This window comes from Drosophila hydei, unplaced genomic scaffold, assembly GCF_003285905.1.
Source record: "Drosophila hydei strain 15085-1641.00,03,60 unplaced genomic scaffold, DhydRS2 tig00008119-arrow-pilon, whole genome shotgun sequence".
NCBI classification, from domain to species: Eukaryota; Metazoa; Arthropoda; class Insecta; order Diptera; family Drosophilidae; genus Drosophila; species Drosophila hydei.
The window spans coordinates 6947635-7077257 of NW_022045830.1; the positions used below are offsets into that span (position 1 = coordinate 6947635).

The window sequence follows — 129623 nt, forward strand, 5'->3', positions numbered from 1 at the left end:
GCTGTGCTTGGGCTAGCAGAGGCTTTGGGAAACGCTTCTAACTTCTAAGTTGAGTCTTAAGGCCAGTGGGGCAGGCTGCAGGGCCTGGTGGCAAATGACTTTCACGCGACAAACGCAGCGGCGGCAACAGCAAATAATGTTCGAGAATCGAGTTCGAGTTCGAGTTCGAATTCGAGATGTTTATTTTTTGTGCAGGTTGTGCCGTGCGTCCGTTTTGCTACAGCGTCCACAATTAACTGAATTCCCACAGCGATCAGAAAACTGATAAGTGCTTGCTGCTGGCTAGCGCCCAAGAAGGCTGCCAAAAGCTCAGAGTAAGTCAGAGACAGAGCCGAGTCAACCCGAGCCGAGCCGTGGCAGAGACGGAGCCAGCCAGCCAGCAGAGACTGAGGCAGAGCCAGTCGCAGTCGCAGTCGCAGCCAAGTGCCAAGGCAAAAATAACAACAACAAGAGCAACAATAACAGTAACGGCAGCAGCGCACAAGAAAGGCAAAAGCACAAGTACAAACACATACATACGCACGTGCAAGCACACACACTAGCATGCAGACACTCACAGGCTGTCGGCGTACAGTGTCTAGCAGCGTCACAAGAATTGAAGCATATTATTTAATGATTCCCATTTAGACAATGTTCATATTTCATTTTTAAAATGTTTGTAGCTTTAATTTGTGGTGTAAAACAAGCAAAATTACAGACAATTTATCATATTTTTCTATATATTACTGTTACAAAAGAGAGCCACTCAAATATGTTAATATAATTCAGGATAATTTTGTATACGGATAAATATATGTAAATAAACCTAAATATTTTTAATAACAAATACAATCTTTATTCTCCTCAATAAATATTTGCCATCTTAAATCATAGACAATGGACCACTGTGGAACATGTTGATTAGCTTTGATTTGCAAGCATAGCAGAATCACAACAACAACCACAGTGCCAACAGCTTTTACGGATCAACATCAAAGCAGCCCACAAGATTCAGCTCAGAAAAGAACGGACAAGTTTGTTTTACAGTCAAAGAGTCGGTTGCGTGTAAGCTTCGTGCTCGACCAACGGTCAGCGGCAGCAACTCTATGTTCGTGGGCTGTCGTTAATTCAACTGCATTAAAGCACTAAAGCTGTATGTTAGGTCATTTAACATAGCCCTGTTAAGTGACATTAGAATTATATGAAGTTGGCTGCAAGCGCAAGCTTGAGATGCGTTAAGTTAGCTGCGAACGCACAATTTTGACATATCGTCCGCCACCACATTAACTAACGGAAATACAAATTTAAAAATTATATGTAATTTCAAGGCATCTTGATGCGAAACAAGAAATTAAAAATTATTCTTAAGTTTATTATTAAAGTTTATTATCAAGCCATATGTCAATTTACATTATTTACAAGCAATATTAAATATCATATTATCAAAAGAAATTTGCAACATTTTGCTAATAATTGGAATATGGGCTTTATTTTTTATATGTTTAATCTTATTTGCTAGCTAGCCATATATTGTTGTTATTAAATGATTTAACGTTCCAAATGCACAATAATTAAATATACGCTTAGCTTATCACAAAATTAAAAGGAATAGCTGTACATTCATAAAAAAATGACAAATGCTGAATTTGTTGACTCAGAACATCCAATTATCAAATTTCCCGCGACGTGTTTGTTGTCTGTTTAATAAAAAAAAAAACAAATTATTTATATATATATATATATATGTGGATATATTGAGCCGTTGATTAAAAGGATTGAGTTGTTTGGGTAAGCTAAGCTAAAGTGCATCTACACGTCTATAGTCTAAGTTTAAATTGCAATGATTTCTTATGATATGAATTGATAATTGACGATTTGATGAGATGAGTTAGGAAAGAAATAATACAAAAACAAAAGAGACAATCAAACGTTTCATTTTAATTATTTATTTGAATTACTTAATCTTTAGGCATCTTCATCGAACATTATTATTTATTTATGTGTTTGTATATCTTCGTTTTAGTATTTATAGTACATGTTTCATAACTTTAATACATCATAAAAATAATCATAATCATATGAACAAAACAAACTGTAATTGGGATATATGCTTATGCTAAAGCGCAGCTCATTTTAAAAAGATCACACAATGCCCACAAAGTTTTCAGAAAATTGTAAAAAAATACTTATCAAAAATATATATAGATATATAGTTATATATGTATATATGTACTTCGTATTGGAACTGAAACATTTATGCAGCATGCAAATTTATACCAAATTTTTGAGTTTAAACAAAGAATGGCAAAATGATCAAAAATTTACATAATCATAGAGTTGTATAGTGTGTATATATAAATATAGCGTTATCTACTGGATATATGGATAAAATGCAGCTCGCTGTGAACTAGCTGGAATCTAACATTGAATATTTTTGATATTTCGGTTGATAAGTACAAGTTGGGTTTGATTTTCGTACACGCTCTACAATGTTGGGATTGTCTTCGATACGGTTTGCCACACAGTTTGACAAGCATTGGAATGTAATAATAAACAATAATTTTATCGACAGCTCCATTTTCCGATTTTCTCTTCTCTTTGTTTTAAAGTTAAGAAAACCATATAGATTAAGGCTAGCTAAAATGGATTTTAACTACAGAAATCTCTAAAGCAAACGCACACAGCTAAGCGGGCCAACAAAAAACAACAATCAGGGTGCAAGCACGACTATGGGCAGAACTTGGCTGAGTTCCGAGTGATTGGAACTCCAAGCTGCTTCAAACTTGCGTCACGCACTGCGCATATTTGTCCAGTTCGCCGCGTAGCACCCTCACGCGCTCGGTCTCCTCGCGCAGCGTCCGGATCAGCTCCTCGATGGTGCGCTGTTGCGTCAAGACGGTCGTCTCCAACTTATCTAAGCGGCACTCGAGCTCCTGCACTCGTGGCAAGGCGTCTAGGTTGCTTTGATGATTGTTGAGCAACGATGTCGCAGGACTGTCATTCACGCTGACATTGTTGCTCCTCTCCGCTTGCTGCGTACTGCTGGCGTTGTTGCTCGTCTTAACCAGGGGTGACACGCTGCGATTACGTATCGCCAAGCTTTTGGGGCGTGTCGCTCGTGACTCCTCATCGCTGCTCATGGCAGTGGGTGCGGCAATAGGTGCTGCTGCTACTGCTGCTGCTGGTGCTATTGATGTTGTCGCCGTCGTCTTTGCTGCAGACATGCTCTTGGACATGATGGCATCGTGGCTGTTGTTGCTGCTGCTGCTGTTTATAATATTTGTGGTGGCTGACTCCATCTTTTGGCTGCTGCTGCTGCTACTGGTGCTGCTCTCCACGATCATAGACTGCTGCATGATGCTAGATGAGGTCACCGCACTCGATTGCACTTTCGATGCAGTCGTGTTGCTGCTGGTTGCAGTGTTGCTGCTGCTGGTAACGACCGTCGCTTGGTCGGTTGCAAACAGCTTTGAAGTGCGCTCAGCAACGGAAACTGGACCGCCACGGGGCTCCACGTTGGGCGACGACTTTTTGCGCGTCACCTGTGACGCTTTCAGCTCCTCCATCCAGGGCGCCTTTTTCTTTTCCCATTCGCGTGGCTTGGGCTTGGCCAGCTGCGGTTCCTCGCCCATCGAATTGTCATCGGACGAGCCTGTCGCTTGCTTGCCACCAACGCCGCCATCTTCGCTTAACTCGCTGGCGCTGCTGGCCATGCCGCTGCCATTGACATACACCGAATTGTTGTTGCTCTCGCCAAGCACATTGATGGCCGCCGAAGGCGGACGACGTTTGGGCGCCTTGACGCGTCCCGCGCGCATGTCCTGCAATATAGAGCCGCGTTCCACAGTATCAAAGTCCGTATCCTCAACGGCTATGGTAGCCGCACGCCTCATAACCACATTGCCAGAGGCGCCCGATTCGGGCAGCTGTCCGCCTACTAGTTTACTGCCAGCCAATCCATCGGAAACGTCGTGCGATACGGCGCTGGTTAATTTGCTTTCAGCGCTCTTCTTCTTCATGCCGCCGCCCAGAATGCTGCCTGGAAATGCAAATGAAACGAGTATTATTTAGTGGGCATACAGACAAGAAGAAATGAAATTACTCAAACAGAATGCAAATGCGAAGACTCAACTAAAATGTGATATGGTCAAAAAATAATATTGAAGTATTCAAACCATAAATTTCTGAATCTATATAACTATAGTTCTCAAATTAATTTCAGTTTATCTTTTTCATCTTTAATTTCCATAAACTCTTTTAATTCTTTCATTTGCCTACATAATTTTCTTTCTCTCCGTTTCTATTAGTTCCTCTAATTATCTACCTCATCTGTGGTTCCTTCTACATCTTTACTAGTTTTTTGACTTGCTTTGCCGTATCTAAGTCATCTTTAATTGATTCTTATTATTATTAAACTTTTACTTCATTCATTACTTATGCTATATATACCAAATTTATACTTCTTTGTTTTATGTTTAGCCTCATACATACTGTTTATGACCGTATTTGTTATACTTCATGAAAAGCTCTGTTTATACCACATTTCTATTACCGTTTTTGATACTATTTGTAGCTATACTACTTTTTCCAATCGCCCCCGACTCACAAGATTTGTAGCATACAAACAATGTTAGCTACTTTAACTATAACTTTTAATGTTTTTGCAAACATATTTTACTTTTTCTTTTTCAGCCAAGCTACTTTTACTGCTGTCGCATTCAGACATTTACTACTTTTTTTGCTACTAGCACATTCCTTCACATTCTCTGTTAACAAGTCCCAATTTTATGGCCTTTAAGCTAATGCCCACACATAAAGCTATGGCCCTGAACCGTTTCAAGTTGCAAAAAGAAAGCTGAAACTCCAGAGATTTTATTGGGAACTCATAAGTTAGGCCTACCAATTACTACTGCAGCGATTGCACTTTGAGTAACTCCATTTCAATTGAATTTCGCAAACTTACCCGGGACACCACCCGTGGGCGTCTTCTTAAGCGGCACACTGGGCTTCTTGCCCACCACTGGCGGCGTTGGCGACTTCATCTTCTCATCCATGTTGTCCAGACTCTTGCGCAGTTCCGCGTACGTCGCGGCTGAAGTGTTGCTGCTGCTGCTGTTGTTGCTCGTGGATGTTGTTGTTGTTGTTATGATCGTGTTGCCCTGCTGCTTACCAGCGCCACCGGGCAGCTTGCTCAGATCGAGGTTCTTGTTCTCCAACGACTTACGCTGGGCGGCCACAGTGCCAATCGGCAGACCCGTTTCGCTGAGTATATCATTGAGGGAATCGCGAGATCCAAAGCTCTCCTTGCGTCCCGTTGCAGACGAATTGCTGCTGCTGCCCGTCTTCTTGATATAGACCTTCGATGTGGTTGAAGCGCTGCTCTGCTGCTGCTGCGTCACCGCTGTGGTGGTGGTGGTGCTGCTGCTGCTGCTGGAGTTCGTTGTGGTCATGTGGCTCGTGTTGCTTATCTTGCGCTGCGATTGCTGCGTTGTGCCTGCTGCTGCTGCTGCTGATGATGGCTCGTTAATAGGCGCGACTGCAAAAGGGCAGAAAAATGTTGAAATCATTTTAGACAATGAAGTTTTTGTGTTCATCGCTGAATGTGGGCTGCACTTTAGGCCACCCAACAGCAACGATCAGCGTTTGATCAGAAACAACAACAACAACAACACATCGCGCACTTCAAGACGAGTTCCGTCCAGACGAGACAAGTCAGGTCAACTTGAGCTGAGTGTTGCGTTGTGTTGTGTTTATTATTAAAGATGAGCACGTCGCGAGCGTCGGCGTGACTAACATTCAGAATGGCAACGGCCAAACGACTACCGCAACAGCTGAGCTAAGCTGCGCTGAGCGATAATGCAAACAACGAAACGAGTTTCGCTGCTCAACTGTTGCCAAATGTCAATAAATTAACGTGGATGTCAAACAAAGCGCTAGTGGCGTAGGAGCCAAATGCAAAAGCCAATTCACACACAGCAAACTACAAATGATCAGCTAGAGATGCGTGCGTGACACGCACACAGCAATCACAAATCACATGCAACATCTGCACATACTCTAAGCATTATAAGCAAAACAATTCGATGAGTTTGGAAGTATTGCCAAAGACTTTGAAATTAGCTAAAGTATTTAAGAAATTCTATATCAAAATATGAAAATACATTAATTGAACTTAAACAATAAAAGGTCTACCAAAATTTTAATTTAATTATTGAATTTACTTTTCAGAAACGTAAAATGAACACACAATGCATGAACATGCTAAGACAGATCGAGTTGAATGCAGTAAATTGTCCCGTTCGTGTCCCGAGACACGCTCTCATCTCTACTACAAATGGTTTAAGATAAATAGCAAATGTGCGAGGCGCGCATACATAAATAAACAGCAATAAATGTTGTTGATGGCTACAGAAATCAAAGCACACGTTGATTGAGTAACGCTTAAATGTGTAAAGGTCACGCAAAACAAAGCAGCAACAGCGACAGCGACAATAACAACAACGGCAACAATAACAACGTCAGCCAATGGACAGCGGACAAATAAATGACAACAAAAAGTTAGCCATAGAATAGACAGCTTGGCTACGAGTCGTAGATAATTGCAAGTGGCTAAAGCGAATGCGCTGACGACTTTCACTGCTACCAAATGACAAACAGGCGCAAGCAATAATAACAACAAAAGCAGCAGCAGCAAAAAGTTGTGCGCGAATTGAAATTTAATATATGTGATATTTTTATTTATTTATTTATTTATATTTTTATTTTTAAGTATTGAGTAATTGAGCGTCGCTGTTGTTGGTGCTGTTGCCAGCGGCAAAGCGAAGAGCGCGCACAAGCACAAAAAAACGAAAGACTTAGGCAACAAACTTGACTGCCTGCTTTGATTTAATGATGACTGCGTTTCATTTTAACTTTTAACAGGCTAATCATCAATCTCTCGCACACACACACACCACACACACACACATGTGCACATATGCGTGTGTGTTTAATTATATGTTTCAATTTCCACAGCGACAACTCGCAAAGCGCAACAAAAGTTGCCAATTAGCTAAACTCCATGGTTTCGGCCCATGTGGCAAATGCAGTTGCAGAAAGCAGCAAAATGAGCAAAAGAAATCCGCAAGAACGGTAATTGTATCACACGCACCAGTCACAACACCAACAACAACAACAACAATGAAACGAGAGAAGAAATAAAAACTTGCCGCCGCACCAAAAAGAAATATAATTGAATAACGTAAATGGTCAAGAAATCAAAACGTACTGAGCCAAAAAGGTAAACAAAAATGCTGGCAAAGGTACAACAAGCGCTGCTCGGACTTGGGAGAGCGGCATGCCAAGAGAGCCACTCTCTGGCAACATTGTTGATAAGCCAAAAACTAAAGCAATCAAACAATGATGGAAGGGTGCAGAGAGCGGAGAGCGGACAGTGGAGTGGAGAGCGGCTGTCGACAAGTGAAGCGCGCGCATTTTGTTGTTGCGGGGCTCGGCTCTGATAATCGCTGCCTAATGTGCGCCCATAATGAAGTTCAGTGCTCATGATCAAGTTGATTATGTGCGAGCCAGGCTAGAGAGAGCGAGAGAGAGCAAGAGACTCGCAAGCAAAGAGCGCAACATCAAATTGGAACAAAAGCCGCAACAAAAACAATAAACGAAGCACTAAAACCAGTTACAAGTGATGTTTTAATATTGTTGTGCTTTGTGGTTGTTGTTGCGAACGAAGGTGGTTTTGCGTTGCGGTTGTTGCTGCTGTTGTTGTTTTTGCTTTTGCCTTTGGAACTGCGACGTTGACAAAAGCTAATAGCACAGCAAAGCCAGAAAATAAAAAGTATACAAAAATTTGATTTACATGCGAAAAGAGAATTCAGTTGCAACGAATATTGTATACACTTTCTGCTATGAAATGTGCGCTATTCAGATTATCAAAAGAGAAAAACTTTCAAAGAGTAAAATTGAATTCAAAAACTCGGTTTTAACTGCTGATATTTCAGGACGACTTCAAGGGAGATATCAGTTAGAATTATTAATTAAGATTATTCAAATGAGCTTTGAATATAAAAGTAGTTAAGATGCAATTTGATAACCCTGTTCTGGTTGTAACTAAATCATATTATTAAGCAGTGCATAGCTAATAATATAAAGTGCTTTATTAAGAGCAAAAGGCAGACATAAAATCAACTGCAAGTCGTATTTCCTACTGATTATGTTTAGAATTTAAAACCAAATATGTAACAGCTACAATTGGCCTGTAATTAAAGCCAACTACGAACAAATTACTCAACAAAATGTGCAAAATCAACAAAAATATCTATATCTATATAAGGAACATTTTATATATTTTACAGGCAACCGCAAAGTATGCAACATGAGTCGATTTAAATATATAACTTAGCTATATACACATTAACAATATGTAAAATAAAATGCAAAGCAGCAGCTAACTAATTAGGTAAGTGAGTCAAAGCGACGCAGGCGCGTTTTAAGCAGCGCCATAAAAACGCGCAGAAGACGCCAAAGCCTCGCAGGCAACAAAAGACAATGTTTAACAAAAGGCAAGTCAAATAACTAGGCAAACACAAGCAAAAACATAAACAAGTTTAGCCATGCAAATTGACAACTAAAAGCGAAAACAAACATGAAAAACCGCATTCGAAATGGCTAAGGAAAACGATGCCAAGCGAGCTTTGGCTAAGATTTTCCGCGACTGGGTCTAATTTTTCGAGCGCATTGCCGGCGCCAAAGAAAGCCAGATCGAGATGGTAGATAAATAATAATAATAATGAAAATGGAAAATAAATCATAGAAATTATGTACATGGCCAAAAAGAGCCAAGCGATTTTCCATTTCACATCGCAAAGGCCTCGCGGCACGGAGAAAGGAAAATGAAAACTGGCCAAAAACGAAAAGAAAAACTCTGGCGGCTGCCACTGGAAAAACTCGTTTACATACAAATCGTCGTAATAAAGCTGGCCATACGAGCGCCCAAGAACTCGAAAGAGCCGCCGCGCTGCGGTCCCGCTCCCGGACCCGCTGCCCCGCCACCACGGCGTGTGCGTGGCCGCGGACGTGGAGGGGGCAGAGGCGCTGCCGGAACATCAGTGCAGTTTGGTGTGCGTGTGTAGAGTGTATAGAGTGTGTCGAGTGTGGAGTGGAGTGTGTGTGGAACGTGGTGTGTCGTGTAGCAGAGTGTAGTTGTAGTTAGCCGTTGTTGTCGTTGCAATGAAGTTTTTTATTACACACGAAATATTGTAGAAAAGATAGAAGAGGAGTAGAAGAGAGAGAGAGAGAGGGAGAAAAGTGTAGAGGAAAATTACACAGAGCCAACGACATCACATATACATATATATGTATGTATATATACATAAGTAAAAGAAGAAGACGAATAAAAAGTCAAATAAAGAAATACAAATAAAATCTTGAATTACTCGTAGAGCAAGAAAATAGACATAAGAGCGATAGTGAAACGTAAACAAAATGCTAATAAAAGTCGTTCAACAAAATGCAAGTAATAATAAACATAAAGAGAAAAAAATATATATAAAAATTGTTAAGATGATGTTGTTGAAGAGATGAGTCGAGTTGTGCATTGTATGTGTGTGTGAGTGAGTGTGTGTGAAGTGAATCTGAACAGATGTGTGATTCGAGTGTTGTCTGATCATTCAAATTTTGGGCTGTGTTTTTACTATTTGTGAAGAAGTATTTGGTTGCACACAGAGGAGGAGCAACGAACAGATGCATAGATGGATGCACATATATATGTGTACATAAGTCCATATGCATGTCATTTCCTATAATCTATAGATCTATAATCTAGAGAACCTACATGTGATAAGGCACTCTCTATCTGTGTAGGAACTTAGAGCTCGTTAGCTAAGCTGCTTAGTTATTTTCTTATTTTCTTGAAAATAAAAGAAAAGTTATTTCTTTTTGCGTCTAACATTTATATAGTTATATAAGGTCCAATAAGTTATATTGCTCTTCTAGTTGCCCTCTATTAATTCGATATTCTACCTCAACAAACCTTTTCAGTTTCAATTCATTTATTCAGTAATTATCTAAGGGAAACTCCCAAGTGTCTTAGAACAATTTTAAGCGCTTTCTGTGTCTGAACATCTCAAAATAAGACATAGACAATTATTCACTATCACAGTGCAGGCAAATTGTTATCAGTTAGTGATAAACGGGGTTTTTTATATAGATATATAGTATAAGAATTACTTCTAAAATTTAAAAGTTCATTATTGAAACTAAGCAGACAGAGTTGCATCGACATTTTGGTAAGTTGATGGACAAGTCTTATCAGTGTGATAGAGTTGTTTGGGTGGCTTTAACTTCGATTGGTCTATGGCTAAATTTAACACTCGTCACAAATTCGACAAGTTTTTCTTTAATTAATTCAATTAGTGAAACGAAACGTTTATTGACTTTTGTATGGAACGAGTTGGGGACGTCACGTCAATTGACGAGCCGAGCCGAGCCGGTCTGGTCCGCCCGGGCCTGAGTTTTCAATTTCAAATTTCAATTTGGGGAAAATTGCATCCAATTAGACGCAAAGATGCAGCGCAACGAAGATGCGGATGACAGCAAATGACGGCAAATGACGGACGATGAATGCAGTTGACAGAGCGAAATCAAAACTCATCGAGAAATGCCAAATGAGTGCGATAAATTAAATAAATATTGCTGTTATTGTGCACACTCACCTTCTGAGGGCGCCAAGAGTTTGACAAAATTATCGGGAAAGACGCCCACTTTGCCGTTTAGCTCGCCCTTCCACCAGCCCTTGTCCGGCAGCTCCATGCTAATGACATTGATAATGTCGTCCACCTTGAGCTCCAGCTCGTCCTCATTCTGCGGCGCATAGGGAAACTCCACGCGACACATGTCGCGCTGTGGCTTCGGTGGTAACGTGGGCGCAGCAGCAGCAGCAGCAGCAGCCGCAGCCGCAGCAGCTGCTCCACTTGCAACGGCTGTGGACGCCGTGGCTCTGCTTTTCGATTGCTTTGCTGTGGCTGTAGTTGCAGGTGCAACTGCTGCAGGCGCAGCAGCTGCTGTTGTTGCTGTTGCTGTTGTTGTCGCTCCTGCTGCTGCTGCTGCGGCTGCTGTCGCTATGTTGGCAGCTTTTGCTGTTAGCGCCGCTGTCGTGACCGTTGCACCAATCGTTGGCGGCCGCTTGGAGGCCAGAATCGGCGACGGTTCGATATGTTGCACAAAATTCGAGGGAAATACGCCAACTTTGCTGCGCAAACGTCCACGCCACCAGCCTTCCTCGACCTAAATGAGAGCAAAACAGCACAAAAACACATTCTTTTTTCGTATATTCATATTCGCTTTCAGTTCTGTGTTATTGGGTTGCGTCAAAACTTATTGGCAAAGAGGTTAAATGGGGGTTGTGGGCACTAAGTGTATGCGGTTTGTGGTTAAATACATATGTATGCATATATACATACATATAAATGTGTGTGTGTGACTGTGTGTGTGTGCCTGTGTACATACCTCCCCTAGGAATTCAATGACATCACCCACGGCCAGCGTCAGTTCGTCGTCGTTGACTTGTGTGTAACTGTAGATGACTTTACAGCGGCGATTCGATGTCGCTGATTTCTCCCTAAGAGCGTAAAATTCAAATAAAAATGAGAGAGACAAAAGAGTGCACAAATTATATATAAATGTTTGCAAAGAGAGAATTCACAAATTCTGTTCACAATCAATGACACTAGCTGAAAGGCAGCTTTAGAACATGTGCTAAAAGCTGCTTAAATGAGCTTAAAATAGGCAGAATGTTGAAGCGATAGAGTGAGAAAATTTGAAGTATTTACATAAACTCTAAGTCTAATGAGCTTTAAAGCTCATGTGCTGATATTTTAATTTAGTGTCAAGACTTTGGTCTAACTCAAAACTTTCAAGCCAGATAAAATAAGATTTTAGTGAGCTTTAAAGCTCACTTAATATTTTATCAAATAAACAAATGTTTTATATATTTATTTTAAAGATTTTTGTCTGATTCAATGCTTCCAGGCAAATAATATATATATAAATAAAATAAATTGAAAGCTTTTATAAATTTATAAAACACAATCATTTTTTAAATAAATCAACTGTAGACCAAATATTCAATATAATTTTTTAAATATATTATTATTTTAATGGTATATGAAAAATATCAAAAATAAAGCTAATAAAGCTCAGATTAGAGTTGATTTTCTATATTTACAAATTTATGATGCTTATAAAAATAATTTTTTAGCTTTGCTTATATAAGCATGTATAGATTTTTATATTTTTTTAATAATAAAAATGTTTATGTATATTTTATAGCAAAATAAATCTGATTTTCAGCTAATGTCATTTGATTGTAAAATTGATTGCGTCACCAACCTGAGCTGCACTGCCGCACTATCATCGCTGTGGTTGCCATTGCTGCTTGGCTCCAGTACGCGAACAAAGTTATCCGGAAACATGCCCGTTACGCCGGAGGCTTTCAGTGTGCCCTGCCACCAGCCGCCGGGCATCTGTTTGATGCGATGTATGATGGCACCCTTGTGTAGATCCAGTTCATCTGGTTCCTTGGCAGCATACTCGTACTCCACTATTGCACAGATTGCTGCAGAGAGAGACAGACAGAGAGAGAGAGAGAGAGAGAGAGTAAGAAAGAGATACATCATGTAAGTAAGCCAATGGGGTAACCTTATATGGGACACGCGCAATTTTAATGGCAATGTCCAAGTGCACATATTTACTATTGCGCAATCCCCAGTCCGCCAGTCTATCTACCTACCGCCCCTTGCCGCCCACTGGCTAATGTGTTGTCTATCGCTTTGCTACGTGACACTCACATTTTTGTTCATTTTTTTAAAAATGCTTAAAAAGTAAAAGTTACATGACACGCTCTTTGTCTCCATTTTTGGAGCTGCGCTCGGAATGGGAATGATAATACCAAAATAGAAACAAAAAAAACAATACGAAGCGAATCGTGGGCATCAGTCAACTAGGCGTCAAAATTGGGTTAACGATTACTGCTGGCAGTGACTGTGTCCCATGTCAATTGAATTTTCAAAAGCCCCGCATTTTGTTGTGCCATTTGATATGATATGAGGTCTTCTTCTTGCCTCAGTATATATTTCTTATCAGCCATAGACTCGAGATTTGTGGTCAATTAAAATGATGTCATTAGCAACTTTTGCATGACATATATATATATATTAATATCCACATACATATGTTTGCTGTGATGAGTAATTGTGCATACAAGTTGGGCGGCATATTAGAGCAAGAAAAAGAATAACAAATTTGACTTTGCAGTAGACAAAAACTCATCTCAAGCTAATATATTTTAAAGTTTGCATTTCCAACTAATTCATTCTTATTTCATGAATTATAATCGACATTTTCTGTCACTTTTCAAGTGTAGCGCATTTCTCAGTCATTATAACTCATTATGTTCAGACCAGAAATCCCAAAATAAAACAAATTATGTCATGACGCATTATAACAATGCCATAGACAACGATTCATAAATGTATTTCTACAAATATTAAAATTTTGATACAACAATAACAAGAGCAAATACGTATAAGCAACGCTTGACTCGCTCGCCTTCGAAACAATAACAGCAGATCGCAGCTTATTTGGTATTGGAGGCTGCTGCCCCCGCACGAATCACTTTATTTTCGCTACATTTCGTTTTATGATTTAGACATAGAATATATATATACATGATATAAATCGGGTGAGACACATAATGAGGCACAAGCGGAAACATTTATTGACTTAAGGTTGAGAGAGGAGTGCGAAAGGAAACTAGAATCTGCGATAAAAATACAAAAAACGTTGATAAACAACTTGAATACTATAAAATACTATAAGAGTATATAAATACCCTACGAACTGGTCAAAATGTTGATAAAGAACCGAACAACAACAAGTCTACAAAGGCATAAGTTTATATTGTCGCATAACCATTCATTTGTATTGAAAACGAGCAACCTCTTCAGGCCATTCATAGGGTATTCGAGCAAATAAATAAATTCCAATTGAACGTGATGTTCTTGGGCGTATCAGTGAATGCATTGCATGTTCTTTATGTGGGCCAATGAGACTGGGCCAGTTTTATAGCCAGACAATCAGAAGTCCAACAAATGACGTGTTGCGCTCGAATGCTGAGGATTGCATTTGGAATGGGCAAGTGGATAGCTGTGGCACTTGGAGACTTAGAGTGTAAACCATTTAGCAGTGCGTAATAGCTGAAGCGGACTGACTCTAATGACATCCATAATGAACAATTATGACGGACTGTTAAGTGAATCGAAATGCTTTCAATTTGACGCAAGGTGTTCGGGGCCGCTGAGGGTAGAGAGGAGCAGACCACCGACGTTGAAGTGCCTGCCAAAAGCAATCTAAAGCAGCTTTGTGTGGCGCACATAATAATTTCACTTTATTTGCAGACGACGACAACATTAAAAGTTGCACAAGACCAAGGAAAGCGGGAGGGAAAGAGAGCGCAAGAGAAAGAGAGAGTAGCGACAGAGAGAAGTGGCAAAAGTGCTGGAGCCAACGTTGAAGTCGCTGCCGATTTGTAACTGGGCCAACACGGCCGTATTTCAGTTACAGTTTAACCCCACGCCAAAGCCAAACAAAGCGAGAGCCAAATGAACCTTTAATGTGGTTTTTGTTACTGTCGCCGCACACCCTATAAACTGACTGAGAGCGGGCATAAGACACTGCGCGAGTGCTTTGGGCAACAAGCCAATGGAAAGCATAAAACTGATTATACTTAATAAATAGTTTGTGCTAAGTAGTTAAGTAGTGTACGGTTAGCCACGCATGCCAATTGGAATCCATGCAAAAATCAAAGGAATACAATCAATATTAATTTATGTACTTATGTTACTATGCTGCAGGGCATCTATGAGTCGAGCACTGACATTTCTCATTTGTTCTTTTTTTCCTTTTATATTTTCTTTCTTTTGGCCAAACACATCGCATCTGAATGTGCGCTTTAATAAACCAACAGACAGCGAACACAAAGCTCACAAAGCTAACAACTACAAATGCAATCTGACTACACACACACATACATTTACATTGTAGAATGGGAAGCATGCAACGACGAGCGAGCAGAGCGTTGCTTGTGAAATGAGGCGCGCCAGCTAAATGCTGAGAAATGGTGAAAAGTTGCAGCATTAAGTGGTGAAAACTACCACCACGAACAACAACAACAACAACTAGTACTACTACTACTACTAATTCTACTACTACTGCTACAACAACAACAGCAATATGAGCGACAGCCGCTGAAAAATGAGGCGACGACCATGGCGCGCGGTGTCGTGTGAAAAATCCAACTGGGAAATCGTGCAAATGTGTCAAAATTGAAGAAAATGACAAGCTTGTAGTCCACACTTTTGACCGCCAGAGGGCGTTTATGTGTGTAGTGGGCGTCTTCAAATGGGATGAGCTGTGCTTAAAAGGCTGACTCAATGTCAAAAAAATCCAAGTCGCTTAAATTGGCCATAAAAATATGCAAATCTTAAATATGAACAATAATTTATCAGAGACTCGATTGATTTACAAATGGAAATGCGCTATAAAGCGAGTGTTTTGTAACTGTCTCAGAATGGAATTTAGGCCAAAGCAACATTTCATAATGTAAATGGCACACTTGATAAGAGAATTTGCATACAATATAGTTACATCAGTCAATAGAGATATGCGACCTTTTGCTAAAACAGTTGCTGAACTGTAAGTCCGTCTTATCAATTAATAAAATGAAAAATTGATAACTCAGCTAAGGTGAATTGCGGCATAGAGAAGGGATTAAAGAGCTCTTTAGAAACCCGTAAGCAAACCTCTTTATGCTTGATTACTTACTTGTTTGCCTTGACGAATAGATCATTTAACTATATGTGTGAAGAGTGAGATTATTGAACCTTATCCAGATGATTAATAGCTTTCTCGACCTTTTCATTCCCCAGCTTTGATAGCAATGCCCTTTCTTTGAGCTGCTCTATTGAGCTGTTGACCACAGTTGTCGAATGTGTTGGGCAGTTAACAAAGTGACGCATGGAAATGAATCAATTTGCAGGCCACATAAAAAGCGCACCTGGTTGCAACGCTTATATATTATGAGGGTAAAAGGTTCAACCGGTTCTAGTGGCACACCAACACCTCGTATAGGTGTGGGTGTGCGTGTGTATGAAGATAAATTCCCCCCATTTTGTCTGCACTTGAAGAAACACATGCTAATTGGCTTAGGAATCAGTTTTTGGCTGGCTTTGTCTATATCGCTTGAGCCATGAACCGTAAATGTTAAATTGCGTTTGCCTGAGTTTTAACACACTTAAAAGAAGCCAAAAATGGTATGGGGCGTGGCTGGTAGCAATAAATTTAAAAAATACTTGATTCTCTCAGCCACACTTGGTTTGTCAGCAAACTAGGGTGAACGAGCAGGTGAAAAGCCACAAAAAGGTTGTGTTTACGACTGACTCTCTTTCAGAACTAGGTCAGGCGGGGTGCTATAAGAAAATCATAAAAACTAATTGAAACACCTAGTGCCCAAAACACATTATAAGAAATGTAAATTAATTAGTTTAAGCACCAAGAAAATTAGATAAAACATTGAAAGTACGTGAAGCATATATTATATACAAAATATATGAAGCAAAGTTGTCTCAACTCAGATTTCTTTATATAGTTAATGTGACTCAACCTTGAATAAGTCAAAATATGTCAAACACTATTAGAAATTTATAAAATTCATATCGAATTTATATGTTTGCGTAAAGCCTCTGTCTTAGTGTCAGAATAAGTCCATAGCAGATTCAATTTGTTAAAGTTGAAAACTTTTCGAAAATACTTAAAGCAGGTTGCAATATTTAACAAATTAACAAAAAATTAAACAAATAATAAATATAAAATTTAATTCATTACAATTTAATGACTCGCTTAGCACATATTTAGGACAATTAAAACACTCAGCTCTATCTACGTAAGTCCTTTTTACTGCAGTTCCCATGGGCTCGTCCTTGAACCTTGTTACATTTATGACCTTTATGTTTGCTCTAGTTGACTGACATGTAACGGTAATTGAGAAAAACTCAGGGCCAAGGTCACAGTTGACGCCGCAAAGGCGTTGCGTGCCAAATGACGAGGAAAACATCAAAGTAAACAAAATGTTGACAAAGCCAACAAATTGCCGAAAATTGAATACACTTGCCAATAAGAGGTAAATGTTTGTATACTTAACATTATGTATATAAATATATTTATATTATTCAGATTCAGATCGTATAGCCTGAAAATATAAATATATATATTTATATAAAAATTTATATAAACATATATAAATATAAATATAAATATAAATATAAATATAAATATAAATATAAATATAAATATAAATATATTTATATTATTCACATTCAGAAATCATTTATCAACATTTATTAAATGTATTGTATGTACATTGCAATGGAAAATGTATATACCCCATGAAGTGCTTGTGGGAGAAACTTCACGTATTTTCCCGGTGAATTGTGTGCTTCAATAATTAGCTTCTGGCAGTTATTTAGTTATCGCAATGAATGAATCACGGCGTCAAGACAGTGTAATCCGAGCTGATAAAAGACAAACTATTCACTGCTACCTAATATTGAGTGTGTGTGTGTGTGTGTATGAATGTGTTTCATGTGTGTGGGTGTGTGTGGCGCATAAGCTTATCAGAGCAGCGTCTATTCATGTGTGTGTCATGCAGCTTGATTAAGTCATTTGGTTTGGGTGTCATTGTCACACGCGTGATTCGGCACGACCAAGACCACGACCACGCCCACAGCTGCACTTAAGCAAACTAGTGCCCACAGCTCCACACCCACAACCACAGATATTGCATTTTTCATTGCCAAGGCCAAGCAGTTAAATTGGAAAACGCATGCGCTTGATTTATGCGCCGTCGCAACGCGTCGTTTGTTTAATTAAAAAAGACTTTACGATGGAAAGTGTGTGCGTGTGTTAGTGTGTGTTTGAAAGATGAAAGACTAAACGACTAATAAATATACGTGTGTACACTCAGAGCTATGTGGGGGCGTCGGCCAAGTGCGCAACTTGACTAGCAGCCAGAGGTCAGCTGGCCATTAAGAGCCTCTTGTTGATTACATTTTCCTAATGGTACTTCATTCAGACCAAAGCGCTTTTCCATTGCACTAGGAAACGTTATTTATGCTGTGCTATTTATAGATATAATTAGTTAAGAGATTGCATATTGCAGTCATGAATGGAATGCTTTCTATGTTTTTATATCTTCAACAAAGTGGGGCCAACAAATACAATTGCTCTTGGGGACTGACATCTAGAGATTTTGCTTTTGAATTCAGAATTTCCTTTAAGTTTACCAAATAAAATCTTCACATTTTGAACTATATATAATGAGAAGATGAACATTTTGGCTGTGTGTCAAGTTTCTTGACTTTCGCTCTACTCAAAGTCTCCACTTCCATTTCTCGAACTTGTAGAGTTAAGAGACTGAAATCTTCATTCTCATTTCATCTTTCATTTCACTCCACTCAAAGAAAAACTGGAACAATGCTTAAGCACTTCAAGTCATCTATGTTTAATTGAGTAAGATACTTGAGTCAACGCTTTTCCATTCAATTTGTTTGGCAAGCAGTGGAAAATTCTTGGAATTGAATTTGTTTAAGGAACAGTTACTTTTCACTTATAGAGTTTCAATTAAACAATTGCGACAGTCGAGCGCTATTGAAGGGGCCAGAACGAGGCCAGAGGGTACGTTGAAGACGAGGCCTTGAGTTCAGTTGACGCTTATCAGTTCAATGATATGCGTACATATATATGTGTGTAAATATATGTGTGTAAGTGTGAGTGTGTTTGTGTTTGGATTGTTTTGTGTTTATATGGCTTGGCTGACTCGCTTGCGCCCGCATTTCTTGTTTCTTGTTGTTTGCAACCAGAATTAATGATGCCTAAACAATTGACTGATAAAGAGCATAAAGCGTATGTCTCACAAAATGTCGCCCAATCAGCCAAGCAGCATAAATACACACTCACACACACACACGCAGTCATGCCTAGATTTATTCATACCTGCACACACATATGTATAAACTTACATAACGTGTGGTTGTTTAAGCAGCGCAAACATTTACTAAACTTGGCATAGTTTTTCATTATTTATACGTTTATGCATTGGAAATTGTTTACAGAATAACGGGTATATTAGCTTACTGCATAGCACTCTAAGAAAAATAAGAGAACTGTGTTATACAGGTTAAATGACATAGTTCTTGTAGATATATTACTTAGAGATAATCAAATGTTTTTCTTATCCTTATTAATTAATTTAAGATTTTAAATATAAAATCTCCAAATATATAGAATTTCTATATCTAAATATATACTCAAAAAAAATGGTATCTCATAGTCAAACATAATCAAGACTGGGTATTTGCTAGTCAAGCAGTAATTTATTTGATAATTATTTTTCAGTGTCAGACGAAAGTTGAGCAGCACAAAAGTTTTGTACCGTGCAAAACTCGATATGTTTCCATATAAATTTGTAAAAAAAAAAAAATAGAAAAAAAAGAAAAACAAAAACTGTACGCTCTGATAAGTTGGCGATAAGATAAACGAAGGCAGAGCAAAAAAATGCCAGCACATTTCGACTACTTCCACATCGAGCAGTTGTTGGGAGCTGACTCAAAGCCCTCGAATGGACTGCAAATAATATGCATTCACAGTTATTTGCATGCGGGTGATTGTTCCATTGGTGGGGAGAGAGTCTAAGCACATAAAATCCGCATAATTTTGTAGCTGCTCGGCGTTCGCAGTTCGCATTCGTCGTGACACAACTTCAGACCTGATGAATCATCCATCCACTCGATTATGAATGCGAATGGGTTAAGAAATTGTAGGCAAATTCAGGGAAAGGGAGTCAGCTCATGGGCTGGGCAATGCTTTAAGCCATTGGCCCACGCACGAGCTGAGCCACAAGAGAAGGATGGAAAAGAAGCAGAAGCAGAAGAGAAAAGTAATTGCCACACCCACAAGACACAAGACCCAAGGCTTGCCACAAGCAATTTATCAAATGGCAACCGGCGCAACTGATAAGCGATTCGTATTAAAATAAAAGATTTCAAAAAATCATTTTATGAAAAAATAAAAATAGGAATATAAGCGTGCGCTAGGCGAGAATGCCCAACGGCTGGATACCCTGCACATGCCTTACAAATTATATATGTGTAAAGAGAAAGAGAGAGAGAGAGAGAGAGGATGAGTAAAGTCTCTGTCTAATTATAAGACTTTAGTTTCATTTAGGAATAGCCGACTTCATTGACTGCCTGACTAGAATATACCTGGTACATTTATAATTTTCCCTGTCAAATTGGAAAATATTTTTCATAAGTTGTGTGTATATGCACACTTTTGCACTCGAAGATAGCATGCCTGACTTTCAGATACCCTGTATATATACTTCACTCAAACTGTTAATGACTTAGCTCTTTTAGCTTCGCATTCAAATAGCGCTGATTTCTATGAAACGAACATATTTCTAGAGTCTTTTATGGAATGCCGCCAATCTACAAAATACCCATTACTAATCATTTTTTAATGGATATATTATTATTATTAAAAATCAGAAACAACCACTGTTGTGTTGTTGTGTGTCCGGGCATTTCCTGTTGGTCATCAGCTTCATTTATGGTTTGCTGCTGTTTCGCTTTTGTATTCTTCAAGATTTTTCACTTTTAGTTTTCAAATCGAATCACTTAAAAACAACAACGGAAGAAAGCAACGGCGTCTTTTGTTCGGGATGCAAATGCGACCCAGACAAAACCATTCCAGACGAGCCCCATTGTGTGCCTCAAATTGCTCATCAAAAGAAATCATCAGCGAAGCAGATAGGCGGCTGTCGGGTGTCGGCTGTAAGCTGAGTATATGCAACCCAATCAGCTATATTATCAGCTACATCAACAACAACAACAATGAACATTTAAACAATCTTGAGGTTGACAAAGAAAGCAAAACCATGTTTTATTAATATTGCACGCTCAACGACTCTGCTCTATCCTTATCAGAGAAGTCGTAGAGTGCACATATACACAAACACACGCACACACACATATATATATATATATATATATATATATATATATATATATATATATATATATATACTGCAAGTTATAGTCTATAACCGTTAGCTGTCAATCTCCTGTTTTCACATGCCCTAACAGCTGCAAAGGTTAAAGGTTAAATGCTGGCATTATGTCACATGATTTCAATGATATATAAAAGATAATGCTTTAAATATACATATGACAATATGCATACATATATGTAAATATATATAATAATATGAACGAAAGCAGAAAGAAAGAATAACAACATTAATTATTTAAATTAATATATTTTCTTTGTTAAGTCGGAAAATTTCCAGACAGTACAGCTTCCCAAGTTGCTAGTTGCGAAGAGTTAAATGTTTGTTCAGAAAAATAGGAGCGCTGCACTTCCCTAAATATAAACCAAATAAAATTTTACTTGTTTCGATCGAAAATAAAACGGTGCACACTTTTTGTTTAGAATTGAATTAAGAACAAAATTCTATTACTTTCGATCAGAATTCAATGTTTTTCTCGATTTTAAAGAGAGATATATTGAGCCTCTCCTGTTTATTAAAATAGTAGTGCTGAATGAAAGTAGTAGACAAAAATAAATAACAATAGTAAAATTTAGAATAAATGCTATCAACAGTAAGTGCAAGTTATATTTGTTTAAATTTATTGTTTTCAAAATGTTTTTATTTAATTGGCTAGAGAAAATAATTTTACCTGGCAGAATAAAAAATCAAGGCAAAACTTATAAAGAAATTGAGAATACTGTTAGATGCACAGCTCTTACAATATTTAACACCACACACATACATATATATATAAACATCAAATTTCTAGAAATGACTTCAATTTCTCCTTTGCCAAACAAAAACTTGTTTTTCAATTTGCACTTCATTCCCATACATCGATGTATAATATAACCCGAACAAATTATTGATAATTAGTGGTTTGTTGACTATATACCAGAATACTATAAAAGGTAGACTATATTATAGTATATACAATATATATACTATAACTCTATCAATACTTAAAGAAAATCCAATATTATTATCAATCCCTTCATAAGACATGTACGACTTCTGTTGAAAGTTCTGTCCTAAACTAGGTTTACGAAACTTAGTATTATAAGTCGAAACATTAGATTCTTCTAAAAGCTGGCGCGCTTACCAACTCTGTTCTGCCACTCACACCGTTTCTACCTGGTTCAGTTTCTACAAATCCAAATCTTTTGTCTTAGCCATTCACATTATGCTTCCCATCAAAGTCCCGCACGTTCGCAGCCAAAACAAAAGCCAAAAAAACTCTTTAAACTCTTTGCCGCATGAAATCATCAACAACAAATTCTTTTTTTTTACAAAAATAAATAAAATAATAAAAAAAATAAAGTCAACTGTAAAACTGGTTTCAAACCTTTTTTATTATTATTTTCTTATTTGACTTGAGTTGAGCTGAGCCTCTGCGAAAATCTAAAATCTTTGTGCTGCGTACGTTAACGTTAAATTTAAGTACCGCAATTTGTATTTGCAACTGCAACAATAAATTTGTTGTGTTAATGTCCTTGTGGAAAAAAAACTAGAAACTTTGCACGCCCACCCTGGGACACACCCAACAATGCGAATGGACGCGCAAAGCGCAGAGCACAAAAGGCATAGATAAACGGACCCACCCTAAAAACATAGCCAACAGCAGTGTCAGCAGCAGCAGCAACAACAATAACAACAGCAAAACTGCAGCAAGGCACGAATTTCATAGTTTTTTTTTTTATTTTTTTTTTGTTTGTGTTCACTTTTCTACATTTTCGTCATCGTCTTCTTGTTATTCCTCAGCATACTTACTTTTGTCCATGTTGTTGTTGTCGGCGTCGTTTCGCCAGGAAGCAATTGCGTCGCAGTCGCGTCGCAGCAGCACCAGCCGTTGCCGTCGTCGACGTCGTCGTCAGCCGCGGCAGTTCAATGGACGGACTCCGTGTCCGTGTCTTTCGGGCCAACAACAACACGCGCTGTCGACGACTTTTCCTGTGCCGCCCCCGGAGTATCAAGGTATGAATCACGCGCGTTGTTCTGTTTACACACACACATGCACTAGAGGCACAGACAGACACGCTTATAAATTGTTTCTCTTCTTTTTTTCTTTTTAAGAAATACTTGGAATTAAAACGCTTTTTGCGTGTTTTATTTTGACCCTATTCGCAGCTAAAGAACCAGAATGGGAATTAATTAAAATATATGTATATACATAACACAAAAAATATATAACATTAAAAAACAGCGGCAGCTCAGAGTTTTCAAGAGTCCGCACAAAATGCAGAGGCAGCGGCAGCGACGACAGCAGACCCAGCAGCAGATAAAACAGCAGCAAAAGCTGCGTTTATAACGGCGCACTTTACAAATTCACGTCACGTCGGATCCACTTGTATGTATTTACAACTACAACTACAGCTACAACTACAACAACTGGGCCTGGCCTGAAGCTGCTTGCTTTCTCACTCAACAGAACGTTTACAGTGCAGCCGCTGTTTCTTCTTCTTTGCATTGCCACAGCCACTTTCGTATGCACTTTTCGCCTGCGTTTTATTTACTTTGCTTTGTTATTGATTTTCGCCATTTCACACTTTAATACACACGTACACACACGCATACGCATATGCAGATGCAGATATTCAGATGGCGACTCTAACTAAGACACTATTTATTACCGATTTCCTCAAATTGATAAATAGCTCAATTCGTTTGCAACCAATTCAAACTGGCTAACTAAATTTTTTGTTAATACAAGCGTCAAGCGAGCGACGACACACAAAAACAATGCTAAGTGGCCGCAAAGGAACTTCGTCGACCGTATAAACAGCTAAACAGCCGCTCGGTTAAAGTGCGCGCAGACAACTGCGGACAGAGGCACTAGTGTGACCGTTTCACTTTCGCAGTAATAATACTTATCTTTCAACTAAATACTAACAGCAATTCCCGAAACTAATTGAGACTGGTATTTTATTATATATATTTTCTTATATTATTTTATTATATATATTTTCTTATATTATTTTATTATATATATATTCTTATATATATTTTTCAGCTCTGATAAGCTAAATTCGGATCATTTCGCCATCATAAGCCCCAAAATATTATATGCTATCATTGCTGGATCTGTATGACCTCTACATATAATACGATGAGTTTCAATTAACAGTTAATAACAAATAATTTAATGAAAATATATGACAAGGCTCAAATTTATGAGTTTATCTTCTATATATTCCCATATTTGTTTCTTATTATAACAATTTACTAAAATTTTATAAAATGTTGTTAAGGCAACATTTTTAAACTGCCCGCGATTGCGAGTGTTGTAATATTCAGCTATAAGCTGAGTGGACAATTTCAGTGGTACCCATTTTTAAGCATGTTATCGATAACGATGCTCCGTGCAAGTCTGTAAATTAAACTGTCGTCTAACCACCACATTCTGTACACAGTCGATCGCTCAACCACCACAATATATCGCTCATCTATTATTATTAATTAAAACAACGCAGCGCGTGGAGGTGGAGGAAAATTTGTGAAAAGTGCGAAAACGCAGCGCGTGAAGGTAAATTAAAAGAAAACGCAACGATACCATAAGAAAATAGTGCGCGAGACGTTTGGTTAGCGATCGAAAATTCAGTACTTCTCAGTTCGTGCGTGCGTGTGTGTGTATATGTGTCTCGTGTATGTATGTATTTCCAATTGTGCTGGTTGGCTCTGTTTCTCTTTCTAAAAAAAAAATTTTATATGTATGTACAAATACATATATGCATATATATCCAAGAAAACCTACATAGAAAACGCAAGTGTGTGAGTGCATTTTGTAGCTTTGTGGAAAATCCAAAATAAAATGCCAAATGCATGCAACGGTTCATCTATTTACATATTTTTCTTCTCACTACGCGCAGTTCGTGAGTGCCAGTGTGTGAGCAAGTATGATAGCATGTGTGTGTGTGTGCGTGTGTTGCTTTTTCTAACTCTACGCCCCTCCCCACCGCACTCCGATGTCGTTGCTCGCAATATCTGCGCGCTCGTTACATTACTACAAATCGGATTAAATTCTTCAGCTGCAACGGCTCCGCTCTAGCTGCACGCCCTTCTTCCATCCCTTTTCCATTCTGCTGCATATGTTTTTGTGTATGCGTGCGATCGTGTACGTTTGTGTGTATATGTGTGCATAATTATGCGCCTCTCCCCGTTGTCCTTAAAACAGTCTCTCTCTCTTTCTTTCTCTGTCTCTCAAACTGTATGTCTCTCTCTTGGAATGCCATCTGCTGCTAATTGCCGTTATAATTCAGGTGTCAAAACTCGTCATTTTGTGGGCGTTTGTAAAATTCGCATGCAATTTGTTTAAAACAATTGCAACAATTACAGCCGCAGCCGCAGCAACAATTAGAAAATGAAAATTCAAAAGCAAACAATAGCTAACAAGAGCAACAACAACAGTTACTCATGAGACAGCTGAATTGAACATGAGGGATACTCCTTTGATAAGTTATATGGAGAAATAAATATCAACGCTGAAACTAATATGAAGAGATCAAAATTGTCTTATGATGATTCTCCTTATATTCGAAATACTATCGATAACAGCTGTAATGAGTCAATTAATGTGGAAATAATGTGAATTATAAAGCAATTAAGCAACTGTTTATTCTATATGTTAGGCTTCTCCATAAACAGTGAACATAAATAAATAAAACAGACAAACAATCTGGCAAAACAATTAGTTTACTGTCATCCAATACACCTATACACCTATGGGTATCATTAGGTTTCGCCGTAATAGCCAGGTGAATCTGTTTGTACGGGGAACACGAAATGCGATCTGCGTACAAAAAAAGTAAATAAAACAATTCTTAATGCAAAAATGCAAACAAAAATTGTTGCAAAATCTTATCTATTAACGCGAATAAAACAAATTATCAAAAGTAGGTAGTGTGCATAACATTTGTTCTGTCTTAATACAGTGATCTTTCACTAAGAAGAACTCCTTATACACTTTTAAGAAAAATCATAGACAAATTTGAGTTAGTTTCTTATTAATAAAAGAAAATCTAAATTTATCGATCTTATTTTTGATTATTATATATATCTGAATATGTGTAATATGTGTCTGTATTCATATGTCGAATGAGTGTGACCGTATTTGGCCTTGATGAACTTTATTTTTATGTTTGTGCAAACCTAAAACTTGAAGGAATACCTTTATGACAATAAATTTGAAAGAAACAACAACATCAACGTCAACGTGTTTGCAATGTAAATGTAAATATGAGAGATGCAAAATGTGGCACAAGTAACTGCAACAATAACAACGACAACAATAGTAACAACTGCGGGTGCGCTTGTAATTAGAGGCAGCTGCTGCGCTGTCGCTGCTTTGGTCTCTGCTTCAGCCGCTGCCTCTGCCTCTGCCTCTGCTGCTTCTGCTTAGAGATGAACGTCAATGTCAGTACGACAATAATTTCTCAAGCAGCTTCATATATGTATATGTGTGTATGTATGCGCATTTGTATATTTTGGCTTTGTCAACTGAGTGACATATATACATACGTTCATAACCTAATGTATTTGCTTAGCTTTACATACATTTGCATACATCACATTGTAATTGCTTGTTTTTTACGTGATTTATTTTGAATTTTTCATATTTATTTATTTATTTTTTTGATTTGACGTGCAAAAAGTTGCGCCAAACAACGTCAACGGCAACGGCGACGGCGACGTCGACGGCGTCAACGCCAACGACGCTAAAAATTGTTGAGATTCCATTCACATTCCAGCATGCAATTCGTAGTGGATTATAGTATGTGTCTGTGTGTGTGTGTGTGTTTGTATGGCTGTTGCTGCTGCAGTTGTTGTTGTTGTGGGCTGCTCCGCCTGCAGGCAGCGACTAAACAGGTGAGGCGTTGTCTATGTGCTCGTGTGCATTCCAAAAACACACACACACAGAGTCCAGGCATGAGCAAGGCAATAAATACAGTGATCTGTTGTTGTTGCTGATTTTTCTGCTGCTGCTTTTTAAAAGTAAATGAACGATAAAAAAGTGACCAGGCCTGGCCAGGCCAAGTCAAGCCGGGGCCCAGTTTGCTTCTGCGTCTAGTTTGTGTTGGTTAGGGCGAAGGGGTGGGCGTTTGGCCATTGATGGCAGCGCATGGAGAGTTTAAGCGCAACCCCCCTAGCAGCACGCCACTGTTTACGACGTCGTCGTCGCTGGCTGCTGCAAGTTGCAATCGACGAGCGACAACGTCGACGACGACGAAAATGCAATTTAGCTCGTTTTTCTTGCTTCTTGCTTCAATTTTTTTTCTTTTCTTCTCTTTTTCCACACATTTTGAAACATGCCTGTTGCAACTGCACACACACATGCATAATGCTGCACACTCGCATGTGTGTGTGTGTGTGAGTGTATGAAAAAGGGAAAACGAAACGAAAACACAGAGAGTGGAGCAGTAGGCAGGCAGGCAGCAGCAGCAGCCGCCTTGTGGGGATAAGTCGCCGAGGAATGCGCATTTTTGCAATAATAATCAGCAACTAATACTATTTTTATATTCTGCCCAGCAAGGCGAGCAAGCGAATGCGCGTGTGTGTGTGAGAGAGAGACAACTTGCTCTCACACTCTCTTAAACTCGCTGCTTGTGTGCTGGTCTCTGTGGCCTGCGACTGGCATTTCTGTTATGTATTTTATTTGCTTTTCCACTTGCCTTGCATTTTGATGGCCAATTTCTTATGCTTTTTACATGCGCACGCGACTCCCCCCACACACACACATATATAATCACACCATCGTACGCATTTTACGATAGTTTTTAGTGACGTTTGGGCAATAGAGAAACTAACTAAAAATAGGCTCTTACATGGACCATTAACATACAACTTAACAGAGGCCATGTAATCAACAGCACAGCTGTAAAAATGTGACAAGCTACTTGACAGAGAGCGACATACATATATCGCTTCTGCTCTCTTTTCGCTAGTCGCTAGTCGTTGGCCTGCTGTGATTTCTGTATTACCTTTGAATGCCTAATGCTCATAATAGCTCATAAAAATGTCGCAAATGCGGCATATTGTCTTTCAAGTCAGGCAAGCAAAAATTTGGCCGCAATTAAACAATTAAAAATTCCAATAGCATCGCATTCAACGAGCCGCTTAATAACGCATCAAAAATCCCTCTCTTACTCACACACACACACAAGCACATGTACGTTCACAGTTGTCTATGCGTGTGTGTGTGCACATTTGTTTCAGTTTATTTGTATTGTTAATTAGTTATTGGATATATTTATATCTGTTTCTCTTTTTTGCGGTATGTATGGAATGCAAAAATTTCCCAAATTGGCAAAAAGCTCGCAGCAATTGAGAGGGAAGGGGCCGAGGCCCGTGGGTCTTGCTCTGGGGGCAGACGTTGTTGACATTTGAATTTGGCGCGTGTTTGTTTATTATCCCAAGCACCTTCAGTCTCGCTTATCTAAGTGTATAGAGCTATATGCCTATGTACATCCGAAGTCTCTAAATTCAGCATTCCACAGCACTATAGCAAAATGCGTAGCGTCAACAAAACAAGGCGCAAAAGTTAACTTCTGTCAACAAAATAATTAAACTCTTTAGACGGTGCAAAATATGTACACAAGCTAAATTTATGAAACGACATTTGCTTTGATATACATGTGTACGTCTGTATTTATGTATTTTAAGGGGAGTTTTTTTGCATTCCAACAGCTTAAATGCAAATAAATTTAGTGAATTCCATAATATGGAATAATATTCTAATCAGAAGTGGAATAAGTTCCTTAAAATTTCTCATATATATAAAATTGAGCTCATATCGAAAATGCAAGGGAAATAAACAATGCAACATGCTAACAAAGGAAATTCTCTCACCATCTTTTTGCTTTGCATTTAATGAATAATGGTTAACAGTATAAGAGTATTCCAGCTCAAGTCCTTACATATTGCTTAGAATGTATCCATGTTAAAGTAAAGTGTTAATTTGCATATACACAAACCAAGCAGCAATTGCTTTTCGGTTTACTCATTTGCACTTGGCACAATTTGCCGAAATTTTTCAGCAATTTCGTCTGTTTGTTTACATATTTGTGTAGCTGTGTGAATATATATATATATATATATATATATATATATATATATATATATATATATATATATATATATATATATATATGTGTGTGTACACACATGCAATCATATGTGTGTGTTTGTTTATTAGTGGTCAGCTCATTTTCATAGTCAGGTGCGCACGCCAATCTTTCTTGCCCTTGTCCCCACAGCAGTTCGTAATTCGTCAATTTGATAGTGTGAATTTGATGGTTCGTCATAAAAATGATTTTAAGGGAATTTATACGCTTCCTGGAATACGATTATGACATAATGCGCTGCTCGATGCATAAATTATGATCATACGCCGCCAGACTTTCCAACTTTCCACTTAAAAGTCACCTTTGCAAAGCGTGCAAATCATTCCAATATGACAAGTGCTGCCAATTCCATTGTGTTTAATGCCCCCTAAAAAAAGAACTGTAACAGAAAGCTTTGTAGCTCACTGCGTGTCTCTCTTCTGACTCACGTCTTCGGCATGTAAATGTCCGCTGCGTGAATAACTGTGTATACGTGTGTTTGTGTTTGTATGTGCATGAGTGATGGAGCTGTTTAGTTGCCTTTAAAACGCGTCGCATCTGCGTAGCGTGTGACAATTTTTTTGTATACCCTGTAAATAGCATTTTGTTAGCCTGAGTATGCAAACACAGAAGAGTTGGAATAATATAATATAAAAGTTATATTGAAAGTATAGGCTCTGATTGATTGATATGTTAATATATATATGAAATATATCTTGTAACATAATGAGATCTAAGATAAACATAGATAAGTAAATAAATGAATATGATAAAGTAAGTGAAAATAAAAAATTAATCTTAATACAGGGTATCTACTAGTTGAACACTGTTGCTGGAGGCACACTTGCGTTGATTTTCCTCTTCTGTTTTAGTTATTTTGTTTCGTCTGTTTTGTGTCTATTTTCAGCAAGTTGGCGACATCGATCGTGTATATTATTAATTAAAATTCCGTCAAGCCGTGTGTTGTGCTCTGCCGCGGCTAAATCAAATCAAAATCAGCATCAGCCAATATATCTGCGTATGTATGTATGTGCATACGTGCACACACACATATACATACATAATTTATATTCAAATATTCAAATTCATTCATCGAGTGACTTCCAGTGCCCGCCTAAAATATTAATTGTATTGCCGATGATGATGATGATGATGATGATGCCAGAATGTGTGATAAAACAAAATGATAATAAAATGAAATGAATAAAAAGGGCAGCAGCAAAAAATGTGATACGAAATGAAGACTTAACAACAACATACACAGAAATCTGTGAATATATTTACATGCAAAATGAATTTGTGCAGCAAGCAAAAAAATGTTTTTATTATAATGCAAATGAAGTGCCTTAGTGAAGAATTAAGCGAATGGTGAAAAACAAAAACAACATACGAAACGAGCGCGAAACAAAAACAACGACAATAAAACCATCATAAAGCTTAATAGACGCATACTTACCTTAAGCCAAGACTAGTAAATAGTTTATTATAAAAAGTCAACACACGTTTCAAATACAAAAGCGAAAAAAGTGCCTCAAAATAAAAGCAACATCAAAATACAAACCACAACAAAAGCAAAAAGAACGAGCACAACAACAACGACAACAACAGCCACTAAACCACCTAAAAGAATCTGAAGAAGAGAAAGAGAAATAAAAGATTCTTCTCTCTCTCACACACACACGCACACAGAAATAAGCATAAAGTATTTATTTAAATTAAATAGCTGCTGCTGCTGCTGTTTAGTGAGCGCATCTGCGTCTTGCTAAGTGCGTGTGTGTGTGGTTGTGTGTGTGCGTGTGCGTGTGTGTGTGAGTGAGTGAGTGAGTGCGTGCTCGTGTGTGTGTTCGTGTTGTGCGCGTGTGAGAGTGTGGAGCATTTTGTGATATGAGTGCTAAATATCACAAAGAGAAGAAGCAGCAGCATAATGCATCCAGCGGGCGAAAAAAGGGGCGGTCGCCCCAATGATAAATACACAGCGGAAGCGCTCGAGAGCATTAAACAGGATCTAACACGATTCGAAGTACAAAATAATCATAGAAATAATCAGGTAAGCCAAATTTATGAATGATAATACAATTCAATATTTAGGTATATGAAGGCATATATTAATAAATTTAAATATCTATTAAAATATACATAAATATGTATTTATTGTTAACCACTGTCAATTTACATCCACTTTTTTGTTAGAAACAATTAGATTTGCGCCTGAAAGCCCTTCCTCTCTCTTTTTCCCTATCTCTCAGTCTTGCTAAAAGTCATTTTCTGTTGCAATTGAGGGATCAAATAATGTAGAAAATATTAATGCCTGGCAAATTGCGTCAAATGTTTAATTTAATAAATGAACAAAGTCGAAAATAAACGTAGGCTATATTAGAGATTATAATATATTATCACGGTATTAAATTTGACAATTGATAAAAATAAATAAAAATGATAATACACTAATCAGAGGTTGTTAGACTCAATAAAAATGGTATCAGGGGAATTTCTTTAAATGTTAACGCACTTAAAAGTTTCGTAAACACGAACACTGATTAGAGCATAAAATTCCATTGATGATTCACTCTGCGGAACTTAACGCAGCTAACTATGCAATGTTACAGAAAATGCTAAAAGGGAAATAACGGGAATTTGTTAAGTGAAACACGAGCACAACGACGCTGTCTCTGTTCCCCTCGCTCTGTTTTAGTTTGTTTTAGTGCTTTACAAATGATGCGGCAACATTTTTCATGCGTAGAATAGGATAACAACAGAGAAGAAGAAACCAAAAACACGACAACTAATAAAAGATTAACAACTAGATAAAACGCATGTCGGGCGACGCGCAATGAAAAAGAATAACAACAATAAAACAAAATACGAAAACACCAATATCAACACAAGAACAACTTTGTTGAGGCTGCTGCGTGGGCGCTTTATGAAAACATGTTCAGCTGATGGCACGAGCCGACGCGTGATGCTCACCTGTGCCAGCGGCCATGTAAAATACAGTAATAATACATCAATGTTGGCCAAGACATTTGTCAAATTGCTGCCGCTGCTGCAAGTGGGCGACAGGAGTTGGCAATTAGACTGGCTAAAAGATAAAATGCTAGTCACAGAGGCGAAGCGAATAGAAAAGTTGTGGGTGTGCATGTGTCTCTGTGCGTGTGTTTGTTTGTGCTAAAAATAGCTGCAGAGAGCTTGAAATGAAATTAATGAACTGCCAACGAAATGCAATTGACCTTCTGCCATTCCATACACACACATACGCAATCATACAACTGCTATTCATGTGGTATCTGAGTGGGCGGCTTGCGCTGCCAGACAAAATGTCCAGTTCGCTCTCTCTCTCTCTCACTTGCTATGCGTGAGTAAATACGTGCTTTTGCTTTGTATGTGTGTGGGTGCACGCGATCGGCCTGGATATTAAGCATTGACGTCACAGCTGTCAAAAGTTCGAAAAAGCATTGCCGAAAGAGTGCGCAGAAAGCAAAGCTGTTCAAAAATACCGCGCGTTAGAAAGAGCGAGCATGAGCGCATTGCATTTGTTGCCCAAGTCCACTTAATAAAATAACTTGGTGTACAATTTGCCAACACAAGTTGGCAAATAATCATTTATAAACTTTGTTTGGTTTATCGATTGTTTTGCCTCCAGCCGAAAGTGCAGCCTCACGTCGCGGCACCGGCAGTGGCACCGTCGCGGCAGTGCCAATGGCAGTGGCAGCAACTGGACGCAAGTCGTAAAAATGCTTAAATATGATCTGACGGGTCATTAATTTAAAATTTTACGATTCCACTGCCAGCTACTGTTTTGTGCGATTGTAAATTATGATCGAACGCTCGATCCATGCGATTAGCCAAACATTCCTGCGGCTAAGCCGTTGCACCAACTCCGCCCCACCAAGAATCTTCCTAAAGCAGGAGTTGCCGGTTTTAGTTGCTGACGGGATGCGGCAAATTGTTCTGACCAGCCGCATTGACAGTTGCCATTTTATGCTGCAGGCTATTTTCCACAGGGTATTTTGCTTCATCACTTCTCTTTTTTTTTTGGCTAACTTTCGCCGGCAGCCACGTGGCTTTTGCTAATTAGTCATGCTGCGTACTAAATACCAGGCCATAATCTGTTCATATATGGTGAACTGTTGCCACGCCTCCGGCTTCGGGCCATACATGTATGGGGGCGTTCGAAAACGATAAATAAATACAATTTATTCATGGCCCGCTCAACACTTTTCGGCCCACGCACCGACCGCTGCCTCTTATGGGCAGCCAGCAACAGCAGCAGCAGAATCGGCGGCAGCAGCTACCATAAAACGATCTTTGACAATGTTATAAATATCGAAGCGTAGCGTAGCCTAGCATAGACACGAACCACGCAGCCGGCAAACACGAATACAGACCAAATCAAGGCAAAACGAAGAAGAAGAAAGACGACATAAATAAAATCACACAAATATTTGAGAAAACCTTACGTAGAACTAATTAAAATAACAAAACGTTCGAAATAAATTTAACAGCTAACGCCAACGTCAACCAACGCCAAATGTCGACGACAATGGGCTAAATGCCATTATAAAAATTAAAAAATATATAAATACGAGCGACAGGCAGAAAAAAAATGCATAAATAAATTAGTCAACACGCAAAGGCAATCAAATCAAACAATGCAAAGCTCACCCCCTGTCTCTACCTCTCAGTCACTCTTCCATGTCCATTGTGAGCTATAGGCTTATCAAGACACAAACACACACACATACATTTGTAATCCAGCTCTAAGCTCTAATTGGTTGTCATATACCTTAAAAGCTATTTATAACTCGCATACAGCCGCAGCCAAAAGTATGCGCACAGTTAGATAATAAAGGTCAGTTGCTCGCTATACATGCTTCATATCTTTAAGCTAGATAAATCACGTGATTATAAAAATAGACTTTAAATATAGATATTTATTAATTAATTATCATCTGTTCACAAACAATACTTTTAACCCCAATACTAAAAATCTATAGCAAAACTTTATACAACCAATTCTTAGAAAATTTAATTGATCCGTTTTCCCCCTATGATTTCGATTTATAACTCAAAATACGACTTTCTTCTTTTGTATTTAGATATAGATCTTCTCTAATTGGCGTCGTAATTAACAAATTCATCTGAATTCCCCAATCGGGAGCGCTATTCAGAATTATTTTGGTACGCGTTCCCCAGTGTGCGATTTTAATTTAATTTTCGGCGAGTTTTTTGCGCGTTATGTCGCGATTTTCCTAGGAATTTTCACCTAAATAAATACACATATATCATTTTCAGCAAAAGTCCGAAATTAACATGGCCCGTCTCTAATAATAACAAAAGACAGCAAGACACAAAAAGAATCTTAGCATTCCCCAAAAAATAAATATCTAGTATATACGTATGTTATGAGCAAATATTTACATACGTACCCACTGTGATATATGGCAGATATGTATATATATATATATACATATACATATACATATACATATACATACATATGTATGTATTTTAGCCATTTGCCAAGAATTTTGATATATCTTATGGCCAAATTATGTTTGTGTGTTTGGGCCAAGAAAAGCCCAATAAATTTTTTCACATTTCTCGTCGAATTTTTGTTGGAGAATACATAAAATACGTACATATTTATACATATTTCTTTATATATGTATCTTGTCAGGTTCAAAGTGATTTCGGTCAAGGCGTTAAGTGTCTGGGTTTACGTATTGCCCAATTGGCAATTGCATTGCTCGGTCTCTTAAGTGGATTAGCGAAAGTGCTTGCATTTCTCCGTCCACCTACCGACCTACCCGCAAATCCAATTTATTTTAATTTGAAAATTTGTCGTGACACGGGTTCTAACAGTTCAGCCGATTTAGTGGGCCCATTGGCTCTTCAGCTAATTTGCTATCAATTGGTTTGCTTGTAAGGCGGAACGGATCAGGCGAACGACAAGCGCGTCGGCTTGTCTGCTGGGGGTCTCTTTTGTTGGGTTTCGCGTCCTTGGTTTTAATTAGTCTGGCCGCACATCAAACGTTCGCCCACTTGAGTGTAATGCATACATATATATCTGCTAGAGATGCGTAGTACATGTTGTTTAAAAATACAAAATGTACAAGTGCATAATAAATTGTATTTTCCCACTCTTATTTTTGGCTGATGTTCTACTTTATTTCCTTTTAACTCGTTCATTAACATGAACAGCATCAGCTTAACATTTGAACTGACATTCAATTGCATGACCGTGCGTGACTCTGCACATATTTCATGTCACGCAGCCATCACGATATTTACGGCCATCACTCATGCAAAGTCAGTCGCACGGCAAAGTCAAAATGCGAGGATCAGACACAAAAGAAACAAGATGATGTAGTAGCATTAAAAGAATGCGTAAAACGGGTAGCAGCCGCGGCAGCAGAAGAAACAAAAAAAGAAGAACACACACAACCATGCATATGCTCTAACTGAAGGTTGCCTGCCCTGTTGTCTGTTTGCTGCAATCTGTCAGCCGCCGATCGCTTTGCTGCTATTATTGTTGTTGCTCGCTCAATGAGCTCTCTCCCACTCTTTCTCTCACTCTCTGAGTCTGTGCGCCTGTTTTCGTTTGCTCTCTGGATATAGTGTTCATGCGAGTGTGTGTATTTGTGTGCTCCTGACTTTTAGGAATTTCTGAACGATGGCAAGAATTTGATTTCATTGCTTTGGCAACCGCGTTTCTTGTGCCTTTTGTTTTAGGCGCTGTTCGCATTTTTGTTTTTATTTTGTATGCGCGCCTTTTGTTTAGTTTTTGAACAGCTACCAAGCACACGCACACACACACACACATACACATACCTATATTTATATTTATACACAAATATAGTTTCTTACACAGCAGGAATGTTGCTCGAGCAGTGGCGTAGACAGTGGGGGTTAGGATATATGGATATAATAAAAGAGTAATATAAATATAATTCAAAATATACTTTAAATTTGTTTTGAAAAATAAATCGGTGTCATTAATGTAATCAATAAATATAAATAATTAAGCCAATAAATTTAATAATATTATCTATTAGTCTAGCTTATAGATTTACAATTATCGATCAATTTATAGACATGACAATTTGACTTATCGATTTCAATTTACAGAATTACACACCTCTGCGATATACCGCCACCAATGGCCGCAACGATGCGCCCGATTACCACCACGCAAAGCCGTCATTGGAGCCACCATCGGCGTCGGCGTCTCCCTCACCCGATGTCGTCGTGCCCCCATCCCCGGTCGCTGTGGCCGTCGTCGCTCTGCCCACGGCCAACGGGCACGTGCCAAAGATGATCAACGCTCTGATACCGCCCAAGCTAATACGCAAGCCGAGCATTGAGCGTGACACGCCGACGCACTATCTGCGCTGCAGTCCGGCGCTCGACTCTGGTGCGGGCAGCTCCCGTTCGGATAGCCCGCACTCACACACCCACCAGCAGCTGAGCGGACGAGCCAGCACCGGGCAGTACTCGCCCTCGCCGAGCAGCTTCAGTGATGCGGCGCCGCCGGCGCCACCGCCGCGTAATCCCACCGGCATGGGCAGCTCGGCGACACCCCCGCCACCGCCACCCACCAATCAGATGTTCAAGCGCCGCTCGCCCGCACTGAATCGTCCGGCAGCGATCACGCCCAGCTGCCCGACGACGCGTGGCACCTCGCCGGTCATACCCCAAAACGGGAGCGGGATCAAGGCACAGCAGCAGCTGACGCAGCAGATGAAGGCGCTCAACATGTATCCGGGCGCGGGTAGCGGTGCCGTCGTTGAACCACCGCCGCCCTATCTCAAAAATACGGTGGTTGTCAGCGCTCCACCGCCACCGCCCAGCTACACAGCCTCCATGCAGTCGCGACAATCGCCGACGCAGTCGCAGCAATCCGATTACCGCAAGTCGCCCAGCAGCGGCATCTACTCGGCCACCTCGGCGGGGTCACCCAGTCCGATAACCGTGAGCAATGCCAGCGGCATATTGCCCGCCTCCACGGGCGTTGCACGGCCACAGCCACGCGTCTATCAGGCGCGCACGCAGCAGCCAATCATCATGCAGAGCGTCAAGTCCACTCAGGTGCAGAAGCCAGTGCTGCAGACGGCTGTGGCGCCCCAGTCGCCGGTCAGCGCCTCCGCCAGCAATTCGCCCGTGCATGTGCTCGCCGCGCCGCCCTCCTATCCCCAAAAGTCGCCAGCGGTGGTGCAGCAGCAACAGCAAGCGGCCGCCGCTGCCCAGCAGCACTCGCCACTTCTCGTGCCCACGTCCACGGTGGTGGTGCCGGGTGCAGTGAAGCCACCCACGCCCACAACGCCGCCGCTAATGGCCAGCGCACTGAATGGCGGCGTGGTGGTTAAAGCGGCCTGCATGGAACCACCTTCCTATGCCAAGAGCATGCAGGCCAAGGCGGCCACAACGCCGCAGCCACAGCAACAGCAGCAGCAACAACAGCAGCAGCAACAGCAGCAACAACAGCAGCAACAACAGCAGCAGCAACAGCTGCAGGCATTGCGTGCGCTGCAGGCGCAACAGCAGCAACAACAATTGCAGCAGCAGCAACAGCTGCAGGCGCAACAGCAGCAACAGCAACAGAAGGTGAGTTGGGGTACAGCGAAAGCTGGTTCGGATGTTGTCTGCCTTTACTAATGTTGAACTCTCGTTTCTTTTAACAGGCGCTGGCCGTCAGCAGCAATGTCAATGGGAATCGGCAGCTGCCGCCGCCGCCGCCGTATCAAAGCGCACGCGTTACCACGCCCGAGTTGGCCGGAGTTGGCAACAACAACAATAATAACCACAGCAACAACAGCAATGTCAACCTGACGCCTGAACTGAAATCGACAAACAACAACCACAACAACAACAACAATAACAACATTCAAATAAGCAATAGCAATTTAGCCACAACGCCGCCAATTCCGCCAGCCAAATACGGCGGAAGTGGCGGCAATGGCAACAGCTCGAGTGGCAGCAACGGCTCTACGACGACAGCAAGTGCAGCAGCTGCTGCTGCGGCTGCATCTGCCGCGTGCAAGAAGATCAAGCATGCCTCGCCCATACCCGAACGCAAAAAGATCTCCAAGGAGAAGGAGGAGGAGCGCAAAGAGTTTCGCATACGGCAATACTCGCCGCAGGCATTCAAATTCTTTATGGAGCAGCATATCGAGAATGTGATCAAATCGTATCGCCAGCGCACGTTCCGCAAGAATCAGCTGGAAAAGGAAATGCTTAAGGTGGGCCTCTCCGACGAGACGCAGATCGAGATGCGCAAGATGCTCAGCCAGAAGGAGAGCAACTACATACGGCTCAAGCGTGCCAAAATGGACAAGAGCATGTTCGTCAAGATCAAGCCGATCGGTGTGGGCGCCTTTGGTGAGGTGACGCTGGTCCGCAAGATCGACACCTCTGATCACTTGTATGCGATGAAGACGCTGCGCAAGGCCGATGTTCTCAAGCGCAACCAGGTGGCACATGTGAAAGCCGAACGTGATATTCTGGCCGAGGCCGACAACAACTGGGTTGTCAAGCTCTACTATAGTTTTCAGGATAAGGATAATTTATATTTCGTTATGGACTACATACCCGGTAAGCTCTACCTGGCATTCCAATATAGTTGATGGCATCTAATCGCATTCTCCTCTCGCAGGTGGCGATCTGATGTCGTTGCTGATCAAGCTGGGCATCTTCGAGGAACCGCTGGCACGTTTCTACATAGCCGAGGTCACCTGCGCCGTGGACAGTGTGCACAAAATGGGCTTCATTCACAGGTGTGTAGTGGGCCAAAGTAGAGCAAAGACAAAGTCCAACTGGACTGTGCTCTGCATACAACAATCCGATGCCTTTCCATCATTCTTTAATCGATTATCGTTTGCAGGGACATCAAGCCTGACAACATACTCATCGACCGAGACGGGCATATAAAGCTCACCGATTTTGGTCTATGCACTGGGTTCAGATGGACGCACAACTCCAAATACTACCAGGAGAATGGTAGCTAGCCTCATCTTCCAAACAAATCTCTCAGTTACTTATTGTTATCGCATATTTGCAGGCAATCATTCCCGCCAGGACTCCATGGAGCCTTGGGAGGACTTCTCAGAGAATGGCACCAAGCCCACAGTGCTCGAGAGGTGGGTGCATTCATTTGACCAGCTAGAAATCAGATGCTGACAGTTTTCTTCCTTGATTCCTTTTCACAGGCGGCGCATGCGCGATCACCAAAGAGTCCTGGCGCACTCGCTGGTCGGCACACCCAACTATATAGCGCCGGAGGTGCTGGAGCGCAGCGGCTACACGCAGCTGTGTGATTACTGGAGCGTGGGCGTCATACTCTATGAGATGCTGGTGGGTCGACCACCGTTTCTGGCCAACACCTCCATGGAGACGCAGCAAAAGGTGCGTAGCTGAGTATGCCACAGCAGCAGAGTTAACATTCATCTAATTTGCAGGTTATTAACTGGGAGAAGACGCTACATATACCACCGCAGGCGCAACTGTCACGCGAGGCCACAGACCTTATACGGCGACTGTGCGCTTCTGCGGATCGACGGCTGGGCAACAGTGTGGATGAGGTGAAGTCGCATGAGTTCTTCAGGGGCATTGATTTTGCGGACATGCGTAAACAGAAGGCGCCGTATATACCGGAAATAAAGCATCCCACAGATACGTCCAACTTTGATCCTGTCGATCCCGACAAGCTGCGCTCGAATGATTCCAATTTGAGCAGTGGCGATGATATCGATCTGAATGATAGGCAATTCCATGGATTTTTCGAATTTACCTTTAGGCGATTTTTCGATGACCGACAGCAGCCGGACATGACGGACGACCAGGCGCCGGTCTATGTCTGAGCACAGTCAGTCAATCAATCAATCAATCAATCCATCATTTTCATTGTTAGTCAAATAGTCACAAAACAAACCGCACGCACATACACACACACACCTAAACAGCCGTTAACAGTGTGCCAACAGCGTGTTAACAGCGGCGCTGTTAAGTCTTAACACTTTTTATATACAAATATTCAGTTAGTGTTTTAGTTGAATTTGTTGCCAAAAAAAAAAAAAACAAGTTGAGGCACTGAGCAAAAACAAAAAAAAAAAAAACAATTTAAATTTCTGGCATATTTTTTTGTTTTTTTTTTTTAATTATTTTTTATATATATTAGAAGTTATTGAAAAGGACAACAACACACATCAGCAAGACGAACTATATACATATATATATAATATACATATTTATAACAAATTATATACGGTTGGCTAGAAAAGGGACTACACATATACATACATATATATGCTTGAATGCATGAACTGAATAAATTTAAATGAAATGAGTCAAAACTTTGATTTTTTGTTAACTAAAGATCTTGTACACTACAAGTACACGTATTTACAAATACAAACGTACATATATATATATATAAATATATATACATATAATACAAAAATAGTTATGAATGATATTGAACGCTAAGTGTCAAATATAATGAATATTTATCTATATAATAATATGAATATATGTTAAATTTATGTAGACTTTGACAAACAATTGAACCAATTTCCTGGTGCTCAAAAACTATACATATTTACACACACTTTATATGCCTTGAAAAAAGAAGAAAAAGAACGAAGAAAGAAAAGGAACTCATAGGAGAAGCGAATTTAACTAAGCCTGGACCAATTCACAATGTTTAGTCGATGGCAGCTATTTCAGCAGGCTGGATAGTTCGAGCCATTGGCGGCACTTTGAAACTTTAGATTGACAAACAACAAATTTTTGTGTGCGCGGATCAACACGAACCGATCCTCGCACAGCATCGCGACAAGTTAGCGATATAAGCGGGTCTTATAAGCCTAATCTACAACTCTATTTTAAATACTATGCCCGCGGGCGTGGTCTGAACTAAACTTCATATATATATCTACACAGATATATATATATATCTATCACTCTTATCACTGCTCATTCTACAATCTATGAACGTATTACGCGCCCCTTCCCCCTCCCAAAAAAAATAAAAATAAAATAAAGAACAAACTAAAATGTATCTATCGTATAGATTCTATGCATAAAATATCTATAAATATATTAAAATATTATAAATCTAGCAATGTTAGATGAACTTGTTTTTTTTTAAATAATATTCAACGGAGAAATTCTATAAGAAAAGAAAGCAAAAGAAAAGAAAAGAAAACAACAAAAAAATCTATAAATATATATATATACAAAAATATTTGATAATAAATTGTAAAAGAAATTTAATTAATAGTTTTATATAATATGCAATACATTTTTAGTGCTAAGATGTTTTTTAGTTTATAATTCGCTAACAATAATTTAGTTTAATTCTCATGTCTAAGCAAAGGTACAGAAAACACATTTTTTGTTTGTTGTGTAAAGCGATTTGCCAGCAGGCAAATGCGATTTCTTCACATTTTCCTGTTTTTAATGAATGAAAAGAAAAAATAGAAAGAAAGATAAAAATGATAATTCTAGATGAGAAATAACACCGCGCGTGCCTTGGCCAATTCATTTACAATAACAAATTAATAAATGGAAAGCAAAATATGTAAAAAAAAGAAACTTTAAATACTTTTATTGTGTTTTTCTTAAATGGGAAACGAAGCCTAAGTCTGAAATCAGAGAAAATAGAAGTCTACAAAATCGCATCAATCTTCCTTAAAGATGTCAGCTGCTGTGTGTTGCATATGCAACTTTCTCTGACACCCAATAAACAAGCCATCATAAAACATCGCTAAAATAACTTTAATCACTGCCTAACACACTTCTCAGTAGACTCCGCCACAGAAGAAGACTCAAGAGGAGATCAGCTCGCTTCATTTAGCCTTCATTTCAAAATCGAATCCCTCGCCACCCTTATCATTTACGCTGCATAGCAACAGCGAACTGAAGAAGCAATTACAAATTAAATTAGTAATTAAGTTTAATTTTAATAAATAAAAATAAATAAAACAGATTCAGGGAAAACTCATGTTTGGTTCTATGGCTAGAGCTGTTCTTTAAGCAACATTTTCCTCATGAAGCTGCTAAGATTTAGCTGAGTCTAAGTTGCTTTCATTTAGTTTTTAATACTCGTCAAAAAGTTAGGGTAAGTATATGTCGAGTCAACTTTCGTAAGAAGTAAATAGACTATGCTATGCTTTGGCTGTATTTTTTTTTAGAGCTATACAAGTTTAAATCATAATAAAACATAGAAATATATTTTTAATATCAAAGAAAAGAAGCTTTTGGGAATAATAATAATATGACATTAATTTTTAATGTTTAAAACTCACGTGATTATGGCGCTGAGCTATCAATTCAACGAGAAACATTTTACTCTTGCTTAGAACTGAGACACGTGCGCCATATTTTGAGACAACTTTATATATAGCCTCGACTGCTAATTTGTATGAAGGAACTTAAAGATATGTTCAACAATTCTTCAAGAAAGAAATCTTCTAGCCCAAGCTGCAAGATATGTCTATGTTTCTAACAGTCGTTAGTTCTTTAAGGAAAGACTTTCAGATCTTTGCTTGGGCTGAAACTTGCACACAATTATAGCAGCTTAAATGAGTTCAAATAAAAGGCGAAATTTGAAATTTTAATAATTTGTTTTTTGGTTTTTATTTTCACATTGTAAATTTAATAATTATAATAATTTTGTAAATGTATCAAGACAAAAATGTTTTATCCGTTGGCTTATTTTGATTAAAATACATTTATGCATTATATATATATGTATATATATATATATATATATATATATATATTTGAAATATAAGTTATTTAAATTGTTGTTTATTTAGCATTTCACTTCGTTATTTTTGTTTAACATTTGATGCCCTCTTAACTGAAACAAACTTGTTTCTGCTTTTTTCATTTTGAATAAGAAATATAAAACAAATAATACAAGCACATACTTTGTACGAAACCTACGCTGTATGCGATCGATCCTAACTATTCCGATCTCATATTTTCTCACGCTTATTTACATGAAAATCTCTGGCGAACAACTTTAACAGAGGAGACGAAAGAAATGTTATTTGGGGAACTTAATGCTTAAATGTAAATATAACTAACAAGAGTTTACAGTGTGTGTGGGTGTATAGGTGTGTGTGCACGTGTGTCTGTGTGTGTGTATCTCATATAAGGCCCTAGATTGCAAATATTATCGCCGACATGCATCCATCACAATGAAAAATATTTGCGCTTAAATTTAATGAATTCGTTTCATTTGTTGTAAGTTAACATTTATGTACGCGTTCTTTAACTAATCTAATTTATTATATATTTATAATTTATAATTAATAATTTATAATTTATGCTAAACGAGTGCTTAACTTCTTATAGTTGAAACAATTACAGTTTTATTTACTTGTTCGCTTTGTGTATTTGGATTCTCTAGCTTTGTTTCTTGCGAAATAATTTACAAAATATATATATATATATATATATTTATTTATATATATATATCAATTTTTGGTTTGTTAAAAAATACAAATATAAAAATTAATTAAGTAATAAATGCATATTTTTGTGTTCGTTTCTTTGCTGTTTTTTTTTTGTTTTTTTTTTTTTGGAAAAGCAAAAAAATTAAAAGTTTAACAAGAGATTAGAGACGAGAAAAACTTGGGGATTGGGGTTACTTAGTTATGTTGAGGACTGTTTAGACATAGCACAATAAATGTTAATAAATAAATGTTCGTTGTTCTGGAAACCTTTTTCGCCTTCTAACATGAATTTAAACCTGTTTTATTATCAATTAATTATATATTTTATTTTATTGTTTTTGTATTTTTGGTTAAATTATTTAAATTGAATTTATCTGGAGCGAAAAGTTGAAAGCATTCTAAGTATTTAGAAAATTTATTGTCCTTGTAAACATTGTTAATAGTTAATGTTAATAGTTTGGGTTCTTTTTTAATTTTTCGTTTTGTTTTTGCTTTAGGAGAAAGATTTTCTTTACATCAATACGCACATTGAAATTTGCTAATCATTTTCTTTAGAGACTTTTCCAAAGGTTTTGTTTTTCCTTTTTTTTATTCACTAAATTTAAATATTTTCGTTTTTCTTTATAAACGTGTTAGCTTAGAAATAGTTTTTTCTTTAGTTTTTGTAAGTAATTAATTGTTAAATAATGTTTAATAAGGCCAAATTAAGTTTTTCTTTTGCGCTTTAGCTTTATGTTTTGGGTTTTCTTTGTATATTAAATATTAATTTTAAATTGTTTTCTTTTCGTTTATTTTGTGCTCTAATTACGCAACTCGCATAAGCATTTTACATTTACAAAACATGAAGTATTCTTGCTTCCTTCTATTTTGTATTTTAATATTTCTTAATCTCTGTGGCTCCAGTAGCCGAAGGTTCCTAAATGCATGTGGGGGCGGCTCCTTCGTGTGGCGCAACTCTAGCTAAATGGAATGATCGTATAGGTGTTTCGCTTCGAAATATATTCTTCACTTTATCGATTATTGTGTAGCATTATATTATTATAATTTATAACTTTCGTACAAAATAAACAAGCAAAATGAAAAAAATAAGTTTCTTTGAAATTCTCGAAAATTTCCTTGTTTTTGGTGTTTTTGTTTTAAGTAAGAAATTTGAAACGCGCAGCAAGCGGTGGGTTTTCATATTAACATAAGTTACATTTGTGTGTGTGTGTGTGTATGTGTGTGTATGTGCATGTGTAGGTGGCATAATTTATTAAGTTTTGTATTTTTAAATCTGGCTTTAATACAGTTGGCTGATGTTTTAATACTTTTGCGAAAGAGCATCTAGCTCGTCGTTGTTTTTTTTTTTTCGATTTTTTTTTTTATTAATTTTATAAAGATTTGTTGTTTTTTTTATCAATATTGTCAAGTTAACGTTTGCTGTTGTTGTTGGGATGTTTGGTCCAAAAAATTGTTTTGTATTTAGACGGTTCGACGACAATTTTAAAGCTAAAAACATTTAACCGAATAAGTTTCACATTTATTCCGTTAGTAAACCGTAAAAGAAAATAATAATAGTTAATAAAATATAAGTGGAAATCGGGGTTCTGGCCCTGATTCGCTAATGAAATAAGCTTTGAGTATTTCGCAGCACTTGGTACTGGCTTCTCGCTCTTAAGCCTACAACGTAAACGTAAACGTAAATAGTTCGAATGTATAAAAATATATATACCTATATATACATACATATATATATATATATATATACTCATTCATGATTGAAACAAAAACAGTTTTCAACTTAAGTGTAACTCATTTAAAAATACTTTCTAAAAACAATATGCAAAATAAAATTAAAAATAATAAATTCGCTCAAACGAAAGGTTTTTAGCTCTTCTTCTTCTATCTTTTGGAGTTTTTTTAAACTCATTTTGTAGCAACAAAAATTAGACGAACAAAATATAAAAAATATCTATATATATCTATATAGAATATATAAAAAATATTTGTATCAACGCTCTGCCCAGTTGGCTGCCAGTTGCACATCTAGGCTATGTAACCGATATCTTGATGACAAAAGCTATTATAATTAATATTAATTTAATTCTTTGTTTTGTTTCGTTTTGTTGTTTTCGAGTTTTTGTGTCTTGTGTGTTTTGTGTTCCTGCACAATTTGAGATTTCTGCGTCTGTTTTAAGTACAGCATTTAAGTGCACTGTTAGTTCACTGTTAGACTTATGTTAAATGGCTGTTGTTGCTGCTCAGTTGAGCAGCATTTTGGCATTGAAGAAATTGAAGGCATGCCCGCCGTGGGACGGTGCGCCCGTTGGCGGCGTTGGTGGTGCCGCGAAGCGCTCATTGGGCAGCGGGTGCGGTGGTGCCATCAACGCTGCATGGTGCAGCGGGCTGGCAAAGAAAGGAGGCGGCGCTGGTGGTGCTTGGCCGTACGGAGCCGCTCCTGACCCAGACAGTAGCGGCGGCGGTGGTGGTGGTGGTGTTGCTTGCGGCGGTACTGTGCCCCCCCGCTGTTGCATATTATTACTGCTAGACAGCGGTGGCAACATGACGCCAGCGCCAGGCACGGACGGTGGCCAGGCAAGCGGCTGGCAGGGCAAACGCTGCTGCAGCCGCTGGTGGTGCTGCTGCTGCTGTTGGTGCTGTTGGAAAGCAGCCATGGCAGCCAGCTGATGGGGATAGTTGCTGCTGTGGTGGAGATGCTGTTGCTGTTGCTGCTGCTGCTGCTGGTGGTGGTTGCTGTTGTTCATCCTAGCCGAGTGAGCGGCGGGGCCGCGACGCTGCGGCCTGCCGGCGGCTGCTACGCAGGTGGGCGGCACTGAGGTGTCGCTTACCTATTCCCTGTAGGGCTTGCAGTAGGAGTAACGGTGGTTCATGTGCTGGCTGTAGCTGCCCGAGTGGGAGAAGCGCTTCAAGCACTTGGAACATTGAAATGGCTTCTCGCCGGAATGCAGACGCTTGTGCTCCGTCAAATGATGCTTATGCTTGAAGGCCTTGGGGCAGTCCATGCACTGATAGGGACGCTGACCTACAAATGGAATACTGATTAGCTGATGCTGCTTATGCCGCACCTGTGCAAAGCTCTGACTCACCGGAATGCTCGTACTTGTGGCGCGCCAGTGAGCTCTGCTTGGCGAACGCCTTGTCGCACTGATCGCAGACGAAGGGCAAGTCCGGATCTCCCGCATGGCCATGTGTTTCGGCCTTGACTCGCTTGGGCTTGGGCGGCAGCAGACCGCCGCTGGTCAGCACGTAGTCATCATCGTGCGAGATGCGCGAATCATCGTCGCGCCACGAACGCTTCTCGGAGCCGCCGGGGCTAAGGCTGGTGCCGCGATAGTCGGGCAGCTTAATACTGTTCATGAGCGGATTGGGCGCATAGTCGCCTCCGGGGCGCATCTGGAAAAGTGCCTCCATTGGCAGGCGTGGCAGCATGTAGGGCGGCAGCCCGGCAAATGCCTGGCCACGCGGTGCTGCGCTGTGCGTCGTCGCCAAAGCGGGCGCCGACTCGTGCAAGCTGGGCGGCGAGGGGGGCGCAAAGTAAAGCGCTGCAGCGGCAGCAGCAGCTGCCGCCGATTGCTGCAGCGATGAGGCGCCCGAGCAGGGCGACAACGAAGCTGGCGACATGGACGCCGATCCGGAGAGCTTGCGGCTCAGATTAATGGCCATGGACTCCTGAAAGTCAGCGGGTGCGGGCAGCACAGCTGCCTGCTGTGATGACAAGCCGTACAACGGCGAAGGATCACGTTTGACGGACAAGTCCAGCGGCTGATCCTCGCCAGCGCGTGGCTGCGGCACTGTTGGAGCTGCAGCTGCGGACTCGCCGTTGCTCGCATAGCTCTGCATCTTGCGTTCGCGTGAACGATTGTTCTGGAACCAGACTTGGACGACGCGCGCGTCTAGCTGCAGGCGGGCGGCTATCAAGCGAAACTCGTCCCGGCTGGGACGCGCATTGTGGGCGTAGTGCTGCTTGAGTTGCTGCTGCTGCTCCTCGTTGATGGCGGTGCGCACGCGCACTTTGCGCTCGCCACTGTCGCTGCCGCCAGCATGGTAATCCTGGCGTGGCTCCTCCTCGTCCTCCTCATCCTCGTCCGCATCGCTAGCTGACGGCAGCAGAGCAAAGCTCGACTGTGGCTGTTGCTGCTGTTGTTGGTGTTGCTGCTGCTGCTGCTGCTGTTGTTGTTGCTGCTGCTGCTGCTGCTGCTGCTGGTGCTGTTGATGTTGCTGTTGGTATTGCTGCTCCAGCTCCTCTTTGATAAGGCCGCACAGCACCTTCTCATGCTGCACCAGCTCTGTGGGATGATTGAATTGCTTGGCACAGCGGCTGCAGCGCAGAGCTTGAGGTGTCTGCGCACGCGATTGTTCCACGGTCGATGCCTCCAGCTCCTCCTCGTGCTCCACTTTGATGGACTTGGGCGTGTCCGGGGGCGTCGGCTCGCGACTGGGCTCCTGCTTGACAACGCCTACATCGATAGCAACTGGCTCAGCGACAGGCAATTCAGGGCTGGCCGTGGGCTTGGGCTCCGATTCTTCCAAATCCATAACCAATTTGGGCTCATCGGGCGTCTCATCATCATCTTTGCTGTTCTCATACAGTTTCTGCTCCTCTCTGTGATCCTGCTCCAGCTGCTCCTCCCGCTGCTGGTGTTGCTGCTGCTGCTGCCCGGCAGCAGTCAGCTCCAAGAGTCGCTGTATGCTGTAGGGATGCATGCGCGGATCCAGCGCGGCCGCCATAAAAGCATTCGGGAATGCCAACAAAGCCGCATTCATGGCATTGTAGTTGGAATAAAAGGGCGCGGGAGCGTTGACAGCAGTGGGTGGGCTTTGCACTTCGCCGGCAAAGTAGTTCATGGGATTGGGCAGCACCTGTTCGGGCAGCTTTCGCTTGCCCGCCATCTGCTGCTGCTGCTGATCTGAGGGCGAACGTCTAGCGTTCGAATTCTTGTCGAGAGTTTTGAGCATTTGGCGATTGTTGCTGAGCTTGAGGCCCATGCTAATGCACTTCTTGGAGGTCATGTGGGAGGAGAAGCTGCCCGAGTGTGAGAAACGCTTGCCGCAGTTGTCGCAGCCAAAAGGCTTCTCGCCGGAATGGATCCGCACATGCTCCTTCAGATGATGCTTGAATTTGAAGGCTTTGTCGCACTGGTTGCATTTGAATTTGCGCAGCAGCGCCGACTCGTCGTGACTGATCATGTGCCGCTGGAGGCGATACACGTTCGCGAAGGCCTTGTGGCATATTTTGCAGGTCTGCAATGAGTAGAGGGAATAAAATAAATTAAATATACATTCAAATTTAAAATCAAACAAAATTGTAATTCAATTTCAAATGAGACGCAAGTGCAATTATATACAGGGCAGCTTTTGTCCGTCGAGTGGCCATGCACTCTGTCGCTCTCATTCGCGCTCACTTGTTCTTGTTGGCGCTCCTTTAGCATATCATTTAGCCTGCATGTCAGTAGCTCAAGTGTTGACATTGTTGTTGTTGCCGTTGCTGTTGCTTTGGTCGTTATTGTTGTGCCTGCTTTTTATTTTGAGACTTGGTACGCACACATTTGCAGAACGAACGTACACACCGACGTACAGGTAATAAAAGTTGTTTAAAACAACAAAACGTGTGTATTTATTTGTTTTGCTGTGCTGTTTGAAATTTAACGGGATTTCGTTTGTTTCAAGGCCCGCAAAGCAAAACCAAAAACCACAACGCAAAAAAAACAACAAAAAATGTGATTTCTTGTGGCGCTGTTGCTTGGCAAGCAGATTAAAAGAGTTTAGCTGATTAAATGACCTAAACGCAAAACTGACACAAAAAAAATTGAAACTTAATTAAAAAACCAAACAATATGCGGGGTATGCAAAGCACGAAATTATAACGACAACCGACAGAAGAAGACTGAAGAAACTGGCAAAGGATTGTGGCAATCGAAGTAACCTAGCAGTCAGCTTGTAATTGTCATAGAGACGTTTACGCATGTGTGGACAGATGATGAAAGCGTAGGCAAAGCAACGAAGATAAGCAAAAAAGCAACAATTAAAAAGTAGCCGATTGTGTGCGTGTGGCGAGTGTCGAGTGCACGACACGTTTGGTATGATGAAAACTAATTGAAAAATAAAAAAAACTTCAATGGAAAATATTGCGACAAAGCGCCAATAAGAATTGGAAACATAAACATCAACAAACGCCGGCAAGTGAAGAAATAAACAAAAAGTCGATCGGAAAAATAGAATTAAAGCTCTAGACAAATCAAATCAAATCAAATCATAGCGTATCGTATCGTTTCAGCAGCTGATGCTAATCAAAAGCGAATGCGTTTGTTTGTCTTTGAATTGTTTGGCAACAAATTGAACGCATCAAATGCAACTTTGTTTCTGCTGCCGCGTTGGGAAAGGTGCACAGTAAAATGAAAGCGCAAGCCGCCTGACTGACAGGCGGCTCCACTTAGCCAGCGCGCTGAAAGATTTGCGGCACTTTCACTCGGCCAACATATGGCAACACGTGTTGCACCGTACCATCGCCCCACCTCTGTCTGTACGGCAACGCTTGTTTACACGCTGCCGTTGAACTTTCCTGCTACTGCTGCAGTGCAGCTCACCTCAGCTATTTGTTGCTCTTTATAAATAAATACATATATAAAACATGCCAGATTGTTATTGTTGTAAAGTTCATGACATTGTCGTTGGTGCCGCTGCAGCACCTTTTTATCAGCCATCAACTTTGAATGTGTCTGCTCAATACGCCATCAAATCTGTCTGTATACATATAACCGTAACGCTCTTTGTCGTTGCCCAAGCCTTGACTTGCATGACGCGCACTCTATCTTCGCAAATTAAGAGAGTGCGTTCTTACTGTGTGGCTTGGACTTTGATAGGTTACTCAGCAGCAGCTTTGCATGAATTTCAATTAACAGACAAATGTATGAGTATGTGTATGGCTTGTGTGTGTATGTGTGCTTTAGTGTGACCAGTTCTTAGTCATAATTTCAGCACAAAGCCAATTTATAAATGAGCTCTTGACATGAGATCACAATCCTATGGAGAGGGATACGGGAGCTCAGGGTCAGTAGAATAGTCCCAACTAACGGTTGCACTCCGGCCTAATTAGTTTGTACATTAACGGTGACATTGTGTTTATTTGTATAGCAAGTGGAAAAAAAACACTGAAATACGCCCAATAATTACGCGCGGCCAGTTTCAGGCCTAATTTGTTTGTTTAACAGCCGTTTGCACATTAAAAAACAACAACATCAACATCAACATTTGTTTTGTTTTTCCAAAGTGAAAAACTTTAAACTACAATTCGATTTTCGCTTTGAGTGAAATGTGAGCGCCGGCTGGCGTCGGCTGATGGAGCGGAAGAGCCGCAGAAGCAACATAAATTTCCGCTTCCGCTAGTTATGAGTGGCGTGGGGCAGGGTGCGAATGGCTAATTCATGTTGTTTTACCTGTTCTTTTAAATGCTGTTAAAAATTTTGACTTGTGCGCTGACGTCACACAACCCTGAACAGTCGCCATTTGCCAGAGCTAAAGCAAGAGCAAGAGCGAGCACACGAATGTATGCACAAAAGAAAACAAAGCAAAAGCGAACTAAGCGAACGAGTTTTAACATGCTCTTCAACATGGTGGCTACGGTTGCGGCTACGGCAACGGCAACGGCTACCTGTTGCGCTCACACACTCACAGAGCCAAACTCGTTATCGCTGTTGCCATCTCCTACTCACGGCATGAAGTTACGCTATTGCTCTCTTTGTCTCTCCACCTTTACGAGCGTGCGCGCGTGTGTATGCATGTGTGTGTGTGTGTACGTAAGCCACAGCAATGTGTGGAAAGAGCAAAGAGTAAATACGCCCACCTCTGCTTAAGTACAGTGTGGACATTATTAACACGCTTTGTTGTCGCACAAACGCTCTTGTTATTATTTCTATTGTTATCAATTAAATGTAAAATAAAATGGCAGTCGCATACCGCGGCGTACAGTTTTACAGAAGGTAAGCGACAGCTTGGCTGCATGCGTCAGCGCGACTCTTATGCATTTTTTTCTGCTGTTGTTATTATTATTATTAGTGTTCGTCATGCGCTGCGAACGGAAATACCAATTGTAGCTACCTTTCGTTAATAGTGGCCACACAAAGATGCCCTGGCACTAAGTGGAACAACAACTCATGTTCCGTTGACTCAAGTGCCAGTTGGCGGACTTAGGAAATCGATTCGTTCGAAAATAGTATAAGTTACTTATTAAGTACATTGTAACCTTTGCGCTACAAGATAAGCTACGCACACGTGCGTCTATTTATAAGTTCTCTCTTACACTCTCTCTGTCTCATTCTAACTCTGACAGAGCTCGCATAGGCGTTTAAAATTCGATTGGAAACAAAAGCTGCTTGCTACCCATTAAACTACATATGCTCATACATATGTAAGCATGTGTGTGCATGTGTGTGTTTTTTTGCTTTTGAAACTGTCTAATTAATTTCTACTGAATTCTATGCCTCATGGCACAGCCAATTAAGAGCGTGTGTACCTTAAGCCTTCTGCGTTTCTCAGCCATGATGTCATTGATACACGAGCGTTGCTCATTAAGCACCATACGCACACCCAAACATAGTATATGCATGTATTTTCAGCGCCCATTGCTTATCTCTCGTTGGCTTGTTATCAAGCCAAGAGGCATTTCTTGTAAAAGCCGAAAATACCAAAATTTTGCCGGAAATCGTATGCCATGTGCAGCAGACCCCACACAGCAGTTTCAAAGCACAAATCAAGCTAAACGAAGCTGACAGAGAGAGAGAGAGAGAAAGGGAGAGGAAGAGAAAGGCATTGCGAGAGCAAGAGAACGTCCAGCAGGTCCGGCAACGCTAATTGCAGGCGACAGTAGCCTTTTGCTATAATTATAAAGCAACGTAGGTGGGCGCCAAATTCAAAAGACAGATACGAATACAGCGACAGCGCCAAGTGCTCTAATAGAGAAATCAAGCAAAAGTAAAAATATACGTATATAAGAAGCGATGTGTGTGTGTGTGGTAGACACACCGCTAATTTGTGAGAGTATTTGATGCATTGAGTGACATGAGAATTTGGCCATAATAGCGCACATAATTGGCTCTAAAGCAAAAGGGCGACGCTGGGTGGGGCAGGCGCGCGAACAAGCTTTTAAAGTGACATCTTCAAAAGAATTGTCGGCCGCTAAAAACTTGACAAAATGCCGCCGTCAGCATGGAAATACGTCTATATATATATATCTGAATACTATATATGATAATATAGATATATATATTTATATATATATATATATAGAGAAGCGCACCTGTCGCCACTGGCAGAGCATAAACAAAATTAACAACAAGCGACATGCTCGAGTTGTCGCTTTGTTGCTGTTGTTGCCTGTTTTGAGGTCAGTCTAAACACATTTCTGCTTGCAGAGCGCGAAAGAAACAAAAACATTTATTAACGACGCCACAAAACGAAAATGTTTAAGCAAAAACATTTAATAATATATGTCTAACTGCTTTATAGCAACTGCGACCCAATTTTCTAGGCTTATCTGTGCTAACAACAACAATAAGAAAACAGAAATAAATTATATATACCTAATATATATATAAAGCTGTGTCTGATTAGAGCAATGAATGAATTTCTAGTTAGCATTGACGTACCTTCACAATACAAGAAGAAGAAGAAGAAGAGGAGGAGGAGGAGGAGAAGGCAAGGAGGAAGCGAACAGATAATGCCTAGTATAGCCTAGTAGAGTGAATCGGCACACGAGAGTTCGGTTCGATCGGGGTTATCGTTATCGAAAGTGTTTTTATTTTTGCCTAGGTAGCAGTAGATTGACATGCCATATAGGGTTTTTGAACTCGCTCGATTAGCCTGGAGAGGTGCGCCCTATATACAGGCATAGAGCGAGAGCGAGAGAGAGGGAGAGGGAGATAAGACCCGGGCAGAAATATTTCATATTTGCTTAAGTGTATTTCGTGGTAAAAGTTCATTAACATTTACTCTTTGGCCAAAACGAATCGAACAGAAATACATTTATATATTTATTTAATTTTTTCTTCTTGTTTCGCTTTTCTTCTCTTAAAATTGATTAACAGGAAAATACTTTTAAGCGTTGGCAATTTATATTTGGCCTGTCGCATTTTTCAATATTTTATGGCGCATTGCAGCTGGAGAAATAATAATAACAAAATACAAATAAAAATAAAAGAAATCTTGAGCAAACGGAAACTCAAAGAAATTTCATTTAGTTTGGCTGCCAACGCACGACAAATCAAATTTAATTGTTTATAAATAAAACGTTTTGCTCAATTTGTGCGTGGGGTTGGAAAGGCACACACACACACACACACACCCATGTGATATGTATTCTTGAAAAAATTCTACTAAGCATGCGAAATTAGTTGTGTATTAGGAAAACATAAATTTGGCGCCGCCGCCGCTGCCGCAAAATAAATAAAAACAATTTATTACTTTTGATAAAAAGCTGCAGCGAGATTTTGTATTTAAATCAAAGGAAATCTCAATATTAATAAAATAAAAGAAAACCAAAACAAAAAAGAAAAGGAAAAAGAAATTATGAAAGGCCTTCGCAAATGGCTCGTCTGGGAGCCAACAGCTGCTTCAGAGATGATTTCATATTTTTACGCTTGCACACTTATTGGGAAATGGTCAAGCCAAGGGAAATGCTCGATTCCAATAAGATCTTTTAAACGGTTAAGTAGTGTCTTATACGTTGGCGCTATCTCCTTCTTCCCCGCGAACTTCATTAAATACGTCATGCGGCTCAACCGCACAATAAACGCCTAAAGAGAGAATATACCCACGGGACTTGCTGTGCCAGTCAAGGGAAATGTCGCTGGGAAATTTCATGTGAGCAGCAGAAAGTGCACGCACACACACGCACACACACGAGGCTGTATAATTTATGATGCGCACGGTGAAAGTTGATCCAAGTCCCGTGAGCAGATGAGAATGAAAATTATTGCTAAGAGAAAGAATGGAAAATCGTATAAGATGCCTGGGGGAAAATAACGTGGCATGTGTTTTGGTAAAAAATGGGCAGGTGCTGAGAGAGAGGAAGAGCGAAGGGGGGGGGGCGTGAGGTATTTAGGCATTGTTGCGGAAGTATAAAAAGTTATTCTGGGAACGGAATTTCCAGCAATTGGCTGCTTTTAATGACATTAATGAGCTGGAGTCGGACGTTATAGAGACAACAAATCTGAGATCTGATGAAGTAAAGATTTCCAACTGAATTTGGGTTCATAATCGTGAGACCGGCAGACCGGTTAGTTCAGCTGATCTTAAGCCACGTTTACAAATCTATCAATGTCACATTATAAGATATATATATATATTATAAATTTAATTTGAATGAAATGCTGCAAAGTTTGCATTATAAATTTCAATAAATTTTCATTATTTGTAAACAAGCGCTTAAAAGTTATAAATATTTCAGGCTCTTTTTTTGTGTTTTAATTTGTTTGCTTTAATTGCAAATAATTTTTAAACTTTGCGTCGAAAAGGCGCAGCCAGAGAGAGAGAAATACAATAAAAAAGGAAAGAAACAAAAAAAAGTCCGGAAAATGACTGTGGAAATGGGCTTGGCTGCGCGGCAGCGGAGTAAATAAATTGCTATTAATTTTTCAGCGCTGTTCGTCAAGTGGCGAATGGCGCCGAGACGACGCTGTCAGTGGAGCTGGAGCGAGGGGAGGGGCTTACATAGGTCACCTAAAGTGCATATAATTTTTCAATTTGAAATGTTTCGTGTGCAGACACAGTTTGTTGTGGCCAGAAAGGTGGACGGACCCAAATGAATTGTGGCCAAAAAGTTGCGACTGCGAGTGTGTGTGAGTGTGTGAGTGTGTGTGTGTGTGTGTGTGCGTGCAGGCGCAGTTAAGCAAATATTTAATTGCTGCACTTTTTGCGGCACTCGCTGAAACTTTGCCAGTTCCGTCAGTTGGTTTTATTTATTTTGAGTTTTGACCAATAATTTATGTGCTGCCATTTGCTCCACAATTATGGCCAACTCTCGCTGGCTCTCTCTATCTGTCTGTCTCTTTTCATGTGCGTCCATCCTGCTGGCTGGCCGTTAATGATGTTGACCTTTGCTGCAAAATGTTGCACGTTGTTAACATTAAAGTCTGCGGCCAATTTAAATGGCTTTTCAATAACAATTGCTATTGGCCAGGGCGAAAGAGCTGCCATAAAAAAGTGTTGCCTACTTATGTGCGTGATTTCCATAATGAGCAATTTGTGCAGCGATTGCTGCTGCTGCCGCTGCTGCTGCTGCTGCTGGTGCTGCTGTATTGCTTTTTGCATAATTAATTGTTTTCACACATAATAATTTAATACGCTTATACACGTGTAAAGCGCAGCGCCCAGCCCCGCACCGGCCACATCAATTATAAATATGGCAATAAATGCGCATTGGCCATAGTTGCAATGTGTCAAGCCAATGTTGTGTTGGCCAATATCCTGTTGCCATTTGTGTTTCAATGTTTAAATGTCATTAACAAAGCCGTAAATTATGTGCGCGGCCCCCACAGCTGCGTGCAAACAGGTTGGCCAGCGCCAAGGCTTAATAAACTCAGCCTCCCACATCTCCGTCCAGCTCGAGCAGCTTTATTAGCTTTTTGATGCACGCAGCCGCTGCTTATGATGGGTTTTAGGTAAATATTAATAATGCCAGTGAGTTGTACAAAGAAAGGCAACGGCAAAAAAATGCAGCTGCTACAGTGAACCTGGCCTAAGCTGAACATGAGATGATGTACATAGAAATTATTTTCTATGTATTTTAGAAATTTGTATAAAAGTTAATGTCATATAATAGAACAAGTTTTCGTTTGTTTTTATCTTTTAAAAATTTGTCATAATTGAAGCATTTCCATATTCAATATTTTAACAAAAATAACATTTGTTTCAAATTTATTTAACTTCAGATATTTTGCTTGAAGACAGCAAAAAACTTATAAAAATGTTTGTTATTTTTTAAAGAATTTCGAATTTCTATATTAGCTTTCTATGTATCTTATAATTTTAGAAAATATTTGCTTAGTTAAAAATAAATGTTTATATATTATTAAATTTTGAGTATATATCTGAGAGCCCTATGATGTATATATAGTTTGCCTGCTTTGATCCAAGCTGCAGCTTTTAGCCTAACCTGCGAGCAGGTGCCTCTGTCATTCTCACTTCTCCTTTTAAAACAGATTTATTTCCAATATTTGAATTAAACCCGAATATTATTAAAAGTCTGTAATATATTGAACACAATTAGATTTCCTCTGATTCCTTTCCACTGCCTACCTCGAGCACTACTATTTTTATGAACAATCAATTTTCAATCTTCAAATTCATATAAATTTATGAAATCTGACCGAAATAACGGGACTTTTTCATAATTCTCTTTGCATTTAATTCTAAGTTAAGAGTGAGCAACTATTTATTTTTTAGTGCAGCACTACTATTTTAATGAACACCCCAGCATATGTGAGTTTTATAATATATTTAATATATCATAAAATATATATATTATATTATACATCAAATATCATATATAATATATATTATAGACTGATTCAAGTCAACCCCCTTGCTCCCTAAACTGCCTTAAGCACCTTTTAGCTTAATCTGAATTTTCGCCCAAATGATCTGTGCTCTGGCTGTCCCTTACAGGCAGTGTTTACTGTAACAACTGCCCGCTCAGCCTCATACATGTGTGTAATCAACTTTTTCATTTCAGCTCCACTTGCAGCAAGGTAAAAAAGCACCAAAAAAGTAGCAGAAAAAAAGGAAAGTTAGGCGAACTAGCCACATATGAATTTATGAGCTGTGCCTGATGGGGGCGTTGACTGCCTGTGGCTGGGCGAGCAGAAGTGGAAAAAATGCAACAAAATTATAATTTATGTGGCTTTAATAGCCGCTGGCTCTTGCCTTACGCCACAAGGTGCAAGCGTGTGTGTGCCCCACCCTGCCAGCACAACTTGCTGCTTATCGCTGGGCGTCTTAGGCAGACCAGCGACTACCTCTGCCTCTTCCACTCTCTTTCTCTGTGTTTTTTATTATTATATATATATGAGCTGGAGTGGGTTGGCCGTAAGTGTTAGTATGTCTTATCAGAGCCCGTCTGTAGCAACATTTATTTTAATACCTTATCACATGGCCAGCCCAAGACAACAAGCAACAGCAACAGCAACAGCAACAACAACTGCACAATTGGGAGTTACGAGTGTGTGACTGACACGCCAGACTCTATATACCATTATATACTATATATGTGCCTGTGTGCGTGTGTGTGTGTGTCTCAGACCTTATGATAGGCCGCCACAAAGTGTGACAGGCGCACGCACTTGCTATCTCACTCCATTGTGCTTGTATCTCACTCGGTTTCTTTTTGGCCGTAGCCAATGCTCCCCTGATAATACTTTTTGTTGTGCTCTGTGTGTGTGTGTGTGTATCTGTGTGTGTGGTTTTTTGGTAAACGCCTACGTTTTTATTTAATGCCAGTTCAGTTTGCTTGTTTTTGTGCCTATTCTGTTTTTTTATTGTGACGGTGTTGCTTATCATAGTTTATAGTGTTTGTTGTTGCTGCCGCTTGTTGTTGCCTTGCTGATAAACTTTACGTAAGCAGCAGCAGTAGAGAGAAAAAAACACAATCTTTTTAATTCCACGAAAAGAAAACCTCTTGAGTGTAGCAACCTCAACCTCAAGTCCACATATGTGTTATCTTCACAAAAACTACAAAGAAAAAATAAATGTAGGGAAAAAAAAGAAACAAAACGAAACTGGGCTGTCCCAAGTGTTTTAGACTTTATCTGGGGCTTAATTATTTTCTCATTTGCTTTCAATATATTTTATAAAATATATATATGTATAATGCATATTGTGTCAACAGGAAACGTGGGCATATTCATAAGGTTGGCGCTGTGCTTGGCACCGTTGTTATCCGTCTTACGTTATCGTTGCCCATTTTCCGCTCACATGCGATGCCAACAACAACAACAATAACAAGAAGAAGAAGAAGAAGAAGAAGAAGCAGCAGAGCCAGAAGAAGCCGAACAAAGCCTGCGCATTGTGTTCAATGTGCGCTGCTCAAAGATCAACTGAGGCGAATGCTGTGCGTGTTGCTGATCAGCTTTGAGCGGGAGTCTTAAGTTAACAGGGAGTCGCTTGCAGCGGCTGGCGGGGGTGGTTGGGTTGCATGGATCTGCCTCATGAGTAACTCGCGCTTGTTGCGCTCAATCCCTCAACATGAACTTCAACCCATTCCAAGCATAAAACACAAGCAAAGCAAAGTGACTATAAGAAATATGGTTTTATCAGTCGGGCGACTTCAGCGATTGCTGAGTCAGAATATATAAATATATATAGTAGCTATAAAAAGTGATATATGTATATATAAAAGATATATATCTTAGCTAAAGGCATCTCTGTCTGTCTAAGTTAAAGCTTAGATTGGGCAAAGTCCTTAAGGCAGCTGAAACTTTGAGTTATTCACTTATATTTCGCACGTTTTAGGTGAATTCAAATTGAGTGCAAATAAAATAAATAAAGCTCTTTTGACTGTCAATCAAATGAACTTGATTATCTGGAGGAGCTCAGAAAATTAAATATTTATGCTCAGTAAGAACTCAGAGCTAAGAGCTAAGAGCTAAGAGCTAAGAGCTAAAAGCTCAGAGCTAAGAGCTAAGAGCTAAGAGCTAAGAGCTAAGAGCAATCAGAGCAATAGGAACTACTGCAAGAAGCAATTCTGTAAATGAACTAGTTCAAAATAGCAAAAGGTAATTTGAACTAAAGTCAATTACAAGCCAAGCAAATATCGAACTGTTAATTGAGCTAAAATTTGTAGTCGAAAGGAAGAGCTTCGTTGGTTCAAATCGTGAGCTGAACTAGCCAAAAAGTTCTTTTGAACCAGTAGTTCCCCATCTCACATTGTTCTAGTTATTTAAAAGATCTTAGCTCACCTGTGTCACATTTTGTGTGGTCTGTGGACCCGTGGGCGAGTGCAGCAGCTGGTGCTGCTCGAGCTGCTCGCTGCTGGCGAAGGCGGCGGTGCACTGCATGCAGGCAAAGGCGGCGCCGAGGTCGCCCGTTGTGGAGCCCGGGCTGGAGGTGGAGCGCGGCGCACTCAAGTCCAAGTCATAGGCGGAGTTGCTGCCGACGCTGCTGTTGCTGCCGGGCTGTGGCGGCGGCAGCAGCAAGGCCTGCTGCAGCTGCGGCGACTGTTGCAGCTGCTGTTGCTGCTGCTGCTGCTGTTGCTGCTGCTGCTGTTGGCTGGGTGAACTGGCGGATCGGGCGGATTGCATGGCCAAGGCGGCGGCGGCCATGAATTGGGCGTGCAGATGGGCGGGCAGCTGCGGCGGTGGATGCGGCAGGTGGGCAAACAGATCGTTGGGCGTGGCTGCAACTGGTGAGCAGAGAGGTGAGTGCTGGCTTCTATGGCTGCCGCTGTTGCTGTTGCTGTTGTTGTTGTTATTTTGATTCTTTGCTGTTTCGCTGTTGTTGTTGTTGTTGTTGGTAGCTGGAGATTTGGCATAGCGACGACTGCTGCTGCTCAAATTGCTCTGCTCATCCTCCTCCGCCTCGCTCTCCGGCTGCGCAGCCTCAGCGGCCGCACGATGCGCCTCATAGTTGAGCTTGTCATGCGGATGCTCGTTGGCAATGTGCTCGCTGAAGGACTAGAGGCGAAAGAGTGTCGTGTTTAGTAACAGTCTTAAGGATAAAGTTGCTTTTTTATTCAGTTTCAACTCACCTGGAACTCAGTGAAGCGCTTGTGGCACTGCGTGCACTTGACCAAACAGTCCTCAGCTGCATTGGCTGTGGCGCTGCTGGCCAGCTCTGGGTTGGCAGCCGCATTGCTGGGCTTGTTGTGGGCTTGGTGGTGGTGCAAACTGGAGGCCAAAGAGGAAACTGCAAGGAGTGGAGCAGAGAAGAGCGAAAGTGAGCTAAGACTGACACTGATACACTGAGAGAATTACAGTGCCTATAATTAATAGCGACTATACAAATATATATATATATATATATATATATATATATACACACATACATATGTATGTAAAATACAATTCACAATAGACACATTAAAATCTGAAAAATAATTGCAACAAAAATACTATTTTTATTTTAAATTAAAAAAAAAAATTAAAGATATTTATATAAAAATAAACAATTTTTAAATAAAAAACTGCTAAAAAATATTTAAAAAAAAATATTTAAAATAAAAAAATATTAACATTAATATTATTAAAATTAATAGAAATATTAATGTAGTTAATAAATTAAAAAAAATTAAGAACAAATTAATTACTTATAAGATTAAATAATTATTATTATAAGAATTAACATAAAATGTGTTTTATCAATTTAAAAATAAATTAAAATTTTCTTTTATTATATTTTAATAAGTATGTATGTTTTATAATTTTATAAATTTATTGATTTTTTTATTTAAATTAATCCCACTATATTTTGTGTTTAATTTAACAAGCCAATATTTTTTTTAAATATTAACTGCTTATATTAGCTTATAAAAAGATATTGAAAATCTTTTTAGCTTTAAGCTTTAAGCCCTTTTTAATTACAAAACTGTTAATAATAAATATAAATATATAGAAATACTAAAGTGAATACAAACACAAATATTTCTATTTATTTACGAGTTCTTATTCTTAATAATATTCTTAATAATTCTTAAAAACGTATTTAACAATATATAATTTATAAATTCGTTAGGCTCCCAAAAGAAATGAAAATATATTGGAAACTATTTTTATAAATTTGATGTACGCCATGCGAAACAAATAACTGAAAAAAGTTAAAGTCAACAAATTAAGCTTTTGTTTATCAGCTTTGATTATTGTTCATTGCAAAACATTAACGTAAATGTTGCTCAAATAACTTAAGATGGATATTTTGCAATTAAGCTGCTCTTCGCTTTTCGTTCTTCGCTTTTGTTTTTAATGAAAACAAATTAACTGTGAGATGTGTATGGGCGATAAGCACAAAGACCTGAATGCCATGCCACACATAAGTGAGGCAAGTGGAGCAGGGCTTGGGGCGAGGGGCAAGCGAGTCTCGAAGGCGCAGGCCCTCAGCCGCCGAGCGATCTGCACATGCCGTGTGGTTGCAGGCAACAGCAGCTCGAGATCAACTTTAATTTCGTGGCAAATCAACTTTACCGCTGCTAAAAACCCAAATGCTCAGCCCCAGAGCCCCGCCGCTGCCGCCGCCACCAGCGCCTGCACCACCGAGCTGTGGTTTATTGCCATTGCGGTTGCCTTCACGCAACGTTTCCACGTAAAAGGCGATGATTTCATACGCCAATCAAAAGCAGAAAAAGAAAAGACTGGAACCGGTCTTCACACACACACACACGCACACACACTGTGGCACTGGCTGAAGAGTCGACTTAATCAGTTTAAAAAAGCGTTCAAGCATGCGAAAAAGGAGATCATAAAGTAAAGAAAAGAGAAGAAAAAACAGAAAAAGCAAAAAGTATCTCGAAGATTGCTTTGTTCAATGACGACGTCGCTGGCTATGCCGATGCCGATGCCGATGCCGATGCCGAGGGTCAGCCAATTGCCACACACACACACACACACATGGTAAATGTCTCTGTGTCTGTGTGTGTGTGAGATACTTATGGCCGTCGAGCCGCTTGGTAAATAAGCAACTTTGTTGTATCTGCGACTGGGCCCAGGCACGTTGCAAGGTACAAAATGGAGTTTCGCTGTGTGTATCTCACAATGGGAGTCTTTGTTGTTGCTGCTGCCGCCGCTGCTGCTGCTGCCGCTGCTGCTGCTGCTGCCATTTGATCGCTACCTTAATTTAAGCCAATTAACCGCCTGCAGACAGACGCCGCTCATAGGGGCACTCACATGTGCAGCTAAATTAATGGGTCTGTGCGCTCGCATACCTTGTTTCTGTGCCTCCAGCAGTAGCCGCAGCTGTATCTATATCTATATATCTATGCTTGTATCTGTATCTTGTGCCAGGCAATCAAGCGCAGAGTTCGTTGCACGTTCCGTTGGCATTTTCACTTTCACAATAGTTGTTTCCCTATACATTCCTGTCTTTTTATTGATATTACGCAGTTAATTGATTCAGATACAATTTGATTACACTCTCTCGCCCTGTCTCTCTCTCTCTCTCTCTCTCTCTCTCTCTCTCTCTCTCTCTCTGTCTCACTCAGATGCGGGCGACGCAGCTTTAGTGCCTCAAGTAATTGGGAATTATAGCATTTGTGTTTCAGTCTTCCAGCCAGCGCCCCAGCACCTAGGCTAATCATTCTAATGAGGGCTCACGACTTTGCTCCCATTTTAAATGCCATTAAAAAGCATAAATAAATATGGCAGAAAAACCACAAAAAAAGTCAAGAACTGGCAACAGCTGCTTGTATTACAGCACTTTCTGGTCGCGTTCACATTTCAGTTAATAATTTTGTGAAAATTTATTTCTTGCTGCTCGTTTAATGACGCTTTTATTAAATGAATCTGTCGGCCATTCGCTCATCTTAATAAAATATGCAAGTTGTTAAAAATGTGAGCCACAAAGAGAAACAACAACAACAGAAAGCAGAATATTAAAACACCAAACAAATTTTATGGGTTTTTTCATCAACATAATGGCGGGGTTTCTGTGTGTGTGTGTGTGTGAGTGTGTGTCTGCGTCTGTGTGTGTGTCTGCGTCTGTGTGTGTGTGCGACACTCAACACTCAACAAGTGTGTCACCAGCTCATTTAGTTCAATCAATTTTTCATAACAGAAATTATTAACACAACGTGGAAAAAGCCGTTTCGCATTTTACACTTATATTTTGTATACCCTGTAATGATTAAAAGTGCGTAACACGGGTATGCGCAGCAGCTGTAGCAGACTCCAGAGACTAAGGAGTCTTAAGCTCATTTGAACTCGACTTCCTAAGCTTAGACAGTGCAGTTCTAGTTTATAGGGTATCTGCGCGTTCAGCATGCATATTTGCCTTCTGATTCAGCGGTATTGAAAGTGTCTGCAAATTAATTTCAATTTGTGAAATGTGAAAAAAAAAACAAACGAAACCAAATAGATCTCAAATGAATTTTGATAGTCGCATCAAATATTTTTTTTGTTTGTTTTGCCCTGCAATTGTTGCTTTAGTGTTTGTTGTTGTTGCTAGCCAACTATTTGGCGCTTACGCAGGCCAATTGAAGTTGATTGATAGTACTTTATATGTATATAGTCTAGAGAGAGAGAGAGAGAGAAACGGTGAACTAGAGAGCCCATCAAAGAAGATTTTGATGTATCTTAATCTATTTTCTAGTTGATGGAATGTCTTTTATGAACACAATTTCATGGCTAGACCACTTCTAAAGCGCAAAACGTTTATATTTAGCGGCATAATAGCCAAAAATCTTAGAAAACAGCCTTTTCTTATGCTAGCTGTTAACAGCTAGTAGAGCCAAGTCCAGCTAGAGTACAGCTTTTTTAGTTAGCTTTTATTTATCTATAAGCCTTAGTGCTGGTAATTTATAGCTAACTATCTTAGAGAACAGCTCTTTTTCAGCTAGTTACCTAAACATGCCGCTGTTAATTAACAGAGTGAACTTAAGCTTTAATATACAGTCATATTTAGCGGCATGGAGAGCTACTGAGCTTAACAGTTCGCTGTTACTTAACATCGCATGCATTTTTCGTCTTTTGGCTTTAGATAAACATAAACAAATGTTGATTTGCAATGAATGGTGAACGTTAAATATATTGCCATCAAAAGTGCCAAGTTTTATGAACTTTTAAACAGAATAGAAAGAAATCAGTGGAAGAATTGGTCGGAAATGCTGTGACAGTGCGCGAGGCGCAAAATATTTTGACAGCATGTGAAACTAAACCAACAACAACAGCAGCATTTAACTCAATAAAATAAATATAATATTAGACTTGTCATGCGAGAGGTGCACATGAAATGTCGTGCGGTTCTTTGTTGTGGTTCCGATTGCCCAACTCAAAAAGAAAATGGAATGGAATCGGAATTAAGGAATTGGTGTCAATGCTGCTTCACCTGTGCGCTACACGCGCAGCCCAAAATAGTACCGAAACGAAAGGGGGCAGCTATTATAAATAATATATATAATTTGTATACGTGGTTGGGGGAAAACAGCGTAAATCAATAGTAAAAAAGTTTCATATGTGCGCGCTCTGAGGCGACAGATTCCTTTGTGGCTGTGGCTGGGAGTGGGGCTGGGGCTGGGGCTTTCTTTGGCTCTTGTTGTGCGTTCCACTAATTTTATGTGCTTTTTATTGCCAGCTTTTATTGGCCCAGACATTTTTCAGCTAAGCTCGGCTAATGCAAATTTATTTATTTCGTTTCATTTGATTTGGCCAACTTTGCTGCCACTGCTGCTGCTGCTCACGTTTAATTTATTGTCGGCGGTTGCTGGCGGACAGCTTTTACCTGCGCCGCAGCGCTCGCCTCCGATGGAACATTTCTCATGCTCATTTGGCTGTCAGTTTTTAAAGTGTTTTTAATATTTCAATGACAGGCGCTTGTCAAACACGCCCGGACGAAATGTAAACCGATGACATTTTCTACACATTTTTTGTATATTTCTCGGTCCAAGTTTCTTTTTTGTTGCGACTCAGGTAAGCGAATTTGTTGCTACTTTAGACATTTCTAATTGTTTAATTGTTGTTGCTAAAGCGCTGACGCAGTTGCAGACAAATGGCCGACAGGTGGCGCCGCTTTCAATGACAATCGCTTGGCTGGGTTGGTTTTTTTTACTTTCGCTCCGCCCGTAAATAATAAACATAAAATTTTTAGCACTTAATTATAAACAGAGACAACTCGTTGCAACAGCAGCAGCAGCTCATTTGCAGCTCGGCTACGTTTTTAGCATATTTATTAAATAAATTTTGCATAAAATTAGCTGCAAATGGCAGATGGCAATAAGCCCAGGGAGCGGGAGTGGGTGGGGGAGTGGGAGTTAGGCTAATGTAAGCGACACCTCACTTAATTTATTTATTTGCCAATTAATTGGCATGTAAATGTAAACCGCTGGGAACTGGCCGACCATTGTTTAGGTGTGAATGCTCCAATAACGGAATGTGAACAGAATATTAGAAACAGAAGAACAAAAAAAATCGAACGCCGTGCGAAAGTTTACAATGCCGAACGATCTGGCAACGCCGTGCAGCGTGGCCGTGAGCGTGGGCGTGCTGCTGATCGTCTCACGGCCTGCCTGGCCTGACTGTCCGTTCGTTCTCAAGTGGCACTTGAGCCGCATATGAGAAACATATGCCCAAAAGCAAGAGACCCCGACTCAAATGCCAAGTAATAATCGCCGAGGCGTGCTAAATTTGGAACTCACATAGGGCACTTAAAGGTGCATCCAGAGGTATATACACAGAGGCATCTGTGTGCGTATGCGTGCCTGCGAGCACAAAGGTGGCTTAGGTAAGCGAACTGCCAAAGGTGCTGCATGGAGTCGCTGCAGTCAGTCGTCGCTATGTTCGCAGCTATAAATAGTCTTTCGAGCGATGCAAAGGGAGTAGATGCCAAAACGAAGCCAACGTAGCCAACGTAGCATTTTGCCCTTTACTTGGTTTTTATTTATTTGTGCAGCGCGCTGCGAGTAGCTGCCGCTACTGCTGCTGCTGCTGCTGCTGCTTCAGCTGACTGCCAGGTTTATTTTATTTGTAGCATTTGCTTTGCTGAGTGTGAAATTTTAATAGCCAACCGAGCCGTGTCCGTCACTGACTCCTGCTGCTGCTGCTGCTGCTGCTGCTTGGGCATGTGTGTGTCCTCAGTCAGGCAGCCGCAGTTCGTGCAGCACATGTGTATGTGCTCTGCCGCTGCGCTCTATTTTTGTGATTTACCTTGAAAAAGTCTGCTCGCTGCGTAGGCGTTCGCTTGCAATTACACCAACTAAATGTGCCCATGTAAAGCAGCAGCAATATATGTAAATACATTCACATATGCCAACTTCAAGGGGAAGCGCGTTGCAGCAACAGCTGCGCCTAGTTGGCGGGGATTGACTGACAACTCAGATTAGCAATTGGCTCAGAGTTCGCCTTTTGTTATTGAATAAATATTTTATATGTTTCCTTTAGCAATATACCATAAAATGGATATTTAGATACCTCAAAGATTCTTCAAGCATGCTTTGTACTTTATTTAATTTAAGTAAATTTTAGTTTTAAATGTTTAAAAAAATTGAAAAAAAAAAAATTAATAATAAAAAAAAATTAATATAATATAATAATAATGAATAATATTAATATAAATAATATTAAAGAAAAATATTATTAGTTTCTGAAATATAACAAAATTGCCTAATTAATTCTTTTCTAATTAAATAATAATAAATAAATGTAATAAATTGATGAATGAAATTATTTTCTAACATTTTCAGCTAATATATGAGTTTATTAATAATTTCATTTACTTTGAACAAATTAATTGTTATTCAATTTGTCAGCTAATTGAAATATTTGAACATAATAAATTCTGTGCGCCGTGCAATGCATAAAACTCAAATGAAATGCATCGAAGCATTTCATGTTTTTTTTTCCCTTTTGCTTTTGTTTATTTTCCTTGCACTATTTTTTTGTTTGTTTTCAACTTTTAACAATTATTGTGCAATTGTGCGAAATTTATTGCAATTGAACGGCAATCAGAGTGTAGCCCATGCAGCTACTGCCCCGGCCCTACGCCCCACTCCGCCCACTGCCGCCTCTTGGCCTCTCTGGCAACTGGGAGCAGTTAACAAAAATCGTTTACATGTTAAATTGTGCCTGGCAACCGTTAAGCGCTGTTTGAATATCGACTCCAACCAGCCGTAACACTCTGTGCTGCTGTGCAGCACAGTGCCACGCCCCCACCTGCCACAGTTGCTGTTGCAATTTCGCAAGCCCTTTGGCTACACCTTTTGGGTTGGTCGCATTCGCTTTGTTTGCGCCAGGATTTTTGTTTTTTTGCTTTTTTTTCTTCATATATTTTTTTGCCAAATTTGTTTTTTATTTTTATTTTTATCTATTTTTTTTTTTATATTTTTTTGGGCGTTGTTGTCTCGTCGTGTGGCTGGCATTAAATAAATAAGCAAGTAAAACCAAAAAAAAAGAAAGCATTTTTTTCGGCAGCTTTTTTTCATTTTGGAGGCGCTGGGCATGAGCGCTGGCTGGGTGCGGGGGCTTGTGGCAGGGACTGGGGTTGGGGCTGTGCAACATTCCGTGCAATTTTCACTTTACAACTGTTTCAAAGTTATCTTTGTTTCAATTGTGTGCACAAAGGCAACAGCAATGGGCCCAAAAAAAATATTGGCAAACAATTTTTGCCTGGCAAAAGATACAAAATAAAATGCGGCAAATAATTTGCACAAAGCTGCGGCAGGTTGCAGCAGCAGCAGCAGCAGCGGCAGCAACAGCAGTTGCAGAATATCAAAGTAAATATTCAGTACCTTTTGGCCATTGATTTATGGTGCTTGAAGTCCTTCAATTGAGCTTTTTAAAGGCGCTCAGCATAAACATTGTATAGCAAACGTATTTTCGAGAGCAACAGCACTTGGCAGCTGCTCAAAAATGTTATAAGACTATCACATACACAGGCACACACACAGCCATGCACGTCTATTTAGATACGATCAGTCTAGTGTCTGTGCTTAAGCAAACAAGTTGTCTTGAGGCATTAACTGCGCCTGTTCGAATTAATCATTTTGCAGCCAAGCAGGCAGGCAGCAGGCACTCGCAAATAGTTGGGCGAAAGTTTGTTTAATTTCGATTACCAGACGCAGCTTCAGGTCTATACAGGAGCCAGGAGCCAGGAGCTGGCGTATGTCAACGTGAGACTCTAGCCTGGAACGAGGCTGGTAACAATATAAATGGCAGCACCGACAGCACCAGCATATAAAACTGACATTCACTGACATCCCAACATGATTAATTAACAGCGTAGCAAGCCCAGTCGAGTCGAGCGTCTGCCTAGATAAATGATACGAGCCAGCATTGTCCAGAGTATGTGTTGAAAATATGCCCCAAGGATTTGCTTAATGAAAAAACGAGCAATAGCAAAAAGTAAATGAAGAAGCACAAAATGTGAAGTGGCTATAGGAATGGCAATCGATAATAAGAAAATTAGGTAGGTAATCGATAAGTCGATAAATCGATAGACATGAGCTTGTAGCAAAAATGTGCTCAGCGAGCGACTTAAAAAAATACAGAAGCATAAACGTAAATAGACTATAGAAATGACAATCGATAACAAGGAAATTAAATGTGTATCGATAGATGGATGGATAAATCGATAATTAGTAGTTTGCTTAAAGTAGTCGATTTGCTAAAAGTAATATATAAGCACAAATGCGAAGTAGGGCATTGAAATTGCAATCGGTAAATATGTTATTACTTAAGGCTTGGTCGATAAATCGATAAACATGATTGTTAATTGCAAACATGGCTTAAGGACTTGTTTAAGTAGTCCATTTGAAATATAGAGAAGCTTACTTAACAGCAATCGATAATAAATAAATAGATCGATAAATCGATAAATTGATAAATTGATAAATTGATAAATATGAGTGTGTTGAAAATTCGATTCAAATGAGCCCTAAAATCACAGTAGCAAAAAATAGCAATGAGAAGAAAATGTTATTATAACATTCGATAAATATGAAATGAATCTAGATTTGATCGATAATTAGATAAATAGATCAGACAATTATATCAGCTAATCAAATTAAACTTATTTTAAAAGCAGAATTTCAAACTATGTGTCAAATAAACCTGCGAATAATTATTATGAGCAACAAATATATCGATTACAAATATATCGATAGATTATATAGGTAGGTAAGCAAGGTGAATGCTTGCTTAAGCCACTAGAGAAACAACTACACGAAAATGTCAAAATATTCTGTCAAGTTAAAAGTAAATACAAATATAATCATAATATTATTAACAAGCAACAATTTCCAGAAACAACAAATATCGTGTTAATATCACATATGTGTGAATATAAAGCTGGACGTCAAGAAATTAGCAAAGCTTTCAGCAATGATTTACTGTTGCACGAGGCAGACTGAATGCCAGGTAGCGGCTGTCGGCGGTCGGCGGGGGCGGGGGCGGTGAGGCGACGGAAGGGGGCGTTACCAAATACATAATTTGTGTGTAGGTGATAACACAGAGACAGACAGGTTTTTAGCTCTGGTGTTTTGGGCTAACAAAATTTTTGATTTATGACATTTTGGAGCAATTTCGAAACGCGACAAACACACGCCCCGAAAAAACCAAAAGCAAACGAGTTTCGCATAGAGAGGAGCGGGCAGCGAGGGTAGCGAGCAGCAAGCTGCAAGCAGCTAGCGGTAGCGAGCAGCGAACAGCGTTTTCAATGTAGCAGCGATTAATACACATCGCGGCCGCAGCTGCCCAGTGACATCAAAAGGCGGCCCAGACGAACAACAAACAACCGGAAAAAAGACGCGTAGAAGATACATTTGTATCTGTATCTTTGTATGCGTATCTTCCATGTGCCTAGCTCTCTATCTATGTGGGGCAACCTGTGCCTGATCGATCGATTAGCTGCGCTCTTGTCTGTTGGCTTTTAGCCGCCTTCCACCTACAACGCTGCCCACTTTACACGGAAAGCAACGCACGGGCCGCTACTTAAATGCCCATAAATTATAATTTATTGTTTGGCCAGGCGAGAGTTGTTTCTTAGATCTTGCCACTATTATGATCCGAATTTTATTGTGCCATAAAAGTTGCTATATAAATTATTTCAGTGTAGTGACAGTATGCAAAATACATAATAAAATATGAAAAGAGTTAAGCATGATTAGTGGAAGATCAACTAGAATCCAGTTATATATCTATATAAAAGGGGAGTATAAATTTCCAGACTATAAAATTCATATCAAACATCTCAGCACTCAAGTGCTAGGTGGGTTTCTATGAATGAACTAGTCTAGAAAGTTACTTAGGTATATATGTATATCTTTAGGTATATCAATATTATTATAACATCTAATAGATTGCGATTTCCTTTGCATTCAGGAGTTTTCACATTTCCTTTAAAAATGAAAATCTCTCTAAATTCTTGAAGCACTTTCACTGAAATCAATCATAGTAAATGGAAAAGTCTTGGCATATCATATAGATAGCTAATAAATCAAAGCAATAGCTGACAAGTTAAGAAACTGCCCTCGTTCTAGCTATTCGCTATGCAGTGATTCCCTTGCCCTCTCCCTTGCCCTACACTGCGAACATGTGCAATTAATCCGTATGTTTAGCGCTGCTTATTAATTGTCACAGCTTTGAAATGTGAATGTGAATATGAGTGTGAATGTGAATATGAGTGTGAGTGTGGGTGTGAGTGTGTGTAGACGGGCACCCAGACATGGACGTGAGTCGTGAGACAGGAACGTGGGCAGTGGCTATAATGATATTGCGCCATAAATTTGTAGCTCATTTTCGTAGCGCGCTTTCCAGTTTCCATCTTCCATCTTCCATTTCCCATTTTCCGTTTTCCATTTTCAAAATAAAATCGATGCTATTTGAAATGAATTCTTCTAGCTGCGCTGCATTTGTTAACACCTTCACTTTAGTCGGGGCGTTGATGAGCTTCGCCCACTGACAGTTTTATGTTTTGTTTACACTTGGATTGGCTGTTTGGTCAATTGGTTTTGATTTTCGGGAAAGCCGAAATGGAAAACTTAAGAATGGGAAATGCCCACCACGCAACCACAATCCATCAATGGAACCAACAGCTGCCATTTGCTGCTGGCAGCAATGCGAACAGGTTTAACTGCGTTTCCAGCGAGTGGAACGGAGACGGAGACAGTTCGTAGCGTTCTACCTGTTCGCGTGCGCATGTCACACAGGTGTGTGTGGTGCGTTCGCTGTATGTGTGCTGTGAATGGTGGTGACGTTGACGTTGCCATTGTAGGAGGCGCCAGCACTTGACGCTCAGCCATTGCGCTGTTAGCTGCCTACCTGCCACACCTCACCTGCCTCTGCCGCTGCCGCTGCCAACCTACATCAGCTAATCGCATCTTACGCTCGGCCAAGGCAATGCGCAGCCAACGCCTGCCAACAAATCAAATTCGAATGCGTTTGCAATTGGTCGCAGCAAAAATCATACGATAAATAAAAATATTTTACGACTTTTCTTCAGCTAAAAGCGAGAAATAGTTTAAATAGCAAAGGTAAATGCAACCTGAGCTGCGGCACTTGAAAAGCATTCGAGATATTCCTTGCAAAGAAAACATAATTAATAATAACTGTATCTATTTCTGCTCAGCATATCCCTCGCCTCACTTAGTCTAATAAATAATCAGAAAAAATTAATTATTAAATAATTCTTAAATATATTTATTATTAAATATTTCTTTAATATATTTAATAAAAATATAAAATAAGTAAATTTGTAATATTTTACATAAACAATTGTTTATAAAGAGTTTCATAACTATGAGATAAATTTATATAATTCAAAAAGTTTGATTAAAAAATCTCAAATAATCAGATTTTTGAACTGATTTACGAAAGTTTTTTGTTTTAAATAAACATTTTTGAATTCCTGTTTTTCAAACTTATTATTTATGGATTAAATGTCAAAGTTATTTAGTTTTTATTAATTATTTTAACAAATTATTAAACTACATCATAAACTCATATAGGTCATAATAAGTAAGGCAGCTGAAAAGCTTAACGCATATATAATAAATTTAACCCCCTAGCTATAGAAGACTGTATAATGCAATTAACTACAAGATAAATTTACATTAAGTTCTTAAAACTTAAAACGTACAGAAAAGCCATTTCTGATCTTATAAAAATCTTTTGGGCCAAGACTTGGTTTTTATTATTAACTATGGGCATTTAAACACAATTACTAAGAATTATATAAAAGTTTTCTTCAATTCGATTAAAAATGGTTGAACAGGCAATTTCTTGATTCAAATTGATGCAGAAACATTTTTAGGTATTTTGAATAATAATTATACTAATACTGAGATGAATAATAATAAGTGTTTTACTCGCTCTCAACTAGCTTTTCTGCAAGAGTTTTTAGACTCCTTTACTAATAATATAACTATTTATAATAGTGTTAATAATAATATTGCTAATGCTATCAAGGCAAACAATGCAAATTGTTCTCTGTCGACATTTTCAATATTTATTTCTAAACTCATTTAGCCAAAAAATATTGAGAATCTTTAAGTATTTATAATAATAATCATAATAATAATAATAATAATAATAATAATAATAATAATAAAAATAATAATAATAATAATAATAATAATAATAATAATTAAATAAATTCAATTAATTCATATTCAATTAGTTTTCATTCAATATCTTTTCAATATTCAAATGCTAAGAGCATTGATAAGAGCATTTCGAATTCTGCCTAACAATTCAATGATTTTTTAGCTGAAGCCCTTTTTTCTGGCCTCGTGTGAGTGTGTGTGTGTGTGTCGCTCATAGGTGTTTACTTTCAAGACTGTAGCTGGGAGGTGATTAAGCAGCGCCTGCATAGCCAGCGCTTCGCTTGTGGTCGACTGTGCTAAAGGAGCGATCGAGCGACGATCGAGTCGAAGAGCTGAGCCAAGCGCTTGAGCGTAGGAGGCAAAGCGAAAGGAAATTCGATGCCACGACTCTCGCTCTCGCTCTCGCTCTCTCTCGCTCTCACACTAACTCTTTATTGTTATTTACTCATATTTGTTTTCGTCATTTTTTGCTGTGTCGCTTACTCGTTTAAGGTGAATTTCAGTTTGGGGGACCACACAGTTGCTGAAAAATGGCGGCGTTTCCCTGGAAATGTTTTGACATTGACACTGAGCAGCGCTTGGCATAGATTTGATTGGCTTTTGGCGCGTTTTGCAAAAGTTGAATGAATTCGATGACACACACACACACACACACACACACTGAGACAAAGTTCAATTGCATTGCGCTGATAATGCAAAATAAATTTCTAGACAATTGATGACTCATCGCAAGATGCTGAAATGTTTTTTGATCTCTGCTTGGCTCTGACTTACACTGCATGGAGAAGGCTGACGATGGCATGCTCTGCTGTATAATGTTATCCTCTTGGCCAAAACGTGTAGACGATGGCGCCAAACAGGACAACATTGGAATGCTTTTTTATTGTTGTTGTTGTTGTTGTTTTTCACTTTCTGTGTTCCACAAGTTTTGTGTGTGTTTTGTTCAATTGGAGGCTTTTGTTGTCAAGTGTTTTGGATCTGGGTTCGATTAGAGACGTTTGCTAAAGCACACACGTGTAGCGGCCATTGGGGCTGGCTGGCTTTTCATGATTTGTTAGATATTCCGATTGAAAACATATTTTTGTTTTTGTTGGCTTTTTATTTTTGGCACTAATTTTTGTGTTTGAATTTCGAATGTTGGTTGTTGCACACTGCGTTGCGCGTTCAGATTGAGATACTTTTGACTTTTTCGACTCGGCGATTTCTACAATTGTTTTTCCAATGCGTTGGCTTCTGAGCGCTGTGGGGGAGCAGCGCGTGTGCGGCCGACGCGACGTCTAGAATACAACTAACGGTTTCTGTTGATTTCTGTTTTCTACGTTGGCCTGCCTCAGCTTCTGCTTCAATATCAGATACGACATCTCTGCCTGCCTCTGCCTGCGTGCGTGTGTGTGTGTGTGTATGTGTGTGCAAGGGTGCTTCAGCATATTCGTGCTCGGCACAAATCGAGAGCGAAGAGCCGAGCACGAGAGCAACTGAGTGAGAGAGCGTCGAACACACTTTCGTTATGTGGTAGTTTAACGTAGCTGTGTGCTTGTGTGTGTGTCACCCATACACCAATAACAAGCAGCGGCCATATAACAGAACGACGACAACGTGTAACGGTGCACCGTTTGTTGATAGTGTGTGTCTTTGTCTGTGTGCTTAGTGGCAGCGCGCTGCCGAGGTGATATGACAATACACCTCCGCCCCCCATTCGGTGCTCTGGTGTGTGTGTGTGTTTGTGTGAGTGAGTATTGGTGTTGCGACGCTCTCCAATTGGAGAGAGCGAATCAGTGCTTGGGCTCTGTTAAGGTTGCTGTTAAGACCTCGCACTGTGCGCTTTATCGTATGCTGTTAACGTTACGATATTGGCGTAAGGGGAAAATGTTAAACTTAACATTATGGAATGGATTAAAGAAATGCGTGTTAATACTTGATTTGCTAGACATGTTTGTTCTTCCTTTACAATTTGTAATTCCTTTGATTTCGATTATACAAAAGCTTAATTTCTAAGAAAAATGCCATATTTTACTTATCATTAAAGCAAAAATCATTTGCACTTAACATTTTCTATTTTTTGATGTGCAACTTTTAGTGTTCCAGCTTTCCAGCTTAAAAATATCATATGCTTAGCCGCGTTTCGCTTTTCGGTTTTCGCTTTTGGGGATTGCAACACATTTGACATTTTGTTGACGTTGACAAGAAGCAAAAGTTCTTGAGAATGTCCATCACGCACAACAGCTATGCAAACGGGCAATAAAAATAATAACAACAACAGCAGCAACGGCAACGCCACTTGGGCAACAAATTCAAAAGAAATGCTTTAGAAATAGGAACGGCAAAAAATGGTTTTCGACTCTCAATCAACAAGTTGAAGCCCGCCCAAGAAATCAAAGCAAAATATAAAAAAATCCTGAAGCTCTTTGCAATGATTGCGTAGTCAAAAGTCATCAAAACTCAACAAACACACACATGCAAACGCACACACATACATATGCATGCGTGTGGGCCCGACGGCGAAAAAAGCAAACTCAACAACATAATAAACAATTTGTACATTAATTTTTAATGCGGTTAACATGTGTTCTACCTACCCCCACCCCACCCCACGCACACACTCACACACACATGTATATATAGTTAAACATATGCATTTCTCACTGGCAACCGCAGCTGAGTGTTTGTGTGTGTGTGCGTGTAAAAAGGTGGAGCTTCAATAATTTTCTCACTTGAAGCGAACGGCGACGCTGACGCCAACGTCGACGTCAACGTTGACGTTGAGGCGCGAGAACGAGTAAAAAAAGAGAGTGAGCAAAGCGAACGGCCGTTTAGCGGTTTTTATATATTTTTTCGTGTTGCTTCTCCCGCCGCATTCACTTTGTATGTTAATTAGCTCTCGCTCTACACTGAACGTGTGCGTGTGTGTAAGTGTGTGTTCGCTCGCGTGGGTGTGCTAATGAGCGAGGTGTTTGTTGTGCGCTAGGTGTGCTGTTGGCTCTGCTCATTTGGCATTGGTCGCTTTGCACCTGTTGCCGCCCCATTGGCTGCCGACTGCCAACTGTAGGCGGCCATTGCATGCCAATGGAGAATATGGCTTTTACCGTTGCTTATGAGCGCACAAGACTTATGGTTGGGGCAGCAACAAGCCAATTGGAAAAGTTCTTATAAAACTCTTTATGTTCAAGAATAAAAATAATAAGAGATCAAATAAAAAAAGTCATAATAAACAAATAATCAAATATACATAAAAAATGTATAAATATAAAATATGTAAAAAAATTGAATTTTATAAAAATTAATATAATGCTAATAAAAAGCAGAATAAACCTTTTGTAAATTAAATAAAATATCTTTTTTATTTATAGCAGTGTTAAACAATTCAAATGAAAATAATATAATAAATTTAATAATAAGAGTAAGATTAAGATTAAAAATTATTATACTTTTCTTTAAATAAATAGGAATATTATTTCAATGTATAAGTTTAGAAAATTTAAAATTGTAATTTTTTATAAATGAAATGAAATAATAAGACAAATAAAATATATATTTAAAAAGTAATTTAGGAACACCAATAAAAAAGAATTAATGTCTTCTGGAAGAAATTTTAATTTTCAGAAAATCTTTTAATTTTTTTTTTTTTAATTTTTACTTTACCTTTTTGTCTAAAATGATACTTATTTATACTTATAAAATAATAATGCTTTAGGTGAGTTCGAATGGAAGAAAAATAATTATTTCATATTTTTATATATGTATATATAATATAATATTATGTATAATATTTTTATATTGAATTACATGTATTTTCGAGCTAAATTGAATTCTATTTAATTTAATATGACAGATTCTTACTTAATATCATTTCATGCGCAACACACACAAATTAATTATATTTTAGTTTTATCTATAAAAAAGAACACGCTTTCAATGAAGTGGAGTCCATGAATCATATATGCCTTTTGTTCAAAGAGGTTTTTCCCTTACTAAACTTCCCATCACGCTTTGGCTGATATCGTGTATAAGTTATTTAAGCATATATAATATATTTGTTCATAAACTTTGTCTTAACTTAAAGTAAATTCCACTAAAATGACCCTTATGTAGATAATACATGCAGTACCGCTAGCTCTATATATATTAACGGTAGTTAGCTCTCTTGGTGGTTATCCCGCATTAGTATGCATATTTTGTTCCCAGGCCGAGCAGTGGCACGCCCACTGCCCACTACAGTGGCCACTCGAGAGCACCGTGAGAATGACTTCACAGTCCCACAGAGCCACTTTGCCTTGTTTCTTAATTTAAATTGGATTTGTCGATCGATGTGTGCTCAATGCAATTTCAATTGCTATTGCAGTTTCATGCCGTGCCAAACGGAACGTCGTCGTCGTCGTCAGCTGCTGCTGCTGCTGCGGGTCCCACATAAAAGTGCGATAATGCGAGTGCTTCTCGTACTTCAACACAGTTTTCTGCTCGCTGACGTCATGGCATCGGAAGGAAGCCGACGCTAGCTGTCATTAACTTTGCCGTTAAGCAATCAATTTATTTCACTTTATAATTACGGATAACCTAAAAGTGAGCAGCTCTCACAATACCCCTACCACTACCCCCTGCCCCCATCTGTAGCCAGCCCAACGATCGATGCCACTCGCAGGGGCTTCGATCGAAATTCGGTGGGAAAAACAATTTCAATCCTTTTCGAAGAGGTGACCCCAGCATAAGGGCGCAACGGTTGCGTTTTTTTTCACACATTACGAGTACCAAGCGGAACCTATAGATGTACATTTATATATGTATATATATATTAATAATATATATGTATATATATCGTATATATATATATCTTCATCTCAACATTTTCAATTGTGGGCGTTTGGATTTCGGGGTATTGAATTGCATGCATGTTTCTCGTTTCTACAATTTTTAATTAGCAGTAAACTTTAGCGCGGCATTTAACTAAAAGGAAAAAGAAGTCAGCTTGCTCTAGGCGAGCATGCACGACCACGCAATGCCCTGTAGTGAGATTTTAGTTCAAGTTTGAATAAGTTAATAATTTTATTTAAGTAATTACTAAACCTTTGTGTGTATACTCATTAAAAATGTGTGTTAGGGTATGATTTGTTTTATGTGAAGCGCAGCAATAGGCGTGGGCGGTCACATAAAATGTATATATATTTTTGAGTAGTCAGGTCGGCTTAGCCTGCAGACAAAGCCTATAGATCTAAGAGTATGTATTCAGCAACTGATGTCTGCTCACATTAAAACAGAACCAAACTACCCTTCTAATTAGCTTTAGTTTCTAGGGTATGCTGTATAACCCGAAACCGAACCGAGCCGAAATGTAATGACAGCATAAATACTTGGCGTTCTAAATGGTATGTTAGTGGAGTAGACTCTGTGTGTGTGTGTGTTAGTGGTGGTGCTGCTTGGTGCTTGGTGGTTTTCAATTGGGGTCGCACTCAATCTCAAGTGTTGCTGCAGTCGGCGCGACGCGACGCGACGCGTTTTTGTGGCTGCTTCTGCTCATTTCATTTAACACTTTATGTGACAGTTAAGTGCAGGCAAATGTCAAATTTTTGTTTCTAATACACATATGATGGGGAGGGGTATTTTGGGGGGCGTTGCGATCGTGTGGGAGAGTCAAGTGCAATTGTGGTTGCACTGTGGGAAGATTTCTTTGAGAGTTGCTTCTGAAGCTGTGAAGGCGTTGAGTCAGGTTCAACGCTCTGCCCTTAACTTGGTCTGCAAAAGCGCTTTGGACGCGTGCCGCGGCATCGAGAAGGCATAAAACAACAATAAAGAGCAACAACAACAAGCGAATCATCATTATTGTCATCTGTTTTCTTAACTGTCAATTGTTGACTTTACATCGATCTCTGAAATAACAAAGACTTGACAGCGAGGACAACGGTAAACAGTATTTGAATGGCACGCACAATATCCCTTTCACGCTCGCTACAACTCACTCTCTCTAACTCTTTTGCCTATCTACGTTTTCATTCAGCAAAACAAAGAACAGTTTGAGAGAGTGAGCGAGAGCGACAACGACATTTGAATGGCACGCACATTATCCCTTTTGCGCTCGCTTCCATTTACTCGCTCTCTTTCTATCTCTCTTTGCCTATAGTTGAGCGACAGCGATAGAGAGAGGCACGTGCTTTAGGCTGTGTTCGATTTTAAGGCACGCATTGATTTGCGGTTTTCTCTTATACTAAACCGTTCGTAACGGTTTTACCTGCATTGCTGTCGCTGAAATGGATGGAAGACAGAGGGAGGCAGAGCCAGCGCGTAACAAACTGCCCTCATAAACGTATGGCTGTCCGTATTTCTACGTGTATTCATGTTGTAAGTAGTTTACCGTTTTCACAGCACTCTAAAAATTTCATTTGGTAATTTAATATTTTGATGCCAATGTTTATTTTACGCAAAAATTGTGTGCACTGACAAAGGGAATTCTAATTAGAGATGGGCGCGTGCTCTCAAGCCAAAGAGCTCCGCGCTGGAAACGATATAAGGCGTATGAGATTTGAAATTGAAGAATGAGCTCTATAAAGTACTGAAAATATAGAGGTATTTGTAGAAATAAAACGATTATATTATAGATATTTAAGAGAAATAATGATTACTCATATCTTGTAAATGTGAAACTGTGAAATATTCCGCTCAAATTCCTTGATTAAATGTTTCATCTGGAGAACTTTAGTTTATTTTACGGATATATGTTTCTCTATAAGCATCATATGGGGATCATAATTAGTTTTTGTAGTATTTCTTTAGAATTTATTGATAATTATGACTTGAATTCTTGATTTTTAGGCTATATTCAAGTCGTGTCACGAACTGCTATCTCTATTGCACATAAATTAAATATATATAGATAATGCCTAAAATTGTATGAACCCCATTTAGCTTAATATCAGTCAGAATTAGTATATTTCATTGATTTTCTTTGAGTCGTGTCACGAAGTGTCATCTCTAGTTCAAATGAATGTAATAGAAATAGATACAGATACATTTGCTTGAACGTGAATCGCAGCTGGGCAAATAAGTACTCGAGTTTAGTTGGCGCGATTGATGTAACTTTAGCCGCTAAAAGGTTGTGCCAAATAGAAAGGGCTAAAAGAAGAGCAAAGCCAATTGCAGAGGATACGCCAGGACACGCCAAGAGAGGCTAGGACACGCCGGACTGATAAAAAATGAAATTGTCTGCCTTTATTGAAACAATATTTAAAGTATAAAAATAATAATAAATCCCATTTCGCTGGCGGCGCGCACAACAAAAACAAAAAATAAAAACAATAATAATACGGCGAAAAAGGCAAAAAGAGCGAGAAAGAAAGGACGAAGCGGCGCGAGGGGTGGGCAAAGTTTACCTTGATGCGGCAGCCGAGCACCAAGTGAACAAACAAATAAGCAAATGAACGCGCGCGCGCATCCAAAAAGCACAATAAAAAACGAGATTGCGGCACGCGACCTACCACAGGATGCAGCAGGACGAAAGACGAGGAGGCAGGCAGCATTGAGCGTTGAACGCTGAGCAATCGAGCAGCAAAATCAAAGCGATGCGAAAAGAAATATAAAACAAGTTTCAAACGGGCTGCTGCTACTGCTGCGGCTGGTGGTGGTTTGGCTTGGTTTGGTTTGGCAGTCACATGTGCGACGCACCTTTTGCATTTTTTTTGTTTCACCTCAATCCAGGGATCATGCACCGTTGCTGATATCCTTGCATATCGCTTGGGTGGGGGTTGCAGCCCTCATTTGTGCCAAAAATAAGCGCCTGCAGCTATTGACGGCTGCTGCTGCCGCTGCTGCTGCTGCTGTTTGTTGTAAGTAATCAGCATCATCAGCAACAACATCATCATCATCATCATTATCATCATCATCATCAACAGCAGCAGTAACAGGGCGGCGTCAAGGACAACTGGCGACAACATGTGCGTCATCGCAGCCGCCACGTTTACTCATTAAGGTCTTTCAAATAGCATTTTTTTTGCTCCTGCTGCTGCTTCTTTTTTTGTTGTTGCTATTTTGTGATTTTGGGCAAAATTATTGCGAAATTGCGTATCACGTGACTAAGGCTGCGGCAGCACTTATTGGGGGTAGCTTTTACAGTTACACCTTCACAAGGGCTTTTCTCTCTTTCACTCGCCCTCTCGCTCTATCGCCCTCTCCCTCCCTCCCACTGCCAGCAGCCGCAACAAAAACAAAACAAAGCCAAATGCCCAGCACCTTTATCGACTTTTGGCATACACACGTGTGCGTGTGTGTTCGAGTGTGTGCGTGTGTGTTAGCAGAGATTTAATGATTAACGTTGGAAAACAGCCACTGAAACGCACCGCTGTCCACCTTTTGAGCCGCCCTTCACTTCAGCGCTGCTCAAACGAAAAGTGGAAAAAGAAATCAGCTCGTTCCATGCGCCGAACTTGCACTGCTCTTGCAAATATCCATTTGTATATCGTAACGTCAAATCTTTTATCGTAAATATGCCGCAGCGATCTATAGGTCACTGGCCTCATGTTGTACTACATATCTATATATCATGTAACATTCTATATAAGCCAGCAGCTGTAGAAGAGCTGTATAAAGAGAGGATCCCTAGGAAATAGTTGAAGAAGATGAGGAAGAGCATAGAAGAGGATTATGCTATATAAAATCATCACGATATTAAACGATATTTTCTTTACCCGAATCACATAGTATTCTAGCTATTATACATATTAAATATATTATATATACATTAAGTAAAGAATCTCTGGTATTTTCAGCAAAAGTTGCTTTAGTAAATGCATATTTAATTACATAAGCGTTTTATATACATTTAAAACATTTAAAAAATGAAAAAATTTAAGCTGCTTAATGACAAAAATACATTCTATGAGTAATAGTTCCATTTGGTATATAGAAACTTTATTTGTGTTGATTAATATTTTCTATTTTAATTTGTTTTTAATCATTTACTTGGCATATACATATATTCACACATATATGTATATATATATTAATTTAATATTATTCAATATATATGAAAATAGTTGATGAACGATATTTAACGATAGTTTCATAAGCAAAGGCATACAAAAATCTTCAGCAAAGGACTGCTTCAAGCGCATATTGTATATAGCGCATAAATGCCTTTGATATGCAGACTAAAAATATTAAAAAAATTATATACATTTATAATATGAATCTGCTCTATGCAATATAGTTCTGAGAAGCTAATTTGCTACTCTCTATATTTACAGAACTATCGTTAAATGGAACTTAAGAAGATTTTTCTTATTTTAATTAAAGGAAAGTTTATTTAGATTAGACATATTCTGAGTATATCTATATTATAAAAGAAAAATAAAATATTACAAATATTATAATATATATTATATATTATTATAAATATTATAATATCATTATTATAATATTATTGTAAAAAAAATTATAGAATAAGAAAATATATAAATATATATCAAATACAATTAATTCATATATTTAAGTTCATATATTTAACGATAGTTTTTCTGCTTATCAATATATGCAAATTACGTAAAACTGACAAAGGACCTGCGCTAGGGTATCCATATGTCTGGAGCGCATTGTGAAGGGCGAGATAGCTCTGTGTATGCACGTGAGGCTGCCTGCTGTTATGCCAGATATACAGGATAAATAAATAGCACAACGAATGCCGTGTTATTCCAGCTGCTGTTGATGTGTGTTTGTGTGTGGCACGAGCCGCTTGTCGAGAAGGTAAATGCCCAATGTTGGCAACAGGAAACTGGCCAAAGAGCCGGAAGTTGCCGCAAAGTATGCAATGACTTTTAGTCGACAGCATTGCCAATTGGCACGCTGCGAGCGGGAGAAAGGGGGAGAGGGAGGGGAACGACTAGTTTACCTACTCTACTGCCCTGCCCTCTGTCTAGTGCCCACTGCCCTCCCCCACTGATTGTTTCGTCCCGCATTCAGCGCCGTATGTCAGCATTTTGTTGCTCGGCAATCTGTCACGCAGCTCACCTCAGCTCGGCTGGCGCATCTTGCTTTACCTGGGCACGGGACAACCCTCTTCATTTACGGTTTTAGCATAATGAAAAGTGCTGATCAGGGCACGAGCGGGCTGAGCATAAAATGCAATTTAGGGTTGCAAAGCGACACGGGGAGTTTGAAGCGCGACACCTTTCTGGCCAAGCCAGAGGCAATTCAATGGGGGAAGGAGGAAACGGGATCAGAAACTGAAGCTGAAGCAGAGGCACGGCACATGCCCGCGTTACCAGCATTAATCCTTCTGTTATACTCAAGCTCTTTTGCAATTGTTCAATTGTTGAACTGCGTCTGACTGTGGCTGATCAGGGGTGGGCGGCGGAGGGTTGGTTTGAGCAGCAGCAGCGGCTCATTGAGGTGAATTCAATGGCATTAATGTACATTTGTAGCCGGCACGCTGCACGATTTTGATTGATTTGATTGACGGGCCGGCTGTGTTATGCGCCTTATGAGTTATGAGCTGGGCTGCAACATGATCGAAGGTGTAGCAAAGCCCATAATCCGGCGCAAGAAGTCAAGTGGCAAAGCCAACATACATAACCAGAGACAACTGCAAAAAAAACCCTTTTTAGCCAGCTTCTGTTTTTGGCTCTGCGCTGGCAGCTACATCCACACCTGCCCTTGCCGTTGCCACGTGTGTGTGGTGGGAGTATGTGGGGCCTGTCAGTTTTGGCCATATTGGTTGGCTAGCAGCTGGGTTCTGTCTGCGTTGCGATTTTTTAGGTGTGTTCGTTTTTTTCCCTGTTGCAGCTCAATGTCTGCAGTCGTGTCTGTGGTTTTGTTAGGTGCTTTTTGTGCTTCTTTTTGTTAGCTTCAGTCAGACGGAAATGGCTCATTGCACTTTGGCTACACCAAATGGCGTTTAAAGCGCATTTCCGCTGCCTTTTGGCCAAAATTTAGCGACGTTTGCGGCTTTTAAGCTGCTGCGACGCGTAGCTGAATTGCATTTGAAGTTTGTGCACAGATTTACATACTCGTAGTACTCCAAAAATACAACAAAACAAAAAAAAAAACACAAAAGGGATGTAGAGAATCTACCCTCAATGAAGAACTGCTAATGATACCCAACACCGGCTGCAACCTGGCGCGATTTGCTGCTGCGTTGTTGCTCTTGATGATGATGCAAAAAACGTCCTGAGCCACAACAGAATGCTTTAAACCTGTTTAACGGTGGTGGCTAAAGAAGTGAACAAAACAAAAAAAAAATTTAAAAAAGCAGCACGACAAAAGAAAATTTAAATTAGATTAATTGATTGAAAGGCGAGCCGGGCTAAAATTCAGCTGACAATCAGCCCCGAGTGCAGAGCGGGCGAATTCTGTGCCACAGTTGTTGCATGCGGGCCACGTTCCCAAAGCGTTTCTCCTGCTTTACACAATTCGTATTCCTTTTTTGTTTGTACTCTATAATGTTCTTAGTCGTCGTCGTCGCTGGCTAGCCCAAGGTGTGAATAATGCGGCTTGTGTTTAATGAAGCGCACGGCTTTGCAGCATGAGGCGGTGTCTGTCCATGTGGCATGGCTTATGATAGTGTGGCAAGTTAGGGTACGAAATTGAAAATGTATTGCACAAAAAGTAGACAGACTTAAGATAAAGCTTTATTTAATCTGACAGAGGTATATTTACTGTGTTTTAGTTGGGATACATAAAATATTTATAAATAAGGTAAGCTACCTCAGAAATGCATATGAAAAATGATATAGAAATTTTTAATAAGACGTAAGATGACAATATTAATATAATAGCTATAATAATAATTATAATTGTAATAATAGTACGGTATATTTATAGATATGTAAAGCTTATTAGAAATGAACAAAAATATATTCAAATTTTCAGAAATAGTATTATTATATTATATTATATTATTATAGTAGTTAGACGCACAAGATTAGAATGTATTTTGTCAAAATTTGATAAGCCCCAGACAATTGAATATTTTAATTTTTTTTTAAAATATTTTTTTATATTCTTTTATATTCACATTTTTTAAAAATGATTCTAAGCGTTTTTCTTTTCAAGTTTGTTTTTATGTATAAACTCATGCCTTGTTAATACTTTTTTTTGGCATTTAATCATTCTAAATTTTATTTATTTATTTATTTTTTCAAAATATTCATTTGTGTGTCTTTGTCATCTTTTTTAAATCTATATATTTTTTTGATTTCTTTTCTTTTATATATAGGTATTCATTTTATTTTTTAATAATTTTTTTAATTTTTGGAAATATATTTTTTTTTTGAGCAAATTTTGTTTATTTATTTTATTTTATATTTAAATAAAGAGGCAATGATTTATATAAGTAATTTTCTCCATTTCAATATATAAATATTCTGTTCATTAATTTTTTTGTTGATCCTATCCAATTCCGAATAGCATAATTTTATAATATTTTAGCAATTTATTCTCGTCGACCGATCCTCACTTCTAATTGAGTAAGAGTCGCCCAAAAATGGATTTATCAAATCTCTCACATTTTCATTTCACTTGCAACTAATAAAGCGCTCAATGCCAAAAAGGTTGCCTCATGCTGCTGGTTGCAACAGTTTTTGTTGCACCAGTCAAACACACACCCACACCCACACACATTCTGTCGCTGCAGCAGTTCATAAAATTAATAAAAAAAAAGAAGGAAAACGAGCTCAACTTGAAATGGGTTTTAAACGAAAAGCGCGTGTGCGTGCCTCAAGCGCAGCTCGGAGCGAACGTTTTTCGCGTATCTGTCGGATACATTTTCGTTGTGCCTCGCTCAGCTGACACATGTGAAGCGCACGCACACACATACACTCGCTTAAGAAGCGAAAAGGGTGTATTAGCTTGCTGTTTGCTGTTTGTTTAGCTGAATGAGTGGAATGATTAATCGAGAGACATTTATATTATATTTGGCATTTGGATCTAGTCAGTTCAGTAGCTGTAGACTTGAGTTACTTTTAAGATATATGTATATAGTATATAGATCAGATAAATTTGAATTGACCTACTTTACCATTTGTATAATTTCACACATATTTTGCTTCAAGTTTAAATATATTTATTTTATTTGTATTAAGTAGACGAGTATTGCGCAGTCGCTTAGGGCCGACAGCAAAGTTCTTACTCGATTTTTTGCAGTTGTTGTTGTTGTATTTGCAAAAGTTATTAATTTTAATTGACTGTTGTGTAATTTTGTCGCTCAGTGCACATTCCGCACGACACTTCTGGCTGGCACTTCACATGCACTCGGCACTCGAAGTCAATGTCCTGCAGGCCGCGCAGCTTTAATTGACAATCTCCAGGGGTAATGACAGCCATGTCGTCATTTAGCTAAAAATAGACGATCAACGCTTTAGTAACTGTTGTAATTAGGCGTTAATCATTGAGAGGGTTGCGGTTGGAGGTGGTTCTATTCTATTCCGCTCTTAACTGTTCGACGGTCTGTCTGTTCGGCCGTCCGTCTGCCATTGGACTCTTCAAATGCTAATTGAGGTATGCGCCAGCCACTTGTCACATTTGCCATATAATTTTAATTGTTTAACTTATAATAGGCGCCACTTGGCAGCTGCTGCCGCCGCTGCCGCCTCCTGCTCCACTTCCTCCTCCTACCGCTCTGCAGCTTCGGGCTTCGGTTTGCAATGCAATTTAATGCATTTGTTGGCGCCAAAAATATGTTTGTGTATTGCCTTTTAAATGATATTATCAACAGTTCCCCTGATGAAGACAAATGATATGCACAACACTTTTCATGTCTAATTAATGCGAAATGCCAAAGCCGCGCCTGGACTTTGCTCTCCCAACGGGAAGTGTATTCCGCACTGGGTCAACTGTGTGTGCTTCGGACATTTTGAGTGATTGCCTTTGCACACAGCATGCAGCTTCCCTCGTTCACTCATTGGCTCATCTGTTTACTAAGCACAAGGCAAAAGCAAAAGCTCTTGATCTTCATGCACACGAATCACACATGGGGAACAGCATATGCCGAGATGCCTATGTCTAAGGTGGAGCTTAAAAGCTTGCTAATACAGAAGCATCTAAGGCAATTAGGAGTAGGATAAATACAGAAATAAATTTTTATTTTCTTTATATTCAATTAGGTTACATTTATCTTATTATTATACTATTTACATATTTGCTGAAGAGTTTGTTGAAATTTTGATTTATTTACTAAACAATAGCGAGTAGCGTAGGCCTAGTTTTGAGTTGTAAATTCCTTATAATGTAAAACTCTGGCACGCTTGTTCTGTTTTTTACCTTAACTCTGGGTTAAATTCCTCTATCGTCACCAAATTTTGGACTCAGCACTTATATGTTTAAGTGATAAAACAATTCTTGCTTAAGCTCAAGTCTTAAAGATATTTTTATAAGCTCCCAAGCTCCGGTATTTTATAGGACTTAAATCTAGATACATTTTTTTTTACAGTATAGAGATTAATGTCAAGTCATACACAGACATAATACTATTGGCCTGCTTGCTTTTAAGCACAACTTCAAGCCAAAGCTCATCAATCTATCAGATATTTTTGGTCTTTTACTTCAACTCTTAACACTCAGCAGAACTTTAACTGAGAGTTAACTCAAAGCGACTGATCGCCAGCTCTTAATACATTCAGACACGCAACATTTTTGGAGGCTGCCTAATACAACTCAATGGTAATACAAAAAAATGAGATATTCCCATTGGCACGCTTTGAGCTGTTTCACAAGTTATTTTAGAGGTATTTTGAAAGTCTTTGCAGCTCTAAGCTCAATTCTAAAAACCATAGTAAAGCATAGACTCTTCTTATATATAAGGCACATGTTTGCCTTGGCAAGTTCTTTCTTGCGCAGTCTTAGTATCCATTTGCTAGTCATACATTTTCATTCACAACTCTAAACTGAACTCAGAGCACCTCAGTGAAGCTTACAGTCAGCTCATAGGCCAGGTCAAAGTTTCGACAGTATTTTCAACAGTGTAAAGGCATTAGACCTTCGCTCTTTCAGGTATTTTTAAAGGCTCTGTGTCTATTTGGGCGTCGCACATTCTTATTCATTCATAACTCTAAGCTGAGCTCTTAGCGCGTCGGCATTGTCGGTGGTAGCGCCGATAACGCCTTTTGGACAGCCGCGCACGACAGGCGGCCGCATAAACAAAATGTGTGAAATTTTTACCTAAAATAAAATTGTAGAAAATGTACGATACGGGCGAAAAGGATGTGCCAGGCAGCAAGGGTGCATCCAGTGCTATGTCTGCATTTGATTTCCGTTTGCCTTGGCTATGCCATGCCGAGCAGCGATTCCATTTTCGGATCACACCTCTCCACACACACAAAGAGTGAGAGAGAGAACTTGGGTAGATTTTTCACATGCCGTGGCAAACATTTGGCAAACACATGTGCACCAAAAACGCGCAGGCAGTCAGGAGTGCAAAGGGCCCATGTCTGAGCCAGAGCCAGAGCCAGAGGCAGAGGCATGGTATTCAGTTTTTGTGTATCTAGGAGATGCGATTGTATACCTACGCCTTTTGGTCACTGCTGCTGCTGCTGCTGCAGCGAGTCTGTCCTTTGGGTAAACAAATCAAATGGCTGTGTTTGTTGTTGCGTGCTACTCAAAATTGGCCAACGAAATGTCTTTGTCAACAGTCAACAGCGCCAAGCAAATCGCCTTTAAACAGCTAAAAATGAAAACAAAGAAAAAGAAAAGGAAAAATGCATGGAAAACTGGCAAAAAGTTTTCGCAAATCAGCTGAAATTATGAACTTCCGGCTGCAGCTAGCGGAAGTTCATTTTAACCCACAATAAAAGTTTGCATTCCACTATGCGAAAGCATGTGTGTGTGTGCGTGTGTGTGTGTGTGTGTGTGTACTACACACATATTTTCATGTTCATGTGCAAAAGTTTTGCGCTTATATAAGAGCATAAAATTTGCATTATTCACTTAAAACAAACAGCTCACAGAGAGAGAAAGCGACAGAGAGAGTGAGAGGGAGCGAGCGAGAGCAAAGCGAGTTCCTTTTGCCTTTTCCTGTGGAAAACACTTTTTGCCGTTATGCACAAACAAACAAACAAACAAACAAATATTAAATGCAAATAAATGCGCAAGAAAATTGCAAACATCGAGCCAATGGCATCAACCAAACGAAGCTCAGAGCCAAGCAAATAGTGAAATATTTTGAATAGCTATCGAATGAGAGCTCTTGGAAGCGGGATGCATTCCTAGAGCTGTAGCTGCCTGCTAAGGTAGCTGCAGTGGCTGGCAGTGCCACGTGCTATGACACGTCAACAGGCAATCAGGCTGCACGACTAGCAGCTACCCTGCAATATAAGCAATGATTGCAGTGCTTCATCTATATATAGTGAAAATCTTTAAAATAATTTCGAACTACATTTTAAATGCGAATTTTATGCAAACAAGGAACAGTCTAAGAGAACTTCTCAAATGAATCAATTATGAATCATTTATGAAATAGTTCTTTATAATTTTAAACTATGTATCTATGTATTCTATGTATATACGTTTTCAGCTAGTTTTTGGCGCTTATAGCCAATGTTTATGAAATAGTTCCGGAGCAATCTTCATTTGGCTCACTTTTCTTATGCAGACATCCATATACTCCATTATCATAATTAGCCAATTCTGAATAATTTATGAAAATTTCTAATTAATTTATTCATTCTCAAAACATTTCTTCAATTGTTTAGTATCAAACTCTTCCAAACCAGTTAATCAAATGAGTTATTTCTCAGCTCTCTATAATTTTTAAACAAGTTTAAAGTTCAGAGCTCAGATAATACATAAAATACATATGAACTAGTTCCGAAGCAATGACCGCACTCGCTGTTCCTCTCAGTCAGATTGCCAATATAGATAGATAGACATGCTCTAACAAATCATAAGCTCCTTCCCTCTTTCATAGTTTGTATATAGTCACATATAGAGCTCGTAAATTGTCAGACTTGATGACAACTCTCAGGCAAATTGCCTTTTAAAGTCCTTGAAGTTGCTGCCACCTACGCCCGAGTCTTGGTTAAGAATGCGCAGCGCGTGCAGCGTAATAAAATGCAACGTTTTTCTAGTTTTCGATTTGAAAGGCAAACTTTTGCTGTTAAGCTAACAAATACAAAAGGCAAACACACACACACACACACAGGCAGCGCCAAGACGCCAGTCAGCCAAGTTCCTTAGAGTCTGATTCCGATTCCGAATCCGATTCCAACGGGCCACCTAACCGAGGCAGCACGCATGCAAATTGCGCTCAAGGAGCTGAGAGTTTGAGAATTTATAGTTTTCTCTTATTTACAGACAGGAAGTGCAATTCACAAATCGTTGGCTCAATCGAAAAGAGACAGACGCCTGGCTAGAGCGTGGCAGTTACCTAACACCACAAACACGCCCCAGCTGCCACCTTCAAGAAGCTGCAGCACTTTGCGCCTTTGTTTGCTTTTTTGTCTCTATCTGGCAATATCTATTACCAGCCACGTGCTGTGTGTATGTGTGTGAGGTGTGTGTGAGGTGTGCCTGCAGGCAAACAGCCTAAGCCCGCCCACTGAAGAACTTATAATCAACAGCTTTGGCGGCTTAAAACTCAGCTATGAAAACTGAAACCCAAGCAAAACTATTTTCATCTCTCTCTCTTTGCCTCTCTCTCTCTCTCTTTCTCTCTGTAAGTATTTGAGAATAACATAAGTATCTGTGGCTAGAGTATCTGGCAGCTACTTTTAGTCGTATAAAACTGGATTCGAAAAGTTTGTGCAATTCCCAAAATGCGGCCCGTGTGTGCATTTAAGCCACTTTTACTTCAACTTCACATTAATTTCAATTTGCTGCCAGTAAAAGTTTTTCATGCACGTCCGCAAATTGCTTTTGGGGACTGAAAGACGTGTGTGTGCCCGTGTTTCTCTCTCTCTCTCACTCTGTGTGGCATATGTAGCAGAACTTTAACACTTTGCGGCCAAGAGGTGCTTTCCATAAGCTTTGTATGCCCTTCGATCTGCACAAACATTTAGATACATATCGAAATGAACAGGCGGCAAAAAAGTCATAAGAAATAAATAAACAAAATTTTGAGGTTTTGGCATTTCGAAGTTGACTTTGTTTTTGACCACCCAAAAAACCATTTCGCGGAAAGCACAAGACAAACACCCACACACACAGGCACACACAGAAACGTGCTGAAATTTGCTGGCATTGCAAATGAAATCTGAATTCTTAAAAAACAAAGCGAATGCCACCTTCTCTGTAGAGCAACGCCCACATGAAGCAGATGATGTCGTGCACAAAGTAAGTTCAGGTTCGCTTTGGAGTATAGCAGCTGCTGGGCAATGAAGTCATTTCGCTTGACTGACATAACTCCCACTCATTAGTCTTAATAGTTAAAGAAGCGAGTAGTCAATGCCAAGTTTCTCATTAATGGGGCAGCATTTAAATATTATAAATTAGTCCCAGTTCGGAGCTAGGTGTAAGCCTTTAAGGGATTCATCTTCGGGTCACTAACGAACGGACGCACAGGGTCTTTAAGCTGGGCGCACACTTGTCAAGGACTTCTTGTTGGCTCCTGCTTGGCTGCTGGCTGGTCCCTTTTTCGCCTCATAATCCTGTTATTTGCTTGCTGTGCAACTTGTGAGTTGCGTTTGCTGCTTGTCTGCTTGTCTGCTTTATATCCTGCGGGATATGCAAACTTATTAGACAAGTTTCGCCCCACCCCAGGCCCCACGCCTGCTGCGAGTTGTTCACCAACTCTCGAGTGATAAAGACGCCCGAATGTCAAACAGCGCAAAACATTTTGTGTACGTCTCATTTACATATGGGATTGCAGCCGGATAGCCGAGTGAGTAGAGGTAAGAGCTAAGGCTGAGGCGGCTGAAGGGTTGCCGTTGCCACTGATATGTGACTATCATTTTTTGACCATGAACTGTAATCGTTTATGGTCTTGCTTAGACCAATAAAACTAAGTTTGCGATGCATTCTAAGCGCTCAGTTGCGATACCTTTGCAGTTAGAGTTGTCTTGATTTGAGAGATTTTTGTATTTCTGAGTGATTTGCCTGAGATAATTGTAGTTAGAGATTTCTTTAGATTACTAAACGATAATTAGATAAATCAATAAGTATCTGGATGTAGTTTATCTTAGATGAAATTGAAGTTATACTGGTAAATTATTATTTTAATTGTCTTTTTTACTTCTAGTTATATTTCTATCTGATTTCTTTAGTGATATTATTTTCGTAGCCCAAATATCAATAAATTCATATGAGAATCATGTCTACAATGCTGTTCAGATATATAAGCTTATATTATAGCACAATATATAGTATAAAGTTCAACGAATTTTGCATAGAGCATCGTAGCTTTGCTTGACAAGAGATGCGCGGTATATTCTAGTCGGATCATTCCTATTAAAGCGTTTATATTTTTTCTTATTATAAGGATAAGTGAGTGAAATGAATTAAAATATAGATTAACTCTAACTATATAGACATAAATGTGATGTGATTCCTACAAAATCTGATTAGAGATGCGCGGCATATTCTAGTCGGATCATCCTCACCGGAGCACTCGGATTTGTTTTTATTAAAAGGATAAATGAATGAAACTATAACATAGTCTAGCTTTTAGACCATTTTTTATTTAAGCAGTGATTTAAAAATATTCATTAATTTAATTTAATGCTGATATAAATATGCATAATATTTTTATTTTTACCTGATAGTAAACATAGTATTTTATGTGTAGCATTCTCTGTGTGTCCTTGAGATCTTGCTACTTTTTTGGCTTTAAATGCCGTCGGCTGTCAAGTTCAATGGGTTTGCACCTGACAGCGCATCGGTCGGCGCTCGTTTGGGTCGGCTGCATGCGGCTAACCTCGAGATTGGCTGGCAACGCGATAAGATGGCAGCTGCGCGGACCACCCAGCGCGATTTGGATTTGGCTTTTTGCAAAACAAACAAAACGTCAGTCAAAGCTGGCAAACGGCGCAAATTGTTGCGGCCGAAAAAATTGCTGTGTTGCATTTATATGTTTCAATTCTGGGCTGGCATAAATAGCCGTGTGTTTATGTTGGCAGCACTTGAAGAGCAGCCAGCTTCAGTTCAGGGACCACCCAGGGGCTGTCTGGCTGCTAGGCTGGCTAACGGCTGGCAGGCGCCTCTCCAGAAAGGGCCAAATTAATTACAATTAAAAGTTTGCCGGCCCAGCAACACCTTGGCCAATAAAATTGAAATTTATGGGTCACACATGAGCTGCCACGCCAAAGCAGCTCGTCTTGGCCTCGAGTTGCCTTTATTAATTGCCAAGCTGAGCTGCTGCTGCTGCTGCTGCTGCTAGCTGTGGTCGTGGCCTGTGGGCTTAAGCAAATTTGTCTTACTCTCGAGTGGACCACAAGCCAAGACGCACACCTCCCAAGCAAGATTCATTTAACTACTTAAGCCGTAGAGCGTAGCTGAAAAAGGGTTTTGCTGCTGCCTGATAAATTTACAGTTTCCCCTATAAAATTTAAGCATTTCTGACAGACGCTCCTGTGCGCCTCACCTCAAGTGCTGCTCACTGATAAGCTTCGGTTCGCAATGGTCGTGGGCGTGGTCGTTGTGGCACACATGTGCGCCAGTTCCCCGATGAAAACCACATAATAATTCTCGAGAACAATGTAAGCGTCAATTGTGCATAGCCAACGAGTGTGTGTGTGTGTGTGTGTGTGGGTGTATTTAGGGCTGAGCCATGTGGGTAGTTTCTTTGGCCATGCGCCACGGAGACGTTGCCCACATTTCTGCAGATGTAAACGTCAAGGGACAAAGGCAAGGACTCGACGTCGACGTCGACGTCGGCACATGCCACACGTCAACTCGAGAAATTTAAATTAAAAACCTTTTTGCATAAAATGTTTGCCTCTTCCAGTTGTTGCTGTTGTTGTTGCAGCATGTTGCAACTGGCACATGCAGTGGGCGTCTCTAGACGAACAACAAAAACAGACGCAACTAAAATACGGGCTCCTGCGATAATAGTTAAAGTATTATAACAATAGAAACTGTTTACAAGTCACCGATAAAATCGCATAATGAACTCGAGAAACTCATTTCGAAGTAAATAAAAGATCACAGTTTCTTGTGGGTCTTAGATAACAAAGTGCGGAGTGCACAGTGCTCAGAGCTTAGAGCTTTTCGTATTCATATGAATGTGAGCGAAACTCTTTGTCTAAAATTGTAATTGCTATTTTTAGTTATGCCTTTAATGTGTTTGCGTTTAGAGACAGATAAGATAAGAGGAGAATTTCCATTTATACTTTATAGATTTATGACTTGTGATCAGCAGAAAGTAAACCATTATGTGTGAGGCATCGAACTGCGTGATCTATGCGCTTTGTGTTTGCTTAGTAATAGTTGAAGTTTTAAATGGAAATTTGCTTTTGATAAACTAACAGGTGGAAGGTGGAATTATCGATACCTTATAATATAAATATTGGTTAGCATTATCAGATGTTTATTTTAAAGCTGTCTTTATATTTGTTAGTCTAGCTGTCTGAGCCGAAACTTTTAAAGATAGAGACTCGATATGCAAGGGCTAATACAAGTAATTCCCTCTATAATACGCAAAGATCAAGTTTCGATAACATCTAGCATTTCTAAAAACCGATTAATATCAAATATCTAATATTTCAAATATAAATATTTCAAATTTAACTTATTTGAGCATATCTCACACATTTTAAGAGCTTAGCTTAATAAATAGTTTATCATAAAAAATATTCATATTTTCTACACTACGAAAGCTTCCGATATTGTCATAAAATCAGAGAAAAAGAATTTTAAAATGCTTCAGGGTATCTCCTAGTCAGGTACTCTCTATCGGATCTTTTTTGAATATATAAAAATTCCCCATTTCGGAAATTTGTTCAAGCAAACTGACATTCTTATTTCTCTGAATACATAAGATATGTATATAAGATATATATATATATACTTTTTGTTTTTATATATATATATATATCTTATATACATGTCTTATATATATATACTTTTTTTTTTTTTTTTTTTTTTGGGTACGTTAGTCACGTTTTAGTTGTTCAACATTCAAGTGATAAAAAGCGTGCGAAAGAGTAGGCACATTGGTTAGAGCGGGCAGGCAACAAAACAAATTCCAGATGCGTTGCCTAAGTTCAAATAAGAATTGTTTTCTTATTTTGCTTAATTTGTTTTTTTTTTTCGGCAATTGAGAGTTTTGCTTGGTGAGCTGCATAAATCTGGCTGAGCTTCAATTTTCAGCCAAATGCCTATAAAAGTAAATCAGCTCGACTTTTGCAGCTAAATTCCTCAGTTCGTTTGTTTCTCTATACATATCTTGGTATATATATATTTTTTCCACATATGCTTCGCTGGCGGCGCCAATTAATTTGTGTGCTTAATTCAGCTAATTATTCCAAGCAATAAAATTCTCAATAGATGCGTAGATTGTGCGGGTTGTAAGTGGGGCCAACTGGATTGCCAGTGGCTGGAGGCACAGCACCGACACCTAAGCGCAAGGCAAAGAGACCCACAGCTTAGGGCTAAGAGCACGTGCTAGACAAGGACAAGGACGCGTTCGGCGACACTTTTAATTCAATTCGCAAAGGTTCCTTGGCACAGCGAGTCTCTTTTTTATATACATATATACCAGTCTTTATATATATATTTTTTTGTATTTAGCTTAACAGCACAAATAAAAATAGAAATAAAAAGCAAGGCGACATTTAAATTCAAATTGTTGAAGACGCTGACGAAGTTGCCGGCGCCACACGTCGGATTAGTTTTATGTGCGCCAAGCAGGACCAGCTTCAGCTGGAGTCGCCGTCTTGGGCGTTCCATTGGTGAGAGACGTTGCTGGTCGTTTGCCATTGGCTGGGCGAGCAGCCATGCAATTGTTAAAATCGAATTAAGCCACGGTGTCGCATACTTTTGATCTCCTTGACGCCACCAGCGCTGCCACAGCCAATGAAATGTTACAAATCCCTGCCACTCTGCACTGTCCCTGCCCGTTGGCGTACTGTCTCTGTGCTGGCAATGTCCTTACATTGTCCTTGCCAGTCCAAGGTATCTCGACCCCGAGCAACCAACGCCAACGCCAACGCCAACTCCAACTCCAACTCCAATTCCAGCAGCGATTGCGATTTCGGTTTCAATTTCAGTTGCTGGCACAAATGAAATTAAATGAAGATTAGTCGTGTGCTCGCTCCCAGATTATTCCAAGAAATAAAAATCCTCACGATACGAGTGTCGCAGTCGCAGCAGTACTCAACCGCTGGCTGGCTGGCCTGCTCCATCTCAATGTACTCATTATTTTTTCGTTCGTTTTTGTCTGCTGGCTGGAGCGGCTTTTGCTTTTATTTCATTTGACTTTTTATGACGCTTGAGGTGATTTGCCCAAGTTCAGCGTCTCACTCCGCTCCCTCATCCACGCCCATTAAAGCTAGCGAAGGGGGGCGTGTCAAAGGCATTGCCCAAATCTGCGCAAATCACAAGCTACATTTGGCCCGCAAATGATGGCCAGCATTTGCTTTGGCAAAGTTCCTCAAATGCTTTGGTGCTGTTCAAATTACTTTCGTGCCCCCGGCCGATATTGTTTTAATATTCCCATTAAAAGTGCGAATGACATCCGAAATGTTATGCAATCTAACGCCTTAGATAACCAAAGTTTTCTAATTTTTTTATAGTTTTTTTTTTTAATTAAATTAAAATTTTGCTTTACAATTTTAATTTTGATTCTTTATTTATCTTTATTTTATGTGCATAAGATTTAATTTTGCTGATCACAAGCTATAGCAATATATGCCTTTGTTTTTGTATTTGTAATTCAATTAAATTTGTGTTTGTTGTCAGCTAATTCAAGTCTATAGTCTTTGAAAATGTAAGAATATGTATATGTAATTATATGTAAAATATAAAATATTTACTATAGTAAAGGCTTTGGAAATTCCCAAAGCTTAGCGCTCTAATCTGTGCCTGCCAATTCAAATTTTGTAGAAATTAATCATATTTAGCTTATAGGATTATTTAAAGAAGTTGTATATACATATATATATATATATACATAAATATATATATATATATATATATATATATATATATATATATATATATATATATTAAGTTGTTTATTACTTAACTATTTTTGAAGTACTTTTTTTTTGTGTAAAGCTTAAGATGAGAGTTTTTGGTAAATAATTATGCTTGGAAACAATTTGAATTTGAATTTGATAAACAATTTTCAAATTGGTTTGAAATAACATAATTAAAGAAGTTCAGCTCTGAAGGCAGGGAAGGTAAAACTGTAGGAGTCTTTAGCCGAAATTATTTTTAGAACTGTTTCTAAATAAAGATTTCTATAAAATTTGATGCCTTTGCATTTGCTTTGCTTTGACTAATCTTTGCATCAAGTTAGAGTCTTGGATTTGTATTAAAAAGGGACACTTAATTCCAAACACTTGATTATCCTTATCACTTATGAGATCTAGATGTGCCTGTTTCTCGTCTCTCAAAGAGTTTTCTTTGACATTTGATTACCCTTTCAGCCTATCATTGATGAAATCTAAATGTGTATCCCAGAAGTGGACTTCTACAAAAGAATTCTCCGATTTAGCTCATCATAGTCTTAGATTTTTTTCAAAAATCTGACTTAATCCTCAACACTTGATTAACCCCTTTTCACGCCTTGGCCAGCTGCTTGATCACGTGTTCAATTAAAAGAACTTGCCTTTAATTGCTAACCAATTTGCTTTCATCACACAGAGCTGACAGCCTGGACACACTTTCTCGCTGGCAGCCGTTGCTGTTGACATTTTTTGCATATTAATTGAAGACGGACTCGGACTTGGCCACCCTTGGCTTAATTTGCGGTAAGTTCATTAAGTAATAAAACATAAATTTCATTTTTTTCCAGTTTTTTTCTCTGTGTTTTTTGTTCTTCGGCATCCCAGCAGGCAAGATGTTGGTAATTTTTTTTTAATACTTTGCATATTTCTTTAATGAATTAATTCTGTTTTGGTTTTGCTTTTGGTTTTTGTTGATTCACCGTTCAGTGGACTTTGATAAAGGCGCAAAGTCGCTGGCGATAAAAAGGCCAAGGGAAATGCAGAAGAAAAAAACAGCATTCATAATTTATGCAAAATATATTAACAGAAAATAAAGAAAAAATGAAATGCGCTGAGGAAAGCGGAAAACGTGTTTTCATCAAAGTTTGACTGAACGTCTGTTAATTATGCGCTCGCCGCAAAACTTTTCTATCAATTTTTATTTCATTTCAGTTTTTTTGGGCAAAAACTTGTTTGCATTTGAGCGCCAAAAAACATGTTTTGCATCCGAAAATGTATTTGATACACAGTTTGCTGCGATTTAATTGGCTCCTCTGGGCATGATCAAAATATGGCATCAAATTGCGACGCATCCAGTGGTAAGTCGCGAGTGGCAAGTGTTGTTAAAGCGTGTCGGGGTCGGGTTCGAGTTCGGGTTTTGAGTGTTGCCTTTTGACTGTTTCAAAATGTTGTCACTTTTTTTCTCTTTGTACTCAAATTTGTTGGAAATGTTGTTGCTGTTGCTGTTGCTGTTGACATATGTGCCCGCAAATGAGCCGTGCAATTGTCGTCGGGGCCTGGCATATTGACAGCTTCGAACTGCGCTGCACACAGTCGTTGCATTCAAGATGGAAGTGCACTCCTCTCGCGGGAATCGTCTCAAATTTCCGACGTGCGCACAGCTTGTGACTGACAACTATTCGTCTATCTGCTGCTCTGTCCGTCCATCTGTCCCTCTCTCTATCTGTCTGTCTGTCGCACTGTCTATCTGTAAGCCTCTGTGTCTGTTCGGCCAGCTGTACATTGCCCCAAGTAGTCAACTTGATAAGCGTGTCGATATACGTGCCTTTTGGAACACTGGCAGAGATTGCTAATACTATGCAACAAAATTGGGGTTTCAAGTTTAAATATAAGAATCAAAGTAGAGTGAAAACCAAATGTGACATAATCTTAGATTTTGAGTCATTATTTGCAGTAGTGTTTCCCAACAGAAAGATAATAGAAATTACTTTTTATGTATTTTAATTAATATATAATATATGGAGGGGTCTTTATATGAATGATGTATGTATATTAGAACTTACATATGTATTCACACACATATATATAGCAACGGAAGGGAAATGCTTAAGTATCTTCAAAAGAAACGTCCAAAAAGCCACATAAGTAATGCTAAGATCATGAGAATCGCAAAGAAAGGCTGTTTTCAATATATAATTACTGTAAGAGAAAATTTGTTTTTTTTTTTTTGTAAAGAACATTAGTTTATGTATACAAATATACCTATATATATATATATATATATGTTAAAGTTTTGGAACGTAATCATACCTATATAAATACCCAAGCTCAACTATACGATATACTACTCAAAGCATTTGACACTAGAACATGAAAATTACGAAGTAGCTTTGTTTAACATACTCAGCTGCTAGCTTACAACATACACATCTACTTGTTTCCTAACCCTGATGACTAGTGTAGAGCTGACAAACGTTTGCCTGTGTGTCAGCCCGTCAGTAAACAAATAATCGTGCCTGCAGGCCAATGCATAGCTGTTGCTGCGACAATTAGTTCGAGTTACCTTCGAGCCGAGCCGAGCTGAGCTGAGCTGAGTTGAGCGGCGCAGTTCGATCTGTTATCTGCGTCAAGTGCTATCTGTTCACGGGCTGTGAATCTGTGCTGTTATCAGTGACGCTGCGCACGGTTCACCTTTGACCGGGCGATAAGACGCTGCTGGCAGCCGTTTGGACCTGTTTTGAGATCATTCGCACAGCGCATTCCATTCCCAACACTCGAGTCACCATGATGAATACCGCAGCGATGTCACTGTCGCTGCTGCTGCTGCTGGTGGTCGCGCTGGCCAACGCTGAGGTTGTTCACGTCCAAAACTGTCCGGATTCTGTGAATCAGTGCACCATTGATGAGGTCCGCGTGGATCCGTGTCCGCAAGCTCTGCAAAATGCGGCCTGTCGTATACGCCGCCGTCGTCCGACACAAATGTCCTTTAAGTATACACCACAGTTTGACGCCGATCAACTGGAGGCCTCGCTGGTCTGGGCGAAGAGCGAAACGGAGGAGCTACCGCTGGTCACGCTGGAACGGGATGCCTGCAAGGCCACCAGCTGCCCGGTTAAGGCCGGCGTTCAAGGAACCTACACAGTCGAAGTGCCCATCGAGGCCAAGTTTCCAGTGAGCACCTATACCATACGCTGGGCCCTCAAGGATCCAGTGAGCAGCAAACGCTGCTGCTTCTCCGTCGACATTAAGGTGGTGCGCTAGGCCGGCAGATGGGCGTAGTGGTGCAATAAAATGCAGTTTTTGCTTAATAAATTTGTGTTTTCTTTGCTTTTTTTGGGCTCTTGTTTTAATTATTTTCTAGCAATGTCTCATTTAGACTATTGGACGCTGGGGCATTGGGAATGGGACTACGAATTGCGTCATGGCCATCAACCTGCGAGGCTAATGAAATGCCGCTGGGCCCTGCGGCCAGGCGGCGTTAAGTCAACAGGGAGTAAAAAACTTTGATTGAACTTTTGGGTGCCATAAAAACAGCCCAACCCCCACTCCCACGCCACCATTCATTCATTCCCATTTCTGTCTCGGCTACTTATCAGCGTCGTCAAACAATTAAAAATTGAGCACTTAAGTTGTGGTCATAAAATCATTTGTTTTTCTTTTTATTGTTTTTCTACATTTTTTCCGCGCTGTGTTTTTTTCTTCTCTTTTTCATGATGGAAAATTCAAATAGCAATAATTTCAAATCACTTTTTCTTTTCGTTTTTTTGTTTACCTAAACGAAAAAATGTTTACGCTTTTCGGCGGGGCTGTTGAGAATTGTTGTCGAGGCAAAAGAAAGCTGATAAGCACAGCATTTTACGCCCCAACTCCAGAAACAACAGCAACAACAACAACCACAACAACCACAGCATCCACTTGAGTTAGTAAACAATGCATTGACATACGAAATTATGAAACACAATTCAGTTCTTTATGCTGAGGCAAGTTTGTAGCTCGCCCAGAGATCTAATAATTTATGTGGAAGTGGAGTTTGTAATTGGAGCAGCGGACAATTTAGTCGAGTGGACTATTCTCGCCGTACTTGTAGCCGAGCATGTAGGGCGTCTTGGTTAGCTGCGACATGATGAGGCACTTGACGGTCTCGAAGCATTCGGTGGCATTCACATAGATCACCTCGCGTCGATGACTGAGATAGGTATTGAGCAGGGGCTCGCTTTTGCGGAACTGCTGCATCTGATAGTCCATATAGGTGATGTTGTCCTGCGGGCAGGGCGCATATTTGCGCATCAGCAGGCGCATGCGTGCCGTCTGCTCGTCGACCTGTAGGAAGACCAGGCGATTGGGCGGCACGCTGAAGGTCTCGAAGAGCTCCCGGGCCTCACATCTATTATTCGGATAGTTGATCAGTATCCAGCCGCGATGCAGTGCATCGTCCTGCAACAAACGCTTCTGTATGATGTTGCCAATAGCCTCGGATATCTTATAGGCCGAACGATTCTCGATGCCTTGATGCAGCATCGTCACATCCTTATCTCGTGCGGGCTCATTGATGTGGTGATAGGCCAGCGTATCGGCATCCAGTATCAGCAGATTCCACCGCTGGGCCAGCACATGAGCCAGCGAGCGACGGCCCGAGCCGACGCGTCCGTGCAGCACGATGCGATGAAAGAAGTTCTTCGGCAGCTGAAAGTAGTCGGCATCGATGCCCTGATGAAAGGCATTCAAGGCCTTCGAGTAGATTTCTTGCGCTATATTCCGTATATTACTGCCCAACCAAATACGCACATCGTCAATCTGCCGCACTGTGGCCTCGGCCAGGATGCGGCTCATGATATCCAGCAGCTTGTGCTTCTCCATGTAGTACATATACGCAGCGCTGAACTCGGCGAGTGCGGATCTATCCATTCTGATGCCAGTGGCCATGACTGCAATAAACACTGAAGCAACAAATTCTATAAATGAAATTAATTGTCGATATACAAGGTAAATTTAATATAATATGTATTTCAAGTGATTCTGCTTATTCCAATGATACGGTATGCTATATACTAAAAATAATTATTCGATTTGACGCTTTGCTCCAGGCTCTTCCAGCCTTTAGCTTTGTTTCTGCGCATTCGGAAACTGAGCAGCAAAGCAAAGCTTAAAGGCAAAATGTCTTCCCTGATGACATACACATAAAAAAGTTGTTTGGTAGGTATGTAAAAGGAGTATATTAGTTTTGTGCAAAATTGAAAAGTTTTTATAATTGAAAATCTATTTGATCTCATAAGTGAGCGAAAATTATAAATAGAGCGGGAATTTTTAATAATTGCAGTTGTATTTCAGTTAACTTCTGCTACAGATGGTTATATGGTATGATAAATAGCGAAATTCAATTGAATTAATTGAATAAGCCACAACTTAGAAAGTTCATATATGAACTATGTGAACTATATGAATATAAATTATATATGAACTATATGAGCTCTGAGTGAACTACATATATATTTATATTAACTAAAAACAAATTATGTATGAACTATATGAACATTAAAGAAATATATTTTTAAGCAAAATCAAAAAAAAAAAATGTAGTAAATTGAATCGAAAATCTAATTGAATTTTGAACATGAAAAATCATTTTCACTTTAGGCTAGCTGGCAACTGATCTTAATTAGCTTTCATCTATTCTAGTTACAGACTAAGATTAAGAGTGCAGAGGAATCTATTAAACATTAAATATTCTAGTCTAATATAATATAATAAAAATGCGCTAGACAGTCTAAGACAATCAGAAAATGTAAATTCACTTCGTTCCATACTTCATAAAATTACTGTGATTGGATGTCTTTAGAGGGTTTCTTAGAGTTGTTGCTATTTCTTCTCCCTTAATACTTTAGCAATTATCGCGCATTATATGAGCGCAGTGGCCATTAGGATTAGGCCAATTGTGGAAGAGTTGTTGGCACATTCATTGCGCATATTAATTACATCCGTTGCAATATTAGAAAATGGCGCGCACTTCCGGCGCAAGGGCGGGCCAAGAGTGGCTGAGATGGGACATAATGGCTAATGTCTTGGCCAGGCGTTGTAAATTGGCATCATGTAAGTACTTCCACATAAGTTGCTTGACAATATTTTGCTGCGAATTATGACAGCTCTTTTGTCTGAGCGCTCGCATTAACAATTTAAAAAGTTGTCTTGGCCTCGGCAGCTCTTGGCATAAAAGAGAAGGAGGAGGAAAAGCAGGAGGAGGTTTTTGGTGACGCTGCTAACGGCCCGCAAAGTGTTGCCAAATGGCTGTCATACTTTATATTGTGTTATGAGACATGCCAGGGCATGTCTAAGTCTTGGCCAAGCCAGTCGCTAAGCAAAAATGCAAGCATGCCACAGAGGACTCTGCTGCATACTCATATCAAGCGAATCGTTGTTGCTGTTGCCTGCTCATTTGTTTAGAGTGGGCGGCTAATAAAAACTGGAATTCTATGAAAAATTGTTTCCTGTTGCTGGCTTTGGCTCTGGCTCTGGCTCTGGCTCTGTCACTGGCTTCGGCCATAGCGTCTTATATGGTCATATTGTTATGCCAAGTATGCTGTTAATATCTTTCACATACTAATATTGCTCGGTGCATTTGCTTTTCGATTTACTTGACCGAGAGCAGCAGCTGTCCCTGCTGATGCGAGCTGCTGCAGCTTTAAGTAATCACAGCCTCAGCGACATCAAAATATGAATATAAATGCTTTGGCCTGTCGCCGGGCACAAAGCGCAACTTTTTAATTAAAGCCAAAGCCAAAGTCAAAGCGAAAAGCAAAAGCGATTTCCACAGCGGGCGACAGCTTTTCACAGTTCCTCAAATTTTGTCACATTTCTCCGAAATGTGCTAAATTACATTTCATCATGCACATACATCCATACATATATGAGATAACGTATTCGTTTTAATCGTTAAACAAAAAAATACTACAAAAATTGAAGGGAATGCAAGAAATCTTGACGTATCTTGGCTAAAAGATGCGCTGTGAAAATATTTGAACTAAGCTCAAATTATATTTACTTAGACTTTGCATTAAGAAACAAATATTAAATATATATATATATGCATATATATATATATATATATATATATATAAATATGAGCTTTAACCCGTGTTTCAGCTCTTTTCGTTTCAATTAATTTGCCTTCATTTCCGTTTGGCAACAATAGGTAAATAAATATATATATATATATATAAATATATATATATATATATATATATATATATATATATATATATATATATTTATTTACCTATTGTTGCCAAACGGAAATGAAGGCAAATTAATTGAAACGAAAAGAGCTGAAACACGGGTTAAAGCTCATAAATTCTATTTATAAATATATAAATTAATTTTATTGAAATATCCCAGAGCCAGACGTCAAAGTGGAAGTCTGCTTATCTCAGACAAGCTGCTCACTTATAGTGTACTTAACCTTGCTACTTATTGATTAGCTTAAATCAACTAATGTAGTATCTTCATTTTGCTAAGCTCAGAAAATTATTGCATAACAAGACAAAGTTGAATCCTAGAAGCAGTTAAAGAAAGCTACAACTTCATGTCTAGAACTCGCACTTCCTATTATACCTTAGCTTAATCATCTACAGGGTATCGTGCAGAAAAAGTCCAAGAGAAATGCGTGCCACAAGCAACGCTTTCGTTTGACGCAGTTGCGCTTATCAGAGAAGTTTTTATGAAATGAAGAAAAGATTTCGTAGCGGTTTTCTATCCAACAGACGCGTTGATTGAATGAAGCTGCGAAACGAGAGCACACGCAAATGCTACCAGTCCGCAAAGGGGGACAGCTGAGACCGAGACTGAGGCGGGCGAGGCGGGGCGGGGCAGGTCCATCGGACGACGACAGCTGATAAGGCGAAAAAGTGACGGGCAGTGCTTGGCACTTGGCCGTTGGCACTAAGCCTGCTTCGCGTAGCAGTTGAAACTATGCCTCGTTTAGATTGCTGCGCACTTGAGTCGCCGTTTCATGTTGCCGCACGTTGCAACGTTGTGGCAAAGGCAAAGGCAAAGGCAAAGGCAAAGGCAAAGGAAAAGGGAAAAGAACAGATCGAAACTTTTATCGCATTGCATACGAAGTCAGCGGCCTTTCGAGTCAGCTTGGCGGCAATTGCAGTTCGTCTGGGCGCATGTTATCTGCCCCGCTGCTTGCCGCAGACACACCCACACTTACGCGCACACACTTCCTGCGGAAATTGCGTGCAACGTGTGACGCAGTCAATCGTCTTTGCGCCCTTATCAAATTCACAATTGCGTCTATACGAACTTTATCAGACAATGCCTGCATAATTTTTGTGCTGCGGTTAAACGCAAAACATTCAACAATTAAAAATCGTTTTTCCACACACACACACACACACACACACACAATTGCTAGTCAACTTCACAGACATATATTTCCCTAGTGTGTGGCACATGCCACAAAAAATAGAGAGAAGGAAAAAATACATAACCACACATCAACACGCAGTCAATGTCCACACCTCGATATTTTTGCGACCAGCAGAGGAGCAGCTTCGACAATTTGCCATTGGCTGCCAATATTTGTATTTTTTTTTTTGCCATACGTGAGGCATTGTCCTGGGCGCTATGTGCTCGTTGCCTTCAATTATGCAACAATTGAAAAATTACGACATGCACAGCGATTTTTTTTGCGATTTGCTGAAGGGTTGCCTTAGCTGCTGCTGCTGCTGCTGCTGCCACCCTCAATGTGGCAATGACAACAGGTTTTAAATTTGTCACCACAACAAACAGTGGCAAAAACAAAACGAACAACAACAACCTGGGCACAACAACGTTGTTCATGACAAACGCCAAATGAAGCACAAATTTAATTACGCAATTTTATTGGATTAACAGCAACCTGGGCCATGGAGTAGCTGGGCCCAGCCACGGCGCATAAAAACAAGCTTAAATAAGCCGCACACACAGACACATGCTCACAGACACAATCGTATGTGTGCGTGGCAGCTGTCCAGCTCAAACCCTGAAAGATTTTTGCCATCTTTACTGCTTCTAGTCGCGTAGGTGAGCCGTAAATTTGCGCGCCATTGTTGACTGCCTGCCCCAGGTTGTTGTTGCTGTTGTTGTTGACGCCAATGTCGTGTGTCCTGGCCACATGGCTGCAGCCATGGCTATCTTCCTTTTTGGCCTTTCACTTATGCAAAACGAAACATTTGAAAAATATGTTGGCTGGATAAACAGAAAGGCAACAAAGTGCAGCTGATGCCAGTCTGGGGCAAACAGTTTTCAGTTTTCCATTCCGGCTCCAACTCCATTTGCAGTGACGTTTTAATGAGTATGCAACGTGCAACGTGCTGCATGCAAGTCGCCCTCGTGCCGTCCAGACGGCAAAGCCTTGTTAAATTCATTAGTAAAACGTTGCACCTCAACGCACAGCCAGCCAGAGGTTGGGGCTTGGCTGCCACACGTTCGGCATCATGTTGCCGCTGCCGTACACGAAATTAAAACCCCATGCCAAGCACACATCAGCCCGCCCTCCCTCTCTCCCACACACACACACACATACTGAGAGGCAGTGGCAATCTGTGGAACAACATGACATGATACCGATACTAAACTGACACTTTGACATGGACTTAACCCTAAAAACGCTTTGTTGGCTTTATTGGTGTCGGTTGCCACCAATGCCATCGTGTTTACCGTATGCCACCACAACGGTCTGGGCGTCGGGGGGCCGTGTGGGCCGGCTGGGCCGTTTGGCACTGTCAGCACAGCCAGCAATGGCCGTGGCAAAGGTATCGCATCCACTTGATTTTTGCACTAATTTACGTGGATTAAACGCTTGGCGTAGGGCCTGACCTGGGTATTATGTTTAAATACCTTTTAATTGACAATTTGTGTTCAGCATCTGACGGTTGATTTTGTTTAATTATGTCTGCCCCATCCATCCCAACAGGGCCAGCTCAGCAAACATGTGAGCTTAATGTTTGCTCATTCATTAGTTAAGCCAAATATAGTTGGGCAGCAAAGGCAAAGATTAATTGACCTTAGCTCCGAATTGCTCTATTGGTATTGGTCAGATCTTGTGCAATATATTGTTGCCTGTTGAAAAAGTATACATGAGCAGGGGAAAAAGTAAAAAATACTTAGACAGTTGGCCAGACAATCAGGTCTTCAATAAGTCACCAGGTCTGTCAATCAGTCAGAGTCAATCAATAGTCAATCATCAGTCAGTAAGACAATCAGTAAGTCAATCAAGCAATCAGTCCCAAGGTTTCTTGATCAATCAGTCAGTCCATGAGTCAGTCTCTCAGTTAGTTAATTGGTTTTTGGGACAGTCAATCAGTCTTTATTAGTTATTTAACCAGTCAATCTCTGTGCTCATAAGTCATTCAATCAATCAATCAATCAGTCTCTTAGTAATTTGTACAGTCAATCGGCCAGTCAAGGCAACACTTAGTTAGTTATTTGGCCAGTCAATCAATCAGTCTGTCAGAAAGTCAGTCAATCAGTCAGTCTCTGAGTTCCTAAGTCATTCAAACAATCAGTCAGTTGTCCAGTTGCTTGGTCAGTAAATCAGTTGGTCAAACGGTTATTGAGTCAATGAGTCAGATTGTCAGTCACTGTCAATCAATTAGTTATCTAATCAATCAATCAATCAGCCAATTAGTATGCCATCAAATAGTCGCTGAGCTTCATAGACATTCAGTCAACCAGTCAGTCACTTAGTTACTTGGTCAGTCAATCAATCAGTGACTATTTAGTCACTGATTTCAGTTAGTTAGTTACATGGACAGTCAATCAGATAGTCAGTCACTGTTAGTAAGTCAGCCAGTCATTTTTAATGACTGAAAGTCAACCAGCCAATCAATAAGCCAGTCTTAGCCTCAGTCTCAGAGCTACTAAGTCAATTATTCTATCAGTCAATCATTGCTACTTATTCAGGTCAATCAGTCTGCCAAATACATTAAAACTAATTCTTAGTAACATTTTAACTATAATATTTATATATATATTATATATATTTATATAACATATTTAGTTTAGCACAATGCTAAGGACAGTCACTGCAATCGCGAATTTCATTTGAAAGTTTTTCAATTTCTTCTTCTGGCTAACTGTTAGTTTGACATGAACTTTAGCTGCAGGTAAGTGGCAACTCATTGGTATGCTGTAAGTTGAGAAAAGTTTTTAATTTGCGCCAACAATCGTATCGAATCGTATCAACCGCCACCAGCACTGCCAGGTCAACCTCAACAAGCTGGCAAGTCAGCCACGCAGTCAAGCTTGTGGCTAAAAAAGTAGATGGCATAAAAAATGTTTGCAAAGTGCTTAAATCAGCGTATTTCTTCGTCTTCTTCTTCTCTTATATATATGTATATGTATTTCTTTTTTGCCATTGCTCAACACTGGCAAAGTTTGTGTCGGCGACGGCGGCTGTGCGGGCGACTGCTGAAGTCGTCGTCTAATTGAACCCAACAGATATTTTCAATTAGCAGCAAAACATTTGTGAGCTAAAAAAGTTTTATTCAATTTTTTTCATTTTCGGTTTTTTCTTGACTTGAATTTTATTTTATTTTATTTTCTTTTTTTTTTGGTACGCCACCTTGAGCCAAATTCCTGTGGGGCGAACACGTCTGGACACTGGCGGCCAATAAAAAAAGGCACCTTAGTGCACAAAACTTTGGCTAAAAGCGAGCGAAAACTTTTAATGGCATTAAAAAACATGGAAAAAATGGCGAGCACTGGATGCACGACTTAATAAATGCTCTATATTTTGTGTTTTTATATATAAATATGTTTTATAAAAATAAAATATAAATATTTTAAATATAATTAAATATGTTGTGATTACCCTAAGAGAGCACAGACTTTTAACAATTTTTCATACGAGTATATTCAGTTTTATTAAATCTGTGTTTCGAAGGTGGACACAAATACCTCCACAAAAGTATAGAAGCTATAACCCTAGCTGATTTTTGTGCTAGTTTCTTAGAGAGCGAAGGAGTGAAAAAAGAGAGAAGACAGCTAACGATAGATCTTTCTATATACATATCGAAATATTTTTAGAAATTACTCTGGCAATTTAAGTTAAACCTAAATATAAGCTACAGCTAATTGTCTTCATTTGAATATACACATAATAAATTAAATAAAACAATAAAAAGTGATTGGTAGTTCGATCAATGTGATTCAAAATTGTTTAACGCAATTTCCTATATACCCCATGTAAATGCAAAGAAATAAGCGAAAAAGAATGCCTCCAGTTTTGCCACTACAAAAGGTGGCCAAAGCGTAGACCTGGCCATTTAATTTGTTGGCAAAGTCTGGTCGCGGGCAACACAGAAAAACCGCAGACATTTAAGCAAGATTTTGTGAGTGTCGCATTAATCATATTCAATATTTTTGTTGTGATAAAAGTGTCGCAATGTTTTGTGGAGTGGTTTTAGCAAAATGCGAAATGCAAAATGCAAATGGTTAAATGGAACAAATGCGCTGCGTGCCGCACGAGACAACCAAAAATGGCAACAAAATGCCGAAAATCTACTACTTGAGATAAGCGTCGAGTTCAAACAAACTAATTCAAAGTGCGTGCGTGTGGCAGCTGCACCAATGTGGCAACATCAACTGCAACTGGAACAGCAACTGCCGCTGTGTGCTCCGTGCTGTGTGCCGCAAAGCATGCAACACAAATCAGCGCATAATGGCGTCCATGGCTGTGTTTGCATTTTGCAGCTAGGCAGCCGGGCAGCTGGACGGCAGGAAACAAGGACCTAGAGTCCTGGCAGCAGCAGCAGACCTCGCATTTCAATAATTCTAATTAATTTATTAACGTTTATCAGTGACAATAAATTGACAGAGCGAGAAAGCAAGCACGGAGCGAGCCAGTTGCCCTGGCCCTTAGAATTTGGTGGCAACTGTGAGCTCTGTGCCGTGTAGCAGCAACGGCTGATACGTCACTTGGCGCTCGCTTGGCTTATCCCACTTGAACGCATAAAAACCTTTTATTGTGACCAACTGACTCAGTCTCTCTGAATCTTCATCTGCTGGAATTGGCTTGGCAGATGCGCATCGAGCGATAAGTTTCCAGCCCATCCGCAGCCATAAATGAAATGAGAGACTTAGCCAAAAAGCCCATGCGAGCGAGCAAGCCACACACGCACACTCACACACTTACAACTCGTAAATAAGCGGGCGTTGATTTTAAAACGAGCCCATTGATAAGACCAAGACTGAGACTACAACTCTGCCAAACTTGCTGAGGTGGCGAAAAGCAAACAAGAGTCCAATAAGAACACGCACAGTTCTGATAAGCAGTGATGGCTAGCAAAGTACCCACTATACAGGCTAAAAAGAAATTTTGGTTATGTTACAGCTGTATTCATACAGATATTTCAAATATTTGCTGTTAATTCTAGTTCTTGTAATCAACGAAATAAATTATATTGATCGATAATGATTTGTACCAAAATTTGTTTAGCAATATCTGTTGCCTTGCTGAATATAGTTCGTAATAAGTAGATATTCAATATAAGATATATACTCAGAGCCATAATTAGAAAACATAGCTTACTAAAAAAAACGATAAATCGATAACTTGCTCGCATATTTGTTTACAAGTAAATCTAAATCAAGCCTTTGTCGTTGTTTTCACATCCTTGACATCCTAGCGTATAACACTCTCAAGACAGCACTTACAGGGTATAGCAAATGAGTGGGAAAGACAAGTTGGCCGCTTTTTTTTATTGTTAGTCCGAAATGAGTTTTTGTTTCTGTCGACCGACTGAAAGTGTTACAATTTATTGACGCATTTAGATCAAAACTAAAAATTGTGCGCCAGCTATTGCTGAGTCGACAGCTTGGGCTACCCTGCAGCGGACTTAATGCGTGTTTTGCCTTACATTGCGTATATCGCCCTTACTTATGGCCCTGCCACGCCCTCGACGGGCAGGCTACGTATCATCATGTGGCCGGCGGCTACGTAAATCCCGGCGTGGGCAAACAATACGTGAACGTTGCTGTAGCTGAGATACCTTTAATGCATTTCTCTCATATTGAAAAGCACTTAAAATTGGCCAGGGGGCGGAGGGCGTGGCATGCGAAAATATGAATATCATAAAAACTGTGCGAGGGCTTCGATAGCTGAACGGGCGGTGGGTCTTGCCCTTCCCAGCCGCCTGGCTGCTTATTTTATTATTATTATTTTACAGGGAATTATCTCATTTGAGTGGAGTTGCCGGCTGCCATGCTATACGCTTCCTGCTATCCTGTTATGCCCGCCCACACCCAGCCAGCCAGCGCTGTGTAATGTGTACGTAATAACATAATATCCTTAAGATATTTTAATATTGCCTGCCGCTGCATATTGAACTGTGGCAAGCTCTTGACTGCGCTCCCCATCTGCCATCTTTTGCCAATATCATCCGCATCCTGGCTGGCCGCATCTCAACATATTTGACTTTGCTTGGCTGTTCGCCTTGTTTGCCTGTTTATTCTGTGCCGGCTGACGCTCGTCCCTCGCCTCTTAACAATACCTTTGTGCATCGTAAAATAATTGCCGCGGGTCATGTAATCTGCTGGATGGCTTGCAATTTGCTTGCTTTTTCACTTCATATTCCTAGAAGCTAAAAGCATTGCTAAGCAGCTTCTACCCGAAGCGGAAGTTTGTCGACTGAAAATATGCGAAATATTCTAAAGGTTAGCAAATAAATTAATAGATATTAGAATGTTATGCGAGCTTGAGAAGGTAACGAATTTGGGGTACAATCTTTGAAACAGATTTGAATCTAATACAATTTTTTTTTTTTTATTTATTTTTATATATTTTATATATATATTTTATATATATATATATATATATATATATTTGTGTAAATATATATTTTATGTATACATTTTTTATTTATATTTTTGCTCTCGATAATCTTCTCTTATTATAAAATGATATTAGAAGAAGCAACTCTTTAGTGGGTGGAATACATTTCTCAATATACAGCTTAAGCTAATGTGCAATAAATCAGTTCTTATTCATAATAATAACAAAGCAATATCTTCATAATAACACCTATTACAACTTCTGAGAATCGCATAGTAGAGTAATATTTAAAATAAAGTCTTTAAAATTAATTTCAACCAAAACTCAACCTTTTTTTCATGTTTTATTTAATATTATTTATATTCAGTAATCAAGTATATATCCAGTTCTACATTTTAATGAGTGTTTATACCTCACTCATCATAGAATAAACATGCGCATGACATAATCATAACACAATTATAATCATATCGCAACTATAAAAATCATTGAGTACACTTTGCATATGAAGCACAGATAGATTTCGGCTTGGCTCCGTCCATTCACAATAAGCACTTATGAGTATTTGGCCCATGGCCCCACCGTCAAATATCAATAATGTGCTCAAATGTTGTTCTTGTACTTAATAAGTCGCTCAACTCTTGGGTTCAGCATATGCGGCAGTAATTTCATCTTGAGCTCATAAATAAGATGGCTCGTTCGGCAACTGCGTGTGTGTGTGTGTGTGCTAGTCGGAACGTCTGCGGTGACATTATTAAGAAGTGGATATGAACTATGGACCACGGTGCGCACCACGCTCGTACATACTCTCAGGCACTCGAGTTATTGACAAGTTTATGTGCTTAATCCTTCCATAAAGCGCACCATTAAAATGCCAACAAAAGGTACTTTATATGAAAATTTTCTTCGCTCTGCCACTTTTATCGCCAGCGTCGTCGTCGTCGCTGTTCATATTTCAATAAACGCACCGAAAATTTGAATGTTTCTCGTAAGACAATCGTCAATGATGGGCGTCTCACATGGCACTCGTACGGAGCGTACAGTCCGCACAGCCTACCAGCGACATCTGCCTCATCGAGCAAGCGAAATAGTTTTTGGTGCGCTCGGGCATTTTTATAGCTCTACACGCTTATAGAATATTGTGAAAAATATTACAATAAAATAACTTGCTGGCCAGTAAGTAATGCTGAGCATATAGTGTGTAAAATGCTTGACTATAGAATACCCTAACTTTTTCAGTATCTGCACTTGTATCTTTCGCAAAAGCATAGCTTGAAGCATGTCCATAAGTTTAATTAAAAGTGAAAAAGACACGATTATCCTGATCATTTTTTTCATAGCTTATCCTCTCTCTTGACACCACATTCAATTTTTTTATTATTAAACACGTTTTCTTTCTTTTTTTCGAACTTAAGACATTTTATGCAAATATTTATGTGTTTATCAAAACTCAACCGAATCACTAAGATTAGACACTCAACGCATATCTGCATAATTGTAAATTTACATTTACATTTATCTGGTTAGCAGAGTTATTTTTATGCATTCCAACTTTTCTATTTTTAGTTCTCTGAGTTATGCACTTGTCCATAAGTTCCGGCTTTGGACTGGGCTGTACACAATCATAAGCCTAAGCGGGTTTCATGGAGCTGCAATTCAGAGCAAAACTCACGAATTTGTAATAAAAATGTTTCGGAACAGCCAAAAGAAAAAAAGGCAAGAAAAAAACGTGTGGCAAATGAAGCCGTCGAGTTCGCCAAAATGAGACAGGCATTAATTTGAATTTTTGTTTTTTATTTAATTTTTAATACTCGTTCATATAGGAAGAGAAGTCTATTGGTTTACTTTATCTATGGAAACTTAACTGAAAATTAAGATAAATTGTTCCTAGGATCAATCATATATCTATCGTCATGTTTCTCCCTTACTCTCTCTCTCTCTGTGTCCCGGACTCTCTCACTTTCTCTCTATCTCTTTCTCTCCCTCTTTATATATCTCTCTGTCCTTCTTTCTTTTGTTCTCTCTATCTCTCTCTTCCTCTCTCTCTATATCTCCCTCTTCCTCTCTCACTATTTCTATCTCGCCCTTTCTCTATCTTCCTCTACCTCCCTCCCTTTCTCCTACTCTCACTCTTTCTCGCTCTGTCTCATTCTCTTTCTCTCCCTCTCTATATATCTCTCTGTCCTTCTTTCTTTTGCTCTCTCTCTCTCTCTCTCTCTATCTCTGTCTTCTCCTCTCTCTCTCTATATCTCCCTCTTCCTCTCTCACTCTTTCTATCTCGCCCTTTCTGTATCTTTCTCTACCTCCCTCCCTTTCTACCACTCTCGCTCTCTCTCTCTCTATCTCCCCATAATGATATCACTTCGAGCGAGTATTACGCAGTTGTGCGTACCCAATTGCCACATGCTTACTTGCATTTTTTGTCGCTTGTAGGCCGTTTGCCATGTGGCTGTTAAAGTCTCTCCATGTGTTGGCTGCCCAAAATTTGTTTTTTTCTCTGTCGTCAGCTTCCGAAAAGCTGAGTTTAGCCTGGGGCTGTCGCAACGTCTTGCGGCCATATTTAAGCGATTTCACATTTCTTAATGATTTTGACAGCTGAATGATGTTTCATTTGCTGCGGCAAGTTTTGTTTTCTTTTCGGGGTAAGCACATTTTGTTTAATTCTTACACAATTTGCGTCAAGTGGCGGTCTTTAGTTAATGCCAGTCAAATAAAACGAGGGCAGCTGTTGGCCCCGCACTCCAAGTGCTGTGTAATTTGTTGCGCATCTTACGAGTGACACCAGCAGCAGCAGCGGCAGCAGCAGAAGAAGAAGTAGCAGCAGAACGAGTGAGGGCAATATACTACCATATGAGTTTTTGCTGTTGTCTTTTGCTACGGCATTAATTAGGCGAACCAAACGAGAACCGAACAAACGTCTTCATTAATGGCAACCTGAGCAGCAGAAGGCAGGCACAGGATCAGGCTTAGGCTGGATTGAACACTGACTGCATGGCAAATGCTGATGGACAGTGCTTTTAATTTTAATTCTAATACATCATAATGTGTCGGGCTGAGGCAAAGTCAACACCCCGCAAGGTAGTCGCATGTAACACTCACAGACCCAGCCCCGACCGCGGCACAGAGTCCTTTGCTGCCTGTGTAGCTGTGCGTTCGTGCGTGTGCGTGCGTGTGTGTGTGTGTGATAAGTCTGGCAAAGTAGAAAAACACACGTACAAATTTCACAACAGTTGGTCCACCCTCCCTGGCGGCAGACTGGTGCGAAAATCAAGCCAAAGGCAGCAGTCAGTGGTGCATTTGTGGTGGTTGCAGGCGCGCTGCGTCGCGACGTCAAGGTGAAAGCCGCTTAAGGTATACGCACGCACTACCCTGCCGCCATGGGGTTGGGTGGCTCGGCCCATTGTTAGAGCTCAACATGTGCGCGATTGGATTAAGTGGCAGCGGGCAACGATTCAAGGACAATCAGCTGCACAGCGTGTGCATGCGGCAACGGCAATGGCAAGTGGGCTCTGCATATGGACGTGAATGTGGCTGTGAATGAGGATTTGGACGCCACCTTCTGTCCAATTTGAAGTTAGACCGCGTAACAGAAATCCATTAAGGTGACCGTTTTATTTGCTACATTAACAGAAATGAGGGTTAAATGCGAGTCTTTAGACATCTGCCTCGATTTCAATTGTTGCCAATTTTCAATTTTTATGGCTTACTTAACAAAAGTGTTAATTGAGGAGTCGCCAAATGAGTTTCAAATGCAGTCAACCGAAATGGTCAAAGTCTGGCGATGAACAACTTCAAAAGCTGTTCTCATAACGCATACACTTAGAGAAATTGCCATGTTATATGCCAGTAGTTAGATATTGAGATATAAAAATTGTATTTCAGTCTGTAGTTTCTATAGAGTTTAAGTCTGACTTAAGTCTCATCCTCGACTCTATCTGCAATTCATATAAACTTTAATATTTAAAATCAGTTCACGATTTCTCAAGTCGTCTGTCGACTTCTTTGTTCATTCTCCCAGTGTTTGTCTGTATGCTAATCTATGAACCCGGCATGCAGCTGGTATTTTGCCGAGCAACTACTGAGCGCTCCTTAAGGGGCAGCTGGTGGCGCCCACGTGCGTGGCATGCAAGGAATTTCCAATCAATTTTAATTGGCACGCCATCAATAAGAGCGCAGCAGTACCAGCAGCAGCAGCCCGAAAAGATTTCCAAATCTGAAAGACTTTCAAAGATTTCCATGTGACTTGAATGCGACTTGTGTCGCATGGCTAAACGAATTCCCAAAATATTTGTGCATAATTTTAATTAGAGCATTTTTCTATTTTGCGCAATTTATCTTTGCCGCTGCCACTCGATAAGTATTTATATATTTATTCCTAAGTATGTGTGCGTGTGTGCGGCAAACGCTCCAAGTGTCAGCGTGGCATGCCACTTTTAACTGGCAATGAGTGTCAGCTCATTGCAATAAATTATTTTAAATGAGCATATCGACGAATGTGCCTGTGCCTGTGCCTGTGCCCGTGCCTTTGCCTGTGTTTGTGTCTGGGTCGCGCGTGAGAGCCACGCCCTCGGCACCAACGTCGAGGTACTACTACATGCTACACATGTGTCTGGATGAATGGGACTTTGTCTTAGATTGGAAGGTATTTGAATTTGCGTTCGCTGCTTTAAGAGCGCACAGATAAATCTCTGAGCGAGCCAATCAAAACTTCTGCCCAGCTCATTTAAATGTTCTTTGGGGCTGCACAACAAACTCATTTAAGTTTCGGCCGGCAACAACAGCAACTGCAGCAGCAGTCGAGATAGGTAAAAGGATAACACACACACACACAGCCAGAGAGACAGGACACTCCAAAATTGCCGCTAAGGGATTGGTCAGCGACAACTTTTGCCCAGAAACGTTGTCGGCTTAATTGCCAAGTGTCCTTGGCCAAAAGTGCAAAAGGGAGCCTTAATTGCTCAGCTCTGCCGCTGCCTGCTGACCCCTGTGCAGCGCCAGAACTCGCCGGCAACGGTCAGCGTGCTAGGCCAAACTCAAATGTTTAATTGCCATTTAGTCCTTTTTAATGGAGTCCACTGTACGGCCAGCCCAGGCAGCGTTCATTAATGGCCACGTCTAGATTTGCGCTCACCTCCTTGTGTCCTGTCGATACATTATCTCCGACTCGTAGCTGTTGTCCTGCCTCTAGATAAACCTGCAAATGCCAGCATTTTAATAGCCACCAACCGTTGGACCACTGGAGACGCAACTGTTTTGACTTACCGACCACTGGGTGAGTGTGGCCCCTCAGCTCGTTTGTATTGCATAAATTTTGGCTGAATTGTTTGTTGCTGTTTGCTGATAAGACGCCGTCGATAGCATGACAATTAGCCACAACTATATTTTAAATATGTATGTATTCTTGCTGCTCTTCGGACTTGCTCTTTAATTGTTTCTTGGGATTTGTTGAAAGCGCAAATACAATTTGATTGCTGATAGCTGCTATGAACTAACTGCAAATGCTCGTAGCGGACTTTATGAAGGCAAGTCAGAGCAGGAGCAAAACTGTGGTTGAAGTAGAGGAAGGTGGAGTATACAGTAAAGCTTGACTAGGGTTAATGGACAATTGAATATTAAAATAAATAGTAAGCTTAAATACAAGCTAGTCCTCTTGTCTTATGCGCCGTTTCATACAATCTGTTAGAGACACTTTTCTCATTTATGTCCTCTGACTGAAATTTTCATTTTTAATTTATTTTTTATTTAAATGACAATATTACTACTATAATAAATAACAAGGTTATCGTGGGCAAATCCATAGATAGTATTCGTTAAATAGAGCCAGACAACTTTATTAAGCTGTAGAAAAGCTGAAATAACATGATGCACCACTGCAGGACCCGCTCTGGTAGCCAAATGAATGACATCGTGTTCTATATATGATGTGATGCGATGAAGCTAGTTAGCATATAGCTATAGCTTATGAAATTATGAAAATGATAAATATATTTGCCAAACCCATTTTCACTACTGCACTCCACATTCTCTTGCCTGCTTTGGTCAACTCTTTGCAGCCTCTCGTCGTATATCTTTGTCTGGCTTTACCCACAAGAATGCTTGCCCCTGCTGCTGCTACTGCACTTACGTTTAATGAAAAAAAAGAAGGCGCTTTATTATTAAATTACGCCCTGCTCTGCTAAGGATTGTGCCGCCCCTTTGCGCTTGACATAAACATAAACTGGGCGTCTTTTGTGCTGGGCACAAAACAGCGCCAGGAGTTGGGGCAGCCAAATAATGTATCCTGGCCGCCGGCTAAGCAACATAACAAAAAACACCTTTAATATTTTCATTATGAAGTCATTCAGCGCGATTATGAGCGCGTGACCCCCGAGGCGACTAACAGCGTCCAAAGCACAGGATACTAGTTCGTTCGTCCAACCAGCCACCCATCCTAATGAACAACAACAGGACAACACTTCAACTTGGCGGCTGCTGCTGCTGCTGCTGTTGATGAAAGTGGCTCAAAAAGCGGCAGCAGAAGGCGTTCGGAGTGGAGCGTCTCGATGCTGAAGGTAAATTACAATTTTCGCTTATAAGTGGCCGTCGTCATCGTCGTCCTGGCGGGTCCTGTTGCTGGCCAAGTGCAGCTGTACCCAATAATCATAATAATTGCGCCATGGGCGTCAACGTCGTCAACTTTTGCCAGACGCCAACGAGGCCAACAACAATTGCTTATAAAGTGCGTGTGACACATTAACGCAGGAAAAAACGCGAGGAAAATAGGAAAAAAGCGCGGAAAAGTGCTAACCAGAAGAGCAAGAGAGCGCGAGGCAAAAAAAGGCAAATAATATGACGGGGCCACTGGGCGAACTTCAAAAGAAATAAAAAAATAAAATGTTTGAAAGAAAAGTCCTTTAATGCCGTGAATTTTACGCGGGATTTCTATAAAGTGCAGCGTCCCCGTTCGGGGGGCGGGGCCAGCTCAATTCCTTCAGGCGGGGGGTCCTGCGGTTTGGGCGTCTCAGTAAATTGAAAATGTTCGTGCGTAAATTGACTTTGGGTCAGGGGCATACGTATACGCATAGGCAAATCAGCCTCCACCTCCGCCTCTGCCCCTGCCTCCGCCTCGGACCGAATCGAAATGGAAACAAGCCGTAGCGAGCGGCCAGTTCCTGTGTGTCCTGTGCACCTCATGTCCGGGCGGGCACTTTTTGAAATTGAATTTCTTGGAGCAGTAGCGGAAGCAAATTAAAAAGAAATTAAGCCAATTTGCCCAAGCGCCCAGGATGCGGCTCCATTTCAGCTTTAAGTGCCTTGTTGTGGCTCGTAAATCTTTGGCCCATAAATACCAGAAGCTCCTGGCCGTCCGGATCACGTTGCGCTTGGCCGGCGACATCTTCAGTTCGGCGTGAAATTCTTTAATCTCATTCAATTCAATTAGTTCGAGCTGACTAGTTAATGCCGCGCGAACCATTCGCGAATGTCCTTTTCATAGCGCCAGCTGTCCCGCTTAGGTGTGCCGTGTCCCTGCAAGCGGTAGTTAGTCGTGTGGTCATGTCCTTTGCCTTGGCGCTTATGCCGTCCTTTTGTCACTGCGCATTAACTTTTGAAATTTATGTCCCACGTAAAAGCCCTAGCTCCAACCAACAGCTGGCGAAGATTGTATTCAAGGCTAATTAAGAGATAACCAAAACAGATTCCGGTTTACGTAACAGTGGAAACACGTGCAGAAACTCAACTGAGAGTGCGCAAAAGGAAGTGATACAGTGAGCTTTGCTTGAAAAAAAATAAAAAACCGAATTCTTAGCAGCGTTTATATTCTATATTTCTGCTGACTTTTCCCTGCTAATTTTCTGATATATAGTTGTAAACAAGTAAACAGGAGAGAACCTGAACCCACATGCATATATAGCTAAAAATAAATTATTACATTACGAAAAAAAATTATGAAAAAATCATATGATTGCTAACGTTAATGATAATTACCAATTAACATTTAACATTTAACATTTAAGCACTTGAATATTTGTTAAACAAATATACAATGCTAAAAAGCAAGAAAAACTTAAATATATATTTAAATATTTCTTAACCACAAAACTTCAACATACAATATTAAATACAAATTATTTACACAACAAAAAAAAATTAATTGTAACCCAGTCCAAGTCATGAACTTGACTGATCGCCTACAGCCGCTGCTGCGCCCTTTTATACCCAAAAGTCACTCAAAAGGCAACTCCAGCAGAGCACCTGAGCGCTTTTTGAGTGAGAATTTACACTTATTTTGAATTAAGTTGGAAGTCAAAGGAAAAGCAAATAGGCAGAGCTCGCTGTATACACACAACTTGTCATTCTGATCCCATCGGGTATAACTTTGTTAAACTGTATGTAACAAACAGAAGGCGTCGCAGACCTCATAAAGTATATCTATTTTTGATCAGGACAAGCCGAGTAAATTGAGTAAATCTTTCGCATTTATAAGATCTAGAGACTTGAGCTCAAATTCTGAATGAGTTCAGCGTATGAAGAGAAAATATTAGTAGTCTCTCAGCAGTCTGCATAGCTCAAACGTCTGCAGTTCTATTATCATGTATGTAACAATAAATTGTATACAATAGCTCCTACTACAGCTGGCTATACCCTGTACAACTGGTGATAGGTAGTTTAATTGCTGCATATGAAAGTGTAAATTTCGTACAAAATTAACACAATCACGTAGAAATTTATTTCAAATGTTCAAGAGTTTACAACGAGCCGCACCATGGTGATATACTCTGCTAGACGTGTGTACAGAGTGTATGGAATATACATACATATATATATACTTAACTGCACATATATATACACATATTTACATATTTACATAGATTGTATCAGAATGGGTAGGCTGCCGGTTGGGTACTGGTTGGTCGAATAGTTAATGCTCCCCGTAGCTGCTCTTGTTGTGGTTGTTGTTTCGATTGAGGGTGATTAAGTAATTTTCGCATTTTTGGCTAAGCTACACTTGTTATGTTTTTTTCTTTTTCATTCATTCATTTTGATATATATTTTGGTGGGGTTATGGCTCCACGTTTTTGTTGCTGCCACCTGGCTGCGAATCGTCCAGCTGCTCCGGCTCACCATTTGGCGTACTCGGCGGAGAGGGTTGACTCATGCGCGGCTTGGCATTGCCAAAAATACTCGCTGCCTGCTTCGTCTCGGCCAGGGCATTGATAGGCTCGGTTACGGTGCGCGGCTGCAGCACAATCTTCGGGCGATCATCGTCGTCCAGGTTGGAGAACGGCGGACTAACCGTGCCGCTCGATGGCTGATTGTACCTCTCGTTGGGGTTGTAGTGGCCGCGACGATCTCGTGTTCGGTTCTGTCCGAAGTTTGAATAGTGCCCGTTGTCATTGCTGATGCTGCGCTGGCGCTGGGTGCCGCCACGCCTGTAGTTGTTGTTACCGCGATCATTGTATCTGCGGGCGAATGTGTTACGACAGGTGACTGAAAGAGGGATTAGCGCTTCAATATGCTCACCGATTGTTGTAGTTGTTGTTGTTGTTCGTGTAGTGCGGAAAGCTGCGACTGCTCTGGAAGCTCGTCGACGATATGTGCGGCTCCACACACTGCCTGGGACTGCCCAGGCTGGAGGTATCGTGGCTGCCGCCGCCCAAGGAGCCAAAGTCGCTGCTGTTGCTGCCGTCGTTGGTCTGGTAGCCATCGTTATTGTGATGACCCCTACCGCCGCCGCCGCCGCCGCTACCACCCCTGCCGCCACCCCTTCTCTCGCCCCCGCCACGACCGCCGCGATAGCCACCTTGCCGCGGGCTGCTCTCCTGCCTGCTCATGTGAAAGTTGCTATTGGAAGATCGATTGCCCACTGGGCGCCCAGGGCTGTTCTGTTTCCGCGAATACTGGCCCTGGTAGCTCTGCGAGCCGACGCTGTTGTCGCGCTGAAAATTGCGACGCTGATTGTGATTGCCGCCGCTGCTCGAGGCAGCGCCGCCGCCATTGGTGCCACCATTGCCGCCCTGGCGCCGATGGTCGGCAATGTCGATGCGCAGCGGTGCCGATAAGTTGTCCAGTTTGATGCGTCCGTTGCGAGAGAGCGCACGCTTTAGCTGGTCCAGTGTTGTGAACTCAACGTAGCCATAGCCCTTGAACTCGTCTGTTTCGCGATCTTTGATCAGGCGAACGCTCTTCACTTCGAAATCATCGAAAATCTTCATCACATCGCCCTGGACGAGACCCTTGGGCAGGTTACCAACGAAGGCAATGTAGGGGGGATCGGTTGGGACCTCCCTGTTGCGATCCCGAAAGTCTCGATTGCGATTGTGAAAGTTTCGATATTCCTGAGAGTTGCCTCGATAGTCACGGTCATGATTGCTGTTGTTACCTCTATCGTTGTTTGGCCGATCTGCCATATTCTACGAGCTTTTCAGTATTTAAACAATATATTTTTGAAGTCCGGAGCTCGTGTTCCCAGACGCTGTGGATACTGTCTATGACAGACACCGGACTGACTTTGACTTGACATTGCTCCAAAACTCACTAGATCCTACACGTTCCAGCTACTGGCATTGAGTTCATTTCACTCACATATCACAAAAGCCTTGTCATAATCCTGATTACATCCATGTATTTTTTAAAGTTTGTCAACCTGTATTTCCAAAACCAATTCCGCGCCAAATGGGGCAATCTGACGAGAAGTTTTGTGCGCTGCGTGCGGCGGCGACTGTGGTAAGGCCAAGGTAAATCATAAATGATAAATGCTGGCTCCTGGCCACGTTGCCCCCGTCCTGTCAGCCAGCTCCACTCCACTCCACTCCATTCCCTAGAAATGCCAGCAGAAAACATGTGTAAGCAGCGGAGTAGATGGCTTCATCTCCATCTCCAGATTCAGATTCAGATTCAGCATTTGTGCTTGTTTGCGTTATGGATAATAAAAACAACAACTGCGACGTTGACGACGACGGCAACTACATGAAAAAGTCAACAGCAAATAGTGAGTAGCAACAACAACGACAACTGGGCAACAAGAACAACTACCGCGTTTTGTTTGCACGACGAACTCATGACTCATTTTTGTACATTTGTCAAAATTTTTGCCATACATCATTTTAAACAGCGCGCGACATCGAAGAGGCCAAAGGGACAGGACAGGATCGGAGCGGATGAGGATACCAGTTGGAATATTATGCATTGCCAGCAGAGTCACAGTGGTCTCAGATCAGCAAATAGAACATTTAATTAAGATATATTGCACCACAGAGTAACCAGATAGAACATAAAGGATTGAAAAGAAATCAAAATTATTTAAGTATTTTGACACATTTAAATTGTCAAATTAACATTAACATTAACTATAAACGAAAAGAATACTAAGTTTTGCATTAAATTATTATATCTATTAAACAATTGTTCTAGTTGCTATGGCTTGGCTCAAGTTAGAAAATAAATAGTATATCCTAAAAAACATTTGCATACTTGGGGAAGCTCGCTCTGTATTTTCATATATTTCGAAAACTAGGAAAATTATTTGAGTTAACTTTAGAATCCAAAGATTGAAAGAGTAGAAGGAAGTTTTTTTCAGCCTTTTTTATCATTATTATGTTATAATAAGAAACTAATTAATATATTTATACAGAAAGAATTTTCATAACTTGGACCACATTTTTATATGGATTTCTAAAAGTGAAGATGCAGAAGTAGTTGTAGTTTGTCTATTACTACTATCTATTATTCTACTACTTATCTACTAGCTATGATTTGATTTATTATTCATATAGAAACTAGTCTAACAGATTAAAAATCTTCTTACAACATTTTAAACTCTTTCTAAACTGATAAAATAGAAGATCAGATCATATAGCATACAGCACATACCTGGCAATCACTTGAAGCTGGTACTGTTAATATATAATAATATATATATATATATAATAATAATAAATTATAGCAAGTATCAGCTGAAGGAAATTTCCACCTTGGCTAGTAGTTTGCGCCAGTGTGCCATAGAGATTTTATGGTTTGGTTTGGATTCGGCACACGCCAACGCATGCTAAAAGATAAATCGTCAGCAACACGGAATTAAAAACTGATGTAGCGATTAATTTATCACTCACTGGCACAGCAACAAGCAGCTGCAAGAAGAGTTGCCAGCTACTACGGCAATATTTAACTAACAAGTTGCAACTGTATGGGGGGCATGCCACTTGGCCACACTGGGCCACGGACAGCATCCTTAGAGGCAGCTACTACGAACTACGAACCGATGCGGACAGTAAATAAATTACGAGCAACAAATAAACGCGCTCGGCTGCATCGATGGCCAGCAAAACAAAAAGCCGAGCAAAGGCAAAGGCAAAGGCAAAGGCAAACGCGATGGCAATGGCAAAGCAAAAAGAGGAGAAAAAACGTAAAGAGCGTAGCGAAACGAGAAATGTAGACAAACAAAGACAAGAAAACGGAACCGGAAACGCTTTCAGCTGTCGAATTTGTATGAGCTGCTGCTCCTGCTGTTGCCCCTAGTTACTTTTAGTCCTTGCTCCTTGAATGCCAAATGCCATGTTCATCCTGTCTTAGGAGCTGCCCAGCTCCATTCGTAAGTGTTCAATCATTTGATTGTTGCAACAATGCAACATCAGCAACAGCAACAGCAAAAGAAGTGAAACACCGAAAAGGATTTATGCTCATCGATCAGAATTAATGAAGATTTTGTTTTAGTGCCCTGACAAAGCTTCAGTTAGGAAGCAGAGCTCGAGGGGCACAGACTGGGGTTGGTATGTCCAAAGCAGCTTCGAATAGAGCATTTGTTGCTAATCGTTTTCGCCAGGCCAAACGCCACTCGAAGCACTTGCGAGCGGGCACTAACCGTAAATGCTTGAGTATTACACTACATTAGCGAAATTAAATTGATTTTGCGCTGCGCCTGCTTCGATTTGTCTCTACTTTTTCCAGCTTCTTTTCGTGGCCCTTGCAACCCTGGCGCATCGTTCGGCTCAAGAGCTGTTGATAGCTGTATTTCACCACCTTTTAACTCTTATTAAGCGATGCTCTGTCTCTCTCTAGCTCTCTCTACCTCCCCTCTTCCTCTATCTATCTCTCTTGTTTGCTTGATTTATGCTGCAGTGCCCGCAAGTATGCAGCGTAAATATTTTTATGACCCAATATATATATGAAGCCTGCCCCGCCCATCAGCCCACTGCACTTGTGCTTGAACAACACACACACACGCACACTAATATACATAAGCAAACCAGGAGCAGCAGCCCACACTAATCATATTAAATGAAATTCATACGTCGCCGCATTTATGCGATTTACTCAGGGACTCGTGAGCCACTAGCGAGGGTTGCTAAAACGTTTCATATGACGCGCAATTGATGTGTTTGTTGTTGTTGTTGTTGTTGGCTAGCTGGCTGGCAACATTTTCGTTGTCGTTTAAACTAATTGAGTGTTACAAATTTTATGTGCAAAATCTTTAAGCTAAATTGAAATTTGTTTTGTTTGCCTTTGGCCTGGTCTGCTTCGCTCTGCTCTGGTCTAGTTGTTGTTGTACATTTTTCACATATGCGGGTTGTATATGAACCCATTTAATGTTATGTTCACATTTCGTTGTTGGCATCCGTAAGTGCGTTGAACCATTTTAAAATTGAGGTATGCCTATCACTTTCCAAAATTGCCAACCAAATGGCAAATATTTCTGCCTAGCGCTAACTCACTTATAATTTATTCAATGTGCATGCAATGAGAGAAGCAGAGATTAGAATATATTGAAGGGACGTATTCAAGTTACTTTTGGATATAATATATGGCCAGGTCGGTGATCATATGTTTTGGGATGTCTCACATATTTTAGTAGCTTAAGATTAGCGGAGACACATTGAAAAGCGACTGACTCTAATCATTTTTAAAATAATGAATGAAAGAACGAATAAAGTTCAGATCATAAGTGTATATGAATATGAACAAGAATATGAATACCAATATGAATGTGAATGCGAATATGAATGTGAATGTGAATGTGAATGTGAATGTGAATGTGAATGTGAATGCGAATGTGAATGTGAATGTGAATGTGAATGTGAATATGAATATGAATATGAATATGAATAGGAATATGAATATGAATATGAATGTGAATATGAATATGAATATGAATAGGAATATGAATATGAATATGAATATGTATATGAATATGAATATGTATATGAATATGAATATGAATTTGAATTTGAATATGAATATGAATATGAATATGAATATGAATATGAATATGAATATGAATATGAATATGAATATGAATATGAATATGAATATGAATATGAATATGAATATGAATATGAATGTGAATATGAATATGAATATGAATATGAATATGAATATGAACATGAATATGAATATGAATACGACTAGACCAACGCTGAACTGTTTATGACTAAGGTAACTCACTCTGAAAATGTTTACAGTCATATATAGGCACTTACTTGATTCCAATCTCAAATTCCATTTGTTTACATGAACTACTCTTGTGAGATGTTGGCAAGATTTGATAATTGCGTCGCTGGCAAAACGCAGTTTTGGCCAATTTACATAATTTACGATGGCAGTTTCGGGCAGCCCACGCTACGAGATTGGGCCAAAAGAATTGCATACAGTTCGAAACAATTTCGGAGATGATTTGTGATTGGGGCTATTGCAGCGACTTGGCTGGCGATAAGAACCAAATATTTGGCTGCTGTCGCGGCTCGAATGCATGGCTTATAAACAAATATGCTGGCCAAATTAAACTTATGTCTGAGATTTATCATTTCTGTGGCCATATATCAGCGCTCGAGTGGCAGGCCAATAAAATATGGCACTTGTTTCAGGGCCTGGCCAAAACAGGCAATTACCAATTGCCAAAAGCCGCCCAAGCGAAAAGCTGTCGCGAGATTTTGCAAAATTAACAATGTCAGCGTAGGAATATCCACATACTCATCGGACAGCGAGTACTGAGGCTATAGAGCAAGAGATATATATGTAGTATTCTTCAGTTCCAACTATAGATTTATGCCAATTTAAAGAGACAAAACTTGTAGTCGAAAAGCTGCTGATGCTGATTTATGGCTTCTCGCATGAGTGTTCTGCCAAAGGGTATGCGGCATCTCTCCTCCATTCTCCCTCCTCTCTCCGCTCTCTCAGCTAAGGCTGGTCATAAATTATGCGTATGATCAAATTGCTACCTTCATGTGGTAGTCGCTCAAGTTTTTGTGTTGTGCTTTCAATTAAGGCAATTGATTTTAATTAGACCATGACTTAAACATATTTCATAAGCATATTCCGAAGAAATGATTATTATTAAACACGCGACTCACCAAGGGGCCTCCGAGTCTTAACGAATGTTACCTCGCTGTAACTTAATATGTGAGCCGCGGATACCCTGCCCATTCAGCTCAATTAATGGGAATTACGAGTGGATGTGGCCAAGTCGTCGCATAATGCACCAGCAGCCCACATGTAATGCCAACTGCTGCAGGGTAGCTTTGCTTGCTTCCAGTTTGAGCTCCTTAATTGGTGAGACACACACACACTCACACACACTTGCACACACATGCAGGGTATAGAGCGGGACTCACATGCAACGTGCTTCAATTGAGGTGATCAACGTTAATTAAAAGCCAACAAAAGACTCAACTGAAATTGACTCAGCCAGCGGCCACTGTTGTTGGCTCATTAAGTGGTCGCCGGGCCACGCCCACAGCGAACAGTGCACACTGTACGCCCCACTGAGCGATCGAGATGAAAAATTAACATTTCGCGCATCATTAAAATTCCGACAGTAGCCAGAGGCAGAGGCTGCTCTGAGGGGCGAGTGGGGCTACTACTGGTGCCATATGGAACTATGTACACATGGATCTGTATCTGTATCTGTGTATGTGTGTGTGTGTGTGTGGTTGACAAATGCCGCAACGTGCTCAATGTTTCCATTTCCATTACCATTTGCCCAGTTGCCATCTAACGCCCTGGCGATTGCCTTCATGTTGCAAGTAGCACTAGACGCTTCAGCTGTGTCGCAGCCTGTGGCTCATTTGTCGCAGCAGCCGACGAGAAATGAGTAAAACAAATGCGTCAACACCGAATTTTCATTTGGTTAATGTGTGAAAGCGAACAAAACTAAATACAAATTCACACACACACGCACACACACTCCGATAGACTCTTATGCCTAAGCAGGCATCAGTGAAATAATAACATGAATTTATCAATTTGTCATGTTGATATTTGTTTGGCAATTTATTTTCCACATGCGACATGTGCTCAGAGATCGTTCGTTCCATTCCATTCCATGCAGTCCTCTTCCTCTTGCTCAGCTGACTCGGGTTTTAGTTTTTATTTTTAGCTAGTTCGTTTGTGCAACTCGAAGCATATATGTGTACGTAATGCAATTGTGGGCAGTAATTGATTGTGCTACTTATCCGACTTACAGCCAGCCAATGGGATACAGATGTTCAAGGCTTCTGCTTCTCTTTTCTTTGTTTTTTTTTTCGGTTGCTGTGTCACCACCAAAAGAGACTTTCTATATATTTATGAGTATTTTGGGTAGCGGTAGCAAAATAAATGTTCATGAAACAACTACTAATTGATATTGAATGTTTTATCTAGTTTTAGTTCAAATCCTTATTTCTATTCAAATATCGGTCTCAAGATCTTCTGAAGTGAGGAGATCATAGACTTGATATGTCCTCTGAGAATATAATTTAGGCTAACAAATCACCTGCTCAAGGTGATTAATTGATGAGCGACCTTTGGGAGTAGCTGAATTTCGGTTTCACAAGACGTTTGCAATATAGTTGAGCTGGAGTTTTAAAGCTCAGTGTGCAGAAATAAAACTACTTGCTATCAAATGGCAAATGATATTAAATATTTTGAAAGCTAAATGTTATAGATCAGTTACACAGTTAGTTAAATATTTTTATTGGAAGTAGCATCACTCTTGCTTGGCCACTCTGTATGTGATGTGTCAGCTGCAATAGAATATATTTTTTATTTTGAATTTGATTCAACAAGTTCTATTGAAGTTGATTCATGTATTAGGAATAAATGTTCAAGAATTGAAACTAAAATATATATTTTATTCATAAGTCATGATTTTCAATTAAGTTGTTTGCGCTGCGAGCGAGATTTTATAAATATATATTATAAGCAGATATTTCATATATGTTAAAGAACTTGAAACTTGCAATTGCATTGCCTGATTTTCTTATACGTAAACACTCCATAAGAAGTTTAACTAATGTTTATTAACTTATTATCGACACACACACACACACAAGCACGCACACACGCAGCTACTCGATGAGTAGTTAAACACATTGCAGCTTCAACTCGAAGCCAGACAATCACAAATCATTCAACGGCAGCAAACAAACAAATAAACGGACTGCCTGAAGAATTTAAAGTCATTTAACTTAACATAATAAGCGGCCCTTAGGCGCTGCTAGGTGCAGGAGTAGGCTGCCGCTGTCTCTACCCCACCCTTCAGCCTGGCTGTCGCTCAGCGCTGATGATGATGATGTCACCTTATACAGCCGAGGCAGAGCTACAGACACAGCTACACATAGGGAGATACTGTTGCAGAGGGGCATAGTAAACACGACCATAAAAACCATTAACATCTGGTGTGATTAACTCTTAAAACTGCGAGTCAAGTCCGTTGGCTCCTAAGCAGCTCGGCCGCCCCAGCCATTCCGATTGGCGGAGCAGCTGCTGCTGCTGCTGCTGCCTGCCTGGCTGCCCTCCTGCTCTTCGAGCAGATTGGTGGGGTAAGCTCATTCACACGGCAGCCAGTGCATCAAAAATGGGGAATCGGAATTGGAGTCGGAGTCGGCGTCGGAGTC

General features: G+C 40.0%; 6 protein-coding genes and 1 long non-coding RNA gene across 10 annotated transcripts; 3 read left to right on the plus strand and 4 right to left on the minus strand.

Annotated features, from left to right (window-relative positions):
• Positions 1–1617: 1617 nt before the first annotated feature.
• On the minus strand, positions 1618–23991 carry LOC111601985 (serine-rich adhesin for platelets). Of its 3 annotated transcripts, none has more exons than XM_023318869.2 (8): positions 23803–23991; positions 22943–23299; positions 12361–12586; positions 11479–11590; positions 10686–11256; positions 4943–5515; positions 2776–4018; positions 1618–1676 (listed from the first exon to the last, which is right to left on the minus strand). In XM_023318869.2, exons 2-8 carry the CDS (start codon positions 22950–22952, stop codon positions 1634–1636), a joined length of 2778 nt encoding a protein of 925 aa, XP_023174637.2. In that variant the 5' UTR covers positions 22953–23299; positions 23803–23991; the 3' UTR covers positions 1618–1633. The 3 variants fall into 3 exon arrangements, with proteins under 3 accessions (XP_023174637.2, XP_023174638.2, XP_023174639.2); XM_023318870.2 differs by having other exon boundaries at positions 23686–23991; XM_023318871.2 differs by lacking the exons at positions 10686–11256; positions 11479–11590; positions 12361–12586; positions 22943–23299; positions 23803–23991 and adding an exon at positions 7196–7219.
• Positions 23992–24582: 591 nt separating this feature from the next.
• Positions 24583–30409, plus strand: LOC115483331. Of its 2 annotated transcripts, none has more exons than XR_003944313.1 (3): positions 24583–24695; positions 30176–30286; positions 30376–30409. It is a non-coding gene; the product is annotated as an uncharacterized LOC115483331 (long non-coding RNA). The 2 variants fall into 2 exon arrangements; XR_003944312.1 differs by having other exon boundaries at positions 30176–30290; positions 30376–30405.
• A 413-nt stretch (positions 30410–30822) lies between these two features.
• Positions 30823–40371, plus strand: LOC111601991 (serine/threonine-protein kinase Warts). Its single transcript, XM_023318880.2, has 8 exons — positions 30823–31315; positions 36397–37872; positions 37950–38859; positions 38921–39041; positions 39149–39264; positions 39326–39404; positions 39474–39669; positions 39723–40371. The coding sequence occupies exons 1-8, from the start codon at positions 31193–31195 to the stop codon at positions 40122–40124; spliced, it is 3423 nt and encodes a 1140-aa protein (XP_023174648.2). The 5' UTR covers positions 30823–31192; the 3' UTR covers positions 40125–40371.
• A 6168-nt stretch (positions 40372–46539) lies between these two features.
• On the minus strand, positions 46540–74228 carry LOC111601992 (zinc finger protein 1). Its single transcript, XM_023318881.2, has 5 exons — positions 73729–74228; positions 60466–60623; positions 59678–60391; positions 46817–48971; positions 46540–46752 (listed from the first exon to the last, which is right to left on the minus strand). The coding sequence occupies exons 1-5, from the start codon at positions 73820–73822 to the stop codon at positions 46559–46561; spliced, it is 3315 nt and encodes a 1104-aa protein (XP_023174649.2). The 5' UTR covers positions 73823–74228; the 3' UTR covers positions 46540–46558.
• A 25287-nt stretch (positions 74229–99515) lies between these two features.
• On the plus strand, positions 99516–100273 carry LOC111602003 (MD-2-related lipid-recognition protein-like). The gene has a single exon (XM_023318891.2). The coding sequence runs from the start codon at positions 99750–99752 to the stop codon at positions 100224–100226; it is 477 nt and encodes a 158-aa protein (XP_023174659.1). The 5' UTR covers positions 99516–99749; the 3' UTR covers positions 100227–100273.
• A 658-nt stretch (positions 100274–100931) lies between these two features.
• On the minus strand, positions 100932–102037 carry LOC111602004 (probable adenylate kinase 2, chloroplastic). The gene has a single exon (XM_023318892.2). It carries the CDS (start codon positions 101886–101888, stop codon positions 101019–101021), a length of 870 nt encoding a protein of 289 aa, XP_023174660.2. The 5' UTR covers positions 101889–102037; the 3' UTR covers positions 100932–101018.
• Positions 102038–120422: 18385 nt separating this feature from the next.
• LOC111601979 (GATA zinc finger domain-containing protein 14) lies at positions 120423–122253 on the minus strand. The gene is made up of 2 exons (XM_023318860.2): positions 121279–122253; positions 120423–121217 (listed from the first exon to the last, which is right to left on the minus strand). Exons 1-2 carry the CDS (start codon positions 122163–122165, stop codon positions 120818–120820), a joined length of 1287 nt encoding a protein of 428 aa, XP_023174628.2. The 5' UTR covers positions 122166–122253; the 3' UTR covers positions 120423–120817.
• Between the last annotated feature and the right edge of the window lie 7370 nt (positions 122254–129623).

What these genes read in the sequence shown, in the direction of transcription:
- LOC111601985 (XM_023318869.2), bottom strand. An exon ending in AGTGCGGCAGTGCAGCTCAG is followed by an intron (nt 11,591 to 12,360) that starts GTTGGTGACGCA and finishes TTACGCTCTTAG; the next exon opens with GGAGAAATCAGCGACATCGA. An exon ending in TCATTGAATTCCTAGGGGAG is followed by an intron (nt 11,257 to 11,478) that starts GTATGTACACAG and finishes GCTCTCATTTAG; the next exon opens with GTCGAGGAAGGCTGGTGGCG.
- LOC111601991 (XM_023318880.2), top strand. Translation starts at nt 31,193, where the DNA reads ATGCATCCAGCGGGCGAAAAAAGGGGCGGTCGCCCCAATGATAAATAC. An exon ending in ATAATCATAGAAATAATCAG is followed by an intron (nt 31,316 to 36,396) that starts GTAAGCCAAATT and finishes TTCAATTTACAG; the next exon opens with AATTACACACCTCTGCGATA. An exon ending in AGCAGCAACAGCAACAGAAG is followed by an intron (nt 37,873 to 37,949) that starts GTGAGTTGGGGT and finishes TTCTTTTAACAG; the next exon opens with GCGCTGGCCGTCAGCAGCAA.
- LOC111601992 (XM_023318881.2), bottom strand. Translation starts at nt 73,822, where the DNA reads ATGTTGTCCTGTTTGGCGCCATCGTCTACACGTTTTGGCCAAGAGGAT. An exon ending in GTCAGCCTTCTCCATGCAGT is followed by an intron (nt 60,624 to 73,728) that starts GTAAGTCAGAGC and finishes CACTCCTTGCAG; the next exon opens with TTTCCTCTTTGGCCTCCAGT. An exon ending in CCACACAAAATGTGACACAG is followed by an intron (nt 48,972 to 59,677) that starts GTGAGCTAAGAT and finishes TACTCATTGCAG; the next exon opens with ACCTGCAAAATATGCCACAA.
- LOC111602003 (XM_023318891.2), top strand. Translation starts at nt 99,750, where the DNA reads ATGATGAATACCGCAGCGATGTCACTGTCGCTGCTGCTGCTGCTGGTG.
- LOC111602004 (XM_023318892.2), bottom strand. Translation starts at nt 101,888, where the DNA reads ATGGCCACTGGCATCAGAATGGATAGATCCGCACTCGCCGAGTTCAGC.
- LOC111601979 (XM_023318860.2), bottom strand. Translation starts at nt 122,165, where the DNA reads ATGGCAGATCGGCCAAACAACGATAGAGGTAACAACAGCAATCATGAC. An exon ending in AACAACAACTACAACAATCG is followed by an intron (nt 121,218 to 121,278) that starts GTGAGCATATTG and finishes ATTCGCCCGCAG; the next exon opens with ATACAATGATCGCGGTAACA.